The sequence below is a fragment of the Salmo salar genome, chromosome ssa10 (assembly GCF_905237065.1).
Source record: "Salmo salar chromosome ssa10, Ssal_v3.1, whole genome shotgun sequence".
NCBI classification, from domain to species: domain Eukaryota; kingdom Metazoa; phylum Chordata; class Actinopteri; order Salmoniformes; family Salmonidae; genus Salmo; species Salmo salar.
Genome location: NC_059451.1, coordinates 53,955,610 through 54,080,709, shown reverse-complemented (window position 1 = coordinate 54,080,709; position 125,100 = coordinate 53,955,610). Strand labels below are relative to the sequence as shown.

The 125,100-nt window shown below is 43.8% G+C and overlaps 1 protein-coding gene across 3 annotated transcripts; it reads left to right on the top strand.

Moving 5' to 3' along the window:
- The first annotated feature begins 15,908 nt into the window (after positions 1-15,908).
- Positions 15,909-93,285, top strand: LOC106560611 (heparan sulfate 2-O-sulfotransferase 1). 3 transcript variants are annotated; one of them, XR_001318629.2, is made up of 8 exons: positions 15,909-16,343; positions 80,549-80,787; positions 82,027-82,112; positions 84,870-85,008; positions 85,259-85,356; positions 85,731-85,888; positions 91,289-91,779; positions 91,965-93,285. XR_001318629.2 is itself a non-coding variant. In XM_014123658.2 (7 exons), exons 1-7 carry the CDS (start codon positions 16,220-16,222, stop codon positions 91,513-91,515), a joined length of 1,071 nt encoding a protein of 356 aa, XP_013979133.1. In that variant the 5' UTR covers positions 15,909-16,219; the 3' UTR covers positions 91,516-93,285. The 3 variants fall into 3 exon arrangements, 1 of the variants encoding a protein (XP_013979133.1); XR_001318630.2 differs by having other exon boundaries at positions 91,289-92,676; positions 92,738-93,285; XM_014123658.2 differs by having other exon boundaries at positions 91,289-93,285.
- The last annotated feature ends 31,815 nt before the right edge of the window (positions 93,286-125,100 follow it).

Sequence of the window (125,100 nt, the reverse complement as noted above, 5' to 3'; positions counted from 1 at the left end):
CAGGACCTTAATGTGCTTCTTCTTGAGCTACTCCTTTGTTGCCTTGGCCGTGTGTTTTGGGTCATTGACATGCTTGAATACCCATCCACGACCCATTTTCAATGCCCTGGCTGAGGGAAGGAGGTTCTCACCCAAGATTTGACAGTACATGGCCCCGTCAAATGATGCGGTGAAGTTGTCCTGTCCCCTTAGCAGAAAAACACCCCCAAAGCATAATGTTTCCACCTCCATGTTTGATGATGGAGATGGTGTTCTTGGGGTCATAGGCAGCATTCCTCCTCCTCCAAACATGGCGAGTTGAGTTGATGCCAAAGAGCTCCATTGTGGTCTCATGACCACAACACTTTCACCAGTTGTCCTCTGAATCATTCAGATGTTCATTGGCAAACTTCAGACGGGCATGTATATGTATTCTTGAGCAGGGGGACCTTGTGGGCGCTGCAGGATTTCAGTCCTTCACGGCGTAGTGTGTTACCAATTGTTTTCTTGGTGACAATGGTCCCAGCTGCCTTGAGATCATTGACAAGATCCTCCCGTGTAGTTCTGGGCTGATTCCTCACCGTTCTCATGATCATTGCAACCCCACGAGGTGAGATCTTGCATGGAGCCCCAGGCCGAGGGATATTGACAGTTCTTTTGTGTTTCTTCCATTTGCGAATAATCGCACCAAATGTTGTCACCTTCTCACCAAGCTGCTTGGCGATGGTCTTGTAGCCCATTCCAGCCTTGTGTAGGTCTACAATCTTGTCCCTGACATCCTTGGAGAGCTCTTTGGTCTTGGCCATGGTGGAGAGTTTGGAATCTGATTGATTGATTGCTTCTGTGGACATGTGTCTTTTTTACAGGTAACAAGCTGCGGTTAGGAGCACTCCCTTTAAGTGTGCTCCTAATCTCAGCTCGTTACCTGTATAAAAGACACCTGGGAGCCAGAAATCTTTCTGATTGAGAGGGGGTCAAATACTTATTTCCCTCATTAAAATGCTAATCAATTTATAACATTTTTGACATGCGTTTTTCAGGATATTTTTGTTGTTATTCTGTCTCTCACTGTTCAAATAAACCTACCATTAAAATTATACTGATCCTTTCTTTATCAGTGGGCAAACATACAAAATCAGCAGGGGATCAAATACTTTTTTCCCCCACTGTAGGTAGGGGTAAAGTGACTATGCATAGATTATAAACAGCGAGTAGCCGCACTGCCAGTCCTCTGACCTTTACCCTATAGGCTGTCTCATCGTTGTCGGTGATCAAGCCGACCACTGTTGTGTCGTCAGCAAACTTAATGATGGTGTTGGAGTTGAGGAGGATAGAATTATGGTCAGATTTGCCAAATGGAGGGTGAGGTGTGTGGGGGTACAGGTGGTCTAGAGTTTTTTCCCCTCTGGTTGCACATTTAACATGCTGATAGAAATTTGTTAAAATGGATTTAAGTTTTCCTGCATTAAAGTCCCTGGCCACTAGGAGCACCTCCTCTGGATGAGCGTCTTCCTGTTTGTTTATGGCGGTATACAGCTCATTGAATGCGGTCTTAGTGCCAGCATCGGTCTGTGGTGGTATGTAGACAGCTACGAAAAATTCCTTAGATATCGTGCACCACCTGTTGTTAACAAATATACATAGTCCCCTACCCCTTGTCTTACCAGAGGCCTCTGTTCTATCCTGCCAATACAGCGTATAACCAGCCAGTTGTATGTTGATAATGTCGTCGTTCAGCCACGACTCCGTGAAGCATAAGATGTTACAGTTTTGAATGTCCTGTTGGTAGTTTAATCTTCCTCGTAGGTCGTCGATATTATTTTCCAATAATTGCACGTTAGCTAGTAGAATGGAAGGTAGTGGGGGTTTATTCGATCGTCTACGAATTCTCAGAAGGAAGCCCGACCTCCGCCCTCTTTTTCTCCATCTTCTCTTTGTCACGACTCCCACCGAAGGTGGCGCCCCCTCCTGCTCGGGTGGCGCTCGGCGGTCGTCGTCATCGGCCTACTAGCTGCCACTGATTCCTTTTTTGTTTCCCCCCTTTCTGTTATTGTTCGCACCTGTCCGTAGTTGGGTTGATTAGCGGGGCTATATGAGCTAGCTGGCCCGCCTGCTCTTTGTGCGGGATTGTTTCCTCTGTGTGTTGCTTGGGTAAGCGCTGTCTGTATTTTGCGCTAGTGCATCGTGTTGTGCTCACTGTATTTTGTCCCCTGTGTTTGGGGCACTTTCATTTTGTGTGCGTTAAGTTCGCATGTTGGGTTGGCAGGTGTTTTGCTTTTCGAGCATTAAAAGCTATAACCCTTCTCGCTGCTTCCTGCGTCTGTTTCCTCCTCCACTACGCCCGAGCCTTACACTCTTCATGAAAATGACAGGGATTTGGGCCTGTTCCCGGGAAAGCAGTATGTCCTTCACGTCGGGCTCGTTGGACTCGTTAAAGGAAAAAGCTTCTTCCAGTTCATGGTGAGTAATCACTGTTCTGATGTCCAGAAGTTATTTTCGGTCATAAGAAACGGTAGCAGCAACATAATGTACAAAATACGTTTTTAAAAAAAAGTTACAAACAATAAAAAAATTAAAAATAATATGGAAGCATAGATTAGCCAAATTGTTTTACCTGAGCATAATCCCCAAACTAAGGACTTATTAGCTTTAGATTTTGTTGTCATAGAGGACTGATTTGGCTCATTGATTAGAGTTGAAAACTCACAGATTAATAGACAGAGATGGATGCAAGGACAGACCATCCATGATATCAAATCAAATCAAATGTATTTATATAGCCCTTCGTACATCAGCTGATATCTCAAAGTGCTGTACAGAAACCCAGCCTAAAACCCCAAACAGCAAGCAATGCATGTGAAAGAAGCACGGTGGCTAGGAAAAACTCCCTAGGAAAAACTCCCTAGAAAGGCCAAAACCTAGGAAGAAACCTAGAGAGGAACCAGGCTATGAGGGGTGGCCAGTCCTCTTCTGGCTGTGCCGGGTGGATATTATAACAGAACATGGTCAAGATGTTAAAATGTTCATAAATGACCAGCATGGTCAAATAATAATAATCATAGTAGTTGTCGAGGGTGCAACAAGCACGTCCGGTGAACAGGTCAGGGTTCCATAGCCGCAGGCAGAACAGTTGAAACTGGAGCAGCAGCACGGCCAGGTGGACTGGGGACAGCAAAGAGTCATCATGCCAGGTAGTCCTGAGGCATGGTCCTAGGGCTCAGGTCCTCCGAGAGAAAGAAAGAAAGAGAGAATTAGAGAGAGCATATTTATATCAACATTATTGTTTTAACCATGTTATGAGGCTATACAGTGTTTGTTTACATTTACAATGTTTACAAACATTGGAGAAAAACAAGCTTATATTTTGGGTTATTATGGAGTGTGACAGTTTAACTAAACTCATAAGTTATATTCTTCAAGAATCAATGGATATAATTTACAAGTCTAAAAATGGATGTAGCAAATACAGATTACCCCTTTAAGTCTATCCAAAGTGTGCGAGTTTGAGCATGTGTCCATTAGGCCTATGGATTTAAAACAAATTTATCAGCATGAATTAGATTGAGCAATGAAAGCCCCACGTGTATTCTATTGGCTGGGATCTGCACTATGCAACTGTTGCAAGAGCAACATTTTCACTGGCTGTCCACTGGTTTCAAAAACAATGATTGATTGGCAGCTTAAACTTCTTTAATTGAACCAGTATTGGGTTCAAATACACATTTACATTTGTGAACAGCCATCCATCTAATCTTTGGATGCCGACAGCAGTCGAACAATTGGAAGACATCGTTTGGACTGTAGCCTACAAAAGCCTATTCCTGCTCTTTCTGCGCGATCCATCAAACACATTTGGTGTGTCATCATAGAGGTCTCTGACATCATAGTGCTCTCTGACATCATAGAGGTCTCTGACATCATAGTGGTCTCTGACATCATAGAGTTCTCTGTGGTCAGACTCGCTCAGGTGGAACACACTTAAAAACATTATCAATGATGATGTTCCTTTCTACACAGATGGTGATACAAAAGTATTGCCTGATGATCTTCTGAACTAATAACGTTCTGATGCATTTCAGTCACTTCAAACCAATGGCGTGGCCATAAATTCATTCGTGGGTGGGGCCTGCTGAAATTTGGGAGGGGGTGCGTTGACTGTGTAAAGACACTGGATTATGAGCATGAACAAATGATACATGAACAAATGAAAATCGTCAGTGGCATGGTGCATATAGCCATAGAAACACAGTTACATACAGCGGCAAGAAGTATGTGAACTCTTTGGAATTACCTGGATTTCTACATAAATTGGTCATAAAATTTGATCTGATCTTCATCTAAGTCACAATAGACAAACACAGTCTGCTTAAACTAATAACACACAAACAATTATATGTTTTCATGTCTTTATTAAACACACCATGTAAACATTCACAGTGCAGGGTGGAAAAAGTATGTGAACTCTTGCATTTAATAACTGGTTGACCCTCCTTTGGCAGCAATAAACTCAACCAAACGTTTTCTGTAGTTGCGGATCAGACCAGCACAACGGTCACGAGGAATTCTGGACCATTCATCTTTACAAAACTTCATGCCACAGCATTTTAAATAGGGTTTAGGTCAGGACTCTGACTGGGCCACTCCAGATGTCGGATTCTTCTTAACCTCATTGAGCATTCTGCAATGTGCTCTTGCAGTCATCTTTGCAGGACGGCCACTCCTAGGGAGAGTGGCAACAGTACTGAACTTTCTCCATTTATTGACAATTTGTCTTACTGTGGACTGATGAACATCAAGGCTTTTATAGATACTTCTGTAACCCTTTCCAGCTTTATGCAAGTCAACAATTCTTAATCTTAGGTCTTCTGAGATCTCTTTTGTTCAAAGCACGGTTCACATCAGGCAATGCTTCTTGTGAATAGCAAACTAACATTTTGTGAGTGTTTTTTATATGGCAAGGCAGCTCTAACCAACATCTCCAATCTCATCTCATTGATTGGACTCCAGGTTAGCTGACTCCTGACTCCAATTAGCTTTTGTAAAAGTCATTAGCCTAAGGGTTCACATACTTTTTCCAACCTACACTGTGAATGTTTAAATTATGTATTCAATATAGACAAGAAAAATACAATCATTTGTGTGTTATTAGTTTAAGCACACTATGTTTGTCTATTGTTGTGACTAAGATGAAGATCAGATAAAATGATATGACTAATTTATGCACAAATCCAGGTAATTCCAAAGGGTTCACATACTGCTTCTTGCCACTATATGCCTCAATGCAGTCATATTCGTGGCTTATTGGGGGTGGGGCTTTCAGTTAGTTATTTTTGGCAACCCATCCCGTGAGAGTGAATGTCATTCCAGGTCATCTGTTCTGCTATATTTAATCAAATCTGACTAACCCACTGCACTGTCTGCAATTCATTATATCTGATGGTGTTTGCATGTTTAGGTAAAAAGACAAATAATGTCCCGTTTGGAACACTGACAAGTAAAGAGTATAAAAATCTGAGTGGGTGGGCCTGGTGTGCCTATGTCGCTGCTTCAAACCATACTTCCTTCAGACTGAAATACTGTCAAAAGTACTGTCATACTGATTTGTAATAGACTGTTTTTTTTACATGGTGGGGGTCGCAATTTTTTTTTTTTATATCAAAATGGGGTCGTGGGCCAAAAAGTTTGGGAACCCCTGGTTTAGGATAACGAACAGCTGGTGGCGCCAAATCGTTTTTTCCTCTGAATAAATTCTTGCTGTGTAGACAGAAATAGCATAATTCATAGTTTCACAATCACCATTTTAGTTCAGTTAATTACATCTTACTTTAAACAATATTTGCATTGTGAAGACTTGCAGATGAATTTGAACATATTTGAAACACTTTCCCTTCTGAATAAACCTATCAGTGATATATATGCATGTTCTCTTCCTCACTGCCTCCTCCAATGGGCTGTTCTCTTCCTCACTGCCTCCCCCAATGGGCTGTTCTCTTCCTCACTGCCTCCTCCAATGCTGAGGAGAGGGCCTGTCTTTCACTATCTGTTCAATGGGCTGCTTGCAAGTTGCACTACATGAAGCAACTCACCACCATTTAGGTATCCTTCACTCAACTCTAATACTGTCCCACACAGAGCTACAGTATTAGACAGTGGTTCTCATAAAATACATGAATAGCCTTTTAACAAGGGGAAGTGCATGATGATGATATTTGCACAAGGGGCAGATCTACAGGGAGTAAGGAGGTGGAGGGGCAGATCTACAGGGGGTAAGGAGGTGGAGGTGCAGATCTACAGGGAGTAAGGAGGTGGAGGGGCAGATCTACAGGGGGTAAGGAGGTGGAGGTGCAGGTGCAGATCAACAGTGGGTGTGGAGGTGCAGATCTACAGGGGGTGAGGAGGTGGAGGTGCAGATCTACAGTGGGTAAGGAGGTGGAGGTGCAGATCTACAGGGAGTAAGGAGGTGGAGGTGCAGATCAACAGGGGGTAAGGAGGTGGAGGTGCAGATCTACAGGGAGTAAGGAGGTGGAGGTGCAGAGGCAGATCTACAGGGGGTAAGGAGGTGGAGGTGCAGATCTACAACATTTACATTACATTTTAGTCATTTAGCAGACGCTCTTATCCAGAGCGACTTACAGTAGTGAATGCATACATTTCATACAATTTCATACATTTTTTTTTTGCTGGCCCCCCGTGGGAAGGAGGGGCAGGGGTAAGGAGGGGCAGATCTACAGGGGGTAAGGAGGTGGAGGTGCAGATCTACAAGGGGTAAGGAGGGGCAGATCTACAGGGGGTAAGGAGGTGGAGGGGCAGATCTACAGGGGGTAAGGAGGTGGATGGGCTAGGGGTGTGTCCCATTCCTTCTGGTTATACATTTTTTTACATTTTCATTTTAGTCATTTAGCAGACACTCTTATCCAAAGCGACTTACATTAGAGTGCATACATTTTTATTACATTTTTACATACTGGCCCCCTGTGGGAATCGAACCCACAACCCTGGCTTTGCAAGCGCCATGCTCTACCAACTGAGCTACAGTGGGAGGGACTAGTTTTGGATCGCTCTTAGTCTGGAACCGCCCCCTCGACCTTTCCGTGAGACGACAGGGTCATTAGAATCAGCTGTTAGGATCATTGGGACTCACAAGGCCACCCACGGAGGAGTAAAAAGTTCTGATCACATTTTATTTGTCACATGTTTCGTAAACAAGAGGTGTAGACAAACAATGAAATGCAGACTTATGGGTCCATCCTAACAATGTAGACTGACAGGCTCTTCCTCAACAATGCAGACTATAAACGGGCTCTTCCCAACAATGCAGACTTACAGGTCCTTCCCAACAATGCAGACTTACGGGCTCTTCCCAACAATGCAGACTTACGGGCTCTTCCCAACAATGCAGACTTACGGGCTCTTCCCAACAATGCAGACTTACAGGTCCTTCCCAACAATGCAGACTTACGGGCTCTTCCCAACAATGCAGACTTACGGGCTCTTCCCAACAATGCAGACTTACGGGCTCTTCCCAACAATGCAGACTTACAGGTCCTTCCCAACAATGCAGACTTACAGGTCCTTCCCAACAATGCAGACTTACGGGCTCTTCCCAACAATGCAGACTTACAGGTCCTTCCCAACAATGCAGACTTACGGGCTCTTCCCAACAATGCAGACTTACGGGCTCTTCCCAACAATGCAGACTTACAGGTCCTTCCCAACAATGCAGACTTACGGGCTCTTCCCAACAATGCAGACTTACGGGCTCTTCCCAACAATGCAGACTTACGGGCTCTTCCCAACAATGCAGACTTACAGGTCCTTCCCAACAATGCAGACTTACAGGTCCTTCCCAACAATGCAGACTTACGGGCTCTTCCCAACAATGCAGACTTACAGGTCCTTCCCAACAATGCAGACTTACGGGCTCTTCCCAACAATGCAGACTTACGGGCTCTTCCCAACAATGCAGACTTACAGGTCCTTCCCAACAATGCAGACTTACGGGCTCTCCCACATCTGTTTGCGTGGTACGAGTCTCTGTGTCTTCGACTGAGCTTTCAGTCCTGACCGTGTCCAGTTCCCATTCCACTAAGGCATTAACATCCCTTGGAACCCACAGTCTCAGTACCGTGTTTCCTTGAGGGGTAGTATGTCTGACTAGGCACAAATGAGTCAGTGCTCAACTCAACTCAGTCTCTTGTCCCGTGTCAGTGACCTCATGCTCTGAAACAACCCCAAAGTAAGGTTTGAGCCTGTTGTAGTGTACCACGGCATGATATGGTCCATTACACTGTACTACTTCATACAGCACCTCTGACAGTTTCTTTTCGCAATTTTGAGAGGACCCTTGAATTTTCTTATCAGTTTGAGTGACAACCCCTTTTTCCTCTGGTAGTCTCTAAGCCACACATTCATTTCCCTCATATCTCTGGGGGTGTCACCCTTTAGATTAAAGTATTGCTTTTGTTTGCCTGTGGCTTTTAGGTGATTTCTCTTTACAGCTTCCCTTTACAGTGCTTAAAATACCTTTGCACCTTTCGCACATACAGGCTGTGGTCCAAACACTTAACAGACACACCCTCTCCCCTCAGCCCTCAAATGAAGTGGACACTTCTGATGACGTATCATGACGTCTGACGAGTGTACACTTGCAGGGCAAGGGGGCGAGGGAGGAAGGAATTAATTTTAAATGGACCGCCCTTGCCAGGAAATGTATCAGCGACGATTGTGTTTTCAGCCACCGGTAGCTTGTGGGTGCTTTATAGGTGCTACAGTCAATTATGATTGCATATCTACTTATATTAACTATATAATTCTTAATATACGGCGACTGTATGATAGCTAGCAAATTAATTAGCTAACTAGTGTGAGCCTGCCTAGCTGGAACTTCTAGAGGAGGAAAATGTTTTATTTCTACAATTTCCAAAAGATAACCAAACAAAAAACATCATTACTTTTATGAGATGTGTTTGTGCATTTGTAGCACAATTTCTAACTTATTTACATTTGTTTTTACTTACTCTTGTATGTTGACTCCATATTGATGTTGAGACTTTTCTTAGATGTACAATCATCGCAAATTGAATTATGGGGTGTTTCAGGACCCAAACTGAACATAAATGTACACTCACAAACTCAATTAAAAATGAGGGCTGAGGGGCAAACTTCCCTTGCTTGGCTAATCATTTGGACCGACAACAAATATAGCCGCAGGGATTCCCCCAAGGACATAATGCGAGGGTAAGTGAACAAGGGAGTGTCTTGTATGAGTTTGAAACGCAGCCACTGAGAAACATAAATGTTTCCCTTCATTTTGTTGTGTTCCCATACCCACATCAACCGGTAAAGTCATTTGGGTACCAAACAGCACCCTGTATGGTGTGAACCCCGCAGAAGATTCAACACTACTCCTGTATGACATCATCACATATGGGACTATCTCATCCCAATTTCTTTGATTGTCATTAACAAAAAAGTGCCCGTTTTTTGATCAGAGTTCTGTTCATTCTTTCCACTAAAACCATCTGATTGTGTGTTGTTCAGAGTGGTTTGTGTTTTGTTCATTTGTAAAAGATTGCACCTCTCTCTCTAAAAAGAGTTGATTTAAAATGTCACCCCTGGTTGCTATGGATAGAGCGAAGAACGCCTAGCTTCAACACAAATTCCTCTACCAGTTTCTTGGCCACTGTTACTGCTTCCCCTTTCTAACCTGTCCTGCAAATGCTTGTGAAACTGCTTACAGATGAACAGGCACCCGCTGTTAAGTGAAAAAAAATCACCAGTGTTAAACACTTCCACATACCTTCCCACCAATTCCTTTACAGCTCTCAGCTGCACCTCAGTTAGCTGGCTGAAATCTATGTCCAGCTTTTGGATGAACTGTTTTTACGTCCCACTTTGCTGTGGTAGGAGAGTACGGCAGCTGGTTAGAATCCTGTAGCCTAGCAACGATAATGTCTTCACTACCCTTCTCCGAGATAGAGAACCCCCCTACCCAGTTCAGGGCCCTCCCTCGGTAACTGTGATTCCAGAGTTACATTCATCAAACACACTGGCAGTTTCCTCTATCACTGAGCTGCACAGCGTTACATGCTACCAACAGGTTACTTGTATCAGTGACTTTAACAAAAGGGTTCAAGGTGACCCTCAGTTTTGTTATTGTTAACTGTACAATCAACTTTACCAGTTATAAATATTTCACTTCCCAGAAAGGGATAATCATGTCATTCTTCACCACCACTTTACACACTCCCCCTTCCCCTACCCAGAAAAATCAACGGAATCTGCTTGTCCAAAACACTTCTTTCCTCAAATCAAGTACATTACAGCCCCGTATTTTACCAGGAAGTCTGTCTCTATCATTACACACTGGTCTGCGTCGCTAGCGACTACAACATCCCAGGTCAGATTCAAACCGTCCGTGTTCATGACTGTGGACCAGCTCCCCAGGTCAGATTCAAACCGTCCGTGTTCATGACTGTGGACCAGCCCCCCAGGTCAGATTCAAACCGTCCGTGTTCATGACTGTGGACCAGCTCCCCAGGTCAGATTCAAACCGTCCGTGTTCATGACTGTGAACCAGCTCCCCAGGTCAGATTCAAACCGTCCGTGTTCATGACTGTGAACCAGCTCCCCAGGACTGAGAGAACCTGTCCACTTTAACCCTGCTGTGGTATGGTTGCAGTGTACCACTCTTACCTCCAGTAGCATTTCTCCATACCTGTTCATGTACCCATGGAAACCTGGGCCCCTGAGTCCACCATGACCTCTCACTCGAAATCAGCAATTTTGTTCTCCAGGTAAACCCCAGTCCCCACAGCACATGAAGTAATCCTCGCTGTGGACTGGTCAGCTGTGCGTGTAGTTGAAACCGATGCTGCGTCATCCTTTTCCATGTAAGGACTTTTTTTTCTTCTTCATGTGCAACCACAGTGCCAGCAGACCCTGTTATTGGTCGACATAGGTCGTCCTCTGTCGCTCCTGGGGAAGCTAGATCTCCCTCTCCCCTGGTTCGGTCTGTATCTGATCAAGCTCTGTAGCAATACTAATTTCCTCTTCCAATGTTTTTGGTACTCCTTTGCGCAGGTGCATACAAAGGTCCCTGCACCCAATGTGTGTAATAAAATGGTCTCGTGCCAGTGAATCAGGTGTGCTCGCACTATAATCTGGATAAACCTTTGAAGCTAGCCTGCTTAAATCATGCCCAAAGTTACGAATGCACTCACCCACTTTATGTTTTCTGTCCTAAAAAAAAAAATGCACGATTCCAGTCAGCATGTTCCGGTGACTCAAAATGGCACTGCAAAACCACTTTGGTGGGAAAATGGAGGGAGAAGTCGAACAACCTGGGAACAGCAATCAAACAACCACCAACCGAACGACAGCTGGTGGTGGATCAGCCGGGTGCCATGGACAGGCGGATTGACCAGCCTGGGTGCCATGGACAGGCAGATTGACCAGCCGGGTGCCATGGACAGGTGGATTGACCAGCCGGGTGCCATGAACAGGCGGATTAACCAGCCGGGTGCCATGGACAGGCGGATTGACGAGCCGGGTGCCATGGACAGGCGGATTGACCAGCCGAGTGCCATGGACAGGCGGATTGACCAGCCGGTGCTCATGCCAGAATCTTTTGAGGGGGAAAGAAGGCGAATGGACTGTTTGGATTGAACAATTTGAGTTAGCTGTGAAAGTAAATGCTGTTGTAATCGTTGTTTGTATCCCGAGGTAAAGTATTACATAATCTCAGAGTATTTCCTCTCAGCATCAGCATGAGAAAGTTGAAACGATCTGCTGCTCGCCATCCATTCACTGCTGTTAACTCAAATGTGTTAGTGTGTCAGATAGTATCTAGTGGTTTAGGCCCCCGGACCATCACAGTAGGTGTGAGCAGAGCATGTTGAACATCTGATACATACCTCTTAGGTCAGCAACAGCCTGCCTCACCGCCTGTGTCACACCCTGATCTGTTTCACCTGGCTTGAGCTTGTCTCCAACCGCCACCAGGTGTCTCTCATTTTTCACCATTATCCCCTGTGTATTTATACCTGCTGTTTCTGTTTGTCTGTTGCCTGTTCGTCTTGTATTGTCAGGTCATACCAGCGTGCTTCCCATTTTTTTTTTTCCTGTTCTCAAGTTTTTGTTTCTAGTCTTCTGACCTTTCAGCCTGTCCTGAACCTGCCTGAATCTGACCTGGTTACGAACCTCTGACTGCCCTCAACCTGCTCCGTGTGTATAATAAGTCATCTGAGAATCAAACTGTCCGCCTCCTGTCTGTATCTGGGTCTTATCCTGGGTCGTGATAGCCTGACAGTAAGCAGCAGATCACAGTGATATATACGGTATATCTTTTTTTAAGAGAAATGCCATGACGGTGGAGGTGCAACTTAGAAATAGCCCAAAACCCCGCAACCAATACATTTTCACCCGCGACATCGTTTTCAAAGTATCCCAATATGTTGCGGGAAAACCGTGAACATGGCAACAATGCTTTCAAGACTATTCGAAACTCGAAACCTCAGGAGTTAAAACATTTGCGTAGCTACATTTTTGCATAGAGGTTCCTATTGGTTGATTCTGATACCACAGATAGAACAATGAGACAGATATTTCACTGGACGTATAAATGTGAAGCATCCGCTTGGCTTTTCCACTCACTACCAAATATGGTGGTGAAAGGAAGCCCAGTGGCCAGCAGTAGGAGAAGATGGAATTGCACATGCACATCTCACAGAGTAGGCGTTCCCTAACGGAAATATGCAGATGCACCAATAGGATCTTGCTAGCTCGTGCTTGGCTCTGCCCACCTCCTTGCTTGTTCTGCACACTATGACTCATTTATTCACATTGGAAACGACAGGCTGTGGTCTCTTGGTTTAGTTATAAAAAAATCTTTGCTGATACTTTCCAAGTGTGAAACTTTTTGCAACAAGTTTCCAATATGAAAATGGCAGAGTTCCGAGTTGTCTTGAATGCGGCATGAGAACGAGCCAAGCGCTAATGTTATATCAAAGATGGTGGATAAATGATGACAGTTTACTCAGGCCGTTTACCATTGAATAAAATGCTAAATTCTGGCCTACTTGCTACCTAAGGTTTATTTGATCGAATATAAGTTTCGTAGTGCTTAAGTTGTTGAGTGTACTGATATACAATGCCTTCGGAAAGAATTCAGACCACTTGACTTTTTCCACATTTTGTTAGGTTACAGCCTTATTCTAAAATTGAATAAATTGTATTTTTCCTTCATCAATCTACACACAATACCCCATAATGACAAAGCAAAAACAGGTTTTTAGAAATCTTAGCGAATGTATACACACACACACACACACACATGTATGTATGTATGTATGTATGTATGTATGTATGTATGTATGTATGTATGTATGTATGTATGTATGTATGTATGTATACACACACACACACACACACACACACACACACACACACACACACACACATATATATATATATATATATATATATATATATATATATATATATATATATATATATATATTTAACTAAATATCACATTTACAAAACTAAATATCACATTTACAAAAGTATTCAGACACTTTACTCAGTACTTTGTTGAAGCTCTTTTGGCAGTGATTACAGCCTTGTGTTTTGGGTATGACGCTACAAGCTTGGCACACCTGTATTTGGGGAGTTTCTCCCATTCTTCTCTGCAGATCCTCTCAAGTTCTGTCAGGTAGGATGGGGAGCACTGCTGAGCAACTATTTTCAGATCTCTCCAGAGATGTTCAATCAGGTTCAAGTCAGGGCTCTGGCTGGGCCACTCAAGGACATTCGGAGACTTGTCCTGAAGCCACTCCTGCGTTGTCTTGACTGTGTAATTAGGGTCGTTGTCCTGTTGGAAGGTGAACCTTCGCCCCAGTCTTTGGTCCTGAGCGATCTGGAGCAGGTTTTCATCAAGGATCTCTCTATACTTTGCTCCATTCATCTTTGCCTCGATCCTGACTAGTTTCCCAGTTCCTGCCACTGAAAAACATCCTTACAGCATGATGCCGCCACCACCATGGTTCACCGTAGAGATAGTGCCAGGTTTCCTGCAGACGTGACACTTGGCATTCAGGCCAAAGAGTTCAATCTTGGTTTCATCAGACCAGAGAATCTTGTTTCTCATGGTCTGAGAGTCCTTTAGGTGCCTTCTGGCAAACTCCAAGCGGGCTGTCATGCACATTTTACTGAGGAGTGGCTTCCATCTGGCCACTCTACCATAAAGGCCTGATTGGTGGAATGCTGCAGAGATGGTTGTCCTTCTGGAAGGTTCTCCCATCTCCACAGAGGAACTTTAGAGCTCTGTCAGAGTGACTATGGGTTTCTTGGTCACCTCCCTGACCAAGGATTGCTCAGTTTGGCCAGGCGGCCAGCTCTAGGAAGAGTCTTGGTGGTTCCAAACTTCTTCCATTTAAGAATGATGGAGGCCACTGTGTTCTTGGGGATCACAATGCTGCAGATATTGTTTGGTACCCTTCCCCAGATGTGTGCCTCAACACAATCCTGTCTCGGAGCTCTACGGACAATTCCTTCGATCTTATGGTTTTTGCTCCGACATGATCTGTCAACTGTGGGACTTTATATAGACAGGTGTGTATGTGCCTTTCCAAATCATGTCCAATCAATTTAATTTACCACAGATGGATTTCTGGTTTTATTTTTAATACATTTGCAAACATTTCTAAAAACCTGTTTTTGCTTTGTCAGTATGGGGAATTGTGTGTAGATTGCTGAGGATTGAATTATTATTTTTTTAATCCATTTTAGAATAAGGCTGTAACGTAACAGAATGTGCAAAAAGTCAAGGGGTCTGAATACTTTCCGAAGGCAGTGTATTTTGGCCATATACCATACCCCTTGTGCCTTATTGGTTAATCATAGCAGTCAAACAAGTTAAATCGACATCCATTGATGGAAAATGATCTGGCGAGTTTAACAAGAGTGAATTATCTTTTCTCTTGCCACATATTTAAATTCCTTTGCTAAGTAATGTCATAGCTTGCAATAATTCTTATTTTGAGGAATCTCAAATTTTGCTTCTAACGTCGTTACAAGTTACACGGAACCCAAACTGGCTGAGCGCATGGGCCATCGTGCATAAATGTATTTTGTCCCCCCACACAAAACGCGATCACGACACGCAGGTTAAAATATCAAAACAAACTCTGAATTAATTATATTAATTTCGGGACAGGTCGAAAAGCATTAAACATTTATGGAAATTTAGCTAGTTAGCATGCACTTGCTAGCTAATTTGTCCTATTTAGCAAGCTTGCTGTTGCTAGCTAATTTGTCCTGGGATATAAACATTGAGTTGTTATTTTATCTGAAATGCACAAGGTCCTCTACTCTGCCAATTAATCCACACATAAAACGGTCAACCGAATCGTTTCTAGTCATCTCTCTTCCTTCCAGGCTTTTTCTTCTCTTGACTTTATATTGCGATTGGCTACTTTCATAAATTACGTGCATTACAGCTACTGACCTCGTTTGTCTTTCAGTCACCCATGTGGGTATAACCAATGAGGAGATGGCACTTGGGTACCTGCTTCTATAAACCAATGAGGAGATGGGAGAGGCAGGACTTGCAGCTCGATCTGCGTTAAATATAGAAAGGACTTCTATTTTAGCCCTTGGCAACGCAGACGCTAGTTGGCATGAGCAAGCAGTGTGAGTGCAATAATTGAATAACATAGATTTCTATATTTATTTTGTAACGCGAGCGGTGTAGTCAGTCTGTTACTATGATATTCCTTCTTAATTGGCTTGGTAACGTTATGGAACATGGTTTATTGTATAGATATGGCAACTCATCTCTTGCTGTGAAAAACATGTTTTGCTCGTTTTCCAACGTTTTGGCGGGGCGGGTTTTAAGTGATCATTGGGTTTAAAATTTACTTGACCTGGCAACCCTACTTGAAAGCGCGCTGTCTGTGTAGCTGGCTGCTTTTCACTGGAGCACGGATGAAACTACGGACGGAGAAGAGACAATTTGGACCGCGAAGAGAACAAGACCCAACGTTGAACTGATTTGATAAGTGTCAGATACTAAATTAGTGGGTAGCATTAGCTAGCTATTCAATCCCTTGTTAATAAGTGAACGCTAGTCTCGGACATTCCCATCGTTCGCGTTCATTGATGAACACAGGACTTGACTTCACCCTCTCTCTTAGGAATATTGAATTCGCGGTATGAATTGTTTGCATCTGATAGTTTGATGGGGCTTTTAAGGATTATGATGCCGCCTAAGTTACAGCTTTTGTCTATATTGGCTTTTGGAGTGTCGATGCTCTTCATTGAAAACCAAATCCAGAAACTGGAGGAGTCGCGAACAAAACTGGGTAAGCATTTGAACGTTGTTCTGCACGATATTTGTAAAATATCAACAGTAGTTACGTGCTAAGTGTTTGTAAACATTGTGTTGGAGAATTACAATCATCGACTTTAGATCGGAAAGCTATCTTGGGTAACGTTAGCTAACGTTTTAACTAGCAAGATAGCTTTCCAGCCAAGAGTGCAGTTTTGCATTTTAATCGAGCTACCTAGCAGTTAGTTACCTAAGGGTAACTCGGTAGCTAGTTGGCTGGCTACAATGTATCCGGTGTTTTCACATTTAGTTGATTTTTTTTTTATATATATATTTTTTCCAACAACAAACTAGCTAACTAACTTAATACGTTTAGTATTTACCAGAAGATACCGACCCTACCGTAACGCTTTTTTTACACTGAGCTGCACTGGGGTCGGAACGCAATCATGCTTACGTTAACACAATAGATCAACATAGCAAATTGGGAGTGTTGAAACAATGGAATTCCATTTCAATGACAGAAGCGAGGAGGGGTGGGTGATGCTAATATGTGCGAGGAACATGACAGGACCAAAGTTGGGGAAACATTAACTTTATGAAAATTGTGTTGCTATTGACCATTCGAAGCTCACTAGTTTTCAGTAACTATAGTTTCCAGCCCATACTGGATTGACTGTTGATACATAGCACTACCTAGCTGTTGCTTGCACCAACATGAGGGTGAAGCAAGCGTGGCTATCCAAATTTATGTGTAAAAGGATCTCGGCCTTCAGACACCATGGAGTCAGCGTGAGATATGGATCGGAAAACATACCTCAATGCAGGGATGTTATATGCCACTGTACTCCAAATTGTAACTTTATCCACATTGATACATAGACAAGATTGAAATACTGCTAGTTTTCCTGGAAAAAAAATCCATTTTTGTCCTCATGCTAGCTAGCAGTAGATTGGCTACTGAGGTGGCTATTGCAAGCTACCATGAAGATGAAAATGACAGTTTCCTGGGTAAAAATATGCAGTATTTCAATCTTCTCGTTACAGCTGCACTGTAACTCAGTTGGCTGGAAATCTGGGTCATCTTGTTCAAATCAAGCTGATGATAGAGCAGGAATGGCTCTCATATCTTTGTGTGAAGAGTTTTGATTTGAAGAAGCCAGTTGTCACAGCTATAGCTGTCTTGCTATGTTGTATCAAAGTCCTTTAGAGGCAATTCTGCATCATGCAGTTGTCCCCACCTAGGTCTGATCCAAAAGATTTCCCCCTTCCAACAAATAGAATGTCAGGTTATCGTTTCATCTGGGTATGATACTGCTGCAGAGAGAACACGCCCCTATCCACATCGACAGGGCCGCCGTGGAGATGGTCAAAAGGTTGGACATCACTGAGGACCTGTAATGGACCCCTTCACACTGACAGCGTGGTGATGAATGCGCAACAGAGCCTTGTTGAAGAAATTAGTCTTAGCCCCCCTAATACCCTCACAAACTTAGAGGCGCCATTGAGAGCATCCTGTTAGGCTGTATTACCGCATGGCACCGCCTGAAACCGCAGGGCTCGCCAGAGGGTGGTGCGGTTCAGCAAGACTAATCATCGGGGGCACAATGCCTGCCCTCCAGGACATCTAAAGCAGCCAGTGTCATAGGAAGGCCAAGAAGATCTTTAAGGACCTCAGCCACCGAGCCACGGCCTGTTCACCCCGCTACCATCTAGAAGATCATCAAGGACCTCAGCCACCCGAGCCACGGCCTGTTCACCCCCCTACCATCTAGAAGATCATCAAGGACCTCAGCCACCCGAGCCACGGCCTGTTCACCCCCCTACCATCTAGAAGATCATCAAGGACCTCAGCCACCCGAGCCACGGCCTGTTCACCCCCCTACCATCTAGAAGATCATCAAGGACCTCAGCCACCCGAGCCACGGCCTGTTCACCCCGCTACCATCTAGAAGATCATCAAGGACCTCAGCCACCCGAGCCACGGCCTGTTCACCCCCCTACCATCTAGAAGGTGGAGACAGTACCGGTGCATCAAATCCAGGATCGAGAGACAGAAACATCCATCTCCAGGCTGTTGAACAGTCACCACTAGCCAGGCCTCCGCCCAGTACCCTGCCATGAACCGTATATTGAGCTTGTCAGTTAAGAACAAATTATTATTTACAATTACGGCCAAACCCAGACGATGCTGGGCCAATTGTGCGTCGCCCTATGGGACTCCCAATCACGGCCGGTTGTGATACAGCCTGGAATCGAACCAGGGTCTGTAGTGACGTCTCTAGCACTGATATACATTCCCTTATACCGTTGCGCCATTCGGGAGCCCAGAACCTTAGACACTAGCCGGCTACCACCCGGTACTCTACCTTGCTCTTTAGACTGCTGCCCTATGTACATAAAATCATTGAACACTGATCACTTTTTAAATAATGTTTACACTTTTTTACACACTTTATATCTATATACAGTGTTCTACTCATGGCTCATCCTGTATAACTACTGCTTGCTATACACACCTTTTCTATTCACATACTGTATATACACACCATTCATATATATTTTTTTTAATATTCCGGACTCTGGCCCGGAAGATAATTTCCTGCAATTCTATCCATCTTCCATGGGGTTTTATACTGTGTATTTAAATACTATATTCTTGATATAGCTCCGTAATATCTCTACTGCTGTACATACCATTCTTAGTATATGTAAATTCATCCAGTGTTGATACGGCGCCTTCAGAATGTATTCATACCCCTTGACTTATTCCACATCTTGTTGTGTTACAGCCTGATTCAAAATGGATTAAATAAATTTTTCTTTCTCCCAGCTAACAAAATACCCCATAATGACCAAGTGAAAACATGTTTATAGACATTTTGTAGAAGCACTTCTAACATTGACTCCAGCTGTGAATCTTTCTGGGTAAATCTCTAAGTGCTTCCCACACCAGGATTGTTCAACATTTGTCCATTATTCCTTTCAAATTGGTTGTTGATCATTGCTAGAGAAACAATTTTCAGGACTTGCCATATATTTTAAAATGGATTTAAGCCAAAACTGTAACTCGCCCACTCAGGAACATTCATTGTCTTCTTGGTAAGCAACTCCAGTGTAGATTTGGCTTTGTGTTTTAGGTTATTGTCCTGCTGAAAGGGGAATTTATCTCCCAGTGTCTGGTGGAAAGCAGAGTGAACCACGTTTTCCTCTAGGGTTTTGCCTGTGCTTAGCTCCATTCCTTTCTTTTTTATCCTGAAAACTCCCCAGTCCTTAATGATTACAAGCATACCCATAACATGATGCTGTCACCACCACTATGCTTGAAAATATGGATAGTGGTACTCAGTAATGTATTGGATTTGCCCCAAACATAATGCTTTGTATTCAAGACATAACGTTTATTTCTTTGACACATTTTCTGCAGTGTTACTTTAGTGCCTTGTTGCAAACAGGATGCATGTTGTGGAATATTTTTTTAAATTCTGTACAGGCTTCTTTTCACTCTGTCAATTAAGTTAGTATTGTGGAGTAACTACAATGTTGATCCATCCATTAAACTCTTAACTGTTTTTAAAGTTACCATTGGCCTCGTGGTAAAATCTCTGAGCGGTTTCCTTCCTGTCTGGCAACTGCGTTAGGAAGGTCGCCTGTATCTTTGTAGTGACTGGGTGTATTGATACACCGTCCAAAGTATAATTAATAACCTCACCATGCTCAAAGGGATATTAAATGTCTGCTTTACATTTTTTACCCATCTACCAATAGGTGCCCTTCTTTGCGAGGCGTTGGAAAACATCCCTGGTCTTTGTTTGAAATTCACTGCTCGACTGAGGGACCTTACAATTATCTGTATGTGTGAGGTGCAGAGATGAGGTAATCATTCAACAGTCATGTTAAACACTATTATTGGACACAAAGTGAGTCCATGCGACTTAGTATGTGACTTGTTAAGCACATTTTTACTCCCAAACTTATTTGGGCTTGCCATAACAAAGGGGTTGAATACTTATTGACTCAAAGACATTTCAGTTTACATTTTTTTGATTAATTTCTGAACATTTTCACTTTGACATTATGGGGTATTGTGTGTAGGCCAGTGACAAAACAAATCTAAATTTAATCAATTTTAAATTCGGGTTGTGTAACAAAATGTCAAGGAGTGTGAATACTTTCTGAAGGCGCTGTACGTATCGATTGCATTTGGATTACTGTTAGTGCCATTTGGGTTGTTCATTTGGATTACTGTTAGTGCCATTTGGGTTGTTCATTTGGATTACTGTTAGTGCCATTTGGGTTGTTCATTTGGATTACTGTTAGTGCCATTTGGGTTGTTCATTTAGATTACTGTTAGTGCTACAGTTGAAATCGGAAGTATACATACACTTAGGTTGTATCATTAAAACTCGTTTTTCAACCACTCCACACATTTGTTTTTAACAAACTATAGTTTTGGCAAGTCGGTTAGGACATCTACTTTGTGCATGACACAAGACATTTTTCCAATAATTGTTTACAGACAGATTATTTCACTTATAATTCACTGTATCACAATTCCAGTGGGTCAGAAGTTTACATCACTAAGTTGACTGTGCCTTTAAACAGCTTGGAAAATTCCAGAAAATGTCATGGCTTTAGAAGCTTCTGATAGGCTAATTGACATCATTTGAACCAATAGGCTCTATGCATTATACCGCCTCCAACGTACTAATTTACTTCCGACCGGATTGATGACTTCCGGAGCGAGTTCTGCTATTGTTTTTATCATTAGCTTACTAGATATCGTCGATGCATTTCTGACTGAAATAGTTCGCAATGACTACGTTTAAATTACAGCCCCGCAAAGGAGGTGCTAATGAACATGGTTCAGTGCCTCTGTGTTCAGTTTCTTCCAAATGTAATGGTATTGGGAGCTTCCATCGTTTCCCGGTCGATGTAGAGCTCAGAAAAAGGTGGTTGGTGGCAGTACGTCGTGACAACTTTACTGTCATCAAACACACAAAGGTGTGAAAGTACACATTTCGTCGAAAGTGACTTTGTTGAGGGAAAAATTGGGGGGCGACAATACCTAAAAAAGAGGTGTTGTTCCTACTGTCTTCACGTGGAACTGGCACATTCAAAAGAGACCTGGTGTTTGGGAAAGAAGACTGAAACCTCCTGCTCCGACTGAGGAGGATGGAGAACAAGGTGCGCTGCCTATGGACTGTGCCGTCTCTTGATCCGGTCCAGAGCATGGGCCCAGCCAGTGTAAATGTACATGTTTATTTGCTAGCAGCAAAATAATAATTAGTTTATCTACGACATGTATCAATCATTTGTGTTGTAGTGAATATCAGTTTGTGTGGAGCTTCTATTGGCTTTAATTAGGCAATGAGTTTAAGGGTGGGGGAAAGAAATCAAGTAAACACAGAATAGCCAGAATGCAAGATTTAATACAATAACAACAATACAATAACTGAACTGTTGAACATTTGCTGAAATACAAATCTATTCTGTAGATTTCCTCACAAGAACATCAATACTTATTTTTTCATAAAACCACTAAACTTGGCACCCATGCAGGGGATCATTGAGGTGCGAGAGACACTTATGCAAGTAGTGGAAAAAATACAAGTGGTCAACCTTCTCTCTTATAGTTTTTGAAACCTGTAGATCTTTATATATCCTTTCAACTAGGATGTCCTCCTATGCACAGATAACAGTCACACCAGCTACAACCTGTGAGAAGGATTTGACCTTTGCACCTGCCAGTAGTAAGCATGAGATCTCTTCAACTTCAGCTCTCCATTCTGTATCTTCAGGTAAGGGCAGTCAACATAACTTGGTACATTTGGCCACTTGACCTCTAAGAGTCCAAAGTGTGGTCTCACACTGGGATCAAATATGATGCCATCTGGAGAGGATCCTAACCACGGAGCGTCTGGGTGCACTACGAAGCCACACGGAAAGAAGTTAACATTCTTCAGTGTGCAGTACTCCTGTACAGCCACTGGCTCCATGGCTAGCCCCCCCGCAGTACTCCTGTACAGCCACTGGCTCCATGGCTAGCCCCCCACAGTACTCCTGTACAGCCACTGGCTCCATGGCTAGCCCCCCGCAGTACTCCTGTACAGCCACTGGCTCCATGGCTAGCCCCAGCAGTACTCCTGTACAGCCACTGGCTCCATGGCTAGCCCCCTCTTCACCTCCACGGCATACCAGATCCCTTGAACATCCACTCAGCTAGGCGGTCAGCTGAGGTCTCTCCCCGGACATGGCAACCCTCTCGGAAACGAGAGGATGTTATTTTCATTTTCCTGAGCTGATGCCGTTCCGGGCTGCTGCTCTGCTCCCTTGTAGCAACCTCGACTTTGTGTGACATCTCGTAGGTTGTTTCTAATGCCTTGAGGTGGAACTGCTCCTGATGGCTAAGGACGTAAGCACACTGGGAAGCCTGAAGCCTGTAGCTTGACAAGCTACAGCCTGACAACTCCCTTGTGTCCTCCTCTCAGAGTGCTAAGAACCTTGGCATGATCCTGGACAACACCCTGTCGTTCTCCACTAACATCAAGGCGGTGACCCGATCCTGTAGATTCATGCTCTACAACATTCGCAGAGTACGACCCTGCCTCACACAGGAAGCGGCGCAGGTCCTAATCCAGGCACTTGTCATCTCCCGTCTAGATTACTGCAACTCGCTGTTGGCTGGGCTCCCTGCCTGTGCCATTAAACCCCTACAACTCATCTAGAACGCCGCAGCCCGTCTGGTGTTCAACCTTCCCAAGTTCTCTCACGTCACCCCGCTCCTCCGCTCTCTCCACTGGCTTCCAGTTGAAGCTCGCATCCGCTACAAGACCATGGTGATTGCCTACGGAGCTGTGAAGGGAACGGCACCTCCATACCTTCAGGCTCTGATCAGGCCCTACACCCAAACAAGGGCACTGCGTTCATCCACCTCTGGCCTGCTGGCCCCCCTACCTCTGAGGAAGCACAGTTCCCGCTCAGCCCAGTCAAAACTGTTCGCTGCTCTGGCACCCCAATGGTGGAACAAGCTCCCTCACGACGCCAGGACAGCGGAGTCAATCACCACCTTCCAGAGACACCTGAAACCCCACCTCTTTAAGGAATACCTAGGATAGGATAAAGTAATCCTTCTAACCCCCCCCTAAAAGATTTAGATGCACTATTGTAAAGTGGTTGTTCCACTGGATATCATAAGGTGAATGCACCAATTTGTAAGTCGCTCTGGATAAGAGCGTCTGCTAAATGACTTAAATGTAATGTAAATGTAGCCATCTAATGAAAGTATTGGTGGAGAAGGGGCATCGGCAATCTTCACAATTGCACAGGTCTTTGGCTATGGAAGCTGATAGGACAGAACACTGCCGGCTTGCGCTGACCCAAAGGCGGACTCAACCAGGGGCACGTCAGCTGACCTTTCCATTGTTGTCACAAGAGGGGCAGTAAGTGGAGAAAAGTTGGCATACGTTTCTGAGACACGGAGAAGATCCATGTCAGGCCATTGAGTGCTTTGTAGAGAACTTCTGCAAAACATTTTAAAACCTTAACATCAGGTTGGAGAGATTACTATGACAAAGACTCGCGTAACTTTTCCAGAAATGCCACAAGCCCGAAAGTTCAAATAAAATGAATTAAAAATATACAGATTTATAGATGATATATTTCCACCCAGTCTTTGTCCCAAACATTTGTCATTACATCGTAAAGACGTCACTGTTTTAGGCTTTTCATCTGGATACAAAAACAATCACAAGAAAATGTTTTCTAAAATGTTTCTATTCTAGGAACCTCCAATTTACCTTATTCCATCAGCACACGAGTTAGTAGGTTTACGGAACTCTATCCCATCAACCTGACCTGGTTCCACACCCTAATTAACAAGGATTTACTGTTACAAAGGCTGAATACTTTCCAGGTGCATTTCTTTATGGATATTGATAGACTCACAAGTGTTCTTGGCTTGTGCCAATGCTGTTTTGTGTCTGTGCAGCTATGAACTGGTGGTGCAGCAGGAATGTTTAGTTGAGAGTAGTGCGCTGTCTGGTAAAGAAGGGCCACCAGATGATTGCACAGAGCACTTCCTGCAACACAGGAGCATTGGACCACCATCACTGATACGGAGTGCTTTAACACCATCTGTGAAGATAAGTGTGATGAAAGACTGAAGTGAGAAACAAGAATGATGCGGCTCATGAATAATAAACATAGTAGTGTCTAGTCTTCTTAACTAGGGGCTCATCTAACTATACAGGAATACATTGTGTCTCAGTAACACAATTACCAAACACTGCATCAACATATCTTTACCAAATAACCTGTTAAGTGGGCAATTCTAAACTGGGATTGGGACCCATCATTAATATCTATCTACTGATAAGATTAAACGTTGACACTGTCTCCAACACATTTTGACCATAATGACAGTGTCTCACAGGAGATGTTTAACAAGGTCCCTAGTAGCTATCTATAACCTTTCCCTGCGCTCATGCTGTGCGGCTTTTCACTCTTCCTCATGGACCTGTGACAGGCAGCCCTCACGGTGATCTCCCCTGTCAATGTCTCTGTTAGATACTGTGTAGAAGACATGAATAACAATGATTTTTAGCTAGCAAGCATAACTTAACCAAGCGAATGAAAATACACACATTCTCAGGTAGATTCTGTCAACGTTACATCCTTTTACAAAGTAACTAGCTAGCTACAGTTAATAGTTAAATTAGCTAGCTAACGTTATATCGGTCACTGACTTGGTACTCACCTTCATAGTTGTGTATGTAGCTTCCTATATACATCTTCAACCCCTTTTCATTCTTGCTAGCTGGATTCTCAGAGGCTGATTTAACAATTCGATGTACATCATTAATATTAAGTCCTGAAGACACCTAGTAAACAACTGCGACATAGTGGTGGTAACGTTATATCTTTGATAACTATACTGACCGGAAATTGCCACACCAATAGGAAGTGTGTTTAGCACATTCGATCATGGAATGTGCATAAAGCTATTGGAGGTGTACTTGTGGATGTATTTCAAGGCCTTCAAACTCAGTGCCTCCTTGCTTGACATCATGGGAAAGTGCAAATCAATCCCAGAACAGCAGCAAAGGACCCTGTGAAGATGCTGGAGGAAACGGGTACAAAAGTATCTATATCCACAGTAAATCGAGTCCTATATCGACAACCTGAAAGGCCGCTCAGCAAGGAAGAAGCCATTGCTCCAAAACCGCCATAAAAAAGCCATACGACAGTTTACAACTGCACATGGGGACAAAGATCATACTTTTTGGAGAAATGTCCGCTGGTCTGTTGAAACAAAAATAGAACTGTTTGGCCATAATGACCATCATTATGTTTGAAGGAAAAAGGGGGAGGCTTGCAAGCTGAAGAACACCGTCCCAACCGTGAAGCACGGGGGTGGCAGCATCATGTTGTAGGGGTGCTTTGCTGCAGGAGGGACTAGTGCACTTCACAAAATAGATGGCATCATGAGGGAGGGAAATTATGTGGATATATTGAAGCAACATCTCAAGACATCAGTCAGGAAGTAAAAGCTTGGTCGCAAATGGGTTTTCCAAATGGACCCCAAGCATACTTCCAAAGTTGTGGCAAAATGGCTTAAGGACTACAAAGTCAAGATATTGGTGTGGCCATCACAAAGCCCTGACCTTAATCCTATAGAAAATTTGTGGGCAGAACTGAAAAAGCGCACGCAAGCAAGGAGGCTTACAAACCTGACTCAGTTACACCAGCTCTGTCAGGAAGAATAGGCCAAAATTCACCTAACTTATTGTGGCAGGCTACCTGAAACGTTTGACCCAAGTTAAACAATTTTAAAGGCAATGCTACCAAATACAAATTGAGTCTGTAAACTTCTGACCCACTGGGAATGAGATGAAAGAAATAAAAGCTGAAATAAATCACTCTACTATTATTCTGACATTTCACATTCTTAAAATAAAAGTGGTGAACCTAACTGACCTAAGACAGGGAATTTTTACTAGGATTAAATGTCAGGAATTGTGAAACTGAGTTTAAATGTATTTGGCTAAGGTGTATGTAAACTTCTGACTTCAACTGTATTTGTTTGTTCATCGGATTAGTTCAGACATTTCTCGGTTGATTATTTGTTTACTTGACATTTGCTGTATCGTTAGGAGCTAGTAACACATCTCACTGCACCCTCTATAACATCTGCTTACCTGTGTACGCGACCAATAAACTATTTGTTTTGATAATGCCGTCAGTTGTCTGCATAGGCTAAGCCATAACCAACCTATTCCCAAAGGAAATATCTTTCCTGTTCCGCTGAAGCGGGGTGGAGACAGAGCTGCTAGTCTAGACTAGCCATAGCCATCATGTTCCCCTTTGGCATTATTTAATGGTGTAAGTTACTTTTTTTTTTTTTTTTTGTAAATAAGGGAGGTGTGTGTGTGTAAATATAACAATCAATCCAGTATTTCATGCCTAATGAACCAATGAATAATGAACACAAAGCATGTTTTTATTCCCATTTTATTCAAATCTAATTGTATTTGTCACAAGCTTCCTAAACAACAGGTGTAGATTTAACAACAGTGAAATGTTTTAACTTTTCCAACAATGCAGGGTTAAAGATACAATAATAGAAATAGTGACCCAAGGAATAAGTACACAGCTTTCAGTCATGTTCTCATTATGGATGATTTTGGGGAGGGGGATCTGAAATCCAATAATACTGTGATTAAATGGGATTAAATATGGACGGCTGCTGTATCTGGAGAGGTGAAAGGTGATGAATGAGCAGCAATGGGGATTATTCCCTATCGTGCTGCCAGCCTGTCACTATGGGCCAATCTCTGACACATCAATGGCTACGCCTGTGTCCCAAATCACACCTTATTCCCTAATATTGTGCACTACTTTTGACCAGGGACCCCTAGGTATTTCGAACTCTGAATAGGGGTCAACTGTACAGATGCTTTGCATATAATTCTATTATGCAGGCTACCAATACAAATGGATGTTTAAATTTTTTTTTTTACAAATCTATAATTTTATATGCATTTTCCGTTATGATTCGCTGCACAGTGACAAGTAGGTCAGGCTAGGTCATTGTGTGAAAAGCATTGGACCTAGCTTGAGGAGCTTCCTTCTGGTACTGCATTGTCTAATACATTGCCATTAAGGCTATTGTCAAGGCCCACAACACCAGGAAGCTGCTGACATAACCCTGGAAACAAAGAGGATTATAATAATTGTTACTAGGTAGACAAGAAGAAGAAGCTTAGCCAGACCATTATCCTCTGTTGTCCACGTCCCTGCTGATCGTGCAACAGAAGAACATCAGATTGACGTTGGGATTATGCATCTAGACAGTAGCAGTACTTCATAGGGGGGTTGTTCTGTCCCCAGGGATTGGTTGAGGGCAGTGTCCAAGGATTGAAGTTTGAGTGGGAGGGCTCTATATTAATAGATGGTAGTAAGTAGGGCCGGGACGATACCTCAAGTTTTTGCTTAGACTACGGGGGGTCCTAGGCCGAGTTTTTGCTCTGACGACGACGGGGGGTCCTAGGCCGAGTTTTTTTCTCTGACGACGGGGGTCTTAGGCTATTTGGAGGGAGAAAAAAGAGGAGAGGGATGTCCATTTTTGTGTTTGAGTAGACAATTAGTGGCATTACCCATCATGCCAATGGGTCAACCCTTTTGACCAGATGTGACTATCACCTCTGATGAACAGGATTCATCTGCGCTGTGATTTTTACATTTACATTTACATTTAAGTCATTTAGCAGACGCTCTTAGCGACTTACAAATTGGTGCATTCACCTTATGATATCCAGTGGAACAACCACTTTACAATAGTGCATCAAATCTTTTAAGGGGGGGGGGGTTAGAAGGATTACTTTATCCTATCCTAGGTATTCCTTAAAGAGGTGGGGTTTCAGGTGTCTCCGGAAGGTGGTGACTGACTCCGCTGTCCTGGCGTCGTGAGGGAGCTTGTTCCACCATTGGGGTGCCAGAGCAGCGAACAGTTTTGACTGGGCTGAGCGGGAACTGTGCTTCCGCAGAGGTAGGGGGGCCAGCAGGCCAGAGGTGGATGAACGCAGTGCCCTTGTTTGGGTGTAGGGCCTGATCAGAGCCTGAAGGTATGGAGGTGCCGTTCCCTTCACAGCTCCGTAGGCAATCACCATGGTCTTGTAGCGGATGCGAGCTTCAACTGGAAGCCAGTGGAGAAAGCGGAGGAGCGGGGTGACGTGAGAGAACTTGGGAAAGTTGAACACCAGACGGGCTGCGGCGTTCTGGATGAGTTGTAGGGGTTTAATGGCACAGGCAGGGAGCCCAGCCAACAGCGAGTTGCAGTAATCCAGACGGGAGATGACAAGTGCCTGGATTAGGACCTGCGCCGCTTCCTGTGTGAGGCAGGGTCGTACTCTGCGAATGTTGTAGAGCATGAATCTACAGGATCGGGTCACCGCCTTGATGTTAGTGGAGAATGACAGGGTGTTGTCCAGGATCACGCCAAGGTTCTTAGCACTCTGGGAGGAGGACACAAGGGAGTTGTCAACTGTGATGGCGAGATCATGGAATGGGCAGTCCTTCCCCGGGAGGAAGAGCAGCTCCGTCTTGCCGAGGTTTAGCTTGAGCTGGTGATCTGTCATCCACACTGATATGTCTGACAGACATGCAGAGATGCGATTCGCCGCCTGGTTATCAGAAGGGGGAAAGGAGAAGATTAATTGTGTGTCGTCTGCATAGCAATGATAGGAGAGACCATGTGAAGATATGACAGAGCCAAGTGACTTGGTGTATAGCGAGAATAGGAGAGGGCCTAGAACAGAGCCCTGGGGGACACCAGTGGTGAGAGCGCATGGTGCGGAGACAGATTCTCGCCACGCCACCTGGTAGGAGCGACCTGTCAGGTAGGACGCAATCCAAGCGTGGGCCGCGCCGGAGATGCCCAACTCGGAGAGGGTGGAGAGGAGGATCTGATGGTTCACAGTATCAAAGGCAGCAGATAGGTCTAGAAGGATGAGAGCAGAGGAGAGAGAGTTAGCTTTAGCAGTGCGGAGAGCCTCCATGACACAGAGAAGAGCAGTCTCAGTTGAATGCCCAGTCTTGAAACCTGACTGATTAGGATCAAGAAGGTCATTCTGAGAGAGATAGCAGGAGAGCTGGCCAAGGACGGCACGTTCAAGAGTTTTGGAGAGAAAAGAAAGAAGGGATACTGGTCTGTAGTTGTTGACATCGGAGGGATCGAGTGTAGGTTTTTTTCAGAAGGGGTGCAACTCTCGCTCTCTTGAAGACGGAAGGGACGTAGCCAGCGGTCAAGGATGAGTTGATGAGCGAGGTGAGGAAGGGGAGAAGGTCTCCGGAAATGGTCTGGAGAAGAGAGGAGGGGATAGGGTCAAGTGGGCAGGTTGTTGGGCGGCCGGCCGTCACAAGACGCGAGATTTCATCTGGAGAGAGAGGGGAGAAAGAGGTCAAAGCACAGGGTAGGGCAGAGTGAGCAGGACCAGCGGTGTCGTTTGACTTAGCAAACGAGGATCGGATATCGTCAACCTTCTTTTCAAAATGGTTGACGAAGTCATCCGCAGAGAGGGAGGAGGGGGAGGAGGATTCAGGAGGGAGGAGAAGGTAGCAAAGAGCTTCCTAGGGTTAGAGGCAGATGCTTGGAATTTAGAGTGGTAGAAAGTGGCTTTAGCAGCAGAGACAGAAGAGGAGAATGTAGAGAGGAGGGAGTGAAAGGATGCCAGGTCCGCAGGGAGGCGAGTTTTCCTCCATTTCCGCTCGGCTGCCCGGAGCCCTGTTCTGTGAGCTCGTAGTGAGTCGTCGAGCCACGGAGCAGGAGGGGAGGACCGAGCCGGCCTGGAGGATAGGGGACAGAGAAAATCAAAGGATGCAGAAAGGGAGGAGAGGAGGGTTGAGGAGGCAGAATCAGGAGATAGGTTTGAGCAGAGGGAAGAGATGATAGGATGGAAGAGGAGAGAGTAGCGGGAGAGAGAGAGCGAAGGTTGGGACGGCGCAATACCATCCGAGTAGGGGCAGAGTGAGAAGTGTTGGATGAGAGCAAGAGGGAAAAGGATACAAGGTAGTGGTCAGAGATTTGGAGGGGAGTTGCAATGAGATTAGTGGAAGAACAGCATCTAGTAAAGATGAGGTCAAGCGTATTGCCTGCCTTGTGAGTAGGGGGGAGGGTGAGGTCAAAAGAGGAGAGGAGTGGAAAGAAGGAGGCAGAGAGGAATGAGTCAAAGGTAGACGTGGGGAGATTAAAGTCACCCAGAACTGTGAGAGGTGAGCCATCCTCAGGAAAGGAACTTATCAAGGCGTCAAGCTCCTTGATGAACTCTCCAAGGGAACCTGGAGGGCGATAAATGATAAGGATGTTACGCTTGAAAGGGCTGGTAACTGTGACAGCATGGAATTCAAATGAGGAGATAGACAGATGGGTCAGGGGAGAAAGAGAGAATGTCCACTTGGGAGAGATGAGGATTCCAGTGCCACCACCCCGCTGGCTCGATGCTCTAGGGGTATGCGAGAACACGTGGGCAGACGAAGAGAGAGCAGTAGGAGTAGCAGTGTTATCTGTGGTAATCCATGTTTCCGTCAGCGCCAGGAAGTCTAGGGACTGGAGGGTAGCATAGGCTGAGATGAACTCAGCCTTGTTGGCTGCAGACCGGCAGTTCCAGAGGCTGCCGGAGACCTGGAACTCCACGTGGGTCGTGCGCGCTGGGACCACCAGGTTAGAGTGGCAGCGGCCACGCGGTGTGAAGCGTTTGTATGGCCTGTGCAGAGAGGAGAGAACAGGGATAGACAGACACATAGTTGACAAGCTACAGAAGTGTTGTTTCTTGTATTATTGTCTCCTGTGTCTTTAGAGAACTGTTTCACTTTGATATCCTTTTTCTTCTGTCCTGATTTTCTCTTTCTTTTCTTCTGTTAACTAGATATTCTTTGTTGTTCTTCGTTAGCTAGCTAGCTTCTTCCAAAAGAGTCCCTAGCAACTGCTTAGCAACTGGTAAACAATTCAGCTAGCTAAGATAACTACAATTTTATGAAAAATAGTTATTTTTAATAATTATTTTTCAAAAGCCTATCTTCTTTGTTTGTTGCTTGTTTTTTTTCTCCTATTCAGTCTTGCAGTTTTCTTTAGCTTTTTTCCGATGTACTTCACTCTAAAAACCATGTAAATTTCAATATTTGTAGGAGCTCATTTTTTCAGCTGCTGCTGCTCAAATTGGAGTTTCCGGATTTTTGTAGGTTGCATTTTGCCATGTACATGATGGATCATTAGCCCTTCTTTGTTGTGGTCTTAACAGCTTTTTGAATGCACACAGATGACAGTGGCCATTACCTAGGTTACATGGCTGAATTCACAAGTCCTGTGCTTATATTTGTATATGTCTTAAGTCTGGTATGTGAGGTGCAATGGGTTTTATACTTGGTAGTGTAACTTTTTTGAAATTCTACATTTCATTGTGAAACTGAACCTAATGGGGCTGTTTCCTTCGTGTCCTCCCAAGGGTGTCCTCAATGCATTGTTTCCCTACTTCTTTCCACTGCAACATTAGCAGGGCTCTCGTTGTGGAGTGGATTTTCTTGGTACCCCGGCATGTCTCCTTGGCAAAGTGGGCTTCATGGCGGGGAAGAAAGGAGTGAAAAGGTGGGAGGAGAAGGTGGAGCGATTTTGACAGACACGCCTCACACGGTTCAGTGAAGCCCTGTTCTTTTCTGGGCCTGGTTTTCATGTCTGTTCAATCTGGATCTCTGCTCAGCAGCCTTATCACGAAGACTGCAGCTTTTCAGTTGAACCTGCTGGAGCCATTTTGTATTGTCATGGAAGGTCGGAATCCCAGCAAAATGCTCTCTGATTTCTTGTTTTAAATGGTGCAGAGACAGTTAACTTTCATGCTTTGGTTCCATATATTAAAAATATCGAATTTTTCTGTATTTGAATTGTTTTACTGTTCTAGGGTTAGGTTATTATTGCTGCACTACGAAGTTATCTCTGCGAATCATTAATGTTTGTGTCAATTAATCCTGTAAGGGATGGGTTGTCAACTGGCGATTAGACACGGAAATAAAATAATTTTACAAACCTTATCTGTTGTCCCACAACTTGCCAGCCCCAAAATAAGGTTTTGTTTCTGTGTAACTGATTTTAATTATTCATGTTTTTGCTCACTGTAACCAATCGTCCGAGTCCACTGGAGTAAGTTTGATTGAGTTGGTGATTGGCAGCACATCCATTATGATACGGGTTAGTTGAGTGATGAATGGAGGTGTGTGTGTGTGTGTGACTAATACGTCTGCGGCAGTACTATCGTTTTTTCAGACTGTCAATATTCATCTTTTATCAGGAGGCTGGCTTTTGTGTTAATCAGCAGTGCTTTGATAAACGAGCTGCTGGGTCAAACTGCAAATGTAGCGGTGAGGAGAGCGATGCCAGGCCAGACCGCACATTCTACTCCCGACAGGACTTTCTTATTCTGCTGCTGTGGGCAAACTACCAAACTGGCACGCCACGATGAGAGTTCAGGTTTGATTTGCACCGGTTTTGTCATCTTCCTCTCAGCCTTGTGCAGTTTAGACTGGACGGACAGGCAGAGACTGACCGAGACAGACAGCGGCAAGTGGAGGATGGTCATCATTCTCTTTTTAGAAACAAATGGCTTCGGTCTTATTGTAGATTTTGGGTGTTTAGTCAAGTAACAAAGCCTAACAAACTTCCTCTTTCTAGGCAGATATGAGTAATTCATCTAAACTAGAGTGGAAGTGTGTGCATCGGGCACTATGGAAGACATGGTAGCCTAAATGAGTCCCCGACGGAAAAGAAAGGAAGAGTGAATGCCTCTTCCTGTCTCAGCTGAAGGCATGCTGATTCCTGTCTCTAACGCCCTGAATGCCTCCCCTCTCTGTCTCAGCTGACTGCTTCCTGTCTAACTCTGTATTTCCCTGAATGCCCCTGTCACACTTCCATGTACACATTCACTATCCCTCAATTAGTAATGTGACAAATTAAAAAAAATTCTTAACGTTTAAACTATTTATTTTTTTAAATCGGGTTTTCTTTTAAAATGATAAATGATTGCATTCCACATGAATTCACAATGCTGCTGCTGCTAGCAACATTTTGGTCTCATGGTGCATTGCACCAGTACTACCATTTGACTCACTATGCTGTGTATTTTCTGCATGTACTTTCTATCGCTGAGTATACCGTTTTAAATTACACAGCCCAGGCCTTTATAGCCTATCTATAACACAAAGTTATGTTTTGTGATTTTGCACAGTGATTTTAATTTTGTGGGGGCAAAAAAAAAAGTGATTTTTGTTTTTCTTCTTGATGTTAAGGATCCCAATTTAGTTTAAACGTTCACACCCCTACCCTCCATCTCAATTCCAGCTCGGTATCCCCATTCACTATCCCTCAATCTCAGCTGGGTGTCGACATTCCATTACGTCATCAGCAACTTCACCGATTTTAATGTTGTGTAATAGGCTAGTCATTGAGTGGTAAAACAGGCTACGTGGCAGATTCTGCAGGTGTTTAATCTGAGATATCCTTCTAACCTGTTTTTTTTTGTTGGAAACTTTAAGATGCATGTTTTAGTCCTGCTTGATAATGCTTAGGCCTGGATCTCGGAGTGTATGTTTCTCTGAATGGATTAGAATTTCCTCTGGTGAATTCCTTTATAGTTTGGGCCTTCAAAAAAACAATGATGAAAAAAATTGTTTGTAGTAATTTGTCAAATGTTATCCGTAATTGGTCATGCCCTTGCAGCCAGGCTACCATACTGAATTAATGACCTATCACATTCCACACAGTCCAATTCACGATCAGGACTCTACTAGGAGCACCACGACTGTAATTCTGAACTTGTTCCACTTCCTGCTATTACACAAGTTCACTGGAAAACTGACCCAACTTCTGGTGGTGAATGACAAACTGTTTGTGCTCCAACATAACCCAGGACAGCTATATTGATCCAGAGAAGAGGGAAGTGATGGTGGGGATAAGGACTGGGAGAGGAGAGGGAGATTCCTAGAGATTACAGTGGCCTTCTCTTTCACCGGCTGACACCTGATTGCATCGCTTCTACAGGGCTACTGTCTGTCTGCCTAGTTTTCTGTGCTGCCTTGAGCTTCAATTCTTTATTTCGGTTTACTTCACTAAAATACTCTCAGAAAATCCTTCAAAGAAATCCTTAGGTCTTTTCTGAGCTTTGGAGGGTGGTATTTTAGATATGGGCAGATCCATGTAAAAGGACCCATGAACATCAACATGTGAAGTCAACACTGGTGTCAAATGAAACCAAAGAGTCTATTTAATTTTTTTTAAATAAAAACATTTTCTATCCTAAATGTGAGTAATAAATCTTTGATTCTTGGGTCAAACTAATGGAAAATGGGTCTTTTTAGAAAACATCTACCAGAAAAAGTCTTAAGGTATTGGAAATGCATCAACACACCATGTTGAAGTAAAGACCCCTGACAACCATTTTGGTTCGGACCGGCCTTAATTTGGCCCAAACTTAGACGTCCAGATCTGAACCAATATAGACTTTGGAGAGCACAGTACGTTACAGGAGAGCGCAGTACAGTACCACATGAGTTGCGTACACATATATATATATTGTACTGTACTCTAATGTTCTGTACTTTGATGTCCAAACTTGTGAACCATAGACATTTATGATTGGTTCAGATTTGTCATGTCTTTGAATCTTAATTCGGGAATAGATATTTTGGAAAACATGGTCACAAAGGGGACATTTTTACAGAAATTCAAGTACCAAACGTAGCATCTGCACAGTTCTCCCAGTAAATGTGTTTTTTTTTGTAAAATTGTTAAGTTGTCCTTGTGCATAGAGTTGTATGGTTTGTTTAACTTTTTGAAATCAATGGTTTTTGTTTGGCATCATTAAAGTGAAAAATCTGGGTCTTAGCGAAATCGATATGGCTGACGATATGATACTGTAGTGGATATCAGACGTCTTACGGGCTCCTGACTAGAGGTTGACCGATTTTATTATTTTTTTTATTTAATTTTTAATTTTTAAATAATTTTTCAACGCCGGTACCGATTTATTGGAGGACCCAAAAAAGCAGATGTCGAATAATTTAAAATCTTTTTTTGTTTGATATTTTGTATATTTTTTTTATAAATATTTTCTTTTCTTATTTCACTTTTTTTTAATTTTGTTTTATTTACAACAATACTAAATGAACACATTTTAACCTAATATAATACATCAATAAAATCAATTTGGCCTCATAAAGAATGAAACATGTTCAATATGGTTTAAATAATGCAAAAACAAAGTGTTGGAGAAAGTAAAAGTGCAATATGTGACATGTAAACGTTTAAGTTCCTTGCTCAGAACATGAGAACATATGAAAGCTGGTGGTTCCTTTTAACATGAGTCTTCAATATTCCCAGGTAAGAAGTTTTAGGTTGTAGTTATTATAGGACTATTTCTCTATACGATTTGTACTTCATATACCTTTGACTATTGGATGTTGTTATAGGCACTTTAGTATTGCCAGTGTAACCGCTTCGTCCCTGTCCTCGCTCCTACCTGGGCTCGAAACAGGAACACATCTCAAACAGCCACCCTCGAAGCATCGTTATCCATTGCTCCACAAATGCCGCGGAGCAGGGGAACAACTACTTCAAGGTCTCAGAGCGACTGCCGTCACCCATTGAAACGCTATTAGCGCGCACCCCGCTAACTAGCTAGCCATTTCACATCGGTTACACCAGCCAAATCTCGGGAGTTGACAGGCTTGAAGTCATAAACGGCTCAATGCTTGAAGCACAACGAAGAGCTGCTGGCAAATGCACAAAAGTGCTGTTTTGAATGAATGCTTACGAGCCTGCTGCTGCCTACCACCGCTCAGTCAGACTGTTCTATTAAATCAGACTTAATTATAACATAATAACACACAGAAATACGAGCCTTAGGTCATTAATATGGTCAAATCCGGAAACTATAATTTCGACAACAACGTTTATTCTTTCAGTGAAATACGGAACCGGTCCGTATTTTATCTAACGGGAGGCATCCCTAAGTCTAATTATTGCTGTTACATTGTATAACCTTCAATGTTATGTCATAATTATGTACAATTCTGGCAAATTAATTACGGTCTTTGTCAGGAATAAATGAAAATCACACAGTTCGCAATGAGACAGGCGGCCCAAACTGCTGCATATACCCTGACTGCTTGCACGGAACGCAAGAGAAGTGACACAATTTCCCTTGTTAAAAGAAAGTCATGTTAGCAGGCAATATTAACTAAATATGCAGGCTTAAAAATATACTGCTCAAAAAAATAAAGGGAACACTTAAACAACACAATCAAGTCAATCACACTTCTGTGAAATCAAACTGTCCACTTAGGAAGCAACACTGATTGACAATAACTTTCACATGCTGTTGTGCAAATGGAATAGACAACAGGTGGAAATTATAGGCAATAAGCAAGACACCCCCAATAAAGGAGTGGTTCTGCAGGTGGAGACCACAGACCACTTCTCAGTTCCTATGCTTCCTGGCTGATGTTTTGGTCACTTTTGAATGCTGGCGGTGCTTTCACTCTAGTGGTAGCATGAGACGGAGTCTACAACCCACACAAGTGGCTCAGGTAGTGCAGCTCATCCAGGATGGCACATCAATGCGAGCTGTGGCAAGGTTTGCTGTGTCTGTCAGCGTAGTGTCCAGAGCATGGAGGCGCTACCAGGAGACAGGCCAGTACATCAGGAGACCGTAGAAGGGCAACAACCCAGCAGCAGGACCGCTACCTCCGCCTTTGTGCAAGGAGGAGCACTGCCAGAACCCTGCAAAATGACCTCCAGCAGGCCACAAATGTGCATGTGTCTGCTCAAACGGTCAGAAACAGACTCCATGAGGGTGGTATGAGGGCCCGACGTCCACAGGTGGGGGTTGTGCTTACAGCCCAACACTGTGCAGGACGTTTGGCATTTGCCAGAGAACACCAAGATTTGGCAAATTCGCCATTGACGCCCTGTGCTCTTCACAGATGAAAGCAGGTTCACACTGAGCACATGTGACAGAGTCTGGAGACGCCGTGGAGAACGTTCTGCTGCCTGCAACATCCTCCAGCATGACCGGTTTGGCGGTGGGTCAGTCATGGTGTGGGGTGGCATTTCTTTGGGGGGCCGCACAGCCCTCCATGTGCTCGCCAGAGGTAGCCTGACTGCCATTAGGTACCGAGATGAGATCCTCAGACCCCTTGTGAGACCATATGCTGGTGCGGTTGGTCCTGGGTTCCTCCTAATGCAAGACAATGCTAGACCTCATGTGGCTGGAGTGTGTCAGCAGTTCCTGCAAGAGGAAGGCATTGATGCTATGGACTGGCCCGCCCGTTCCCCAGACCTGAATCCAATTGAGCACATCTGGGACATCATGTCTCGCTCCGTCCACCAATGCCACGTTGCACCACAGACTGTCCAGGAGTTGGCGGATGCTTTAGTCCAGGTCTGGGAGGAGATCCCTCAGGAGACCATCCGCCACCTCATCAGGAGCATGCCCAGGCGTTGTAGGGAGGTCATACAGGCACGTGGAGGCCACACACACTACTGAGCCTCATTTTGACTTGTTTTAAGGACATTACATCAAAGTTGGATCAGCCTGTAGTGTGGTTTTCCACTTTAATTTTGAGTGTGACTCCAAATTCAGACCTCCATGGGTTGATCAATTGGATTTCCATTGATTTATTTTTGTGTGATTTTTGTCGGCACATTCAACTATGTAAAGAAAAAAGTATTTAATAAGATTATTTATTTCATTCAGATCTAGGATCTGTTGTTTAAGTGTTCCCTTTATTTTTTTGAGCAGTGTATATACTTGTGTATTGATTTTAAAGAAAGGCATAGATGTTTATGGTTAGGTACACATTGGTGCAACGACGGTGCTTTTTTTTCGCGAATGCGCTTGTTAAATCATCACCCGTTTGGAGAAGTAGGCTGTGTTTCGATGAGAAATTAGGCACCGCATCGATTCTATGCAACGCAGGACATGCTAGATAAACTAGTAATATCATCAACCATGTGTAGTTAACTAGTGATTATGTTAAGGTTGGTTGATTGTTTTTTATAAGATAAGTTTAATGCTAGCTAGCAACTTACCTTGGCTTCTTGCTGCCCTCGCGTAACAGGTAGTCAGCCTGCCACGCAGGCTCCTCGTGGAATGTAATGTAAGGCAGGTGGTTAGAGCGTTGGACTAGTAACCGGAAGGTTGCAAGATCGAATCCCCGAGCTGACAAGGTAAAAATCTGTCGTTCTGCCCCTGAACAAGGCAGTTAACCCACCGTTCCTAGGCCGTCATTGAAAATAAGAATGTGTTCTTAACTGACTTGCCTATTTAAATAAAGGGGGAAAAAAATTGGTTTTATGAAAACTTGAAATCGACCATTCCGATTAATCGGTCGACCTCTACTCCTGACCCCATTTATTTATATTTTTGAGGGCCAGGCGAGGCGGCACCATGGCGAGACTTGTCGACGAGGAAATAGACCGCTATTGCCCTCTGTTTTATTGTCGAACATGCGATCACTGGAGAACAAACTGGATGAGCTCTGTTTTTAAGACTATCCTATCAATGGGACCTGAAACTGTAATAATCTATGTTTCTCAGAGTTGTGGCCAAACGAGGACATGGCTTACACTACTGGCTGTAAGAGAACGAGTGATGCATGTTTGGAGCAATACTGGCTGTATCCAAGGCTCAGTCAATCGTTCACATAACAGAAGGCAGCACGCAACCTGAAGAGCGAGACAACCAACATGCTGTTTACAGCATCAGAGCGTCTTCTGGAAAGACAGCAGAGAGTGGAAAGGCAGTTTGCCAGTTACAGCAGCAGCTTGTCCCTTGAACGACAACGAAGAGGTAGGGGAGAAGCCTGACGACGGAGACTGGGTTAAGGTGATGAAGCGTACTTCATGAGCTGTAACCGAAAAACAACTGGCAATTTTGAAAGTTTGAGGTGAGGGAGCAAGTGTGGTGAAACAAGAATTCTTAGCATTAAGTATTTTGCTAGCTGGATCAAATTCTCCGTTTGCTAGCTAGAGAAATGTTGAGCAACATTAGCTAACATAGCTGATCCTATTATTAAGTTTACGGTGTGGAAATTAGTTGGCTAATAAAGTCAGCTAGCTGTCTGACTTCACAACATCAGATTAGCTAATGTTAGCTTGAGGAACCAATTCACTGTAGTATTAACTGTTTCTTTATTTGTTTTCTGTATTTGTCTGTTTATTGTGTGTGTACTATTGTACTGCTCTAGGGATGTAATTATTGTCTGGATAACCCTATTGATTGATGTATTGTATTTTTTTTCACTCTTTATGTGATGGACAATACAGAGAATGCCGGAAGAAGAATGAACATTTAATTACCATAGTGAATTATTGTAATGATTGTTAATGTGTCAGTTAATCCCATAAGGGATTGATTGGCGATTTGACACGGAAATAAAATGTCATTCATTCGGTATACAACTCCTTGCCGTTCCTCAAGCTATAACGTTAGTTGCTCACTGGACCCTGGCAATCTGTGTGAAATGTTAACTAGCTAACAAACTAATATTTTCCCTCTACACTATGTGGTTAATTTTCAGAATGAGAGAATTAGGTGAAAGAGGCATTGCTTGTTAAACAAATGGATTCAGGGATTAAGTGTAGCTGGAGCTGAACCTGGCTTAAACTAGATGCCACTATTAAGATGAAAGGAACAACTCTTTCCCTCTTTCTCACTTTTTCAATACGGTGTATAAAAGGGGTATGCCAGGTGTATTCTATGCCTGAAAGAGACCCTTTGTTGGCATAAAATGTATATCATGCTCTGCTGGCACATTGTAGAACAGATCCACAGGCATAAAGTGTACAATGTAATAACGTGCAGTGTAGCCCAACAATATTGGTGTTGTGTTGAACGTAACATTCACAGGTGTTACTGCATGTTATTTTTGCACACATGTAACTTTGTGCACTTGATCGACGTCTACTATAGTGGCCACTAATAATAGATCAAAAAATAGAATGCCTGTTTTTGTTTTAATTCCATTTCTACTTTAAGATTGTTTTTTGTTTTTTTCTTCCCCAAGTGCAATATTTGTGTGTGTGTGTGTGGTCACAATCATCCTATTATAAAGGCTGTCATGGCTAACTGCAATATTTAATGTATTGTTTATTTTGTGGACTTGTCATTTGCAGTAATGTCTTGGCAACAAATAACATTAGATTGCTTTCCTTAAATTGTTTTGCTACGAGTTAGGTTCACATGAACCACTTTATTTATTTACACGCAGACTGAACATGTAGATTTAGTCTTTGTTGTTTAATTAGTACATAGTTAACCTGCATTTCAAGAAGGTTTATCTAGAAGTCACTAGAAATGAGCATTTTAAAGCTAATGAAAAAAACATTTTTTTTTTTTGCATGTTTCAGGCCCCCCCAAATAAAATATAACCTTTTTGGGCACTCACCAGTTTGCATCCCTGCATCCCTAAGCAAAAAAGAAAATGCACATTCAGGGGGTGTTTCTCGTGGCTGGTGATTTTAATGCAGGGAAACTGAAATCCGTTTCACCTCATTTTTACCAGCATGGCACCTGTGCAACTAGAGCCGACAACTCTTAGAACACCTTCACTCAACACACAGAAACGCATACAAGGCCCTATCTATGGCAAATCAGTCCATAACTCTATCCTCCTATTTATAAGCAACTCAAACAGGAAGTACCAGTGACCCGCTCAATATTTGGTCCGTTCAAGCGGATGCTAAACTACAGAGCTGTATTTGAATACCCATACTAACATACTGTAAACTACATAGTTAATGAGTGTATATACGAATTAGTTCATTTTAGTATACTGTTAACTGAACACTATCCTTTCAGTTGAGTGTAATAGCTCTTCACCGGTCTACCGGAAGTTGATGCTGTTGCTATGCAACCTCTTGCTAGTTAGTTAACATAACAAATTACTTTGGGTGTTCTTAAATTCAATCTGTAGTTCCAGAGTGCGCTCGTAAATTCAGAGCGTTTCACTCTCGGAGCGCACACTGGACGCCTGGGCCGAGGAGTAGGGTTGATTTTGAGCGTTCTGACCTTACAACGGCAGTCAAGCACCCAAGCTAACGTTGGCTAGCTTGCTAGCTACTTCCAGTCACAAACGAGTGACCACTGACCATTTTACTCACCCTAGCAGAGCTGGTTATGCAGTTTCTTATCCAGAGCATTTGTGACAGTGTTGCTGGCAACAATTTAATTACACTTTTTTGCCGACGTTAACTGACACCGTCCATATTTAACCGGTGTTGAGCGCTCGTAAATGAATAATTCTGCACTATGGATACACAGACGAGAGTGCTCTGAAATCAGAGTAGATAGCCAGAGCGAATTTATGAAAGCACCGAATGTCCATTTTGAGAACACTCAACGACTATACCATTTAGCTAAGCTAAGAATGACGGGAATAATCGAGTTAATAAACGTTGGGTAGTTAGTTTAGACTATAGTTAACATACTGGCAAGTTTGATGTATAAGTAGCCAAGTAACGTTAGGTAGCTAGCTAACATACCGGTACATACTGCTCTCATGATCAAATTTATTTGTCACATACACATGGTTAGCAGGTGGTAATGCAAGTGTAGCGAAATGCTTGTGCTTCTAGTTCCGACCATGCAGTAATATCTAACAAGTAATCTACTAATTCCACAACAACTACCTTGTACACACAAGTGTAAAGGAATGAATACGAATATGTTCATAAAAATATATAAATGAGTGATGGCCGAACGGCGCAGGCAAGATGTAATAGATGGTATGGAGTGCAGTATATACATATGAGATGAGTAATGTAGGTTATGAAAACATTATATAAAGTGGCATTGTTTAAAGTGGCTAGTGATACATCTGATTACATCAAGATGGCAAGATGCAGTAGATGGTATAGCGTACTGTATATACATATGAGGTGAATAATCTAGGTTATGTAAACATTATCTAATATAAAGTGGCAAGTGATAAATTGATTACATCAATTTCCCCAGTATTAAAGTGACTTGAGTTGAGTCAGTATGTTGGCAGCAGCAACTCAATGTTAGTGATGGCTGTTTAACAGTCTGATGGCCTTGAGATAGAAGCTGTTTTTCAGTCTCTCAGTTCCAGCTTTGATGCACCTGTACTGACCTCGCCTTCTGAATGTTAGCGGGGTGAACAGGCAGTGGCTCAGGTGGTTGTTGTCCTTTGATCTTTTTGGCCTTTCTGTGACATTGGGTGGTGTAGGTGTCCTGGAGGGCAGGTAGTTTGCACCCAGTGACGCGTTGGGCAGACCTCACTACCCTCTGGAGAGCCTTCCGGTTATGGGCGGAGCAGTTGCCGTACCAGGCGGTGATACAGCCCGACAGGATGCTCTCGTTTGTGCATCTGTAAAAGTTTGAGTGTTTTTGGTGACAAGCCGAATTTCTTCAGCCTCCTGAACTGCTGTTTGTGCATTGCTGTGCTTATAATGTGAAGAAATAGCCTGATTAGTTTTATTTTAAGCTAAACGTTCTGATCTGTTGCATCAGCCGCATTGCTTGAAAAAGTTTTTTTGATGCTAGTGGTTGTATTAATTTGGGATCTAGAGCATCCCACAACTGTCCCAGACTATGTTTGGAATATTGATTTCTCGCACAGAAAAGAATAGGTCAACATTTGTACTATGGGGGATAGTAGCTTGACATAGACTAGTGCTTTTGCTGTTTTGTTAGGCCTACTCTTGTTGGCTGACAAAGTAAATGTGGACAGTTCTTCCAATATCTTCAATATGTACCTCGGGAATTGGATAAGGACGCGCGCAGTTGCATCCCTGATGTCTGCCTTAACTTGGAGCATGTGAGAAAGATGCAGATTTACATGATGGAGAGCCGTGTGAATGAGATGAGGTGCTTTGGAGCAGGCAGCACTCGGAGAAGGGCTGCAAAAGGTATGGATTGCTTTTCAAATTGTGATAGTCTGACAAAGTGTGTACAGCCTGCGCAAAAAAAATAAACCAGAGCTCATGCCTTTTCAAGCAACTTTTTTTCAAATCATCATTAGTTGCATCATGCAGCTTTAATAACGCTAAATGAAGCATATAGGACGACCTATTTCTTTGTTAACCGCTCAACACAGTATATCTGCATGTGCGCACACTCCATCGTTTTGGAGAAAATATCCTTTCTATTTTATTCAGCTTTGTTCAATTGTATTCTTCATACTATAAGATAATCCTGGACTTCCTGACGGGCTTACCACAGGCGGTGAAGGTAGGCAACAACATATCCGCCACGCTGACCATCACCACGGGGTCCACACACACCCACACAGTTGTGAAATGGGGACGACAGCGACTCTCTTCTTCAGATATTCATGGGCCCTCAGATATTCAACGTTATACAGCTGCACCAATGAGAGCATCTTGACTGGCTGCATCACCTCTTGGTACGGCAACTGCAAGGCACCCGACTGCAAGGCGCTACAGAGGTTGGTGAGCACGGCCCAGTACATCACGCGCAAGAGGCGGACAGAACTCATCCCAGCTATGAAAGCTGCCAGAGAGTATGGGAACATTGCTTACATCTGCTGCGACAGACTCATTTTCCATCCTCCTAACCAAATGCTTGGGAGGAATGAGAGGGCCAGCCTTCGGGTCAGTAGCTTCAGCCCAACACACACAGTCATAATATGGAGAAGGAAATATCATAAATATTTATGATACGTTACCGAGGAAAGGGCTAAGAGTAGTCCATAGTGATATATGTAGCCTTAGAAAGTTATTGATTTCATGAATCTTATTTCTAACATTGGATAACATTTATATACTGGCCATCTCTGAAACGCACTTAGATAATTCCTTTGATACAGCATTAGCTATACAGGGATTTAACATCTACAGAAAAGACAGGAATACCTATGGGGGTGGTGTTGCTGTATATTTTCAGAGACATATTCCTGTAAAGCTTAGAGGATCTCATGTCAAATGTTGAAGTGTTGTGGTTGCAAGTTCACCTGCCTCATCTAAAGCCTCTTTGTTGGGGTGCTGCTATAGGCAACCAAGTGCTAAGTCAGTATTTGGATAATATGTGTGCAATGCTTGATAATGTTTCTGATGGTAATAGGTCTATTTTCTGGGTGACCTGAACATTGACTGGTTAGCAACTAGCTGTCCTCTCAAGAGGAAGCTTATAACTGTGACTAATGCCTGTAACATGATCCAGGTTATCACTCAACCAACTAGAGTGCATACCAGTAGTGTTGGATCTGTGACACCCACTTGTATTGATCATATCTTCACCCTTTGATGCAGAGCTTTATTCCAAAGTGATATCAGTTTCCATTGGTTGTAGTGACCATAACATTGTGGCAATATCAAGGAGAGGCACAGTTTGGGCCAAAAGTAATTTTATAAGAGATCATACAAAATGTTTTCTCAACTCTTTTGTTGAAGATGTAAAACATTTATGTTGGTCTGATGTGTATGAGGAAGTGAATCCAGATGCAGCACTGGAAGTATTTGTAAAATTATTCAGACCAATTGTTGACAAGCATGCACCTGTTAAGAAACTGTGAGAACTGTTAGAGCCCCTGTTTAGAGAAATGTTGTGAATAAATAAATTACACTGAACGGGTTTGGGTATTTGTGACCGACAGATGCATATTTGTATTGTCATGTGAAATCCATAGATTAGGGTCTAATGAATTTATTTCAATTGACTGATTTTCCTTATGAGCTGTATCTCAGTATAATCTTCACATGTTGTGTTTTTATATTTTTGTTCAGTGTAAATTAGTATAAATCAATGTTTTCGTACATGTTTTTTGTGGACCCTTAGAAGTGTAGCTTCTGCAAAAGCTAATGGGGATCCAGATAAACAAAAATACTGTATCTACCTAAATTACCTCGTACCCCTGCACATCAACTCGGTACTGCTACTCCCTGTATATATAGACATGTTATTACCTCGTACCCCTGCACATCGACTCGGTACTGCTACTCCCTGTATATATAGACATGTTATTACCTCGTACCCCTGCACATCGACTCGGTACTGCTACTCCCTGTATATATAGACATGTTATTTTGAAATTGTAATTGTTTTTCACTGTAGTTATTCCTCATGGCACTATTTGTATTAAAATGTTTTATATTTTAACTTTGCATTGTTGTAAAAGGACCTGTAAAATAAGCCTTTCTCACTGTTAGTCTACACCTGTTTATGAAGCATGTGACGAATACAACTTGATTTGATTCACTTCTGCTGTTCTTGTGTTAGGGGCCTACTGTGCTAGACTAAACAGATGGTGGGATGTAGCCTCATAGGGGAAAGTCTTGGTTCATGTCATGATGTAGCCTCATAGGGGAAAGTCTATTTGAATTTTTCAGTTCAAGACATAGTACTGGGCATGTGCTGTAGCACCAACCTGTTGTTGTCCAAAGCCCATTTCCCCAAAGCATTGCATCGCGGGCACGTCTCTCTATAACTGCTGATTTTTCCTGCAAAGGATTAGACTAAATGTAAATCGTGTTGTTAAGCCAAGGACACATTTTGTCTCGTGCGCTCTCTCTCCATGCTTATTTTACCCACTATAATATTACTGTTTGTACCTGTCGCTTTGTTTCAGGCGTAACATCAGCTGCTGCCGGATGATTTGTCCTTTGTCTCCTACTGAGGTGGGCGGCCTAGTGATACAGAACCAATACACTCTTTGCTAAACTTAAGAAATGCACACCTTTTTTGGGGGATTTGATTTGACTAAGAATTACAATGTTTTACTTAAAAAAAATTAAAAAAATGTTTTTGGAAGAACAAAGCCGCAATGGATTTTTGTCATTGAGGCTAGGTTACTCAAATTAGCGTAGAAAGTGATGTCTGTTGTTGACCGTCCCAGTTTTTCTTACCAATTGAGTGAGCCAGTGAGTTGTACAGTAGATTCTACTTTCTTAAAGCTTGGGCAGTAGCACCACTAAGCCAAAGTCTATTGGATTGAACACAAATCTGCTATGGGGAACCACTGAGGTGGTTATTGAAAGTGTTCTATCTGGGAAGCAGCAGAAACCTCAGCAAGTAAAATGTGTCTGTGACAGCTGCTCAAATGATTTACAAGGTTGTGATTGGCCTTACCTCTATTTATGCCATCTGCCCTGTCTGTCTGTAGAACAGCATGGGAGCATGGCCTAAATACACCACATTATCCCATATGCTCTGTCAATAGAACAGCATGGGAGCCTGCATATACCACATTATCCCATCTGCTCTGTCTGTCTGTAGAACACCATGGGAGCCTGCATACACAACATTATCCAGATTGTAAAGTCACTGTGTGAGTGGTGCAAAGACTGACTCCAATGTACTAGGAAAATATGAGCGTTTTTCTTAAACAATTAACATAAGATCCGTGGGTGTGCCTTGAATCTTTTGCACAAATCTCCCATTGGCATCAACAGTCCACAGCAATAGATGTGTATTCAATTAGCGTACGCACACACAGTAGCCTAGCTCCAGGAAAATATCAAACTGTAGGTCAATGTTATGAGACTGACAACATCATTAGTTAAAACACCTGTTTTAGTTATTGATTTGGCTGCGATTGATGATTTATAATTTGAAGCACGTGGCTTGAATTGATTAGGCCTATTAATCATCATTATATCAATACAATGCGTCCTAGCCAGTGTCCCAAATGACACCCTATTTGCCCTATTCCTGTTGTAGTGCACGAGGCCCATAGGGTTCTGGTCAAAAGTAGTGCACTACATAGGGATTAGGGTGCCATTTGGGATACATACAGGTCTACTTGTTTCACTTGCCAATGCCTTGTTGGCCTGTGATTCATATACTATGCTGCAGATATTTAACGGGGGGAGAGAGAGAGCGAGGTAAGGAGGGAGGGAGAAATGAAATCAAATACTTTCTCTCTTTAGCAGCGCCTTGTAGTGATAAATAATTCAGGGAGAAGTCCATGGGGACGCTGATAAAAGTGAACTCATCTCTGACAATAAGATACAGTTCCCTATGTTGATGTAGCCTACAGTAAGCAGAGGTATAGGCTATAGGACCTCACGATGCGATATTATCACGATTCTTCAGTGCCAATATGATTATGTATTACGATTTTCACGATTCTGTGTGTATTGCGATTTTGATTATTTGATGTTCCAATTATATATTGCTCCCTATATATGGCTGCTGCAGAGAGACGAGAGAGCATGAGAAAACGAGCTTTGATCATTCCAGGAAATAAGGTCTGAAAAGATGATGAAGAACAAGCGAGTGGATGAAATCGATACTTGGAGTCAAATATCGATATATCGTAAAAAATAACGATTGAGCACCCCCCCATCACTATTTGGCTAAGTGTTTACACTCTTGGGCTGTAATATCTGCAATAATACTATTAATTTCAACTAGGCTGGATCAGATCAGTACATTTTCTTACAAAAAGGTATTTAAAACCCTCCTATGTTTTTTTTTTAATTTTTTTAATCACACTATTTGAGTGTATGGAAGGCATCTTTTCCGCCAGCTGTCCCTCAGTCTCTGTGTGGATTCTGGAGCAGGTGTGTAAAATCTGCCTTCCATGCAGGGTTTCTCCAATCTGTTCGCTGTCCGTACATTCCGTACCTCCCCAAGATGGCTCTCCATCTCTCCCAGGTGAACCTGCCATCTGATTATCACCTGGAGCCATTTTCCCCTTGAATAGACATTCAACTTTGACCCCGTTGTTGTGATCTTGGTCATGGTAACCTGACCGTGACGTTGATCAAGATTTAAATTCCACCGACAGAATGCACTGCTTTCATTTCTTCATTCAGAATTTTTTTGCTTGCTGTACTTATAATTAACTTGTAATGTGTTCATTTTCCACATATGGCGACTAGAAAGTTGGCTATAGTTAAATTGAATATGTTCTGGTAATTATGAGCTAGCTAGCCAGTTAGACAGCTGACAAGCTAGCAAAGAACCCAAACATTGTCTAAAATGTAGCTTTAATAGCTCAGACACACCGGTAGGATAGTCAAACTTTATGCCTGCTGACAGTACTTAGCACCTCTGAACAGTGTTGGCAGTCATTCTCTTTTGTGTATCACACCGTAAAGTCCTTGTCAGCCACTCAGCCTTGTTAAAATACCCTAAACCAGAAGGTGGTAGTAGTGTTTGGCAATGCATGTCCGTGTGTGGTGTTTAGCTTTTGATCTAGATTCCAATGCTAGCTTTCTTGCTATTTTGTAGAAAGCCATGGTTGATACTAGCTAGATGGCCACAGCTAGATAACTACCTAGCAAGATGACGAAAAATCGAAAAATCTCCATAATCCCATATCGCTTGCCCATAGCCAAATGTTTGGCTAGCTAGCTAATGTTAGCATATTTGCTAGCTAGCCAGTGGTGTGTGTTTGTATTTTATTAGGAATCCCCAGCAGTTACTCTTCCTGGGGTCCAAACACATCAAGACACTTACTGTACATAAAAAATAAAACAGTACATCATATAACTTTTCTACGGCACTACAGATCTACTATTAAAAATGCACGATACCACCATACAACAATACCATTGTGTGTGTATACCTTAAATCTGATTCTACTGCTTGCATCAGTTTCCTGATGTGGAATAGAGTTCCATGTAGTCATGGCTCTATGTAGTACTGTGCGCCTCCCATAGTCTGTTCTGGACTTGGGGACTGTGAAGAGACCTCTTGTGGCATGTCTTGTGGGGAATGCATGGGTGTCTGAGCTGTGTGCTAGTAGTTCAAACAGACAGCTTGGTGCATTCAAATTGTCAATACGTCTCACAAATACAAGTAGTGATGAAGTCAATCTCTTCTTCAATTTGAGCCAGGAGAGATTCACATGCATATTATTAATGTTAGCTTTCTGTGTATATCCAAGGCCAGCTGTGCTGCCCTGTTTTGAGCCAAAAAGTCCCTCTTTGTGGCACCTGACCACACAACTGAACAGTAGTCCAGGTGCAACAAAACTAGGGCCTGTAGGACCTGCCTTTTAAGAAGGTAGAGCAGCGCTTTATTATGGGCAGACTTCTCCCCATCTTAGCTACTGTTGTATCAGTATGTTTTGACCATGAGTGTACAATCCAGGGTTAGTCAACGGTTTAGACACCTCAACGTGCTCAATTTACACATTATTCATTCATATTTTTATTTAAGGGTTAGGGTTTAGTGAACGATTTGTCCCAAGTACAATGCTTTTAGTTTTTGAAATATTTAGGACTCACTTATTCTTTGCCACCCATTCTGAAACAGCTGTAGCAGCTGACTTGTATAGTATTGAGCCATCTGCATACTCAAAGCCAGTGGCATGTCGTTAGTAAAGATTGAAAAAAGTAAGGGGCCTAGACCGCTACCCTGGGGAATTCCTGATTCTACCTGGATTATGTTGAAGGGTCTTCCATTAAAGAACACCCTCTGTGTGCTGTTAGACAGTTAACTCTTTATCCACAATATTTTATTTTTATGTAACTAGTCAAGTCAGTTAAGAACAAATTCTTATTTACAATGACAGCCTAGAAACAGTGGGTTAACTGCCTTGTTCAGGGTCAGAATGACATTTTTACCTTGTCAGCTCGGGGATTCGACCTTCCGGTTACTGGCCTAACGCTCTAACCACTAGGCTACCTGCCGCCCCATTTTGACCTAAGTCTTACAAACTCAGCCAACTGAACATATTAGCAAAAGTCTATCTAACTGGCTAGCCAGTCTCCCCACACAGCTGGTCCATTTCATGTAACCTTCATAAATAATAATAATTTTATTTTTCCAACATGCCAATGTTTAGAAATCTGCCTTTTTAGCTATGCACTCCCCTCAATGGGAACTAATACGTATGTGTGTGTGTGTGTGTGTGTGTGTGTGTGTACACACACACACAAGTTTAATTTTTATTAAAGTTGTGATTTTGTGTCCAAATGTAACATCCATCATGCTGGAATTGTCCATAGATGGTTCCAAAATCCTGGTTGAAAAGAGACTGAAACTGGGAGGGATAACCTGGGCTTTGTCTTTTTCAGTTGCAAAGTGTTTTAAAACATTTGGTTGCAGTGTGACCTAATGAACACGTTGATGAGACTGTTAGAGAATCAGTGTGGTGTAGCACAACGCAGCCATACAATGCTAACAGAGTTTAGACCAAGAAACAGATCTTCTCATCGAGTGAAAATAGACCCTGTCTGCAGGAGAGAGAGAGGGAGGGAGGTGTCTTTGCTGAGCTATTCTCTCTGAGATTCCATTATCAAACCTCTCACTTTCACTGACTGAATTTGCATGTCTGCTGCTGTTTTTGATTCCTGCCTGTCCTTGAACGCTATCGGGTATCAGAGGAATGAATGGGTGGTGACTCCACCTGAATGATTTATGATAAAACGGAGAGCATTTCAAGTGTAATAACATTTTTAGCTCGCCTTATCGGATATTGACAATCTTAATCGGCAACACAAAAGATGATCTTGAATAATGGTCATGTAAGCTAAGTATTGGCCGCAATGGTCTAAACGCCATCTGTGCAGATGCTGTTTACATTAGCTCACTATTATTATGTGAGATTATTATTATTATGATGGTGCAGCGGTCTAAGGAACTGCATCTCAGTGCTAGAGGCATCACTACAGACACCCTGGTTTGAATCCAGGCTGTATCACAACCGGCCGTGATTGGGAGTCCCATAGGGCGGCGCACAATTGGCCCAGTGTCGTCCGGGTTTGACCTGTGTAGGCTGTCATTGTAAATAAGAACTTAACTGACTTGCCTCGTTAAAGGTAAAAAAAAAAAAAAAAGTAGATTTATAAAAATCTCTCCTCTCTTGGTCTGTGTCTCTCTCCACATGGGTGGCAGTTCTCTCTCCCTTCCAAGTGAGTTGAAGGGGAAACTTTTGGCCCGTTTCCACACTAATAGACAAAGACGCGCTTGTGTAGCTAAAGCTTTATTCATGCGTAATTCATGAACGAGAAAGTTAAATAGACTTGGTGAAATGTGGCCAATAGTAACGCAATGAAATATTATGAATGAAAGTAAATGTGATCAGACTTGAATTGGTTTGCGTTTTTGCACGTTTTCAGAAATGCATAGGCGTTCAACAAAGTTGTGATGGTAACTTTAAGAGGGATGGGCCCACCAGCATTGCTGTTCCAACCTTGCTGCTGTTGAAGCATGATGAGTCCTAACCCCCCCTCCCCCCCTGTGGTCAGTGCTGATGAGGGCTATGGTTGCTCAGTGGACCAGATGAGAAACAGCCCAGTGTATTTTCAGTAGCTGTGAGGACCTGAAGATAGTGTTCAGTCCAGCAAGACTGCTATGTCTTGTCTCAGAATTTAAAAAAAAAACACTCACTTGTTAGCAATGAATATCTTTCATTTCGGTTTATGTAAAAGACTCCAATATTTCAGTAAGAGAATATCAAAAGGGTAATACGATAACCTGCTGTTTTAAATTGATCTGAATGACTGCTCCCTTGATATTCATATCTTCATCATTGTAAAAGTGACTTGCTTGCATAGCGTGTCTTATACCCCACCCCCAAGCCTTTCAAGGTTAAAAAACCTACATGCATTTACTATACAGTTCTGGCAGAACTAGACAAACTATTGACCGTTCTGTCAAACCTGCCTTTTATGCTGTTCGTAGAGAAAGACCATTTCTAGTAAAGTGTAACTTTGATGTTGGCTAACAGTGTTTTCCACAAGAACATAGAGTAACCAATCAAATAGCTTTTGCAGAAGCAGCTCTATTTTGGTGTCCTCTGATACATTCAAAAGACTTGACTCACTCTGTTTACCTACCAGATTGGAACAATTTGTTGTGGTATTGTGTAGAAAGACATGACTTTATAACTGAAATGACTGAAAAATGGTATGAATTCAGTGTATTGTTAGTTTAAGTCTTTAGGCCAATATGATCAGTACTATTTTCTAATTAAGAGAACATGAAACCTTTTTTTTTTTAAACATTTAACCTCTTCTCTTGAGATTAGTCTTATTTACTGTTTTACTGCGAGGATATGAATTGCCACAGTGATGTTTGTTCTTCAAATTATGTGTTTTATGAAAAAAACTGAAAAATTAGGTAAATAGCCCACATTTATCTTGAAAAATGAATTTGAAGATTTTGGTTTTCCCTGTTTCTTTCAGGGTTTCACTCTCAAAATCACTTTTTTGTTATTTAGAAATAAAAAAAATGTAAGTCCACAACAACGCTTAATAAACCACATCAGGCGACCACCTTTGTAGTCTGGGAAAAATGTGGGTGTACTTACCCTTTTAATTAAAGTGTGCATCTAGGGTGTTTTTGTAGTGAACATGTGATGGTAGAGTTTGCATTACAAATACCACAGGTGGGCTGAATAGTGAAATCTGTACTTAAGTAAAAGTACTGTTACTTAGAATGATTTGTGGAAGTAACCCTGTTACTCAAGAGTATTTATAAAAAAAAAATAATAATAAAAAAAAAGGTATCCAGTCAGAAAACTACAGAACCAATTTGGTTTTTTACACCTTATGCTATTATTTTGACAGCAAACAATAACAACTTAGTGCAATTTGTGTATTATTTAAGCCTGCCAGCACCATCTTGCAGATGTCCTCCAGCACAGGTAGGCTGTACAGTTTCAATTAGTCTTATTCAAAGTTGACTTAAAGTGACAACATTTTAACTTCGCAGATATGAAACAGACAATCATAATATCAGTCAAACATATCAAATTCCCAGTTTATGTTACAAAAACAGCTTGAAGGTTTTAAAAATAGGCTATATTTGCCTCAACATTCCTTGACGTACACTAAGGCGTTGTTGGCAGAATATATGGATGCATTTTAATGCACGACTAATATAATTCACCAGTACATTTCTTGGTAGTCCAAAAAATATTGCTATCAGGTTGTAAATCACAGATGGCCTGGTACATTTGTTTGCTGCCTCCATTCGGGATTCACTGTTTCAGTTCCAATGGCTCAATATTTTGGATAAAAATGGGACAAATATAATTAGGGCTGACAATGTCAATACAATCAAACTAGCAAAGGCAATGATCACAAGTCAGTCATAACGTGGCTAATAGGTTAGCGCATCTATTTATGTAGCAAGCTAATAACACGGAGCCTAACGTTAGCTAGCTAGCTGCTAGGAGGATGTCATATCATTGGAGGAGTGGGTGACTGACTTTTTCCCCTCATATTGTTTTGATGGTAGCTATACTGTACACAGAGATGCAGGTGGAATTTGGTTAGCTAACAAGAACTTGAATGACTGTTATCCAGTCAGCCAGAGTGAATTTGCAAACGCAAACTATATGCTATCTACTCCGATTTCAGAGCACGCTGTTCTGAGTGTGCCAGAGCACAGAATAACTGATAAATTGTCGAACGCACCACACCCACTGAATATGACCGGTGTCAGTAAACGTAGGTGAAGAAGGTAATAGTTAACGACATTACATGTAAACAGCCTAACCAGCTCTGCTATGATGAGTAAAATGGTCAGAGTAAGGTGTTCTCATTTGCTCTCATTTGTCTGGCAAGCTAGCCAATTTTAGCCAGTTAGTTTTAGGTGCTTAGTTGGGACATGAATGCATTGTTGTCAGGCAAGCTGCGGAAGGATGGGTAGGCTACAATTCCCCATCGTTTATCAGTGCAATTTTATCTAATGTTCCTTCGTTAGGTTTTAGCTCATCTTTCTTTGGCTAGCATTAGTTATTGATCTTTTTGTTGCATAACTAAGGGAGAGAGGGCCTACCTTTTTTCATGGTTGTTTAGTTAATAGGACTGTATAGTTCCCAAATGTAAGAGGACTCCCGGGATATTTGCATGAAATCCATTCAGGTGTATTTTGTGGCTTTTGGCTAATGTGTTCTAATGACCTAAAGTCATGCTGTTTCAACTGCCAGTAAACACACAGTCCAGTTCAAAGTGAATGATGGCAGGCCCGTGTGGCAAATAAAGTCCTACTGTAGCTCTGATTGGCTATGACGCACCGGTCTGCGTGGACTCTGGTCTTGGACGAGACAGGTATTTTTATTCGGTTTTATTTACTGCAGTTAATTGTCCAAACATATGGCCGTTTTCCCACTCTATATTGCTATAGAATTTTCACAAATGTCTTAGTATACATAATTCTCATGGCTTTAGAAGCTTCTGATAGGCTAATTGACATAATTTGAGTCAATTAGAGGTGTACCTGTGGATGTATTTCAAGGCCTACCTTCAAACTCATTGCCTCTTTGCTTGACATCATGGGAAAATCAAAAGAAATCAGCCAAGACCTCAGAAAACAAATTGTCGCCCTCCACAAGTCTGGTTCATCCTTCGGAGCAATTTCCAAACGCCTGAAGGTACCACATTAATCTGTACAAACAATAGTACGCAAGTATAAACACCATGGGACCGCGCAGCCGTCATACCACTCAGGAAGGAGACTCATTCTGTCTCCTAGAGATGAACGTACTTTGGTGCGAAAAGTGCAAATCAATCCCAGAACAACAGCAAAGGACCTTGTGAAGATGCTGGATGAAATGGGTACAAATGTATCTATATCCACAGCAAAACGAGTCTTTGATTGACATAACCTGAAAGGCCGCTCACCAAGGAAGAAGCCACTGCTCCAAAACCGCCATAAAAAAGCCAGACTACGGTTTGCAACTGCACATGGGGACAAAGATTGTTTTTTTTGTTGAGAAATGTCCTCTGGTCTGATGAAACAAAAATGCAATTGTTTGACAATAATGACTATCGTTATCTTTGGAGGAAAAAGGGGGAGGCTTGCAAGCCGAAGAACACCATCCCAACCGTGAAGCACAGGGGTGGCAGCATCCTGTTGTGTGGGGGCTTTGCTGCAGGAGAGACTGGTGCACTTCACAAAATAGATGGCATCATGAGGGAGGAAAATTATGTGGATATATTGAAGCAACATCTCAAGACATCAGTCAGGAAGTTAAAGCTTGGTCGCAAATGGGTCTTCCAAATGGACAATGACCCCAAGCACTCTTCCAACGTTGTGGCAAAATGGCTTAAGGACAATGAAGTCAAGGTATTGGAGTGGCCATCACAAAACCCTGACCTCAATCCTATAGAACATTTGTGGGCAGAACTGAAAGTGTGTGCGAGCATGGAGGCCTACAAACCTGACGCACTTACACCAGCTCTGTCAGGAGGAATGTGCCAAAATTCACCCAACTTATTTTGGGAAGCTTGTGGAAGGCTACCTGAAAAGTTTGACCCAAGTTAAACAATTTAAAGGCAATGCTACCAAATACTAGGTGAGTGTATGTAAACTTCTGACCCCACTGGGAATGTGATGAAAGAAATTAAAGCTGAAATAAATCATTATCTCTACTACTATTCGGACATTTCACATTCTTAAAATAAAGTGGTGATCCTAACTGACCTAAGACGGGGAATTTTTACTAGGTTTAAATGTCAGGATTTGTGAAAAATGTAGTTTAAATGTATTTGGCTAAGGTGTATGTAAACTTCTGACTTCAACTGTTTTTTTTTATACAAATTTAACCCTTTTTTTGGGGGGTAGGCACAACACTACCTTCGTTCTTCTATTCATTTTTTTAAACCAGTCGTAGAGCAAAACAGAACAGCATCATGTTCGTGAGAATCTCCCCTTTCCACAGTAGGTTCACTTTAGTTTGTAGCCCAAATAGTTTGGATGCTACAAACAGAATGTTGGCACATCAACGGTACTGACTTCTTCAGACAGTTGTGGCGGGTCGTAGAGCAAAACGGAGACCACACCATTTGTGTTTGTGAGAGTCTTTTGCGTCAATCGATTCTAGGGGATTAAGCCAACTCGGAAGTTAAGACATTCAAAAATCCTTCATTGAAGCCACTCCTCTGTAGGTATAATTCTGTGGGACTAATTCATATAGATAATGCATGTCATAACAAGATGCCCAGCGCTTCAAGGCAAGCTTTCTTCACCCTCTCTTGCTCACTCCTCACCCGCAAAACTTGAATTGCATCTCGTGCCCTACACTGGTCTGTCAGTTGTGACTGGCAGCATGGTGTGTGTGTGTGTGTGTGTGTGTGGTCTTTCGTTATGATTAAACTATGCTGTTATGGAAAAATACAATTTGCCCTTAGCGTCTTTCCTATACAGATTTAAATTGCTTACTCGCTCCATAGCAAGCTTATCTATCTCTATAAAACATTTTGATTTCAAAGGTTTAAAAAGGAACAGAAAGGAATTATATAAACCAGTACTTTTTTTGGTTCAAAACGGTTTAGAAATGTATTTTTCTGGTCGAAACAGTGGAATGGAACAAACAAAAATCATGGTTCTGTTCAGAATGAAACGATTGGGAAATAATTTCTGTTCCAATCCTTGTTACGAAACCACGAACAATAATCTTTATTAGGAGTGAAGACGTGCGCTTCACTTCAAGAACCATGGTGGAGATGCAGGGTTTGACAGACAACTTTGAAAGCCAGTGGGCTTAAGAGTTTTGATGACAAGCTATTTTGAATACATTTCATTGGTCAAGGGGTCGTTAAACATTCTTAAAAACAAAGGGAAACGATTGTATCGATTTCATGATTAAAACAAAATAACTGAAGTGATTTGGTCAAATGTAACGGAGTAAAAAGGAAGTTACTTCTTTCAGAAATGACTTGAGTACAAGTACAGCCCATAGACAATAACTATAACAGTCCTAGTTCCTCCAGACAGCACAGCCCACAGACAGTAACTATAACAGTACTATTTCCTCCAGACGGTCCTAGTTCCTCCAGATGGTCCTAGTTCCTCCAGACGGTACAGCCCACAGACAGTAACTAGAACAGTCCTAGTTCCTCCAGACAGTACTAGTTCCTCCAGACGGTACAGCCCACAGACAGTAACTAGAACAGTCCTAGTTCCTCCAGACTGTACAGCCCACAGAGAGTAACTAGAACAGTCCTAGTTCCTCCAGACGGTACTAGTTCCTCCAGACGGTACTAGTTCCTCCAGACGGTCCTAGTTCCTCCAGACGGTCCTAGTTCCTCCAGACGGTCCTAGTTCCTCCAGACGGTCCTAGTTTCTCCAGACGGTCCTAGTTTCTCCAGACGGTCCTAGTTTCTCCAGACAGTAACTAGAACAGTCCTAGTTCCTCCAGACTGTACAGCCCACAGAGAGTAACTAGAACAGTCCTAGTTCCTCCAGACGGTCCTAGTTCCTCCAGACGGTCCTAGTTTCTCCAGACGGTCCTAGTTTCTCCAGACGGTCCTAGTTTCTCCAGACGGTCCTAGTTTCTCCAGACGGTCCTAGTTTCTCCAGACGGTCCTAGTTTCTCCAGACGGTCCTAGTTTCTCCTGACGGTCCTAGTTCTTCCAGACGGTACAGCCCACAGACAGTAACTAGAACAGTCCTAGTTCCTCCAGACGGTACTAGTTCTTCCAGACGGTACAGCCCACAGACAGTAACTAGAACAGTCCTAGTTCCTCCAGACAGTACAGCCCACAGACAGTAACTAGAAGAGTACTAGTTCCTCCAGACAGTACTAGTTCCTCCAGACAGTACTAGTTCCTCCAGACGGTACAGCCCACAGACAGTAACTAGAACAGTCCTAGTTCCTCCAGAAATGTACCTAAATACTGTAACGTGTTACTACCCACCTCTGACAAGGACTGGATTGATAAAAAATAATCATGAAATCTATTCTGCCAGGTCAGCATAGGTTACTTTGTAGTTAACATTTCATTGAGAAGGTTTTTGGGGAAGCCTGTCCATCTATCAGAACAGTGGGCATTCTCATTGCATCTACATAAAGTTGCAGGAAATATAAATGACTGATGCATTCTGTTCATGTCTTATGATAAACTTTGGCAAATAATAAATACATTTAGTTGATTCTACTAAGGTCAATACAAAAAAAATAAATGTTATCCTGTTTTAATGCCTGGATTCCGTCAGGGCCCCAATGATCATATTTGTACCAGAATGAGGCTCTCCGCTACCTATTGTTCCTACAGTGATGATTCACCATCGTCATCAAATTGTTTTAGTAATTTATCTGCAGATAATTTCCAAAAAGCGTAGGCCTACCAGTAGCCTTTGCAAATTAAGGAGCCAAGTGAACGGTTATTTAATTGATGCAATTCGGTAGGCTACGTTGACTGACGAATCACTCACTGTTTGGCAAGCCCCGACATCCTAGGAAAGGAAGCCAAGGAAATCATTGGGTTTACTTGTCCCGATGCAATACCATGGACATATAACCTCCAAACGAGCTTCAATGCCATGCAACACTCCTAGTGCTCTTAAACGCTAGTAAAACTAAATGCATGCTCTTCAACCGATCGCTCTCCGTGCCCGCCTGCCTAGCATCACTACTCTGAACGCTTATGACTTAGAATATGTGGACAACTATACATACCTAGGTGTCTGGCTAGACTGTAAACTCTCCTCCCAGACTCATATTAAACATCTCCCATCCAAAATTAAATCTGGAATCGGCTTCCTATTTCACTCATGCTGCCAAACATACCCTCGCTCGTAAAACTGACTATCCTACCGATCCTTGACTTTGGCGATGTCATTTACAAAATAGCCTCCAACACTCTACTCAGAAAATTGGATGCAGTCTATCACAGTGCCAACCGTTTTGTCACTAAAGCCCCATATACTACCCACCACTGCGACCTGTATGCTCTCGTTGCCTGGTCCTCGCTCCATATTAGTCGCCAAACCCACTGGCTCCAGGTCATCTATAAGTCTTTGCTAGGTAAAGCTCCACCTTATCTCAGCTCACTGGTCACGATAACAACACCCACCCGTAGCACGCACTCCAGCAGGTATATTTCACTGGTCATCCCCAAAGCCAACACCTCCTTTGGCCGCCTTACCGTCCAGTTCTCTGCTGCCAATGACTGGAATTAATTTAATTAATCTCCCTAACTAACTTTAAGTTTCAGCTGTCAGAGCAGCTTACAGATCGCTGCAGCTGTACACAGCCCATCTGTAAACAGCCCATCCAACCAACTACCTACCGCATCCCCATATTTGTTATTTTTTCTGCTCTTTTGCACACCAGTATTTCAACTTGCACATCGCACTCGTGTTAATTGCTAAATTGTAATTACTTCGCCACTATGGCCTATTTATTGCCTTACCTCCTTACTTCATTTGCACACACTGTATACCAATTTTTCTATTGCGTTATTGACTGTACGATTGTTTATCCCATGTGTAACTCTGTTGTTTTTGTTGCACTGCTTTGCTTTATTTTGGCCAGGTCGCAGTTGAAAATAAGAACTTGTTCTCAACTGGCCTACCTGGTTAAATAAAGGTGAAATGAAATTTAAAAAATAACCACGTTGCATGATTTATGGATGGCAAAGGGATATATATCGACTTTATTCAGTAAATTTGACACCTTTTATAAACTAGTTAACACTTGCTGTTCAGTTGTCAATCAACGCACAGTAAATAGTACACTACGCGCCAGGTCTCCGTGTGACTGGCTATGTGAAACACGCGAAAGAAAATAAATGAATTTGTCAGAAAATAGTAATTAGACTAAGTCGTGGAATTTGCCTCATCGTTACCGCTTACATGACATGGGACGTGCAAATTCACGAGCATCATGCTCTCTCTCCTTCCGTGTAAAGACATTTGACTGCAACCACAGATCTGTATATAATGATGAGATGCTCATGTCTCTACCCTAACAATGGGACTTGTTGTTCCAAGGGCAGGCATATTTTGGCAAGAGTGAAACCGCTCGTTTCGTCTCTTCCGCTCTGCTGCGTTACCGTGTCATCGCTTACTTTGTGACTGACAGGCGCTTATCAATAGATCGCTAGAAGATGCATATCGTCCATTCTAGTGGGAGAGGGCTTGACAGACTAGCGGATTGAAACTTCAATGAAAAGTAGTATGGTTCGAATGAAGTGGAAAATGTAGCCGGCTGAAAATGAGTCTGTAACCGGCTGATTAGCCAACAAGTCGGCGCTAATGGAAAACACTGGGGTAAGGAAAAAGAACCCTCAGTGAGCTGATTGATGGCAGTGACACAGTATAATCTCCCACGCTCTCTCTCTTTTATTTGTTACTCTGTGATCACATATCACTGTTTAACGTTTGTCCTTCACTGAGGGACTAAGAGGTTGTTCACTTTACAGGGCATCTAATGCCCACTTCTGATGGTACAGGGTGCATCCCAAATGGCATCCTATTCCCTACATGGTGAACTACGGTTGACCCAGAGAGCCCCATGTGTCTAAAGTAGTGTACTGAATAGAGTGCCATTTGGGACTCAAGCAATGATGGCACTCTCTTCAGAGAGACAGAAAGCTCATCACACTTCAGGAAATCAATAGACCAATTAGACTGCAGGGTTGTCAGTGGATCAGGTTCAGAGAACCCGATTGGTCATCAGCCAATTCCAGCTCGATTTTTATGTCATTGTGTTGTGCATTTAGTGCCATCTGGGACCTGCACTGTGACTACATAGAGTTAGGACCTTCATCTGTAGAGCCCACTGATTATAGCAGTTAGTAGGGTGACAGACAGTCTGGCAGACCGGGAGACGGTGAGTAGGGTGACAGACATACGGACAGTTAATAAGGTGACAGACACAGTTAGTAGTGTGACTAGCAGATGGGGAGACAGTAAGGTGACAGACACAGTAAGGTGACAGACCCATGGACAGTGAGTAAGGTGACACTGAGTAGGGTGACACTGAGTAGGGTGACAGATGGACGGACAGTGAGTAGGGTGACAGGCATATGGACAGTGAGTGAGTAGGGTGACACTGAGTAGGGTGACAGATGGACGGACACTGAGTAGGGTGACAGGCATACGGACAGTGAGTGAGTAGGGTGACACTGAGTAGGGTGACAGACGGACGGACAGTGAGTAGGGTGACAGGCATATGGACAGTTAGTAGGGTGACAGACGGACGGACAGTGAGTAGGGTGACAGACCCACAGTGTGGGCTTGTTTGATCAGTTTTCCTCACTTATTGATGGTTGATTGACTCAATGTTGGAGTGGCAGTGGTCATTCTCTGGCAAACTGTATGAACTAAATTAGTTTGAAAAGGTGTTTGTTGTGATTATTCTCTTGGCTGGGTAAATCTGCTCTTGAATGGTATTGATGCTTTTTTTTACCAGCCAAGTCTTTGGTACTGCTGTACAGGGAGGTGTGCTGTACTGTGCTGTAGGCTAGGCATACAGTGCATTCGGAAAGTATTCAGACCCCTTGACTTTTTCCACATTTTCTTGCGTTACAGCCTTACTCTGAAATTTGAGGATTTTTGATTATGTATTTAATCTACAAACAATATCCCATCATGACGACATAAGTATTCAGACCCTTTGCGATGAGACTCAATTGATCTCAAGTGCATACTGTTTCCATTGATCATCCTTGATGTTTCTACAACTTGATTAGAGTCCACCTGTGGTAAATTCAATTGATTGTACATGATTTGGAAAGGCACACACCGGTCTATATAAGGTCCCACAGTTGACAGTGCATGTCAGAGAAAAAAAACCAAGCCATGAGGTCGGAGGAATTGTCCGTAGAGCTCAGAGACAGGATTGTGTTGAGGCACAGATCTGGGGAAGTGTACCAAAACATTTTTGCAGCATTGAAGGTCCCCAAGAACACAGTGGCCTCCATTATTAAATGGGAGAAGTTTGGAACCACAGACTCTTCCTAGAGTTGGCTACCCAGCCAAACTGAGCATTCGGGGGAGAAGGTCCTTGGTCAGGTAGGTGACCAAGAACCCGGTGGTCACTCTGACAGCGTTCCACCAATCAGGCCTTTATGGTACAGTGGCCAGACGGAAACTACGCTTCAGTAAAAGGCACATGACAGCCTGCTTGGAGTTTGCCAAAAGGCACCTAAAGGACTCTCAGACCACGAGAAACAAGATTATCTGGTCTGTTGAAACCAAGATTGAGCTCTTTGGCCTGAATTCCAAGCGTCACGTTTGGAGGAAACCTTGCACCATCTCTACGGTAAAGCATGGTGGTGGCAGCAGCATCATGTTGTGTGGATGTTTTTCAGCGGCAGGGACTGGGAGACTAGTCAGGATCGAGGGAAAGATGAACGGAGCAAAGTACAAAGAGATCCTTGATGAAAACCCGCTCCAGAGCACTCAGGACCTCAGACTGGGGCGAAGGTTCACCTTCCAACAGGACAACGACCCTAAGCACACAGTCAATACAATGCAGGAGTGGCTTCGGCACAAGTCTCAATGTCCTTGAGTGGCCCAGCCAGAGCCTGGAATTGAACCCGATCTAACATTTCTGGAGAGACCTTAAAATAGCTGTGCAGTGACGCTCCCCATCCAACCTGACAGAGCTTGAGACGATCTGCAGAGAAGAATGGGAGAAACTCTCCAAGTACAGGTGTGCCAAGCTTGTAGCGTCATACCCCAAAATACTAGGCTGTAATCGCTGCCAAAGATACTTCACAAAATACTGAGTGACGGGTCTGAATACCTATGTAAATATAATATGTCCGTTTTTAAAATTTGTAATACATTTGCAAACATTTCTAAAAACCTGTTTTTTGCTTTGTCGTTGCGGGGCATTGTGTGTAAATTGATGGGGGAAACAAACCATTTTTTTTAACCATTTCATAATAAGGCTGTCACACAACAAATTGTGGAAAAAGTCAAGGGGTCTGAATGCTTTCCGAATGCATTGTATGTCAGGAAGTTATCTTTTTTCCTAAACCATTCAGAGGAGAAGGTAGGCTAGGTCTATATCAAGGACCTCAGCAACCCGAGCCGCAACCTTTTCTCCCCGCTTCCATCACTCAGACGCGGGCCGTGTAGGAGTATGATAGCAAAACCAATATCTTCTATCCCAGGCCATCAGGCCCCCACCGAACCTTTCCCCTCCTGCCCAATGGACAACTACCCTGCCCCCCCCCCAATTTGGTATTTTATTAGGATCCCCATTAGCTGTTGCAAAAGCAGCAGCTACTCTTCCTGGGGTCCACACAAAACATGAAACATAATACAGAATGACATAATACAGAACATCAATAGACAATAACAGCTCAAGGACAGAACTACATACATTTAAAAAAAGGCACACACAGCCTACATATCAATGCATACACACAAACTATCTAGGTCCAATAGGGGAGAGGCATGAGGTGTTGCTTGATCTGGTTTTTGAAAACAGGTTTGCTGTTCATTTGAGCAATATGAGATGGAAGTTCCAAGCAATAAGGGCTCTATGTAATACTGTACACTTTCTTGAATTTGTTCTGGATTTGGGGACTGTGAAAAGACCCCTGGTGGCATGTCTGGTGGGATAAGTGTGTGTTGTGTAAATTCACTATGTAAACAATTTTGGATTTTCAACATATTAATGTTTCTTATAAAAATAAGTTATGCTGTCAGCCTCTCCTCGACTCTTAGCCAAGAGAGACTGGCATGCATAGTATTTATATCAGCCCTCTGATTACAATTAAGAGAAAGACATCCCACTCTGTTCTGGGCCAGCTGCAGCTTCAATAGGTCTATCCTTGCAGCACTGGACCACACGACTGGACAATAATCAAGATTAGACAAAACTAGAGCCTGCAGAACTTGCTTTTTGGAGTGTGGTATCAAAAAAGCAGAGAATCTCTTTATTACAGACAGACCTCTCTTCCATCTTTACAACTATTTGAATCTATATGTTTTAACCATGACAGTTTACATTCTAAGGTAACACCAAGTAATTTAGTCTCCTCAACTTGTTCAACAGCTACACAATTCACTTATAATATTTTGACCTGCACTGTACCCTGGGATTGTATTTGCAACCATGTGCATGTGAGTACTAACTTCCTGATAGATTGGTTTAGGAGAAGATAGGCTAGGCCTATATCAGGAAGTGTGCATCTCCAATGTGTTTTTTAAAAAAGTATGAGGACGCAAAGGATCGAGGAAATACAAATTGAGTAAAAGGGACAAGGCTTTCTGAATCAGCAGCAGCGCCTCTCTCTGCCATTTGATGTAAAGATGAATAAACAGAGGAAAGGGATGAGAGGGTGAGCCGAGGGGGATTGTAGTGGAGCGAGAGCTAAATGCCAGCCCTGTAATTAGTCCCAGCGAAGAGGAGGCTCCTGGCGTGTGTTTGTGAGTGTGTGCGTGTGTCCACTGGCCATGTCTCCCATTTCTACCATCGACAACCTCTTCTCTCCTTCATCCTCCATTGATCTCTCAATCCGCTGTTGTTGAAGCGAAACGCACAGTCACATAGCCACCAGATGCAATAGCCTCTAAGCCTATGCTCAGACTGGGCTTTCGTATGGCTTCTCATACAGCTAGGCCTATTCTCAGTTTGGGCTTTCCTATGGCTTCTCATACACCTAGGCCTATTCTCAGTTTGGCTTTCCTATGGCTTCTCATACACCTAGGCCTATTCTCAGTTTGGGCTTTCGTATGGCTTCTCATACACCTCGCCTGTATGTGTCACACGTAGACTGGTGTTGCGTGTTGCTCAATTTTATTGTACTGAACAAAAATATAAACGCAACATGCAACAATTTCAAAAATGTTACTGAGTTCATATAAGGAAATCAGTCAATTGCAATACATTCGTTAGGCCTTGATCTATGGATTTCACATGACTGGGAATAAATCACAGATAGGGTTGCACATTTTGGGGAATATTCAGAGATGGAAACTTTCCGTGGGAATTAACGGGAATATATGGGAATTAATATTAATACCATTTAAATGTATATGTTTTTTCATTAGATATATTTACCATATCATATGGAGACAAACATAAACCTTTTACCTTATCATAAGTAGACATAATTGCGCATTATTAAATCCTTCAAATAAAAAAACTTGACTTTTCACATGGGATGATTTCACAGAACAACAAAAGGGAATATTCAATGATCCATCGCATCTCCCCAAAAAATGTTTTCAACATACATCTGTAAAATGATAATCTAGAAACTAAAGCTTTAGTTGTTTTCCTCTCAGGCTTCCATGTCTTCTCCCTGGACCTCCTCAATGTCCACCTCTTGAACATCAGACTCTGAGGCCTCATCGTCACTGTCACTTTCCAACCTTGTTAAGGACGGCTCGTTGTCAGGCTCAAAAAGCCTCAAATTTGCCCAGATGGCAAACCAATTTTTCAACCCTTGTTGAACCAGTTGCGCTCTCAGGCGGCTGATGTTGGTGGGATTTGGAGGATGACGGAGGCAACAGGGGAAAGAGCCTCAGATCCACAAAGTCCCTTCCACCAGGTGGCTGATGAGATATGTTGGCACGACTGCCATATTGCATCTCCATCCCATACTTGGGGTTCAACATGGTCCAGCGCTGTGGCGTGTACAGGCTTCAGGCAGAAGTCTTCACGCTTTTTGATGTATTTCAGAACTGCAGTTTCCTCTGCTTGGAGCAACAGTGAAGTGGGAAGGGCAGTACTGATTTCTTCTCTTACATCTGCAAGCAGAGTCTGAACATCAGACAGGATGGCATTGTCTCCCTCAAACCGTGCAATGGCTACTGCTATAGGTTTCAGGCTGCTTACCACTCTTTCCCAAAATACATCATCCAGGAAGATCCTCTTGATGGGGCTGTCCATATCGGCAGACTGTGATCTGGACATTTCTTGGAGAGACTCCTTTCCTTCCAGGAGACTGTCAAAGATGATGACAACACCACCCCAACAGGTTTTGCTGGGCAGCTTCAATGTGGTGTTCTTATTCTTCTCACTTTGCTTGGTGAGATAGATTGCTGCTATAACTTGATGATCCTTCACATACCTAACCATTTCCTTGGCTCTCTTGTAGAGTCTATCCATTGTTTTCAGTGCCATGATGTCCTTGAGGAGCAGATTCAATGCATGAGCAGCACGGCCAATGAGTGTGATGTGAGGGTAGGACTCCTCCACTTTAGACCAAGCAGTCTTCATGTTCGTAGCATTGTCTGTCACCAGTGCAAATACCTTCTGTGGTCCAAGGTCATTGATGACTGCCTTCAGTTCATCTGCAATGTAGAGACCGGTGTGTCTGTTGTCCCTTGTATCTGTGCTCTTGTAGAATACTGGTTGAGGGGGTAGAGATGTAGTTAATTATTCCTTTCCCACGAACATTCAACCACAAATCAGAAATAATTGCAAGACAGTCTGCTTTCTCTATGAGTTGCTTGACCTTCACTTGAACTCTGTTGAACTGCATCCAGCAAATGAGTAGATAAAGCATGTCTGGTTGAAGGGGTGTATGCTGGGAGAAGAACATTCAGAAATCTTTTCTAATACACATTGCCTGTGAGCATCAGAGGTGAACCAGTTACATACACAGCTCAAGCGAGACATTTATCTGCATTTCTCTGACTACGTTCCTCCATTGAGTTAAAAAAAAACTTCTGATTCCAGGAGGACCATGAGCTGTTGCTATCGATAAGGTGTCTGATTCATCATTTTCACCTCGAGTAGAAGTAGAGGGACTTTTGTCAGAGGTTGCTTGTTATGAGCGCCGAGCTAACTTTATGCACTTGGCCAGATGATTCTGCATCTTTGTTGCAGTCTTCACATATAATTTGGCACAGTATTTGCAAATGTACACAGCTTTTCCTTCTACATTAGCTGCAGTGAAATGTCTCCACACATCAGATAGCGCCCATGGCATTTTCCTGTAAAGATTAGAAACAAAATTAGTAAAAAAATAAAAAATACTATTCCATGTACAGATAAATAGTTTAGCAGTTAGATTAACAATGCCTTTGTAAGAAATGTTTTAAAAATTAAACATTTATGGAAACAGGTGAATTAACACTCAGTTAGCAGGCTCAAGCAAGCTAAAACCCACATGGTAGCAAAAACAAACTAGCAGAAATTAACAACTTAGAAATGATTTAAACACACTTTGCTGTTGGCTACTGTTTACTAGTTAACAAAAAATAATGTATGACATATAAAATATATTCACCCCACCCAGTATTGTAATCAAAACTTACCCGAAAGCATGTAGTCCTTGGCTAAGACAGTGTAGTAGTGTGAGCTCAATAGTATCTCATTAGTGTGCAAGCTCTTGAGAATCAGCTGTACATGTGATGGAAGAATGCACTGTGCATGCAGAGGGTTGCCATTCCATTGAATTGGGGATAGTTTAACCAAAATATGCTACAAGACCTAGAATTGCCTTATGTGTATCCCACAAAAAAGGTTCACTGTTTGTAAGCTAACTTTTTTTTTATTTTTATGAATTTAAGCAACATTTCCCAAATTCCTGGGCTTAACTCCCCATGGAAACTTTCCGGAAATTTCCCGGAAAGTTTCCGACCCTTTGCAACCCTAGTCACAGATACTGTACCTTAAAATAAATGGGCCTCAAGATCTCGTCACGGTATCTCTGTGCATTCAAATTGCCATCAATAAAATGCAACTGTATTCGTTGTCTGTAGCTTATGCCTGCCCATACCATAACCCCTCCGCCACCATGCAGCACTCTGTTCACAACAGCAAACCACTCGCCCACAAGACACCGTTGGATGTATTGCCAAATTCTCTAAAATAACGCTGGAGGCAGATTATGGTAGAGAAATTAACATTCAATTCTCTGGCAACAGCTCTGGTGGACATTCCTGCAGTCAGCATGCCAATTGCATGCTCCCTCAACTTGAGACATCTATGGCATTGTGTTGTGACAAAAGTGCACATTTTAGAGTGGGGCCTTTTATTGTCCCCAGCACAAGGTGCACCTGTGTAATCATGCTATTTAATCAGCTTCTTGATATGCCACACCTTTTTGGTGGAGGGATTATCTTGACAAAAGAGAAATGCTTTCTAACAGGGATGTAAACAAATTTGTGCAATTTTCTTTTTGAGAAATAAGCTATTTGTGACCTGAAATTTCTGGCATCTTTTTTATTTCAGCTCATGAAACATGGGACCAACACTTTACATGATGCGTTTATGTATTTTTTTTGTTCAGTGTACATTTAAACCCCTGCCATTATAATTTTAAAACATATCTTAAAAAGCATAGGCTCCCCAATAGAACCCTGAGGAACACCATTTTCCAACCAGATTATGTTTTGACCAAGCAGTATTGAATGAATACTCTGAGGGATACTGGTCGTCTCTCTTCTAACACAACACAGCCTGAGGACATGAGAACCACACCTCGATGTGTTTGACCCTGTGACTCCAGCCTGGTGTCTTAACACCCTCCACCAGGTGCTTGTTAATTGGCCCGGCTGGTCGGTGGCACCGCGGCTCAGTAAGACATGGATCTCAACATGTCAGACTACCCCAGAGGACAAGATGTACAACATGTCTCCTTTTTTAAAGGGGCAAGCTGGGATTCAGACAACAACAAAGCGGTCACCCTGCCACTAAAAGTAAAAACAATTATTTACCAATCCCAGATTTCTCCCTCTGATCTCAGGCTCTCAGAGACCCTGTTTTTAAACCATGAACTGTCTGTCTGCTGCTGCAACAGCATCTTCAGTCTAGTCCTGAAGAAGTGTCTTCAGAGAACTGCTTTACATCCCTTGTTTCCAGCTGTCAGTTGTGATCTTCTTCATATCTGAATCGATGACCCAAATAGCACCCTATTCCCTATATGCTGGGCCTATAGGTTTCTGGTCAAGTGTAGTGCGCTATAGTAGGATGCTCGTCGGGACGAAGACCTCCCCTGAGTGACACTGTCAACCCCTCACCTGATCCACAGTTGCAGGCTTCAGGGACACGTTAGCCTCACGTCTGGGGCAGGCATTTACAGACAGCCAAAGGTGACATTTAAGTGAAATGGACAAGTTTGGGCTACCTCTGTATCCCCGGTGATTTGGTCTCCGAAGAACTGGACTTTTTTATTTATTTCACCTTTATTTAACCAGGTAGGCAAGTTGAGAACAATTTCACATCACAACGGGAGGAGAGCGAAACAAGACAATGTTCTGGAAAGATGAGTCACCATAGGTTGATCCATTTTGAAAATGGGTAGTTGTTTTGGTCAAAGCTTTGTTAATTTTGGGACTCCTGTTACTGCTACGCCCACGTTTCACCAGTGACGTTGGTCTGTATCCTGATGTGTTTCAGGCCATGATAATATGTGAACATGTTTTCACTCCATTATCAAAGCATTTTTGAAGATTCCTAGATTTCTGCTAAATCATTAGTCTTTTGCTCATTGCAGAAGGGAGGAAAGTACAGAGCCCCTACGGCTGGATACAGGAAACCGAATAATTAGGCTAGAGCACAATATGTAAGGGATTTTTTTTCTCTCCCTCTTGTTCTCTGCTCCCAGTAGTCTTCTGTAATTTCATTAAGCTGTCTGTTCTCCCCCCACCATGCTATACGATGGGAAGTGTAACACTCTAATTGGGAACAAGTATTAGAGAGGGCTTGTCTTGTCTGGTGATTTGACAGGGTTCAGGGCAGGCTGGCAGGGATTGAGGGAGGAGAGGGTGAGGATGGGGTGAAGACGGGGGAGAGGAGACTAGGAGGAGGGGGTTAAGGGAGGAGGCGGTGAGGAGACTAGGAGGAGGGGGTTAAGGGAGGAGGCGGTGAGGAGAGGAGACTAGGAGGAGGGGGTTGAGGGAGGAGGCGGTGAGGAGAGGAGACTAGGAGGAGGGGGTTGAGGGAGGAGGCGGTGAGGAGAGGAGACTAGGAGGAGGGGGTTGAGGGAGGAGGCGGTGAGGAGAGGAGACTAGGAGGAGGGGATTGAGGGAGGAGGCGGTGAGGAGAGGAGACTAGGAGGGGGTTGAGGGAGGAGGAGGTGAGGAGAGGAGACTGGGAGGAGGGGTTGAGGGGGTGAGGACGGGGTTGAAGGGGTGAGGTTGAGGGTGAGATGGGGGTTAGCCCTACACTAGTGTTCAGTGGGCTGTGAGATGAGGTTTCATCAGAGAGGAAGCTTCTTAATTGGGATGAGGATTTCTGACAGTGTTGAGTCAAAGACTCATTCGCTAAGGCTCTTTTTGAGATCTGCCTCTGGGAGGTAGAAGGATCAGGAAGAGGTTCCTGCTTTAGTTAAAGATGCTTTTAAGCGTAAACAACGTGCGTCATCATGCAGGCTGGTGGTGTTTTGAGTCAGTCAGCTGTATATCGTGATGAGAGTGAGATGTTTTCACTGGAAACTGACATGCACAGGTCTGTTGGCTCAAAATGCTAAACTGACTCCTAATTCCTAATTTCCCCCAAAGCACAATTTTGGTTTCCTGTTTCAGCATGGTGGTTGTGGTTCACCAGTCTTTATGTTGGTGACATTGACTGTGGTTCAACTAGGTCAGGGATCATCAACTGGCGGCCCACGGACGATTTTATTTGACCCCCTAAAGTTTTCGGAGCAAAAAAATCAGTATGTATTTATTTTATTTTAAGAAAATGTATAATTTGGCGGTAGATTTTTTTTTTTGTTTGTGTTGTAACTTTTTGATCATCAAAGAATATAAAATCACTAGGAATTCAGCTCAAAATAATTGTAATATAAGAAATGTATTTCCACTCATAGAGATGTGATGTCCCAATGTAATCAAGATTTGATATGATTGTTTTTGTCAAATACAATATCTGTTTGGGCTTCTTGCATCAATTTGTAGCGTAAAAATGATTTATTATTATGTTCCTGCCCCCCCCCCCCGACCATCCACCCAACCATCCATGGCTGAATCTAGTTGGGGACTCCTGGATTAGGTCATGCTGAGGGATGGAACAGGTGGCTAGATGACCGCAGGGAGAACGGGTGGGGTCCCACTGTGCAGCAGCTCCAGATTTGGGACTAACATGGCCTATGGATCAAAATCTCATCAGAATTTGTCCCAAATTCACCTTGCTGACATGTTGGATTTGTCTGGTGAATTGTGACCGTTGACCAGCTCTAGAAACATTAACTTAATGAAAAGCGCTAAAATATCTCTCCATGGAACCAAACAAATTAAGTCTGAATAAACCAATAAATATGTCCAAATGCAGTTAGTCCTGAAGTTTATTATTTTCCTAAGCAGCTGTGGTCTGTCCCAAATCAGCTTTAGAGTCACTGTGTTCGCCAGTCAGCGAGTCAATCAAAAGGACAAAACGATTTTCACAGTTTATTCATCGTTGCCTGTCCACCTCCTCCCAGAATGTTTTGTGTCCTGGGGTAGAGGGTGTGTCCCAAATGTAAGGGTCTGGTAAAGGTAGTGCGCTATAGTGCGCTCCAACACTATTGGGACAGTGACACATGTTCTGTTGTTTTGGCTCTGTACTCTGGCACTTTGGATTTGAAATAATACAAGCTTTGATTTAATCATTGCATGCTAGGAATATTGGACTAAATACTAAACGTTTGACTATTTTAATACACATATACAGGGCATTCAGAAAGTATTCAGACCCCTTGACTTTTTCCACATTTTGTTATGTTACAGCCTTATTCAAAAATGGATCAAATATATTTTTTCCTCATCAATTTACATGCAATAGCCCATAATGAAAAGACAAAAATTGGTTTTTAGAAATGTTTGCAGATTTTTTTACAAATAAAAACCAGAAATACCTTATTTACATAAGAATTCAGACCCTTTGCTATAAGACTCAAAATTGAACTCAGGTGCATCCTGTTTCCATTGATCATCCTTGAGCTGTCTCTACAACTTGATTGGAGTCCACCTGTGATAAATTCAATTGATTGGTCATGATTGTGTTGAGGCACAGATCTACAGTGAAGCATGGTGGTGGCAGCAGCATGCTGTGGGGATGTTTTTCAGTGGCAGGGACTGGGAGACGAGTCAGGATTGAGGGAAAGATGAACGGAGCAAAGTACAGAGAGCCTTGATGAAAACCTGCTCCATAGCGCTTAGGACCTCAGACTGGGCGAAGGTTCACCTTCCAACAGGATGACGACCCTAAGCACACAGCCAAGACAACGCAGGAGTGTCTCTGAATGTCCTTGAGTGGCCCAGCCAGAGCCCAGACTTGAACCCCATCCAACCGACAGAGCTTGATATGATCTGCAGAGAAGAATGGGAGAAACTGAGTTTCTGTACAGCTGATGTAAGAAAGGATTTTGACTGGGGTACCATTTGGGACTTATTCAGCTCAACAGAGGTCGGGTATTTCTGGGCGTAGGGTACCTTTTTTGAAATGTTTTATCTGACATCCCATGGAGGCCATTACAAGACACGGTTCAGGGCAACATGAAGCTACTCATGCAGAGAAGGAGAGGGAGAGAGGAAGCTGTTTGACCTTCCTGCTCTGTCTTTCATCTCTTCCTGATGATGACTGGTCTTAGTCTCTTTTAAATTCTACACTGTCAACAGAATGTTTATAGGTGGCCAGGTCCGTTACGGCTGTCCACAGGGTTGTTTATACTCATAAATCAGTTCAACTTAGCATAGAATATGGTGGAGGTGTACAGTGGTCTTTGGGATGTTTTCTCTCACTCTCTCTCTGACTCTTTCTCGCTGTCTTCGGCACAGATTTATGTTTTAGAGCTTGTTTTAATCATATTTTTGAATATCAATTTTACAATTTGAATGGTCCAGATTTCCCTGAAACTCAAATGTTTGCCTCAGCTCTTCCAAATTTAGATTTTCATCATTTCTCTGCATATCTGCTGACACAGACTTCTACTCCCGGGTCGGTCGATTGTTGTTTGTCAGGTTAAAGTGTAGCCCAGGCCTCTTGAATAAACACACATAATTGGTTGACTTCGTGTTTCACCGAGGCTGACTGGATCACTATATGAAGGGGACTGTCTCTCTTGTCCTCCCTGGGTGCCATTTTGAAATGAAGTCCCTAACTGTAGATTCAGTAACTTACTGCAGAGGAACACTTGATAGTCTTCCGTCAACAACGTTGAAGACACTGGAATATTTTGGTTTATGTATGCCACTTTTTGCTCACAGTTAAGACAGAAACATGAATTATACAGCATCGTGACTAAGGACCAGGCAGAGTACCTATACGAATATCTACCTTATGTTTTCTCCCTTGTAACAGTTCATTTTTTCCTAGAGTGCGATTTTTAAAGCAGGATGATATAGGCTAGACTTTTGATATGAGACTTGTTCTGTACTTGCAAGTACAATACTCCATGTTCAAAAAGATAGAGAAAATGTATGACATCTGAAATGATGTTGTATAACCCAGTGTTGTGGATAAAGTTGACTTTTTTCTTTTTACTTAAATAAGTGGAAAAAGAGGTGGATCGATAGCTGGACTCCACAGCAGGGTACCACAAGCTTTTTCCTAGGGGAAGATGTGTGCAGTGTCTGCTGGGAAGCTGACTGACTGTGACAGTGACAGACAGTGTGGCCATCACTATGGGTTGCAGTACAAATGACCCCCTATTTCCTATATAGTGCACTATTGTTGACCAGAGCCCTGTATGGTGCCATTTTGGGACTGGGGGGGGGGATCTCTGTACTGCGGAGGTGAGATGATGTAACAATATGATAAGAGAAACCATCTCTGGAATAGGTGGTCGTATATCAGTGTCAGCGTTTGTCAGGCTAGATGCTATTGCTCCACCCTAGGTAGGCCTGAGATGCTTACCTTGTTGTCACTGTCTTCATACAGGGTTTAGAATGGTTGAGGAGAAGCTTCCCCTAATACCTACTGTTCTTGGATTATGTTGTACTAATTTGCACTACATGATAGTCACTATTATTTGGCTTCACTTAGAGTTCAGACTGGTTTAACCAGGATTCTCCATTACTGTAACAGTAAAGCAATGTTCCTTCCTTCACATCTGTTCTCAGTGTCAGATGTACCCCACTCATGATCCTGGAATGCTTTGCTACTTTCTTGATTTACTTTGGACGTTAAGAGCAAAAGCATGCGGCCTGGCGGGGCACATTTACACTGTCTCAGCCTAGATAAAGGGGGAGTGGTGTGGAGTGGAGGTCGACTGATTAATCGGAATGGCCGATTTAATTAGGGCCGATTTCAAGTTTTCATATCAATCGTCATTTTTAGACACCGTGTGTGTGTGTATATTTTACCTTATTTAACTAGGCAAGTCAGTTAAGAACACATTCTTATTTTCAATGACGGCCTAGGAACACTGCCTTGTTCAGGGGCAGAACGACAGATTTTTACCTTGTCAGCTCGGGGATTCGATCTTGCAACCTTCCGGTTACTAGTCCAACGCTCTAACCACCTGCCTTACATTGCACTGCACGAGGAGCCTGCGTGGCAGGCTGACTACCTGTTACGCGAGTGTAGCAAGAAGCCAAGGTAAGTTGCTAGTTAGCATTAAACTTATCTTATAAAAAAACAATCACCTTATCTTATAAAAAAAACAATCAATCTTAACATAATCACTAGTTAACTACACATGGTTGATGATATTGCTAGTTTATCGAGCGTGTCCTACGTTGCATATAATCGATGTGGTGCCTATTAATTTCTCATCGAATCACAGCCTACTTCGCCAAACGGGTGATGATTTAACAAGCGCATTCACGAAAAAAGTGCTGTTGTTTCACCAATGTGTACCTAACCATAAATATCAATGCCTTTCTTTAAAATCAATACACAAGTATATATTTTTAAACCTGAATATTTAGTTAATATTGCCTGCTAACATGAATTTCTTGGGAACTAGGGAAATTGTGTCAATTCTCTTGCGTTCCGTGCAAGCAGTCAGGGTATATGCAGCAGTTTGGGCCGCCTGGCTCGTTGCGAACTGTGTGAAGGCCATTTATTCCTAACAAAGACCGTAATTAATTTGCCAGAATTGTACATAATTATGACAAAACATTGAAGGTTGTACAATGTAACAGCAATATTTAGACTTAGGGATGCCACCCGTTAGCTAAAATACGGAACGGTTCCGTATTTCACTGAAAGAATAAACCATTTTGTTTTCGAAATGATCGCTTCCGGATTTGACCATATTAATGATCTAAGGCTCGTATTTCTGTGTGTTATTATGTTATAATTAAGTCTATGATTTGATAGAGCAGTCTGACTGAGCGGTGGTAAGCAGCAGCAGGCTCGTAAGCATTCATTCAAACAGCACTTTCATGCGTTTGTCAGCAGCTCTTCGCTGTGCTTCAAGCATTGAGCCGTTTATGACTTCAAGCCTATCAACTCCTGAGATTAGGCTGGTGTAACCGATGTGAAATGGCTAGCTAGTTAGCGGGGTGCGCGCTAATAGCATTTCAATCGGTGACGGCACTCGCTCTGAGACCTTGAAGTAGTTGCTCCCCTTGCTCTGCAAGGACCGCGGCTTTTGTGACGCAATGGGTAACGATGCTTCGAGGGTGGCTGTTTTCGATGTGTCCCTTGTTCGAGCCCAGGTAGTGGCGAGGAGGGGGACGGAAGCTATACTGTTACACTGGCAATACTAAAGTGTCTATAAGAACATCCAATAGTCAAAGGTATATGAAATACAAATCGTATAGAGAAATATTCCTATAACTACAACCTAAAACTTCTTACCTGGGAATATTGAAGACTCATGTTAAAAGGAACCACCAGCTTTCATATGTTCCCATGTTCTGAGCAAGGAACTTAAACGTTAGCTTTTTTACATGGCACATATTGCACTTTTACTTTCTTCTCCAACTCTTTGTTTTTGCATTATTTAAACCAAATTGAACATGTTTCATTGTTTATTTGAGGCTAAATTGATTTTATTGATGTATTATATTAAGTTAAATTAAATGTTAATTCAGTATTGTTGTAATTGTCATTATTAGAAAGAAATAAAACAATTGGCCGATTTTTTATTTTTATTTTTTTTTTTAATCGGTATCAGCTTTTTTTTTGGTCCTCCAATTATCGGGATCGGCGTTAAAAAATCATAATCAATCGACCTCTAGTGTGGAGACTGAGAGACTAATTCCAAAGCAGCTCTCACACCCAAGTAGATTAAACACACTCTCACACCCTAGTAGATTAAACACACTCTCACACCCTAGTAGATTAAACACACTCACACCCTAGTAGATTAAACACACTGGTGGTAGTCTTCTGGATCAACAACAAGATGCCGACAGAGATGGTCGCCTCGCTTCGAGTTCTTAGGAAACTATGCAGTATTTTTTTTAATGTATTATTTCTTACATTGAAATCTTAAGTCTTATTACATACAGCCGGGAAGAACTATTGGAGATAAAAGCAACGTCAACTTACCAACATTACGACCAGGAATACGACTTTCCCGAAGCGGATCCTCTGTTCGGAACACTACTCAGGACAATGGATCTGATCCCAGTAGCCGACCCAAAACAACGACGCCGCATGAGGGGCAGAAGAAGCGGCCACCTGGCCAGGCTCCGTAGACGTGCACATCTCCCACCGCTCCGGAGTATACTACTAGCCAATGTCCAGTCTCTTGACAACAAAAAACTCAGACAAAATTCGAGCAAGGCTTGCCTTCCAGAGAGACATCAGAGATTGTAACATTCTCTGTTTCATGGAAACATGGCTCTCTCAGGACATGTTGTCGGAATTGGTTCAGCCACCGGGCTTCTCCATGCATTGCTCCGACAGAGATAAACACCTCTCTAGGAAAAGGAAGGAAGGGGGTGTATGCATTATGATTTAACGACTCATGGTGTAATCATAACATACAGGAACTCAAGTCCTTCTGCTCACCCGATCTAGAATTCCTTACAATCAAGTGCCGGCCATTTTACATTCCAAGAGAATTCTTGTCAGTTATAGTCACAGCTGTGTACATTCCCCCTCAAGCAGACACCAAGACGGCCATCAAGGAACTTCACTGGACAATATGGAAACTGGAAACCATACATCCTGAGGCTGCATTTATTGTAGCTGGGGATTTTAACAAAGCAAATTTGAGAACAAGTCTACCTAAATTCTACCAGCATATAAATTGCGCTACGAACATGCGCAATACCCTCGACCACTGCTACTCTAACTTGCGCAATGCATAAAATTGTGTCCCTGGAGCACTGGTGCTTGTGTCCCTGGAGCACTGGTGCTTGTGTCCCTGGAGCACTGGTGCTTGTGTCCCTGGAGCACTGGTGCTTGTGTCCCTGGAGCACTGGTGCTTGTGTCCCTGGAATAATGTTGATAGTACAACAGATGGGTCATTTCAACAAAAGAGTGCCTTTTAATATTTTAAGTAGAAATTGCACCAATTATAGAATTTTAAAAGCTAGTTATATTAAATCATGTGCCCTTTTTAATCTAGACCACATGGAGAATTCAATAAATCAGATTTGTATATGAATAAAGACTGCTAAAGTGCCAAAATGTAGCAATTTGACATTTCCCTCCGTCCACCCTCTGTGACTTGTTGGAAGATTTTAACCCACTTAACCCCAACATTTGTAAAGACCTAGTTATCTTTGTTGCTTTGACAGTCCGTCCAGAAGATGATTATTTATTTAATGTGATTTAATGATTCATTTTTTTCACGTCATTAATGATACATTTATTTAATGAGATTAACGATTCGTTTTATATCTGTCCCTCATTTAAGGTCAACCCTGTTAAATGAACTGAATTCTCGTTTTTAATATGGTGAAAATATTTTTTAATTTTTTTAAAATGTTTTTCCAAAGAAACATTGAACATCCAAATAGTCAAATCATACAGTAAAATCAGGTGTTCTGGTTCTACTGTGTTTGGTGGTAGGAAACGGAGTGGGTCGAGCGTAACACGTCAACCGTGTAGACAGACTAGAAATGTTTGAACAATTTTGTTAATGTTTTAGTGCAGCTTGCATTCTCTTTCCACTCCCTGATGCACATAACAAGCTTCCATTCCCCCTGTTACAAGGCCATTCATGGCTGATATAAGTAAAAGTTGTCCACCCTGTTACGGTCAACCCTGTTATTTTATTTGGTACTTAATAGGCACTTACTATGCTATTTTTATTTAACATCTTGAGATGGGAAAGTTGAACATGTGCTCTATATGACAATGTTAAAATTAGATCAAATCAAACTTTTTTAAAATATTTTTTTTGGACCAAGTTACACTTCTCAAAAAGGCACTGAATTAGTGAAATGACCCTGACAGAGGCCCGCCAGCAGAAGGCAGGATGCCGGCAGGGTGCCTGTCCTCTGAGACTGCAGCAGCAACAGAACCACCCCAAACACACTTGCCAATGCTGCTGAAAAAAATCCTAAGAGAAACACTGCGTGCACACACTGACAAGGCCATACCTGTAATTAACTTCCATCAGACTGCGACAAAAGAAACAAACTTCACTTGTAATTACGCCTCCTCTCTTCAATGTTTTCATCAAAGGCTTAATCACCTGGAAACAGGTTTGTGCGTTGCGAAGGGGCAGGTTGTTTTAGATAATTAAGCCACGCTAACGAGTGAAGACGTGCAGTGCTCGGCTCGCTGGCCTGATGAGCCTCACGACCACCCCCCCACCACCACCTCCTTGATTTTCAGAGAACAGAGCAGTTCTTCTAAATGCCTGCCTGCAGAGTGTGGTGTGTGTGGTGCGGTGTAGCACAGTTTGGAGAGAGTAGTGCAGTGCATTCGTGTCGTGCAGTTTGGAGAGAGTAGTGCAGTTTGGAGAGAGCAGTGCAGTGCATTCGTGTCGTGCAGTTTGGAGAGAGTAGTGTAGTGCAGTTTGGAGAGTAATGCAGTGAATTATGCAGTTTTTGGAGAGAGTAGTGCAGTTTGGAGAGTAATGCAGTGCATTGTGCAGTTTGGAGAGAGTAGTGCAGTGCATTGTGTAGTGCAGTTTGGAGAGTTGTGCAGTGCATTGTGTAGTGCATTTTGGAGAGTAATGCAGTGCATTGTGCAGTTTGGAGAGCAGTGCATCGTGGAGAGTAGTGCAGTGCATCGTGTAGTGCAGCGAGTGCAGTTTGGCGAGAGTAGTGCAGTTTGGCGAGAGTGGTGCAGTGCATCGTGTAGTGCAGTTTGGCGAGAGTGGTGCAGTGCATCGTGTAGTGCAGTTTGGCGAGAGTGATGCAGTGCATCGTGTAGTGCAGTGCAGTTTGGAGAGAGTAGTGCAGTGCATCGTGTAGTGCAGTTTGGAAAGAGTAGTGCAGTTTGGAGAGAGCAGTGCAAAGTGTAGTGTAGTGCATTGCGTAGTGCAGTGCATAGTGTAGTGCATTGTGTAGTGCAGTTTGGAGAGTAGTGCACTGCATCGTGTAGTGCAGGTTGGAGAGAGCAGTGCATCGTGTAGTGCAGTGCAGAGAGTGCAGTTTGGAGAGAGCAGTGCAGAGTGTAGACAGTGTAGTTTGAGTAGTGCAGTTTGGAGAGAGCAGTGCAAAGTGTAGTGCAGTGCATAGTGTAGTGCATTGTGTAGTGCAGTTTGGAGAGTAGTGCACTGCATCGTGTAGTGCAGGTTGGAGAGAGCAGTGCATCGTGTAGTGCAGAGAGTGCAGTTTGGAGAGAGCAGTGCAGAGTGTAGACAGTGTAGTTTGAGTAGTGCATCAGTGAGTATGCAAACAAGCAGAGTGGGAGGCAGGAGCTGAGTTGAGCCTGAACGGTGCCTGGGGACTTGGGACTGTGGAGGACAGACACACTAGACAGCAGCAGCCCTGTTTGATGTAGCAGTTTCTGAACTTCTGAGCTTTCTGCTGTGTATTCAGACTGCCTGCTAGCGTCATGACCCAGTATGATTTAACACACACACACACACACACACACACACACACACACACACACACACACACACAGAGAGAGAGAGAGCAGTTATTTTGATGTAGGATGACCAGCTAGTGATACAGAAATAGTTTAGACCCTCCGGTCTCAGACGGCTGTGGTGTGAACTGAAACTATCCTATGTTACAGGATGATGGAGACCTTGGTCTTAGACAGCGCTTAACAGAGAGACTAGCTTCGTATCCAGGAGGCTTCCAGGTTGATATATGGTGCCTTGGGAAGCTGTGATCAATAATGGAACCTGGTTATTTTATGCACCAGTGGGTATCTATCTACTGTAGAGGAAGGATGGGTCAATTTTCCAGCTTTGTGTAATTACACCGTTTAGTTTGTACAGGGGCTAGCCACCAGCAGAACGTGTGAACAGGCCCGTGTGTGTTGTTAAAACATGCCTGTCCTTCACCCTCTCTATCACACCTTCAGCGAAAAACACTGGGCCAAGTAATTGACTACCTGCTTATCTGGAGGCACTTGTCATAGAAGATGGAAGGCTATTGTGTACATGTCCTGAGGCCCCCCCTGCTCCCTCTGCTGGTACACTGTGACACTCCAGTCTATCCAGCAGTACGCTCTGTCTTCATCATTTATTCCCCCAGAAGCCCCTATTTATTGTGAAACCAGATCATTGTATTGCTAATGACCATTGCCTAATGTTGGCACAATAAATATTTTCTGAGTGTGAACCTGACCTTCCTCTTGTCTCCCTCCTATAAGAGCGTACCATCGCCAGACACGAGGTGAGGGAGGTGGAGCAGCGCCACACCCAAGATGGCGTACGGGACACGCCGCCGCTGGCTGAGGCAGAGGACGTGGTTATCATATATAATAGAGTGCCCAAGACGGCGAGCACGTCGTTCACCAACATCGCCTATGACCTTTGTGGAAAGAACCACTTCCACGTGTTGCACATCAACACCACCAAGAACAATCCTGTCATGTCCTTACAAGACCAGGTGAGAACATAGCTGACACCTGCCACTTTATAAACAATCCTCCCAACGAGAAGCATCCACAAGCATTTAGTAACATGAGGTAATTAAACAGAGCTGTATGTAGTAGAATGTCAGCATGATTTGGAAGGTAAGAAATTCGGCATGTACTTCACAAATTGTTTTTGAATTAATTTCAAAAAGAGAATTTTTGGCTGTGTCCTCACAGCCCAGACGTGTTTAGACTGGTCTGACTGTGTCCTGATAGCCCTGACGTGTTTAGACTGGTCTGGCTGTGTCCTGATAGCCCTGACGTGTTTAGACTGGTCTGGCTGTGTCCTGATAGCCCTGACGTGTTTAGACTGGTCTGGCTGTGTCCTGATAGCCCTGACGTGTTTAGACTGGTCTGACTGTGTCCTGATAGCCCTGACGTGTTTAGACTGGTCTGGCTGTGTCCTGATAGCCCTGACGTGTTTAGACTGGTCTGGCTGTGTCCTGATAGCCCTGACGTGTTTAGTCTGGTCTGGCTGTGTGCATTTGTATTCCTGACTGTCACTGTGACTCCTGTTGAGAACACGGGGAGAGCGAGCAGGAGAAATGCCTTGGAGCCTCTGGCTAGAGCCGTGATAGTGTTAGTTCTGTTCGCTCCTCTGCTATGCCAAGGTAATAACCTATCTGTTCTCACAGCGGTCTCTTCCCTGAGCAGACGATACGACATGGGTGGGGAGAATCTGAGCATTGGTAAATGTCACCTAGATAGATGAGAGAAACTCGTAGCCACATGGGACTGTAGTGTGGATTGCACATAAATCCAATTTGATCTTTGATGTTCTTTTAAACTGATCTTTGGATAAGAGTGTTACCCCAAAATAAGGAATGGGAACGTTTAACAAAATTTTTCAGTTTGAAGAAGATATTAATGGGGACAAGAGGGAAGTTGTTAGAAGTATATGTTATTTTTTATTTCATTTTTAACCTTTATTTAACTAGGCAAGTTGGTTAAGAACAAATTCTTATTTACAATGATGGCCTAGGAACAGTGGGTTATTAACTGCTTTGTTCAGGGGCAGAACAACAGATTTTTACCTTGTCAGCTCGGGGATTCGATCTTGCAACCTTTCGGTTACAAGTCCAATGCTCTAACCACTAGGCTACCTGCCACTCTAATGTACTTGTCCTCATGTCTGTGTCAGACATGCATAGACGACATAGATGACAAACTAATCAGCTTGTGTGATTAGGACTGTTGATTTGTGCTTCCAGGTGCGCTTTGTCCGTAACGTGACGTCCTGGAGAGAGATGAAGCCTGGGTTCTACCACGGACATGTGGCTTTCCTCGACTTCTCCAAGTAAAACCCTCCACAACATTCTTTACTTAAATCATATCCAGATGAGTAACAAACACATTTTATATGACACATGAAGAAGGTCTTGACTTGGTGGTTTTATTATTTATTTAGTTACTGATGTAGATTTTTACTGCTCTTATCACTTGTATACTTCTACTGTGTGATTTATCTTTGCTCTTCGTTTTTATGAAAACGGCTGCTGCCGCCATGTGGCTGAAAGTGGAACTAGTCCTGTATTTGTGAAATGCATTGGGCGTGAATCAAAAGCACCAAAGCACATAGACGTACAGAGGCCCATTATCAGCAACCATCACTCCTGTGTTCCAATGACACGTTGTGTTAGCTAATCCAAGTTTATCATTTTAAAAGGCTGATTGATCATTAAAAAACCCTTTTGCAATTATGTTAGCACAGCTGAAAACTGTGTCCTGATTAAAGAAGCAATAAAACTGGTCTTCTTTAGGCTAGTTGAGTATCTGGAGCATCAGCATTTCTGGGTTCGATTACAGGCTCAAAATGGCCAGAAACAAAGGACTTTCTTCTGAAACTCGTCAGTTTATTATTGTTCTGAGAAATGAAGGCTATTCCATGTGAGAAATTGCCAAGAAACTGAAGATCTGGTACAACGCTGTGTACTACTCCCTTCACAGAACAGCACAAACTGGCTCAAACCAGAATAGAAAGAGTGGGAGGCCCCGGTGCACAACTGAGCAAGAGGACAAGTACATTAAAGTGTCTAGTTTGAGAAACGGACGCCTCACGTCCCCAACTGGCAGCTTCATTAAATAGTACCTGCAAAACACCAGTCTCAACGTCAACAATGAAGAGGCGACTCTGGGATGCTGGCCTTCTAGGCAGAGTTCCTCTGTCCAGTGTCTGTGTTCTTTTGCCCATCTTAATCTTTTATTTTTATTGGCCCATCTGAGATATGGCTTTTTCTTTGCAACTCTGCCGAGATCTTCAGTTTCTTGGCAATTTCTCGCATGGAACAAGAATAGACTGACTAGTTTCAGAAGAAAGTATTTGATTCTAGTCATTTTGACCCTGTAATCGAACCCACAAATGCTGATGCTCCAGATACTCAACTAGTCTAAAGAAGACCAGTTTTAATGCTTCTTTAATCAGGACACAGTTTTCAGCTGTGCTAACATAATTGCAAAAGGGTTTTCTAATGATCAATCAGCCTTTAAAAATGATAAACTTGGATTAGCTAACACAACGTGCCATTGGAACACAGGAGTGATGGTTGCTGATAATGGACCTCTGTACGCCTATGTAGATATTGCATAAAAAAATCTGCCGTTTCCAGCTGCAATGGTCATTTACAACATTAACAATGTAGACACTGTATTTCTGATCAATTTGATGTTATTTTAATAGACAAAAAATTGACATTTCTAAGTTACCCCAAACTTTTGAACGGTAGTGTTTATTCCTAATTGTTGTGATTAGGTACAGTGCATTCGGAAAGTATTCAGACCCCTTGGCTTTTCCCACATTTTGTTACAGCCTTATTCTAAAATGAATTAAATAAAGTCCTCATCAGTCTACACACATTACCCCATAATGACAAAGCGAAAACAGGTTTTTAGAATGTTTTGCAATGTTATAAAATATAAAAAACAGACCTTATTTACAGAGTGGCCTTGATCAGAGAAGTGACCAAGAACCCGATGGTCACTCTAACAGAGCTCCAGAGTTCCTCTGTGGAGATGGGAGAACCTTCCAGAAGGACAACCATCTCTGCAGCACTCCACCAATCAGGCCTTTATGTTAGTGGCCAGATGGAAGCCACTCCTCAGTAAAAGGCACATGACAGCCCACTTGGAGTTTGCCAAAGGGAACCTAAAGACTCTCAGACCATGCGAAACAAGATTTTCTGGTCTGATGAAACCAAGATTGAACTCTCTTGCCTGAATGCCAAGCGTCACGTCTGGAGGAAACCTGGGACCATCTCTACGGTATAGCATGGGGGTGGCAGCATGTTTTTCAGCGGCAGGGCCTGGGAGACTAGTCAGAATCGAGGGAAAGATGAACGGAGCAAAATACAGAGAGATCTTTGATGAAAACCTGCTCCAGGGCGCTCAGGTCCTCAAGACAGGGTCGAAGGTTCACCTTCTAACAGAACAACGACCCTAAGCACACAGCCAAGACGATGCAGGAGTGGCTTCGTGACAAGTCTCTGAATATCCTTGAGTGGCCCAGCCAGAGCCCGGACTTGAACCTGATCGAACATCTCTGGAGAAAATAGCTGTGCAGCAACTCTCCCCATCCAACCTGACAGAGCTTGAGAGGATCTGCGGAGAAAAATGGGAGAAACTCCCCAAATACAGGTGTGCCATGCTTGTAGCATCATACCCAAGAAGACTCGAGGCTGTAATTGCTGCCAAAGGTGCTTCAACAAAGTACTGAGTAAAGGGTCTGAATACTTATGGAAATGTCATTTCAGTTTTTATTTTTAATACTTTTTCAAATATTTAATTTGCTTTGTCATTATGGGGTATTGTGATGTCATTATGGGGTATTGTGTATAGATTGAGGGGGGAAAACTATTTAATCATTTTTAGAATAAAGCTATAACGTAACAAAATGTGGGAAAAGTGTAGGGATCTTATTACTTTCCAAATACACTGTATATTCCTAACTATTGTGGTTTGGGACAGGTATATTCCTAACTATTGTGATTTGGGACAGGTAGACTCCTAAATATTGCGATTAGGGACAGGTATACTCCTAAATATTTTGCCCTCTGATTAGGTATGGGGTGAGAGGTAAACCTGTTTACATCAACGTGGTCCGGGACCCTATCCAACGCCTAGTATCATACTACTACTTCCTGAGGTTTGGAGATGACTACAGGCCTGGCCTTCGACGGAGAAAACAAGGCGACAAAAAGGTATTGTTGTATACATATACGCATAGTTACACAGTAACATACTGGTTTTCAATGGTGTTTTAAGATTTCTTATCGCCCTAGTGAGTGTATATGAATCTCTATTTCTGACGTGTGTGTGTGTGTGTGTGTGTGTGTGTGTGTGTGTGTGTGTGTGTGTGTGTGTGTGTGTGTGTGTGTGTGTGTGTGTGTGTGTGTGTGTGTGTGTGTGTGTGTGTGTGTGTGTGTGTGTGTGTGTGTGTGTGTGTGTTAGACCTTTGATGAGTGTGTGTCAGCAGGTGGTTCTGACTGTGCCTCTGAGAAGCTTTGGCTCCAGATCCCATTCTTCTGCGGACACTACTCAGAGTGCTGGTGGGTACCAAGATGGCTGCCAGTGCTGGGTGGGTGCCAACATGGCTGCCAGCGCTGGGTGGGTGCCAACATGGCTGCCAGCGCTGGGTGGGTGCCAACATGGCTGCCAGCGCTGGGTGGGTGCCAACATGGCTGCCAGCGCTGGGTGGGTGCCAACATGGCTGCCAGCGCTGACCCACTTATCCCCATTGTACCGGCTGGGGCCTAGGGGATTTTGGTCAATGTGTTAGTAATCAGAACACATTGGTGACGTAATGATGAAGTAATTTGTTGTCATTAAACAGTGTGTAAACCACAGATGTATCTTATTAAATGAGTTTTCTAGATGTAATTACCATGGTGTGAACTGTATGTTGTGTGTATGTGTACTGTAGGAACGTGGGCAGCAGGTGGGCCCTGGATCAGGCCAAGTATAACCTGCTGAATGAATATCTACTAGTAGGGGTGACAGAGGAGCTGGAGGACTTTATCATGATGCTGGAGGCAGCCCTGCCACGCTTCTTCAAGGGTGCCACAGGCCTCTACAAAACAGGTACTGTACTGGCACATCATGTATCCTGGTTCCTCTCACTTAACCTCAGCAGATAAACCCCTGTCAGTGTTCTAGCCTTGTCTCTGTGGTACCATGTCCTCCTGACAGACCTGGTCTGCAGCCCCACTCTGCCGCTCTGCTCTTTTCCTGGTAACAGCATTTGGTACACTTGGGCAGATTAATCTACTATTTAGTACACTTGGGCAGACTAATCTACTATTTAGTACACTCGGGCAGACTAATCTACTATTTAGTACACTCGGGCAGACGAATCTACTATTTAGTACACTTGGGCAGACGAATCTACTATTTAGTACACTCGGGCAGACGAATCTACTATTTAGTACACTCGGGCAGACGAATCTACTATTTAGTACACTCGGGCAGACGAATCTACTATTTAGTACACTTGGGCAGACTAATCTACTATTTAGTACACTTGGGCAGACTAATCCACTATTTGGTACACTTGGGCAGACTAATCCACTATTTAGTTCACTTGGGCAGACTAATCTACTATTTAGTTCACTTGGGCAGACTAATCTACTATTTAGTACACTTGGGCAGACTAATCTACTATTTAGTACACTTGGGCAGACTAACCTACTATTTAGTACACTTGGGCAGACTAACCTACTATTTAGTACACTTGGGTAGACTAACCTGCTCTTTTGGTGAAAACATCCCTCTCCTTCACTCGGGCAGACTAACCTGCTCTTTTGGTGAAAACATCCCTCTCCTTCACTAGGGCAGACTAACCTGCTCTTTTGGTGAAAACATATTTCTCCTTCACTAGGGCAGACTAAATGAAGGAGTAGCCTATTGGATAGACAGTGTTTACTCCACTAGAAGTTTTGCGATTATGCTGCGGTACTTAGAGGTAATTTGTGGTTTAGTACGGTACCCTGCGTCACCACTTCATTGCTCCAAACCAGCGCAAGGGGGAGTTAGATCACTGATTATGCTTCTGGGTCCTACTGTGTCTCTAACTGACAATGAATGGGCAACATAAACCTAAATAGAAACTGATAATTGTGCAGAACTTCAGTATTACTTACTAAAACTGTTGTTAGACTAAGGTTTTTATTATTTTATTTTGTTAGGAATTTTTTGCTCTTACTGTAGTACTGTCGGCCAGGAGTGGCCTGTCACATTGTACAGCGCCTAAGTGGACCAACAGTCTAAGACACGGCATAGTAGTGCAAGCTGTGTTGCTATAGATGCTGGTTCAGTACCCTTGGTGACCTTGACTGGGAGACCCATGAGATGACTGTAGTTTTTTGGTTTTTCTCCCTTTAAAAACAGAAATAAATAATTATAAATAACAGACTGGCTTTATTTACAAATTAGTAACAATGTCTCACCCCATGTTCAAGAATGGCCTTATTCTTGCTCATTTTACATTGTTTGAAATCAAAATCTCCAAAATGTAATTTTTTTTAAACAAAGCGATTTTATTATTATTCATTTTGAATTATTTAAAAGCCCCTTGGATATTCTAACAGACATATTATTAACCCTGGTATTAGCAGGACAATATACACTGCTCCAAAAAATAAAGGGAACACTTAAACAACACAATGTAACTCCAAGTCAATCACACTTCTGTGAAATGAAACTGTCCACTTAGGAAGCAACACTGATTGACAATAAATTTCACATGCTGTTGTGCAAATGAAATAGACAACAGGTGGAAATTATAGGCAATTAGCAAGACACCCCCAATAAAGGAGTGGTTCTGCAGGTGGTGACCACAGACCACTTCTCAGTTCCTATGCTTCCTGGCTGATGTTTTGGTCACTTTTGAATGCTGGCGGTGCTTTCACTCTAGTGGTAGCATGAGACGGTGTCTACAACCCACAAAAGTGGTTCAGGTAGTGCAGCTCATCCAGGATGGCACATCAATGCGAGCTGTGGCAAGGTTTGCTGTGTCTGTCAGCGTAGTGTCCAGAGCATGGAGGCGCTACCAGGAGACAGGCCAGTACATCAGCAGACGTGGAGGAGGCCGTAGGAGGGCAACAACCCAGCAGCAGGACCGCTACCTGTGCCTTTGTGCAAGGAGGAGCAGGAGGAGCACTGCAAAATGACCTCCAGCAGGCCACAAATGTGTCTGCTCAAACGGTCAGAAACAGACTCCATTAGGGTGGTATGAGGGCCCGACGTCCACAGGTGGGGTTTGTGCTTATAGCCCAACACCGTGCAGGACGTTTGGCATTTGCCAGAGAACACCAAGATTTGGCAAATTCGCCATTGACGTCCTGTGCTCTTCACAGATGAAAGCAGGTTCACACTGAGCACATGTGACAGAGTCTGGAGACGCCGTGGAGAACGTTCTGCTGCCTGCAACATCCTCCAGCATGACCGGTTTGGCGGTGGGTCAGTCATGGTGTGGAGTGGCATTTCTTTGGGGGGCCGCACAGCCCTCCATGGGCTCGCCAGAGGTAGCCTGACTGCCATTAGGTACCGAGATGAGATCCTCAGACCCCTTGTGAGACCATATGCTGGTGCGGTTGGCCCTGGGTTCCTCCTAATGCAAGACAAATGCTAGACCTCATGTGGCTGGAGTGTGTCAGCAGTTCCTGCAAGAGGAAGGCATTGATGCTATGGACTGGCCCGCCCGTTCCCCGGACCTGAATCCAATTGAGCACATCTGGGACATCATGTCTCGCTCCATCCACCAAGGCCACGTTGCACCACAGACTGTCCAGGAGTTGGCGGATGCTTTAGTCCAGGTCTGGGAGGAGATCCCTCAGGAGACCATCCGCCACCTCATCAGGAGCATGCCCAGGCGTTGTAGGGAGGTCATACAGGCACGTGGAGGCCACACACACTACTGAGCCTCATTTTGACTTGTTTTAAGGACATTACATCAAAGTTGGATCAGCCTGTAGTGTGGTTTTCCACTTTAATTTTGAGTGTGACTCCAAATCCAGACCTCCATGGGTTGATAAATGGGATTTCCATTGATTATTTTTGTGTGATTTTGTTGTCAGCACATTCAACTATGTAAAGAAAAAAGTAGTTAATACGATTATTTCATTCATTCAGATCTAGGATGTGTTATTTTAGTGTTTCCTTTATTTTTTTGAGCAGTGTATATATCGGTTATATTGGTCGTGGCTCAGGAGTGGTGGACAATGGGATTGCCTTGCAGTTCTCCAGCTGTATCCACTGAAAGCGTTCAAGGCACAGGGGGCACGGGATGGGCCGCAGAGCTGCGCACAGAAGACGGACCTAGCCCATGGGGAAGGGAGGAAGGGCGGGTGGACCCCAACCCTGCCACACTGGGTAGCACAGAGCAACACTTTAAGGGGCATTGCACTAATAATGGCGCTGACTAGGGAAATGTTCCCTCTGTTCTAGCAGGTAGCTGGACAGTAGGCTTGCCTAGATGGACGGTAGGGGGAGAATTCTATCGTCAAATGTTAGGTTCTAAGATGTTATTATTTATCACATCTGACCATGATTGGGAGTCCCATAGGGCGGCGAACAATTGGCCCCACGTTTCTCTCCCTCTAAAAACAGAAATAAATGTTTTGTTTTTTTGAAAAGTACAGTGCCTTACGAAAGTATTCGGCCCCCTTGAACTTTTCGACCTTTTGCCACATTTCAGGCTTCAAACATAAAGATATAAAACTGTAATTTTTTGTGAAGAATCAACAAGTGGGACACAATTATGAAGTGGAACAAAATTTATTGGATATTTCAAACTTTTTTAACAAATAAAAAACTGAAAAATTGGCCGTGCTAAATTATTCAGCCCCCTTAAGTTAATACTTTGTAGCGCCACCTTTTGCTGCGATTACAGCTGTAAGTCGCTTGGGGTATGTCTCTATCAGTTTTGCACATCGAGAGACTGAAAATTTTGCCCATTCCTCCTTGCAAAACAGCTCGAGCTCAGTGAGGTTGGATGGAGAGCGTTTGAACAGCAGTTTTCAGTTCTTTCCACAGATTCTCGATTGGATTCAGGTCTGGACTTTGACTTGGCCATTCTAACACCTGGATATGTTTATTTGTGAACCATTCCATTGTAGATTTTGCTTTATGTTTTGGATCATTGTCTTGTTGGAAGACAAATCTCCGTCCCAGTCTCAGGTCTTTTGCAGACTCCATCAGGTTTTCTTCCAGAATGGTCCTGTATTTGGCTCCATCCATCTTCCCATCAATTTTAACCATCTTCCCTGCCCCTGCTGAAGAAAAGCAGGCCCAAACCATGATTCTGCCACCACCATGTTTGACAGTGGGGATGGTGTGTTCAGGGTGATGAGCTGTGTTGCTTTTACGCCAAACATAACGTTTTGCATTGTTGCCAAAAAGTTCGATTTTGGGTTCATCTGACCAGAGCACCTTCTTCCACATGTTTGGTGTGTCTCCCAGGTGGCTAGTTCTTATGGATATCTTTAAGAAATGGCTTTCTTCTTGCCACTCTTCCATAAAGGCCAGATTTGTGCAGTATACGACTGATTGTTGTCCTATGGACAGAGTCTCCCACCTCAGCTGTAGATCTCTGCAGTTCATCCAGAGTGATCATGGGCCTCTTGGCTGCATCTCTGATCAGTCTTCTCCTTGTATGAGCTGAAAGTTTAGAGGGACGGCCGGGTTTTCGTAGATTTGCAGTGGTCTGATACTCCTTCCATTTCAATATTATCGCTTGCACAGTGCTCCTTGGGATGTTTAAAGCTTGGGAAATCTTTTTGTATCCAAATCCGGCTTTAAACTTCTCCACAACAGTATCTCGGACCTGCCTGGTGTGTTCCTTGTTCTTCATGATGCTCTCTGCGCTTTAAACGGACCTCTGAGACTATCACAGAGCAGGTGCATTTATACGGAGACTTGATTACACACAGGTGGATTCTATTTATCATCATTAGTCATTTAGGTCAACATTGGATCATTCAGAGATCCTCACTGAACTTCTGGAGAGAGTTTGCTGCACTGAAAGTAAAGGGGCTGGCTCAATAATTTTGCACGCACAATTTTTCAGTTTTTTTTATTTGTTAAAAAAGTTTGAAATATCCAATAACTTTCGTTCCACTTCATGATTATGTCCCACTTGTTGTTGATTCTTCACAAAAAATTACAGTTTTATATCTTTATGTTTGAAGCCTGAAATGTGGCAAGAGGTCGAAAAGTTCAAGGGGGCCGAATACTTTCGCAAGGCACTGTAAATAAAGGCCAAAAGTCAGCAATTTGTAATCTGAATAATCTCCAAATATCGTTATATATTGTCAAGTTGATTGCACAGTCATATAGCCGGCACCTAATATAAAGCTGAGTGACTCGCTCATTCATGGCTTTGAATCAAAATAAACAAGTACTGTGCTGCAATACGCTGCATCTTTTAAAGGACGAACCACTGTAGACCCTAACTGATCCTCTCCTGTCCCCGTGTGCTCCCAGGTAAGAAGTCCCACCTGCGTAAGACCACAGAGAAGAAGCCGCCCACCAAGGAGTCCGTTGCCAAGCTGCAGCAGTCCGACATCTGGAAGATGGAGAATGAGTTCTATGAGTTTGCCCTGGAGCAGTTCCAGTTTGTCAGAGCCCACGCCGTCCGGGAGAAGGACGGGGAACTCTACCTGCTAGCCCAGAACTTCTTCTATGAGAAAATATACCCCAAAGTGAACTAGGGTGGAACTGGGTTAACATCAGGCCAGGGGGATGTTGATGAGGTCTGGGTTAACATCAGGCCAAGGGGATGTTGATGAGGTCTGGGTTAACAGCAGGCCAGGGGGATGTTGATGAGGTCTGGGTTAACGTCAGGCCAGGGGGATGTTGATGAGGTCTGGGTTAACATCAGGCCAAGGGGATATTGATGAGGTCTGGGTTAACATCAGGCCAAGGGGATGTTGATGAGGTCTGGGCTATCATCAGGCCAGGGGGATGTTGATGAGGTCTGGGCTAACATCAGGCCAGGGGGATGTTGATGAGGTCTGTGCTAACAGCAGGCCAGGGGGATGTTGATGAGGTCTGGGCTAACATCAGGCCAGGGGGATGTTGATGAGGTCTGGGTTAACATCAGGCCAAGGGGATGTTGATGAGGTCTGGGCTATCATCAGGCCAGGGGGATGTTGATGAGGTCATACACTCTACTCTCTGTGTTAGTTCAGACGGCAGAGCCTGACCAATATTCACCCTGTTACACACGTTGCAGAATGCCATCATAACAATAACTCTGTCTGACGTGTGAACGGGGACCTACTGTGTAGCTGTACTGTAACTGGGGTCTGGGGGGAAAGGGGGATACTGTGCTGGTTTCATTGGTTCCTTGTTCTTCACTGTAGTTGTTGACTTCTACAAGGTATTTGAACAGGTCTCAAATCCACCACGGTGTCCTGTTCTCTGTAGCTGGTGACTTCAACTGGTTATTTAAGCCAGATCTAACATGGTGTCCTGTTCTTCTCTGTAGCTGGTCACTTCTACAGGTTATTTAAGCCAGATCTAACATGGTGTCCTGTACTTCTCTGTAGCTGGTCACTTCTACAGGTTATTTAAGCCAGATCCAACATGGTGTCCTGTACTTCTCTGTAGCTGGTCACTTCTACAGGTTATTTAAGCCAGATCTAACATGGTGTCCTGTACTTCTCTGTAGCTGGTCACTTCTACAGGTTATTTAAGCCAGATCTAACATGGTGTCCTGTACTTCTCTGTAGCTGGTCACTTCTACAGGTTATTTAAGCCAGATCTAACATGGTGTCCTGTACTTCTCTGTAGCTGGTCACTTCTACAGGTTATTTAAGCCAGATCTAACATGGTGTCCTGTACTTCTCTGTAGCTGGTCACTTCTACAGGTTATTTAAGCCAGATCTAACATGGTGTCCTGTACTTCTCTGTAGCTGGTCACTTCTACAGGTTATTGAAACCAGATCCGGCATGGCAGATTCATCAGGGCCCGTATATACACGCAGGTCAGAGGTCAATAAGCCCCCCCCCTCCGCTGGGGACCTGCCTTGTGGTCTTCAGGCTCCAACTCAAAATGGTTGCCCAACCACATCGGAAGACGTCCAGCAAAAGCTTTTGTCTTTTTTACGTTTCTTTTTTTTAATCAAACACGAGAAGGTCAATTCAGAAGAAAACAGGAGTATGTCAGAAATTCGGACATTTGATCTGTAGTAAATAACTTCAGATCAAAGTGTCAGAAGGACAGTTTGCTGGCTCATGCCTAAGCTGGGTGGCTGTGAAAGGGAGGTACTGTACTAACAAGGAGGAAAGGGTGGTTTCAGCTCAGTGTGATGCTGCTAGCACTGTCAGGGTGGCTTCAGCTCAGTGTGATGCTGAGTGGCTTCAGCTCAGTGTGATTGATGCTACTGTGTGTGTTAAGGGCTGTTCATCTACATTGTGTTTGTGTACAGTTGTGGCCAAAAGTTTTGAGAATGACACAAATATACATTTTCACAAAGTCTGCTGCCTCACAAAGTCTGCTGCCTCATACTCCAGAATGTTATGAAGAGTGATCAAATGAATTGCAATTAATTGCAAAGTCCCTCTTTGCCATGCAAATGAACTGATTCCCCCAAAAACATTTCCACAGCATTTCAGCCCTGGCACAAAAGGACCAGGTGACATCATGTCAGTGATTCTCTCGTAAACACAGGTGTGAGTGTTGACAAGGCTGGAGATCACTGTCATGTTGATTTGAGTTCGAATAATAGATTGGAAGCTTCAGTTACCTGTAAAGAAACACGTGCCGTCATCATTACTGTGCACAAAAAGGTCTTCACAGGCAAGGATATTGTTGCCAGTAAGATTGCACCTAAATCAACCATTTATCGGATCATCAAGAACTTCAAGGAGAGTGGTTCAATTGTTGTGAAGAAGGCTTCAGGGCGCCCAAGAAAGTCCAGCAAGCGCCAGGACCGTCTCCTAAAGTTGATTCAGCTGCGGGATCGGGGCTCCACCAGTACAGAGCTTGCTCAGGAATGGCAGCAGGCAGGTGTGAGTGCAAAGAAGCCACATCTGCAAAAGGTACAGGGATTGGACTGCTGAGGACTGGGGTAAAGTAATTTTCTCTGATGAATCCCCTTCCGATTGTTTGGGGCATCCGGAAAAAAGCTTGTCCTGAAGAAAAGGTGAGCGCTACCATCAGTCCTGTGTCATGCCAACAGTAAAGCATCCTGAGACCATTCATGTGTGGGGTTGCTTCTCAGCCAAGGGAGTGGGCTCACTCACAATTTTGCCTAAGAACACAGCCATGAATAAAGAATGGTACCAACACATCCTCCGAGAGCAACTTCTCCCAACCATCCAGGAACAGTTTGGTGACGAACAATGCCTTTTCCAGCATGATGGCGCACCTTTCCATAAGGCAAAAGTAACACCTAAGTGGCTCGGGGAACAAAACATTGATATTTTGGGTCCATGGCCAGGAAACTTCCCAGACCTTAATCCCATTTGAGAACTTGTGGTCATACCTCAAGAGACGGGTGGACAAACAAAAACGCACAAATTCTGACAAACTCCAATCATTGATTATGCAAAAATGGGCTGCCATCAGTCAGGATGTGGCCCAGAAGTTAATTGACAGCATGCCAGGGCGGATTGCAGAGGTCTTGAAAAAGAAGGGTCAACACTGCAAATATGAACTCTTTGCATCAACTTCATGTAATTGTTAATAAAAGCCTTTGACACTTATGAAATGCTTGTAATTATACTTCAGCATTCTAAAGACACTGAAGCAGCAAACTTTGTGAAAATGAATATGTGTGTCATTCTCCAAACTTTTGGCCACGACTGTATATTTAGATCCATTGTTTACAGAGTGAAGACATGAAAACGACACTACACAGTGTATTTATACACTACATATCTGATGTACTGGACCAAATGTTTGGGAAGACTTCTGTGATGTACTGGACCAAATGTTTGGGAAGACTTCTGTGATGTACTGGACCAAATGTTTGGGAAGACTTCTGTGATGTACTGGACCAAATGTTTGGGAAAACTTCTCTGAGCATTGTACCTTTTTTGTGTGTCTCTAACATAACATCTAGTAATTTGTAGCCGACTGAGAAAACATTCTCAGATTATTTATTTTTAGAGATAATGTCCATTCTGTACTATCGACCTGAAGTTCCTCCCGTTTTAACCACCACACATTCCAAATGTTTCATTCATCCGTTTGTTGGAGTTGTCTGGATAACGAATGTGTGTGAATACAACAGCAGTGTGTCGCTATTACTCAACAGTGGGTGTGTGATCAATGTTTACCAGAAATTACATATTTTTGGGGTAATTTCATCATTTAATTTTTTTACCCCAGCCAGTCCCAATTTGCTCTCTACTCCTCTCCCTTGGCCCTAACCCTTTTAGTGTTTTGCAGATCAGAAAGGTCTGGTTAGGTATAAGCAATGGTATATCTTCCACCGTGTTGCATACACCTTACAAATCTACAGACCTGGAAGTGTTTGGCCTGTGGGGAAAGGTGCAAATCGGGACCGTCTAGTCACATGTTTTATGCCTAAGAATGTTTTTTGGTAACAGGGTCACGCTCGTTAGGGAGCGAGCTACACTAAGAAGAGAAACACATCAGAGGCTTGATAGTGCCTTCATCATATCATTATTTGTTGTTTCCCAAATTGCACCCTATTCCCTGTTTAGTGCACTACTGTTCACCACTACCCCTATGGGCTCTGGTCAAAAGTAGTGCACTACATAGGGAATAGGGTGCTATTTGGGATGGATATCTATACAAGACCCCCTAAGGCACTTCTTGATATCCCATGTCATCTTCCCCTTCACTTTTTTTCTGAATGTTGTGCTCCTTCATTTGACACAATTATCTGTTCAACTGCCAGTATACCGCTTTTTTATTTTTTCATATGAATTTCTTATTTTAAACAACCTAAAACATTTGAAATAAATACTTAACTGTGTCACATTGTCTGCTGGTCTTCTGTTTTAAGTGCAAACTTAAAGACATCCCTTTGAACTATTCCTGTTGAAAAGCGATATCCCACTAATAAAAATGTTAAACTACAAGGGTAAAAAAAATAAAATGCTGCTGTAACCATTGTGTTGGAAAAAGAGTTCATCCTAGCATGCCTCCCATCATGTTTATATATGTAATGCATGTTTGACTTTAGCTCACTTACCTGAGAGATACTTCTCTTATATTGCTTAATGTTTACTGTCTTTACATTGACTCTTTCCTGTTGAATTTACAAGGATATGCTAAAAGCTGTAAGACATTCTTGTTGTTTTAGCTTTTCTCCAGGTGCAGAAAAACACCCGGTCAAACAGTGGCATTGTCTTTTTTTTAAACCACTGTTGTTTCGAACAGATTGACATCATGATAAAAAAAATCCAACAGCAAGCTAGCTAGTAAATAACAGACAGTCAGTGCCTCTTCCTCTGTGGTGCTGTAGAAGTGATGCTGTCCAATCAAATAACTCTAAATCATAAGCTTGAAGAGAGAATGAAGCACTGGAAATGTAACGGAACATCAACCGTAAGGAGCCTTACTTAATCACTATGGAAACAGTAGCCGTCCTATGAATTCACACCAATTGTCATAGGAAATAAAGCTGAACAAGTCTGAACTTAACAGTTTATAGAACAGGCAAACCATAGGGCTCTTACTAACAATATTCAAGGCTATTGTTAATATGATCTGGGTAAGATGGTCTCCTGAAGATGGGATTGGTGACACCTCTTGCACCGTCTGTGCCACCCCCAGGGGATAGGTGTAGGGTAAAGTTGTCACTTAGATACTGATCTTGGGTCAGTTTTGCATTTTCCACACTAATGGTTAAGGTTTGGATTGTGGGAGGGGAAGCTGATCGTAGATCTGTACCTAGGGGACTACCTAACTTCACCCAGCTTTGGGAAACATGCCAGTGGTCCCTACTCCTCAGGCCTTTTACGATCCAACAGTCCCCGTCCAACACAGTGGCCCCAACCAATCTGATACTCTCACTGTGTGGCCAGCAACATAGGCTTGCATCCCAAATGGCTCTCTCTTCCCTACATAGTTCACTACTTTTGACCAGGGCCCTATGGGTAAGTAGTGCACTACATCAGGAATAGATGTAGAACAGTCACAAGGAGAGCCAGACCAGCCGTCTCAGAAAATAAAAACTCAATTACCAGTTCAGCTGTAGGCAACATGGAGTGTTGGTTGTGTTCATTAACTAGATCCAGTAGGATAATTACTGCTTCTCAATTAAACACTCTCTCTCTCTCTCTCTCGCTCTCTCTCGCTCTCTCTATGTAACTAGATCCAGTAGGATAATTACTGCTTCTCAATTAAACACACTGTCTCTCTCTCTCTCTCTCTCTCTCGCTCTCTCTATGTAACTAGATCCAGTAGGATAATTACTGCTTCTCAATTAAACACACTGTCTCTCTCTCTATGTAACTAGATCCAGTAGGATAATTACTGCTTCTCAATTAAACACACTGTCTCTCTCTCTATGTAATTAGATCCAGTAGGATAATTACTGCTTCTCAATTAAACACACTCTCTCTCTCTCTCTCTCTCTCTCTCTCTCTCCTGTCTTCTCTCTTCTCTCTCTCTCTCCTCTCTTCTGTCTCTCTCTGTCTGTCTCTCTCTCTCTCTCTCTCTCTCTCTACAGTGTATTGATGTCAGCTGATGAGTTCTCTGAAGGGTAATAGGGAACGGAAAACTACACAAGTGGAATGTTTCCATTATGTGTTTTTTTTTACGTTGCTGATTTATTTTTCTTTGGGGTGTTTTTATTATTTCAGTCTTTTTAACGACTAATTGTTTTTTTTTGCGTGAATTAATGATAGTGATGTTGATCTACCAGTTTTTGCTATTTAGCTATTTTTTTTTGTTTTATAAGAAACACTGCTTTGTTTTGTTTTATATAATGCTAAAATAACCCCCCCTTCAACGGTCACAGATGAATAGGAGTAGGAGCCTTCTTGGACAGCCTTCTCTTATTTAATCAATCTGAATTCTGTAAATAGCCACAATTTGTTCTGGTTACTTGATATTGTAGTTGATTTGATTTTGTGTGTTGAGATTTTAATGCTTGCACTGTTCCATTTTAAACAGCCTTTTATTGACTTTAGTCTTATCGCCACTAGAGGGCGATAAGAAACCACTGAACCACTACACAACTCTTGTTCAATCTCTAAGCTTGTCTGCTTTCCCTGGAACTGTTCACTGGTCTGTTAACCAGCAGACTTCATTAATGCACCTGTACAGAGCAGAGCCAAATGGGACAAGCGAATAGGGTATCACCATTAAGAATACAGATTGAGCCATTACAGCTCAATTGGTTCTGGGCCCTAATGGAGACCTCTATAAATAGGTTATCTTCTTGGTCTTGGACAATTTGTGCTGCTGCACTCTGAGGGCATTGCGTAATGACACGGCTCTGTTTTAATCCAGGGTTTACGGCATAAATAGGTTGTTCCCATGATTTCGCTACTTATTGTAAAAAGGAAGTTTTAAAGACCTTCTCAGAGCAGCAGCAGCAGCATCTCGCCTCTCAAAAACAGCTTTACTGAACCAGTGGTACAAAACAAGGCTACGTCTCCGGGAAATCTAACATGATTGCTATTACAGTGATTGGAAAAGACCTTCCATTGCTCTTAATGGAATACGTGATCCTATTTAGTTAATTAGCTCCTAAACTGTGACCTCATTCAGCTAGTGACAGTTGGCCTGACTGGTAGCCACATGCTATGTAGCCAGAACACTCTGGACTATTTTTGGACTTCAGTGGAGTGTGTCAGATCCTTATATTTGGATCTTAATATGAAGCTCTTGACCATGAGGTGCCCACCCAGCTAGTTGACCATGAGGGACCCACCCAGCTAGCTGACCATGAGGGGCCCACCCAGCTAGTTGACCATGAGGTGCCCACCCAGCTAGCTGACCATGAGGTGCCCACCCAGCTAGCTGACCATGAGGTGCCCACCCAGCTAGCTGACCAGGGGAGACCCACCCAGCTAGTTGACCATGAGGGGCCCACCCAGCTAGTTGACCAGGGGAGACCCACCCGGCTAGTTGACCATGGGAGACCCACCCAGCTAGTTGACCATGAGGGGCCCACCCAACTACTTGACCATGGGAGACCCACCCAGCTAGCTGACCATGGGAGACCCACCCAGCTAGTTGACCAGGGGAGACCCACCCAGCTAGTTGACCATGAGGGGCCCACCCAGCTAGCTGACCATGAGGTGCCCACCCAGCTAGCTGACCATGAGGTGCCCACCCAGCTAGCTGACCAGGGGAGACCCACCCAGCTAGTTGACCATGAGGGGCCCACCCAGCAAGTTGACCAGGGGAGACCCACCCGGCTAGTTGACCATGGGAGACCCACCCAGCTAGTTGACCATGAGGGGCCCACCCAACTACTTGACCATGGGAGACCCACCCAGCTAGCTGACCATGGGAGACCCACCCAGCTAGTTGACCAGGGGAGACCCACCCAGCTAGTTGACCATGAGGGGCCCACCCAGCTAGCTGACCAGGGGAGACCCACCCAGCTCTCTGAGCTAATTGACCTCAGTGGGATTTTAACTGGTGCTTCATATGACCTCAGTGGGATTTTAACTGGTTAAAACAAATAGTGCAGGGCCAGGTTGTGTTCAGAAGGTACCTGAATTCATCCCATAACAAACGCTAATGAACACAACCTTCCCGGCTGGATTTGACAGGACAGGACCTTACTTGACTACCTTCCCGGCTGGGGCTGATAGGACCTGACATGACTACCTTCCCGGCTGGGGCTGACAGGACCTGACATGACTACCTTCCCGGCTGGGGCTGACAGGACAGGACCTGAATTGACTACCTTCCCGGCTGGGGCTGACAGGACCTGACTTGGCTACCTTCCCGGCAGGGGCTGACAGGACCTGACTTGACTACCTTCCCGGCTGGGGCTGACAGGACCTGACATGACTACCTTCCCGGCTGGGGCTGACAGGACAGGACAGGACCTGACTACCTTCCCGGCTGGGGCTGACAGGACAGGACAGGACCTGACTTGGCTACCTTCCCGGCTGGGGCTGACAGGATAGGACCTGACTTGACTACCTTCCCGGCAGGGGCTGACAGTACCTGATTACCTTCCTGGCTGGGGTTGACAGGACAGGACCTGAATTGACTACCTTCCCGGCTGGGGCTGACAGGACAGGACCTGACTTGACTACCTTCCCGGCTGGGGCTGACAGGACAGGACCTGAATTGACAACCTTCCCGGCTGGGGCTGACAGGACAGGACCTGACTTGACTACCTTCCTGGCAGGGGCTGACAGGACAGGACCTGATTTGACTGCCTTCCCGGCTGGGGCTGACAGGACCTGACTTGACTACCTTCCCGTCTGGGGCTGACAGGACAGGACCTGACTTGACTACCTTCCCGACTGGGGCTGACAGGACAGGACCTGACTTGACTACCTTCCCGGCTGGGGCTGACAGGACAGGACCTGATTTGACTACCTTCCCGGCTGGGGCTGACAGGACAGGACCTGATTTGACTACCTTCCCGGCTGGGGCTGACAGGACAGGACCTGATTTGACTGCCTTCCCGTCTGGGGCTGACAGGACAGGACATGAACGTGCTTGGCCAAAGGGCTACAATCACTGTAGCCAAAGGGCTACAATCACCTATCCGGACCCGTTTTACTGCTGATGCGGAGCACCATCGGGCCTTCACGACTGAACTACCGACGTTATCTGCCCAAGGGAGTTATCCAACTGGCCCCTCCGTCGCGACGTAACCTGAACGCCCATCTGCGGCCCGCTAATCGTTATCTGTCTTATCGGCTGCTAACAGGTCTATCGGACAATTTTCTTGGGCCACTATAACTATAACTATTTTTCCAATTGGACTGGTCCCCCCTACCACACGGAACCCCACTAATCTACAGACGGAAATGCACGAGGTGGCTAAAAACAGACCTCCCTCCATCTTCTGCCAACTTGCTACCTATGGCCCTGCTAGCTGTCTGAATCCCACTTGGACATTTATGATCACTCGGCTAAGTATGCCTCTCCTTAATGTCAATATGCCTTGTCCATTGCTCTTCTGGTTAGTGTTTATTGGCTTATTTCACTGTAGAGCCTCTAGCCCTGCTCATTATACCTTATCCAACCTTTCAGTTCCACCACCCACACATGCTATGACATTTTCTGGTTTCAATGATGTTTCTAGAGACAATAACTCTCTCATCATCACGTAATGCCTAGGTTTACCTCCACTGTATTCACATCCTACCATACCTTTGTCTGTACATTATACCTTGAAGCTATTTTATCGCCCCCAGAAACCTGCTCCTTTTACTCTCTATTCCGGACGTCATAAACGACCAATTCTCATAGCTTTTAGCCGTACCCTTATCCTACTATTCCTCTGTTCCTCTGTTGATGTAGAGGTGAATCCAGGCCCTGCAGTGCCTAGCTCCACTCCTATTCCCCAGGCGCTCTCTTTTGATGACTTCTGTAACCGTAATAGCCTTGGTTTCATGCATGTTAACATTAGAAGCCTCCTCCCTAAGTTTGTTTTATTCACTGCTTTAGCACACTTTGCCAACCCGGATGCCCTAGCCATGTCTGAATCCTGGCTTAGGAAGTCCACCAAAAAGCTATCTTCATCCCTAACTACAACATTTTCAGACAAGATAGAATGGCCAAAGGGGGCGGTGATGCAATCTACTGCAGAAATAGCCTGCAGAGTTCTGTCCTACTATCCAGGTCTGTACCCAAACAATTTGAACTTCTACTTTTAAAAATCCATCTCTCTAAAAACAAGTCTCTCACCGTTGCCACCTGCTATAGACCACCCTCTGCCCCCAGCTGTGCTCTGGACACCATATGTGAACTGATTGCCCCCCATCTATCTTCAGAGCTCGTGCTGCTATGTGACCTAAACTAGGACATGCTTAACACCCCAGCCATCCTACAATCTAAGCTTGATGCCCTCAATCTCACACAAATTATCAATGAACCTACCAGGTACCACCCCAAAGCCGTAAACACGGGCACCCTCATAGGTATCATCCTAACCAACTTGCCCTCTAAATACACCTCTGCTGTTTTCAACCAAGATCTCAGCGATCACTGCCTCATTGCCTGCATCCGAAATGGGTCAGCGGTCAAACGACCTCCACTCATCACTGTCAAACGCTCCCTGAAACATTTCAGTGAGCAAGCCTTTCTAATCGACCTGGCCCGGGTATCCTGGAAGGATATTGACCTCATCCCGTCAGTAGAGGATGCCTGGTTATTGTTTTTAAATTCCTTCCTCACCATCTTAAATAAGCATCCCCCATTCAAGAAATTTAGAACCAGGAACAGATATAGCCCTTGGTTCTCTCCAGACCTGACTGCCCTTAACCAACACAAAAACATCCAGTGGCGTTCTGCATTAGCATCGAACAGCCCCCGTGATATGCAACTTTTCAGGGAAGTTAGAAACCAATATACACAGGCAGTTAGAAAAGCCAAGGCTAGCTTTTTCAAGCAGAAATTTGCTTCCTGTAACACAAACTGAAAAAAGTTCTGGGACACTGTAAGTCCATGGAGAATAAGAACACCTCCTCCCAGCTGCCCACTGCACTGAGGATAGGAAACTCTGTCACCTCTGATAAATCCAATATAATTGAGAATTTCAATAAGCATTTTTCTACAGCTGGCCATGCTTTCCACCTGGCTACCCCTACCGCGGTCAACAGCACTGCACCCCCCACAGCTACTCGCCCAAGCCTTCCCCATTTCTCCTTCTCCCAAATCCAGTCAGCTGATGTTCTGAAAGAGCTGCAAAATCTGGATCCCTACAAATCAGCCAGGCTAGACAATCTGGACCCTTTCTTTCTAAAATGATCTGCCAAAATTGTTGCAACCCCTATTACTAGCCTGTTCAACCTCTCTTTCGTGTCGTCTGAGATTCCAAAAGATTGGAAAGCAGCTGCTGTCATCCCCCTCTTCAAAAGAGGGGACACTCTTGACCCAAACTGCTACAGACCTATATCTATCCTACCCTGCCTTTCTAAGGTCTTCGAAAGCCAAGTCAACAAACAGATTACCGACCATTTCGAATCCCACCGCACCTTCTCCGCTATGCAATCTGGTTTCAGAGCTGGTTATGGGTGCATCTCAGCCACGCTCAAGGTCCTAAACGATATCGTAACCGCCATCGATAAGAAACAATACTGTGCTGCCGTATTCATTGCCCTGGCCAAGGCTTTCGACTCTGTCAATCACCACATCCTCATCGGCAGACTCAATAGCCTTGGTTTCTCAAATGATTGCCTCGCCTGGTTCACCAACTACTTCTCTGATAGAGTTCAATGTGTCAAATCGGATGGCCTGTTGTCCGGGCCTCTGGTAGTCTCTATGGGGGTGCCACAGGGTTCAATTCTTGGGCCAACTCTTTTCTCTGTATACATCAATGATGTCCCTCTTGCTGCTGGTGAGTCTCTGATCCACCTCTATGCAGATGACACTATTCTGTATACTTCTGGCCCTTCTTTGGACACTGTGTTAACAACCCTCCAGACGAGCTTCAATGACATACAACTCTCTTTCCGTGGCCTCCAACTGCTCTTAAATACAAGTAAAACTAAATGCATGCTCTTCAACCGATCACTGCCTGCACCTGCCCGCCCGTCCAGCATCACTACTCTGGACGGTTCTGACTTAGAATATGTGGACAACTACAAATACCTAGGTGTCTGGTTAGACTGTAAGCTCTCCTTCCAGACTCACATCAAACATCTCCAATCCAAAGTTGAATCTAGAATTGGCTTCCTATTTTGCAACAAAGCATCCTTCACTCATGCTGCCAAACACACCCTCGTAAAACTGACCATACTACTGATCCTCGACTTCGGCGATGTCATTTACAAAATAGCCTCCAATACCCTACTCAATAAACTGGATGCAGTCTGTCACCAAAGCCCCATATACTACCCACCACTGCGACCTGTACGCTCTCGTTGGCTGGCCCTCGCTTCATACTCGTCGCCAAACCCACTGGCTCCAGGTCATCTACAAGACCCTGCTAGGTAAAGTCCCCCCTTATCTCCGCTCACTGGTCACCATAGCAGCACCCACCTGTAGCACGCGCTCCAGCATGTATATCTCTCTGGTCACCCCCAAAGCCAATTCCTCCTTTGGCCGTCTCTCCTTCCAGTTCTCTGCTGCCAATGACTGGAACAAACTACAAAAATCTCTGAAACTGGAAACACTTATCTCCATCACTAGCTTTAAGCACCAGCTGTCAGAGCAGCTCACAGATCACTGCACCTGTACATAGCTCATCTATAATTTAGCCCATACAACTACCTCTTCCCCTACTGCATTTATTTATTTATTTATTTTGCTCCTTTGCACACCATTATTTCTATTTCTACTTTGCACTTTCTTCCACTGCAAATCTACCATTCCAGTGTTTTACTTGCTATATTTTATTTACTTTGCCACCATGGCCTTTTTTGCCTTTACCTCCCTTATCTCACCTCATTTGCGCACGTTGTATATAGACTTATTTTTCTACTGTATTAATGACTGTTTGTTTTACTCCATGTGTAACTCTGTGTTGTTGTATGTGTCGAACTGCTTTGCTTTATCTTGGCTAGGTCGCAATTGTAAATGAGAACTTGTTCTCAACTTGCCTACCTGGTTAAATAAAGGTGAAATAAAGGTGAAATAAAAAATAAAAAGGGGATCATTATGTCTAGGTTGTTTCTTGCCTTACACTGTGTCATGTAAATGTGGTGCTCTAAAACTGTAGCCCACACATCTGAGCGAGGCAGTGGGCCAAGGAAAACTCGCACGCTCTTTGCCCTGAGGTCTGTCCCAGATTCCCCGACCAGCTCTGACCAGCACTGATAGAGATTGATTACATTTTCCTTTGTGGAATCAGAACTTGAACACATTCTGGTCACATAAGGCAGTAATTAAAGGCCCAGTGCAGTCAAATGTGGTTTAACTGTGTTTTATCTATATCTCCACTATGAGGTTTACCTGTGTTTTATCTATATCTCCACACTATGAGGTTTAACTGTGTTTTATCTATATCTCCACACTGAGGTTTAACTGTGTTTTATCTATATCTCCACTATGAGGTTTACCTGTATTTTATCTATATCTCCACACTATGAGGTTTAACTGTGTTTTATCTATATCTCCACACTGAGGTTTAACTGTGTTTTATCTATATTTCCACACTGAGGTTTAACTGTGTTTTATCTATATCTCCACACTATGAGGTGTTTAACTGTGTTTTATATTGATCTCCACACTGAAGTTTAACTGTGTTTTATCTATATCTCTACACTGAGGTTTAACTGTGTTTTATATTGATCTCCACACTGAGGTTTAACTGTGTTTTATCTATATCTCCACACTATGAGGTTTAACTGTGTTTTATCTATATCTCCAAACAATAAGGTTTAACTGTGTTTTATCTATATCTCCACACTGAGGTTTAACTGTGTTTTATCTATATCTCCACACTGAGGTTTAACTGTGTTTTATCTATATCTCCACACTGAGGTTTAACTGTGTTTTATCTATATCTCCACACTATGAGGTTTAACTGTGGTTTATCTGTATCTCCACACTATGAGGAATAATACTGTCAAATGTTGAGAATGATGATGAGGCCCTTTTAGTGTCAGTGCTGTTTGAAAAGACCGACTGCAATTTCAGCCAGTTTTGGTGGGATTGGTGTTTTAACCTGCCTGTTGACATCACCAGGTGATAAATTGAGCAATATACCAATAAGAAAGAGTTCCAAACTTCTCTGCCAATAACAGCTAGTTTTCAGTTTCCCCTCCCCACTCAGACCACACCCAGACAGTTCTAGCTCTTAACTAAGAAGCTATGTTTGTTTCTTATTGACAATTTTAATTGGAATGTAGTTAATTGTTCCCCCCTAAAAAAGTATTCAATATTGAGATAAAAATGTCTGCATTGGACCTTACAAGTAATGTAAAGAGCATAGCTGAGGGAAAGACGGGGATAGGATGCAGAATATTGTGAACGTTCTACAATGACGTACAATAGTCCACCCCCAATACATAAGGTATACATTCACAAATGTAAAAGGTTATTTTCAATAGAAGTTCAAATCTAATAATACACTCCGAACAGAATGAAGGTATTGAATCGGGCCATTTGCTGTAATAACAGGACAACAATGCTATCCTGCATAAATATAGCGGCAAGAAATTCAAAATGAATATGGAAGGAAAACAGAAAGAAAATAAAGGGTTTTGTTTAAGGAATTAGTTATTATTCGGGTCATCTCCATTTATGCGTACAGACGTCTAGTGACTGCAGAAGTACATTTTGAAGGAACAGGTGCAACTCGTTCACAGTTAAACTCTTTTTTTTTCAAATGTTTCAATAGCTTTCATGACAATGTACAGTGTCTTGCAATAGTCCAACCACGATAGTCATCACAGGACTGTAAACACAACACAAAGGATGGTTGACCCTGATCAGGAAGCACTCTGACACGAATTAGATCTGTATTGTAGTTTGACCTTGGTAGAAGACACTCTCTCTCTCCCCCTCTCTATCTATCAATTCAATTTGAATTAAATTTAATGGGCTTCATTGGCATGGGAAACGTATGTTTACATTGCCAAAGTGAGTTCAATTGAAAAGTTAACATTACACTCAAAGTTCCTAAAGATTAAAGACATTTCAAATGTCATATTATGTGCACATAGTACAAAAGGGAAGCTCTCTTTTCCCCTCCCTCTTTCCCCTCCCTCTTTTCCCCCATATTTTCTCTTCCCCTCTCTCTCTTCCCCTCTCTCTTTTCCCCTCTCTCTTTTCCCCTCCCTCTTTCCCCTCCCTCTTTTCCCCTCTCTCTTTTCCCCTCCCTCTTTCCCCTCCCTCTTTTCCCCTCTCTCTTTTCCCCTCCCTCTCTTTTCCCCTCTCTCATTTCTCTTCCCCTCTCTCTTTTCCCCTCCCTCTTTTCCCCCATATTTTCTCTTCCCCTCTCTCTTTTCCCCTCCCTCTTTTCCCCTCTCTCTTTTCCCCTCCCTCTCTTTTCCCCTCTCTCATTTCTCTTCCCCTCTCTCTTTTCCCCTCCCTCTCTTTTCCCCTCTCTCATTTCTCTTCCCCTCTCTCTTTTCCCCTCCCTCTTTTCCCCTCTCTCTTTTCCCCTCTCTTTTCCCCTCCCTCTTCCCCTCCCTCTCTTTTCCCCTCTCTCTTTTCTCTTCCCCTCTCTCTTTTCTCTTCCCCTCTCTCTTTCCCCCTCTCTCTTTTCTCTTCCGCTCTCTCTTTTCCCCTCTTTCTCTCTCTCTTTCCATTTCTCTCACTCCTCCCTCTCTCTATCTCAACCTCTCTCTTACTCTCTTTCTCTCTCCTTTCTTTTCCTCTCAATCTCTCTCACCCCCTCTTTATCTCAACCTCTCCCCCTCCCTTTCTCTCTCTCTCCCTCCCCCTTTCTCTTTCTTCTCTCCCATCAGCTGGCAGGGCTGAGTGCACATAGCCAAATGTCAGCCTGGGCATGTTCTCCTTTTGGGCTTTCACCAACTTGTGCTGAAAAAAATGGTTCATTACCCAGTGCACATTAGTGACATCTACTGGTCAGGAATAAATACCAGCTTGTCATGCTCATAGGTTGATCGTTAATTAATAGGCGAATGACATTCCGAGCACGTGCTATAACAGTAAAAGAGGAGGAGAGACGTGACACTATGCTAGTGAGGTAATATTATGATACTACCCTATAAATGCCTGCTATGCTAATGAGGTAAAATTATGATACTACACTATAAATGCCTGCTATGCTAATGAGGTAACATTATGATACTACCCTATAAATGCCTGCTATGCTAATGAGGTAAAATTATGATACTACCCTATAAATACCTGCTATGCTAATGAGGTAACATTATGATACTACCCTATAAATACCTGCTATGCTAATGAGGTAAAATTATGATACTACCCTATAAATACCTGCTATGCTAATGAGGTAAAATTATGATACTACCCTATAAATTCCTGCTATGCTAATGAGGTAAAATTATGATACTACCCTATAAATACCTGCTATGCTAATGAGGTAACATTATGATCCTACCCTATAAATACCTGCTATGCTAATGAGGTAAAATGATGATACTACCCTATAAAAACCGGATATGCTAATGAGGTAAAATTATGATACTACCCTATAAATACCAGCTACGCTAATGAGGTCACATTATGATACTACCCTATAAAAACCGGATATGCTAATGAGGTAAAATTATGATCCTACCCTATAAATACCTGCTATGCTAATGAGGTAAAGTTATGATGCTACCCTATAAAAACCTCATATGCTAATGAGGTCACGTTATTATACTACTCTATAAATACCTGCTATGCTAATGAGGTAAAATTATGATTCTACCCTATAAAAACCTGATATGCTAATGAGGTCACGCTATGATACTACCCTATAAATACCAGCTATGCTGATGAGTGAGATAGGAAGCGATGTGAATTATGTGTTTACAAAATTAATAAAAAGTGACGAGCCATTACATTCAGACCTGTCATCCTGATTTGAACTTTCGTAAACTACATTTGCTTTCCCATTGTATCCATCAACATTTTGTCAAGCAATGGATAGGTGTGAGCATTGGTATGCTACATTTTGTTAGAATGTGGGGTTCACATCCCACATCCTACCTATCCTTTTTTGCCCCCAGGTTTAAATTATAATATTTTTTTAAATGTGCATCAGTGGTATTTTGTAGGATGGCTGAAGACAAAAGATGATCATAGGTTACAATAAAATAAAATTGAACAACAATAGGGAAGACGGTGTGGTTTCACAAAGTAATGTTTGAACCATAGCCAGGATTAGATCTGAATCAAATCTAAGTCAACTGGTAAATAAGGTTTCAGTAGAGGTCGGCGTATGAAGGAAACTTAGCATCGAATAAAAATCACCGGCACCACAGCGAAATCAGAGGGATCTCGCATTTTGCAACACATGGGTTTAAAAAAAAACATGGGTTCAAACTAATTAAACATTTTGCCCACACTACAGACGACTATATCGGTCCACTAATACAGGATTAGAAAAGGCCCAATGCAATACTTTTGAGGGGGTGCTGCAGCACCCTCAGTACCCTCTACTTCCTGCGGCTATGAATAAATACAAAGTAGCCACTGCTCCACAGGCTAAACTACCCTGTCTGGTGAGAAAATGAGAAAAATAGCTAGACGAAGTCTGTAAGTCGTTCAGCAGAGGTGGATGTTTTGGAAGACACAGCGGGATCCGCTGACTGAGGGATCAAATAAAATCAAAATTGTAGTAGTCACATGCGCTGAATACAACAGGTGTAGACCTTGCAGTGAAATGCTTACTTATGAGCCCCTAACCAACAATGCAGTTAAAAAAAAAAATACGGATAAGAATACGAAATAAAAGTAACAAGTAATTAAAGAGCAGCAGTAAAATAACAATAATGAGACTATGTACAGGGGGGTACCGGAACAGAGTCAATGTGCGGGGGCACCGGTTAGTTGAGGTAATATGTACATGTAGGTACAGTCATTAAAGTGACTATGCATAGATGATAACAACAGAGAGTAGCAGCGTGTGTGTAAAAGTATGTGTGTGTGGGGGGGGGGGCAATTCAAATAGTCTGGGTAGCCATTTGATTTGCTGTTCAGGAGTCTTATGGATTGGGAGTAGAAGCTGTTTAGAAGCCTCTTGGACGTAGACTTGGCGCTCCACTATCTCTTGCTTTGGCTGGCATCTTTGACAATTTTTAGGGCCTTCCTCTGACACCACCTGGTATAGATGTCCTAGATGGCAGGAAGCTTGGCCCCAGTGATGTACTGGGCCGTACGCACTACCCTCTGTAGTGCCTTGCTGTCGGAGGCCGAGCTTTTGCCATACCAGGCAGTGATGCAACCAGTCAGAATGCTCTCGATGGTGCAGCTGTAGAACCTTTTGAGGATCTGAGGACCCATTCCAAATATTTTCAGTCTCCTGAGGTGGAGTAGGCTTTGTCGTGCCCTCTTCACAACTGTCTTGGTGTGCTTGGACCATGTTAGTTTGTTGGTGATGTTGACACCAAGGAACTTGAAGCTCTCAACCTGCTCCACTACAGCCCTGTCGATGAGAATAGGGGCGTGCTCAGTCCTCTTTTTCCTGTAGTCCACAATCATCTCCTTTGTCTTGATCACGTTGAGGGAGAGGTTGTTGTCCTGGTACCACATGGACAGGTCTCTGACCTCCTCCCTATTGGCTGTCTTGTCGTTGTCGGTGATCAGGCCTACCACTGTTGTGTCATCTGAAAACTTAATGATGGTGTTGGAGTCGTGCCTGGCCGTGCAGTCATGAGTGAACAGGGAGTACAGGAGGGGACTGAGCACGGACCCCTGAGGGGCCCCTGTGTTGAGGATCAGCGTGGCGGATGTGTCGTTACCTACCCTTACCACCTTGGGGCGGCCCGTCCAGGATCCAGTTGCAGAGGGAGGTGTTTAGTCCCAGGATCCTTAGCTTATTGATGAGCTTTGAGGGCACTATGGTGTTGAATGCTGCGCTGTAGTCAATGAATAGCATTCTCACATAGGTGTTCCTTTTGTCCAGGTGTGAAAGGGCAGTGTAGAGTGCAATAGAGATTGCATCATCTGCGGATCTGTTGGGGCGGTATGCAAATTGGAGTGGGTCTTTGGGTTTCTGGAATAATGGTGTTGATGTGAGCCATGACCAGCCTTTCGAAGCACTTCAAGGCTACAGACGTGAGTGCTATGGTTCGGTAGTCGCTTAGGCAGTTTACCTTAGTATTCTTGGGCACAGGCACTATGGTGGTCTGCATAAAACATGTTGGTATTACAGACTCGGACAGGGAGAGGTTGAAAATGTCAGTGAAGACAATTGCCAGTTGGTCAAAGCATGTTTGCAGTACACGTCCTGATAATCCGTCTGGCCTTGTGAATGTTGACCTGTTCAAAGGTCTTACTCACATCGGCTGCGGCAAGCGTGATCACACAGTCTTCCAGAACAGCTGGTGCTCTCATGCATGTTTCAGTGTTATTTGCCTTGAAGCGAGCATAGAAGTAGTTTAGCTCGTCTGGTAGGCTCGTGTCACTGGGCAGCTCTTGGCTGTTCTTCCCTTTGTAGTCTGTAATGGTTTGCAAGCCTGCCACATCCGACGAGCGTCAGAGCCGGTGTAGTACAATTCGATCTTAGTCCTGTATTGACGCTTTGCCTATTTGATGGTTCGTCGGAGGGCATAGTGAGATTTCTTATAAGCTTCCGGGTTAGAGTCCCGCTCCTTGAAAGCGGCAGCTCTAGCCTTTAGCTCTGTGCGGATGTTGCCTGTAATCCATGGCTTCTGGTTGGGGTATGTACGTACGGTCACTGTGGGGATGATGTCATTGATGCACTTATTGATGAAGCCAATGACTGATGTGGTGTACTCCTCAATGCCATCGGAGTAATCCCGGAACATATTCCAGTCTGTGCTAGCAAAACAGTCCTGTAGCTTAGCATCTGATTCATCTGACCACTTTTCTCTACACCTGTCAGATGGTAGTCTACAGCAGAGGGCTCTACACCTCTAACATGGTAGACTGATGTCCAGAGGGCTCTACACCTGTCAGATGGTAGTCTACAGCAGAGGGCTCTACACCTGTCAGATGGTAGACTGATGTCCAGAGGGCTCTACACCTGTCAGATGGTAGACTGATGTCCAGAGGGCTCTACACCTGTCAGATGGTAGACTACAACAGAGGGTTCTACACCTGTCAGATGGTAGACTGATGTCCAGAGGCCTCTACACCTGTCAGATGGTAGACTGATGTCCAGAGGGCTCTACACCTGTCAGATGGTAGACTACAACAGAGGGTTCTACACCTGTCAGATGGTAGACTGATGTCCAGAGGGCTCTACACCTGTCAGATGGTAGACTGATGTCCAGAGGCCTCTACACCTGTTAGATGGTAGACTACAACAGAGGGCTCTACACCTGTCAGATGGTAGACTGATGTCCAGAGGGCTCTACACCTGTCAGATGGTAGACTGATGTCCAGAGGGCTCTACACCTGTCAGATGGTAGACTGATGTCCAGAGGGCTCTCCACCTGTCAGATGGTAGACTGATGTCCAGAGGGCTCTACACCTGTCAGATGGTAGACTACAACAGAGGGCTCTACACCTGTCAGATGGTAGACTGATATCCAGAGGGCTCTACACCTGTCAGATGGTAGACTGATGTCCAGAGGGCTCTACACCTGTTAGATGGTAGACTACAGCAGAGGGCTCTACACCTGTCAGATGGTAGACTGATGTCCAGAGGGCTCTACACCTGTTAGATGGTAGACTACAACAGAGGGCTCTACACCTGTCAGATGGTAGACTGATGTCCAGAGGGCTCTACACCTGCCAGATGGTCCAAGTATTTTTTATTATTATTATTATTATAATTTTTTTTTTACAGGGACAGTGCACATTAATCAACGTTTCGGTAAAAGTGCCGGTTTTACCCAGCCGGCTAATTTTCAACCGCAGTCTGATGTCCGAACATTCCAATGGCCTCATCATGTTGTATTGCAATACAGGCATTGCAACATTGTGTTGAATCAGTAGTGCTTTGAAAACCGCATTGGAGCTCCAGTATCAATCGTCCCATCACTCTGTATCAGAGAGAGATGCAGTGAGAAATGTAACCGTGTCCCTTGTGAAGCAGTGCTGATGAGATTTTCAGAGCAGATAATGGATTAATTTATTAATTCCCCCTCCTCAACACTCATTGTTGTCTCTTTGTGATGCTCCAGCAGTACACATACTTCCTCCCTTCCCCTCCTCTACTCCTCTACTCCTCCCTTCCCCTCCTAGATGAGAACTCTCTTGGTAAATAGTGTGGTCTACAGCTTATCATGAGATACTCTACCTCAGGCGAGCAAAACCTCGAGACTCCTTTAATTTTAGACATCGCACACCAGCTGTTATTGACATATAGACACACCCCTTGCCCCGGTAGCAGCAACATTATGTACAAAAATAAGTTACAAACAACGTGAAAAAAACTAACTAAATAGCACAGTTGATTAGGAGCACCATTCATTTTTAAATAGCCAGAGTGAATTTTGCCAACGCAAGCTATTTGCTAACTGGACAACAGTCGTTCAAGTTCTTGTTAGCTAACCAAATGCCACCTGCATCTCTATCTGTGTACAGTATAGCTACCATCAAAACAATATGAGGGGAAAAAGTCAGTCACCCACTCCTCCAATGACATGACATCCTCCTAGCAGCTAGCTAGCTAACTTTAGGCTCCGTGTTATTAGCTTGCTACATAAATAGATGCGCTAACCTATTAGCCACGTTATGACTGACTTGTGATCATTGCCTTTGCTAGTTTGATTGTATTGACATTGTCAGCCCTAATTACATTTGTCCTGTTTTTATCCAGAATATTGAGCCATTGGAACTGAAACAGTGAATCCCGAATGGAGGCAACAAATAAATGTACCAGGCCATCTGTGATTTACAACCTGATAGCAATATTTTTTGGACTACCAAGAAATGTACTGGTGAATTATATTAGTCATGCATTAAAATGCATCCATATATTCTGCCAACAACGCCTTAGTGTACGTCATGGAATGTTGAGGTAAATATAACCTATTTTTAAAACCTTCAAGTTGTTTTTGTAACATAAACTAGGAATTTGATATGTTTGACTGACATTATGATTGTCTGTTTCATATCTGCGAAGTTAAAATGTTGTCACTTTAAGTCAACTTTGAATAAGTCTAATTGAAACTGTACAGCCTACCTGTGCTGGAGGACATCTGCAAGATGGTGCTGGCAGGCTTAAATAATAAATTAGTGAAATCAATTGCACTAAGTTGTTATTTTTGTTTGCTGTCAAAATGTACCATAAGGTGTAAAAACAAAATTGGCTTTCTGTAGTTTTCTGACTGGACACCTTTTTACACTTACTTGAGTAGGTTCTTAAGAGGGTTACTTTTACTTGAATAAATTACAGTCTTAATAACAGTACTCTTTCTGAAGTACAGATTTTCAGTAAAAACGGCAGCCATTCCCTCCAGTGCCATTATCTCCTCCTCCCTTCCCCTCCTCTCCTCCTCCCATCCTCATCCCTCCTCATCTCTCCTTATCTCCTCTCCTCCTCCTTATCTCCTCCCATCCTCATCCCTCCTCATATCTCCTCCTCCTCTCCTCTCCTCCTCTTCTCCTCTCTCCTTATCTCCTCTCCTCTTTTCCTCCTCTCTCCTTATCTCCTCTCCTCTCCTCCTCTCCTCCTCCCATCCTCATCCCTCCTCTTCTCCTCTCCTCCTCTTCTCCTCTCCTCCTCATCTCTCCTTATCTCCTCTCCTCCTCCTCTCCTTTCCTCCTTATCTCTCCTGTTCTCTCATTGAATTCCATAATGAACAGATAATAACAATCAAGGCCTTGTTAAATGAGGATGTGTGGCAAAACAACCCTTGTGAAGTGTCTTTGAATGCCTTTTATATACACTCAGTTTATTTTACATTTTAACATATTAGTCATTTAGCAGATGCTCTTATCTACAGCAACTTACTGGAGAAAGTAGGGGTTAAGTGCCTTGCTCAAGGGTACATTGACAGATTTTTCACCTAGTCAGCTCGGGGATTTGAAACAGCGACATTTCGGTTACTAGTCCAACTCTCTTAACCCCTAGGCTACCTGCTGCTCTGCATATTATTGCTGTGGATGACCAGTACCAGATCACACAGAATGAGAACATAGATACCATATATTACGATTGCTTACTCGGACCTTCCCTCCGAAGTTGAATGTTTAGATGACTAAAGAAGGACAGTTATTACTAATGATCCGTACGTACAGTAGATTAGTGACTCACGCTCTGGATAAGAGTGTCTGCTAAATGACGTAAATGTAAAATGTAAATATGTGAATAAGAAGATATATGAAGATTTTCAATTGAAGTACCTCTTGTTTTCTACCACTAGGTTGCGCTGTTGCCTTATTCAGTCTGGACAGCTGAAGTAGAGTCATCACCATGAGAGAAGAGAGGAGTAGAGCAAGTTGTCCTGTTTTCATAAATTACTGGTCTAAAGTAGGCTACTGTAAGTTACCCTGTTACTTCACATTTGGCAGCAGGGTTTGAACTTTAAGAAAACGGCTAGCTACAGCTCTCTCTCTAACTCTCTCTCTCTCTCTCTCTCTCTCTCTGTCTCTCTCTCTCTGAAGTTGCCGTTGTTTCTTTGAATAGAGAATATACTAGTGGATGGCTAGTATATTCAGTCAACCCCCTAACTAACAGATGAGGTAAATGTTGTGGTATCTGTCCGTATGGAGGCGATGGCGCTGTGATGTGCAGACTCCCTGTCTGGTGGACGGCGGGGGGACAGCCGCGGTGTTGTCTCTGTGTCACGCCGCCACGGCCTGCATGTTATGTACTCGCTGTAGTTCCAGTACTCTACGGCCTTGCCTGCTCTGCTTGTGTTGCACACTTCTGGAGGCCGCTTGCTTCCCTAACAACTGGCAACAAAGGGTCCATTGAGGAGAGGAGGAGAGAGGCTGCGGCCTGGGGCTTTGATGGGTAATTTGCATGCGTTTGAGGAGTGAAACCGGAGCCGCGTTAAAGGAAACAGGTGCAACTAATTATAATAACCCCCAGTCCTCTGCTCCTTCCTCTCGCTCTCTCTCTCTCTCTCTCTCTCTCTCTCTCTCTCTCTCTCTCTCTCTCTCTTTCTCTTTCTCTCTCTCCCTCTCTCTCTCTTTCTTTCTCTCTTTCTCGCGCTCTCTCTCTTTCGCACTCTCTTGCTCTCTTGCTCTCTCGCTCTCTCTCGCTCTTTCTCTCTCTTTCTTTCTTTCTCTCTCTCTCTCGCTTTCGCTCTCTCTTTCTCTCTCGCTCTCTCTCTCTTTCTCTCTCTCTCGCTCGCTCTCTCGCTCACTCTCTCTCTTTCTCTCTCTTTCTTTCTTTCTCTCTCTCTCTCGCTTTCGCTCTCTCTCTCTCTCTCGCTCTCTCTCGCTCTCTCTCTCTCTCTCTCTCTCTCTCTCGCTCTCTCTCTCTCTCTCTCTCTCTCTCTCTCCCCCTCTCTCTCTCTCTCTCTCTCTCTCTCGCTCGCTCCCTCTCTCGCTTTCTCTTTCTGTCTCGCTCTCTCGCTCTCTCGCTCTCTCTCGCTATCGCTCTCTCTCGATCTCTCTCTCTTTCTCTCTCTCTCTCGCTCTCTCACTCTCTCTGTCGTCTTTCACAGAGGCTGAATGAACCCAGAGGCTGAATAAACCCAGAGGCTGAATGAACCCAGAGTCTGAATTTATTCCTCTATGCACAAGAGGGGATATTGTCCCCACCCTACATATGTTGGACTAACATAACAGAGAGGGTGCAGCAGTCTCATTCACAACCCAGACATCAAAGGCTTGAAACTAAGCCATGGGTATAGTAGGAATGAACAGGACATTTTAACACCATGAATGAACAGTATTGAAATATATATTTAACACAGCTGACCTTTAACCTAGCGATAACCAACTTGTCCTTTTTTCACCTTTGACTCCATAACATAGAGTTGTCTGATTTGCTTCTGATGGATACATGACTGTGACTGACGGATACGTGACTGTGACTGACGGATACGTGACTGTGACTGATGAATACGTGACTGTGACTGACGAATACGTGACTGTGACTGACGGATACGTGACTGTGACTGACGGATACGTGACTGTGACTGACGGATACGTGACTGTGACTGACGGATACGTGACTGTGACTGACGGATACGTGACTGTGACTGACGGATACGTGACTGTGACTGACGGATACGTGACTGTGACTGACGGATACGTGGCTGTGACTGACGAATACGTAACTGTGACTGACGGATACGTGACTGTGACTGACGGATACGTGACTGTGACTGACGGATACGTGACTGTGACTGACGGATACGTGACTGTGACTGACGGAGCCACTTACAGGTTCCTGTTCCTTTCACAACGAGGAAACACCCAGGTGTGTTTAACAAAATGACTAAACATTTTTTTTTGTTTAAGGACAGTTCTACATGGCTGTGAAATGATTATCCCAATCCCTGCATGTTGGACAAAGTAAATCAAAGTCCAATTTGCATGAAGTAGTGTGTATTTGTCTTGATATACACTACATGACCAAAAAGATGTGGACACCTTCAAATTTGTGGATTCTGATGTTTCAGCCACACCTGTTGCTGACAGGTGGATAAAATCGAGCACACAGCCATGCAATCTCCATAGACAAACATTGGCAGTAGAATGGCCCGTACTGAAAAACTCACTGACTTTCAACATGGCACTGTCATAAGATGCCACCTTTACATCAAGTCAGTTAGTCAAATTTCTGCCCTGCTAGAGCTGCCCCAGTCAACTGAAAGTGCTTTTATTGTGAAGTGGAAACGTCAAGGAGCAACAACGGCTCAGCCGCGAAGTGGCAGGCCGCACAGGACCACCGAGTGCTGAAGCGCATAAAATAGTCTATCCTCAGTTGGAACACTCACTACCGTGTGCCTCTGGAAGCAACGTCAGCTCAAGTACTGTTCGTCGAGAGCTTAATGAAATGGGTTTCCATGGCCGAGAAGCCGCACACAAGCCTAAGATAACCATGCGCAATGCCAAGCGTCGGGCTTGAGGGATGTAAAGCCCGCCGCTATTGGACTCTGTAGCAGTGGAAACGTGTTCTCACCATCTGGCAGTCCGAATGTATATACTGAACAAAAATATAAACGCAACATGTAAAGTGTTGGTCCCATGTTTCATGAGCTGAAATAAGAAGATCCCAGAAATGTTCCATATGCACAAAAATATTTTCTCTCAAATTTTGTCCACAAATTTGTTTACATCCCTGTTAGTGAGCATTTTTCCTTTGCCAAGATAATCCATCCACCTGACAGGTGTTGCATATCAAGAAGCTGATTATACAGCATGATCATTACACAAGTGCACCTTGTGCCGGGGACAATATAAGGCCACTCTAAAACATGCAGTTTTGTCACACAACACAATGCCACAGATCTCTAAAATTTTGATGGACAGTGCAATTGGAATATTGACTACAGGAATCTCCACCAGAGCTATTGCCAGATAATAGGATGCTAATTTCTCTACCATAAGCCACCTCCAATGTTGTTTTAGTGAATTTGGCAGTACGTCCAACCCGGCCTTACAACCGAAGACCCCGTGAAACCATGCCAGCCCAGGACCCCTCTCGACTAAGGTCAGGCGTCACGGTAACCCCTCCCGACTAAGGTCAGGCGTCACGGTAACCCCTCTCGACTAAGGTCAGGCGTCACGGTAACCCCTCTCGACTAAGGTCAGGCGTCACGGTAACCCCTCCCGACTAAGGTCAGGCGTCACGGTAACCCCTCTCGACTAAGGTCGAACCTCACAGTAACCCCTTTCGACTAAGGTCGAACCTCACAGTAACCCCTCTCGACTAAGGTCAGGCGTCATGGTAACCCCTCTCGACTAAGGTTAGGCGTCACGGTAACCCCTCTCGACTAAGGTCAGGCGTCACGGTAACCCCTCTCGACTAAGGTCAGGCGTCACGGTAACCCCTCTCGACTAAGGTCGAACCTCACAGTAACCCCTTTCGACTAAGGTCGAACCTCACAGTAACCCCTCTCGACTAAGGTCAGGCGTCACGGTAACCCCTCTCGACTAAGGTCAGGCGTCACGGTAACCCCTCTCGACTAAGGTCAGGCGTCACGGTAACCCCTCTCGACTAAGGTCGAACCTCACAGTAACCCCTCTCGACTAAGGTCAGGCGTCACGGTAACCCCTCTCGACTAAGGTCAGGCGTCATGGTAACCCCTCTCGACTAAGGTCGAACCTCACAGTAACCCCTCTCGACTAAGGTCAGGCGTCATGGTAACCCCTCTCGACTAAGGTCAGGCGTCACGGTAACCCCTCTCGACTAAGGTCAGGCGTCACGGTAACCCCTCTCGACTAAGGTCAGGCGTCACGGTAACGCCTCTCGACTAGGGTCTCTGTCCTAATAAAACCTGGTTCAGGATGTCAGTGATGTGTCCTTTCTTCTCCCAGTGGTTGTGATTTGGTTGTTTTTGTTGTGTCCTGTAAAGCGGGGGACTTGCCCAGGGATCTCCTCCCAGGAAAACTGGCTACCAAGGTGTCCCCCAAATTTTTTTCTCCCAATGTCTTGTCTTATCAGGTGAATGGCAAGGAGAGGTAATCAACATCGTTTTCTGAAATTATTTGGTAGTTCGTTTTTTAAGTTTTATTTTAACATAATGTGTAAGATGTGTATTCATTTATTATTATTTATTTATTTTTATGTTTTATTTATGTCACCTTTATTTAACCAGGTAGGAAAGTTGAGAACAAGTTCTCATTTACAACTGCGACCTGGCCAAGATAACGCAAAGCAGTTCGACACTAACAACAACACAGAGTTACACATGGAATAAACAAAACATACATTCAATAATACAGTAGAAAAACAAGTCTATACACAATGTGTGCAAATGAGGTGAGATAAGGGAGGTAAGGCAATAAATAGGCCATGGTGGCAAAGTAAATACAATATAGCAATTAAACACTGGAATGGTAGATGTGCAGTAGATGAATGTGCAAAGTAGAAATACTGAGGTACAAAGGAGCAAGATAAATAAATAAATACAGTATGGGGATGAGGTAGTTGTTTGAGCTATTTACAGATGGGCTATGTACAGGTGCAGTAAACTCTAACAGTCCATTAGCTAGAAAGGCCAACTCCTAACACATGTTCTCTAGTAGCAGCTGTTTAGCTGGTTAAACAAAGGTTAGCCATGTGTTGGAAAGAAATAATGTCCAAGTCAAGAAAGCTTACCAGCTGCCAGCAGTACATACCGCAATTTGCGTGTAATTGTGTGTAATTTGCAAAAGATTTTAGGAGTTGAGATATAATATATGTTCCTTGTTTCTACTGTAGGTATGTCATAAAAAAAAAGTATTTATTGTTGCTAGTGATAATAATAAAAACATTGAAATAAAACGTTTAAAAAATCCACTGTTGTTTATTTATATTGTTTTCAGACCCCCTGCAGTACCACAGACCCCCTGCAGTACCACAGACCCCTACAGTACCACAGACCCCCTGCTGTACCACAGACCCCCTGCTGTACCACAGACCCCCTACAGTACCACAGACCCCCTGCTGTACCACAGACCCCCTGCATTACCACAGACCCCTGCAGAACCACAGACCCCCTGCATTATCACAGACCCCCTGCAGTACCACAGACGTTCTGCATTACCACAGACCCCCTGCATTACCACAGACCCCCTGCAGTACCACAGACCCCCTGCATTACCACAGACCCCCTGCAGTACCACAGACCCCCTGCAGTACCACAGACCCCTGCTTGAATAACCCTGCAGTACTACAGACCCCCTGCTGTACCACAGACCCCCTACAGTACCACAGACCCCCTGCATTACCACAGACCCCCTGCTGAACCACAGACCCCCTACAGTACCACAGACCCCCTGCATTACCACAGACCCCTGCATTAACACAGACCCCCTGCTGTACCACAGACCCCCTACAGTACCACAGACCCCCTGCATTACCACAGACCCCCTGCTGTACCACAGACCCCCTGCATTACCACAGACCCCCTGCATTACCACAGACCCCCTACAGCACCACAGACCCCCTGCATTACCACAGACCCCTGCATTACCACAGACCCCCTGCTGTACCACAGACCCCTTGCATTACCACAGACCCCCTGCATTACCACATACCCCCTGCAGTACCACAGACCCCCTGCATTACCACAGACCCCCTGCAGTACCACAGACCCCCTGCAGTACCACAGACCCTGCTTGAATAACCCTGCAGTACTACAGACCCCCTGCCGTATCACAGACCCCCTACAGTACCACAGACCCCCTGCTGTACCAAAGAGCCCCTGCATTACCACATACCCCCTAAAGTACCACAGACCCCCTGCTGTACTACAGACCCCTACAGTACCACAGACCCCTACAGTACCACAGACCCCCTGCATTACCACAGACCCCCTGCTGTACCACAGACCCCCTGCTGTACCACAGACCCCCTACAGTACCACAGACCCCCTGCATTACCACAGACCCTGCATTACCACAGACCACTGCAGTACCACAGACCCCCTGCAGTACCACAGACCCCCTGCTGTACCACAGACCCCCTGGTGTACCACAGACCCCCCTACAGTACCACAGACCCCCTGCATTACCACAGACCCCCTGCATTACCACAGACCACTGCAGTACCACAGACCCCCTGCATTACCACAGACCCCTGCATTACCACAGACCTCCTGCTGTACCACAGACCCCCTGCATTACCACAGACCCCCTGCTGTACCACAGACCCCTGCTTGAATAACCCTGCTGTACCACAGACCCCTGCTTGAATAACCCTGCTGTACCACAGACCCCTGCTTGAATAACCCTGTTGTACCACAGACCCCTGCTTGAATAACCCTGCAGTACTACAGACCCCCTGCTGTACCACAGACCCCCTACAGTACCACAGACCCCCTGCATTACCACGGACCCCTTGCATTACCACAGACCACTACAGTACCACAGACCCCCTGCATTACCACAGACCCCCTGCATTACCACAGACCCCCTGCTGTACCACAGACCCCTGCATTACCACAGACCCCCTGCTGTACCACAGACCCCTGCTTGAATAACCCTGCTGTACCACAGACCCCTGCTTGAATAACCCTGTTGTACCACAGACCCCTGCTTGAATAACCCTGTTGTACCACAGACCCCTGCTTGAATAACCCTGCAGTACTACAGACCCCCTGCTGTACCACAGACCCCCTACAGTACCACAGACCCCCTGCATTACCACAGACCCCCTGCATTACCACAGACCCCCTGCTGTACCACAGAACCCCTGCATTACCACAGACCCCCTGCATTACCACAGACCCCCTGCTGTACTACAGACCCCCTGCTGTACCACCGACCCCCTGCATTACCACAGACCCCTGCTTGAATAACCCTGCTGTACCACAGACCCCTGCTTGAATAACCCTGTTGTACCACAGACCCCTGCTTGAATAACCCTGTTGTACCACAGACCCCTGCTTGAATAACCCTGTTGTACCACAGACCCCTGCTTGAATAACCCTGCAGTACTACAGACCCCCTGCTGTACCACAGACCCCCTACAGTACCACAGACCCCCTGCATTACCACGGACCCCCTGCATTACCACAGACCACTGCAGTACCACAGACCCTCTGCATTACCACAGACCCCCTGCATTACCACAGACCCCCTGCTGTACCACAGACCCCTGCATTACCACAGACCCCCTGCATTACCACAGACCCCCTGCTGTACCACAGACCCCTGCTTGAATAACCCTGCTGTACCACAGACCCCTGCTTGAATAACCCTGTTGTACCACAGACCCCTGCTTGAATAACCCTGTTGTACCACAGACCCCTGCTTGAATAACCCTGCAGTACTACAGACCCCCTGCTGTACCACAGACCCCCTACAGTACCACAGACCCCCTGCATTACCACAGACCCCCTGCATTACCACAGACCCCCTGCTGTACCACAGAACCCCTGCATTACCACAGACCCCCTGCATTACCACAGACCCCCTGCTGTACCACAGACCCCTACAGTACCACAGACCCCCTGCATTACCACAGACCCCCTGCATTACCACAGAGCCCCTGCATTACCACAGACCCCCTGCATTACCACAGACCCCCTGCTGTACCACAGACCCCCTGCATTACCACAGACCCCCTGCTGTACCACAGACCCCCTGCATTACCACAGACCCCCTGCTGTACCACAGACCCCTGCTTGAATAACCCTGTTGTACCACAGACCCCTGCTTGAATAACCCTGTTGTACCACAGACCCCTGCGTGAATAACCCTGTTGTACCACAGACCCCTGCGTGAATAACCCTGTTGTACCACAGACCCCTGCGTGAATAACCCTGTTGTACCACAGACCCCTGCTGGAATAACCCTGTTGTACCACAGAACCCCTGCAGTACCACAGACCCCTGCTTGAATAACCCTGCTGTACCACAGAACCCCTGCAGTACCACAGACCCCTGCTTGAATAACCCTGCTGTACCACAGAACACCTGCAGTACCACAGACCCCTGCTTGAATAACCCTGCAGTACCACAGAACCCCTGCTTGAATAACCCTGCAGTACCACAGACCCCTGCTTGAATAACCCTGCAGTACCACAGAACCCCTGCTTGAATAACCCTGTTGTATCACAGACCCCTGCTTGAATAACCCTGTTGTACCACAGACCCCTGCTTGAATAACCCTGTTGTACCACAGACCCCTGCTTGAATAACCCTGTTGTACCACAGACCCCTGCTTGAATAACCCTGTTGTAAACAACACAGTAGGTGTATGACTTCTCTCTATTTTTGTCCCCCAATGGCGCGGCAGGTATTGACTTACCCCGACAATGGGGCTAGCAGTTAAAAAACACAGGGGTAGCCACAGAGGGTCACCCGAGACAGAACCTGACACCCCGGTCTTTTGTCGGGTTGCTGTAAATCACAACTATCTGACATGGAAAGAGGAGAGAGGTCTGGGTCAAAGGGCAACGTTGGCTTGGGGTGCGGTCAGTGAAGTAGCCACAACCCCCTTCTTTTTGTCTGTAAATCCAAGACTGTAGTTGTTGCCCATGTCGTGGACTGACTGATACGTAATGATACTGTTACGATATTGTGGCGTGTAAATTATGAATACAATTACCACAGACGGTCTTAATGAAGTAGAACCACAAGATAACGTTTTCACAGCTTGAAAGCCACATCAATGGACCAATGCTTCTGAGTCAGCTCTTCTTCTATCCAAAAGCAAACCATGTGTTGTGGGGTTAGAGAGAGAGAGAGAGAGACAGTACATGTGTTGTGGGGTTAAAGAGAGAGAGACAGTACATGTGTTGTGGGGTTAGAGAGAGAGAGAGAGAGTCAGTACATGTGTTGTAGGGTTAGAGAGAGAGAGACAGTATATGTGTTGTAGGGTGAGAGAGAGAGAGAGAGAGAGAGAGAGAGAGAGAGAGAGAGAGAGAGAGAGAGAGAGAGAGAGAGAGAGAGAGAGAGAGAGAGAGAGAGAGAGAGAGAGAGAGAGAGAGAGAGAGAGAGAGAGAGTACATGTGTTGTAGGGTTAGAGAGAGAGACAGTACATGTGTTGTAGGGTTAGAGAGAGAGACAGTACATGTGTTGTAGGGTTAGAGAGAGAGACAGTACATGTGTTGTAGGGTTAGAGAGAGAGAGAGAGAGAGAGATAGTACATGTGTTGTAGGGTTAGAGAGAGAGAGAGATAGTACATGTGTTGTAGGGTTAGAGAGAGAGACAGTACATGTGTTGTAGGGTTAGAGAGAGAGAGAGAGATAGTACATGTGTTGTAGGGTTAGAGAGAGAGACAGTACATGTGTTGTAGGGTTAGAGAGAGAGAGAGATAGTACATGTGTTGTAGGGTTAGAGAGAGACAGTACATGTGTTGTAGGGTTAGAGAGAGACAGTACATGTGTTGTAGGGTTAGAGAGAGAGAGAGATAGTACATGTGTTGTAGGGTTAGAGAGAGACAGTACATGTGTTGTAGGGTTAGAGAGAGAGAGAGATAGTACATGTGCTGTAGGGTTAGAGAGAGAGATAGTACATGTCCTGTAGGGTTAGAGAGAGAGACAGTACATGTGTTGTAGGGTTAGAGAGAGAGATAGTACATGTGCTGTAGGGTTAGAGAGAGAGACAGTACATGTGCTGTAGGGTTAGAGAGAGAGACAGTACATGTGCTGTAGGGTTAGAGAGAGAGACAGTACATGTGTTGTAGGGTTAGAGAGAGAGACAGTACATGTGTTGTAGGGTTAGAGAGAGAGAGAGAGAGAGTACATGTGTTGTAAGGTTAGAGAGAGAGACAGTACATGTGTTGTAGGGTTAGAGAGAGAGAGAGATAGTACATGTGTTGTAGGGTTAGAGAGAGAGACAGTACATGTGTTGTAGGGTTAGAGAGAGAGAGAGAGAGAGAGAGATAGTACATGTGTTGTAAGGTTAGAGAGAGAGACAGTACATGTGTTGTAGGGTTAGAGAGAGAGAGAGATAGTACATGTGTTGTAGGGTTAGAGAGAGAGAGAGAGAGAGAGAGAGAGAGAGAGAGAGAGAGAGAGAGAGAGAGAGAGAGAGTACATACAGTGCATTCGGACAGTATTCAGACCCCTTCCCCTTTTCCATATTTTATTACGTTACAGCCTTTTTCTAAA

What these genes read in the sequence shown, in the direction of transcription:
- LOC106560611 (XM_014123658.2), top strand. Translation starts at nt 16,220, where the DNA reads ATGGGGCTTTTAAGGATTATGATGCCGCCTAAGTTACAGCTTTTGTCT. An exon ending in GCTTTCCTCGACTTCTCCAA is followed by an intron (nt 82,113 to 84,869) that starts GTAAAACCCTCC and finishes CCCTCTGATTAG; the next exon opens with GTATGGGGTGAGAGGTAAAC. An exon ending in GGACACTACTCAGAGTGCTG is followed by an intron (nt 85,357 to 85,730) that starts GTGGGTACCAAG and finishes TGTGTACTGTAG; the next exon opens with GAACGTGGGCAGCAGGTGGG.